A 120,060-nucleotide genomic window follows, 5' to 3' on the forward strand; every position below is an offset into this window, starting at 1 on the left:
TGGTTTGTCAATTTCGGGATCAGTATGAAAAAGCAAACTTTTCCAGGAAGTTCATGGAATAAACTGATATCCTCCAGGATCTGGATAACCTACCTCTTCTATCTACAGGAACGCACTGCACAGCGCTGCTGGGCACTAGCATGCTGTGGGCATGAACGCTTCATAAAGCACCACTGAGGCACTGGGACTTACAAGTCACATTCTCTTACAAAGACTAGTTGGGAGCAGCTCAGAACACTTCTGCCAACGGCATGACTGTACATGAACCTGAAAGTCTTTAACAAACTTCAGACATGTGACAAAACAAACACACAAACTACTTTTATTTTTAATCAAAATGTGAATCATCATAGTGAATAAAAATTCATGAGTCAGAATAGCATGCAATTTTTTATTGTTTTCTAAATCTATTTATACACTTAATATGCTAGTATTAATTTCACAAACAGTATAAAGAATGTATCCAATGATATTACGCGGCAACTACTCACCTGAAAAAGAAAACATTGTCTCTGAAATAATTCCTAAGTATACAACTTTGCAAACTAATAAGCACTATAAATATTAAAATGTTAAGACTTCAGTGTATAATGTCAACAACATCCTGCCTTTTTAAAATTGCTTAACACGTTTGTTAAAGATCATGCAAAATAAACACTGTATTAAAATGCTAGATTACACTCAAACATCACGGCAATGAAACACAAAAGAGCAACTATTTAGCACAATGACTGGCCAAGTAAATAACTTAATCAGCATATTAATAAAAATCCACTGAGTGATAAATATTGAAAATGTAACACGGAATCTAGATAATCGCGCATCTGCGATCTCACCATCTACCGTCCTAACTGTGACGTGGGGTAAACCGCCAGAATTCATTCTACATAAATGAGCTATGTGAAAACGATAACAACATTTCATTGCATGATGACAGGGCACATTTCTAGTCCACACAGTACTTCAATGTGATCATTCTCTTAACTCTGCTAATAATTAATGGAAAGTACAGTTTTACAGTCACACCACATATATATATATGTGTGTATATATATATAATTTTATCCTTGCTTTGTAACATGTTTTTAGACTTTTTTTTAAAAAGTATTTCCTTTCTTATGATCCTCCCCCAGAATTAACATGCTGACTTAGGAATAGACGAAGTAGATAAAGTCTATCCTAGAATAGAGAGCAATGATTTAGTTTTACCTAATTAAATATTTCCTTGTCATTTATCAATTGTCACTGACCTTTTTGATGTAATTATTTCCTCATTCACTCATCTATAAATATTTATTAGTGCCTATTATTATCCATGTTTCCCTGATTTTCCAGAAAAAGAATTCATGTTTTTTTTTTCTTCTCATTGCTAAGCTCACTTAGAAAAGTTGGGCAGCATTTAAAAGAGTTGGAGAACAGACCAGGGTGGCTTCTTAGGCACAGCTGGATGGTGCTGGAAGCCAAGCCTGGGATTTGGAGAGAAGAGTCTCCAACAGATAAACCCACAGAGGTCACCAGCCCTCCCAGCATCTGCTCTCCTAACAGCTCAGGACAGCCCCGTGACACTACTGCCAGCCCTGGTGACTCGCTTTCTCAGCAATTTTTAAAGCCCTCTTCATTATGTACTTGCTACTTAAACTTCAGAACCTCTGTGATAAGCAATGCCTCTGTCACCCAGAAGGCTGGATCTCAGTTTACTGACCTCTCCCTGTAGTGTCATAGGCTGTGCACTCATCTAGATGAGACCCTAAGAGCAGGGTTTGCTTCTGCTTCATCTAAAGCCACATCTTCCCTCAAATGTGTGGGCACCAAATGTTCTGCAAAAAGGGTCTCTAGCTTTTTACTTTTCTTTTTGGCAAATTAAGCCCTTTAAAATACTTCTGACCTATCTTTATACCCAGATCTCACCTCGTCTCAAAAAGTTTTACGGGGTAATGCGCCAATGAAAGGTACAGTGGTATTAATGAGTTCTGAAGCTTCTAATTACAAAGACAATAGAGGCTGGCTGGTGAGTCATGCTTCTCGTGCTCCCTTCTGTCACACTGCGGATGTCTCTTCTACCTCGGCCTCATCATCCGTTACTTATCTGTCAGTGAAATGTAGAAAGGTGATGGGCATGGATGGAGTCAAAATCCAGGACAATTCTGTCATAAGGGTACAGTAATACTCTTCTCCTTTGCTTGTTTTTCTCAAAGAATGCTTTCTCTTTCTTCTCCAAAGCCTGTGCTCTCAGAAGAGGCCGCTGCATGGAGCTCCGAAGGATCTTTGGAGAGCCTTGTGTAACTTGAACGTTGGCTTCGCTTATGTGTCATGCTTTTTAGATTCTCATTCTGAATAGTGGTTGGGTTGGGACTGGAACTAGGCCTCAAAATGACTTGAGAAGTCTCCCTAATTCCCTCCATCTCATCAAAATTTTGATTGGCTCTATTGGCTGGAGCACTGTTGTTGTTCAGAGTCACAGTGCTGGGCGTTCGGTTCAGGTTGTAGGCTTTCTGGCACGCAGGCCAGTTTTCTTCAGGGCTGCTGGCTATCAGGCTGCATTCGGAAGGGCTTTTCTTGTCTTCTGAACAAATGGACATCCGAGCTATAATTGGATCTTGCAGGCCACTCAAGCTATGTGGGATTCCCCGCTTTCCGCTGTGACTGTCATCTTCCAGCTCTATGAGATTTGCCTTTTCAAGCTGGGAGTCATCCGCCACTTCGTTGTGCAGAGAGTGATTGGGAGAACTCTCATTGGACCTCACTCCTGAATCCGATGAATCCTTTTTGTCAAGAAGGGCATCCGATAAATACTCTTTGGCTTTAATGAAGGTTCTAATCGGCTCAGCACTGTGTTCCGGAGACTTTGGCACTCTCTCTACTTTCCCTTCGGCTTTTCTGTCTTTGTCATCTTTGAGCAGAGGAGTGTTATCTGATTCTTCTGTGCCAGATTCATCCTCGTCACTTGGGAGTTTCTGATAGCGCAGCCCACCTCCCTTAAGCTTCAAATCTGTCTGGAAGAGGCTCGACCTTTCGGAAGATTTCTTGCCTGGGAGAAGCTTACTGCCTGACTGATCTGATTTTTCATCTTCTTCAGTGATAGGATCCAGGGGGGAGGCATCATTGGTGGAAACCCCTGATGATGAATAATCGATAACATCTCCCCTCTTCATTAAAAAGGACTTCCTCCCATCATCGGGCTTTGGTTCACTATCCTTCCCCTTTTCTTGTTCTAGGTTTGAATGAATAGAGCCCCCTGATGAACTCTGACCCATGTAATATGTGCTATGTGGAGAAGATCTGCCACTAATGGTTGTAGACCCTGGGCCCCCTTCTAACTGGGACATCTGAGCAATGTATTCTCTATAGGCATCTCTATACTCGGCCTGCACCTTATCAGTAAGCTTTGAAATTTCAATACTGGAATCCTGGGAATTGAGACTCGAAAGACTTGGGGTTCTGCGAGTTTGTGACTGTGAAGACAGAAAAAAAATAATTTAAAAATTCAAATAAGAAAAAAAAGGCATAAACATCAGCTTAGGAAATATATATGTACACTAACCATTTAAAAAGTCATCAAAATATTAAATTCTTTTAAAAGAATTCTACATAACACAGTTTAGCAAAAGGTGTGACCTTATAAACAATGCTGTTATTAGAAAGCTTTCTATAAATTTTAATAAAATCAGTTTATTGTTAATATTTAAAAGTATAATTCAACATTGTATTAACCAATAATCTTAGCACTTGTTTCTGGTTTTTATTTTATTTTTAGGAGACAGGATCTTGCTGTGTTGCCCAGGCTACAGTCAAACTACTGGACTCAAGCGATCCTCCCGCCTCAGCCTCCTGAGCAGCTGGGACTATGGGCATGTGCCACATGCTTGGCCACAGCACTTGTTTTATGACTTCAAACATTTAGCTTTCATTTAAGGCCAAAGTCAACTTCATCGATAAAATACAAAATGCAATGAGGCCAATAGTTGGGCCTTAGTAAACAGAAAAATAAAATAGTTTTACAAGTTTATTTCCAATATGAAGTTTTAGAATTAGAAATTGCTTCAGATCCCAGAATAGCTAAGAAACAAGGAGCAAAACGTACAGATGAGGAAAAAGAAGAGGGAAACGGAAGGAGAAGAATCAAGAAAGTTTAAGAAGGGTGAAGAGCAAAAGCTAAAACAAAAAAGAAGGAGCAAAGTGAATTTGCTGGGGACCTTCTCAAGGAAATAGGACATTTTCTTCCTTCCCCGGGGCACTGCTCCTCCTCAATGCTGCTCTGCCTTGCCCTGCCCACTCGGTGTTCCTCGCTGCCTCCCACTGTGCCTCCTCCCATTGTTCTCTGTGCTCTGCTCTGCTTTTCCTGCCGCGCTCTCCTCGCTCCCCCTACTCCTCCTGCATCTCTCACTCTGCTCTGGTCCCTGCCCCACCCCTCACCTGGCCTCCCTCTTCTAAGAATCTCCAAAGGAAGAATGCGCCTACATCTAATGCCAGATGAGAAGAAACCAATATCCAGGAAGGGTGTGCAGGCGGCCTGGAAAACCAAAGGATGGTGCTCAAAGGGACACTACGTGGCCAGTGTTCCAACGAAGATGTACTTTAACCAACAGTTACTGAATGTAACAGGAAAATCGCCTGGGAAAGGCAGAATTTGCTGACCACCCTAGCTCAAGTAGCCCCGTCCCTACTGACTCTGCATGCTGTGACCCTGATGGAAATCTCAGCTCTCGTCAATGTCTACATGAGCTACTTTTTTCTTTGTTTTCACTGACTGCCCCTCTCCAGATGGATGCAGCTCCTTGAGTACAGGAAGCCCTCCATCTTGTCTCTTGTCCACTTAGGTATTTAGTAAGCATTTTCTGAATGACTGTTTCAATGCCCACATCATCTCAGTGTACTGAACGGTGCCCTTATTCTTCAATCATACGAAAAATGCCATTCAATAAATACCTGCCAACTTAGATTACTGTGACGAGGGGCACCTTCGTCCAGGCCAAGCGTGTTCAGCTCTTCAAAGCTGAAGTTGAGTGTGTAGGGCGTCTGGCTGGAGAGCTCGGTGTGAGGCAGCTCATTGTGGGAAGTGCGGCGAGCAGGTTCACCGTGTGGGGCTGGGCCACTGCTGCTCTCACTGAGGAAACGTGGGTCTTCAGGGACCACCTGGCTTTCTGCGTTTCTCATTTCTAGTACCTTAACAGAAGAAAAATGTAAATATTTACACTAACAAATCATATTTTGGAAGCTTTAGAAATAGTTTAGAAAAATAAAACATAAAGCTACTGCAACAGCAATGAGAAAGCATACTTCTGGTAAGTGAATTTCTAGTGAATATGTTTTACACATCAGCTGATCTTTCATGTTAACTAATAATAAAGGAAGCAATGGTAGAAACCACTATGCATATACTACACTGCAATTTGTCCATTAAATTATTACTCCTGTTTAAAACTTAAGACAAAGCAAAATGCAGCTGGCATGTGTCAAAACCAGAGGGGGCCAGGAGTAGAGCAGTAGATCCAGATTTTATTCAGAACTACGGCAACAGGGAAAAGCAGTCTCACTACAGAAGGGAGTTCAATTCAGAATAAGCGCGAATGAGTGGGGATCTACCACCAAGGGGCAGGGTGGGCGCCGTGGATGGAATATCACTAAGGGGAGGCAGCAAGAGTGGGGGACTCTGGGTACGCCGATGGCCAGGGTGAGCAGACATCACCTACGGCGGGGAGGTGGTGAGGCATTTGATCAAGTACCGAGGGTGATCACACATGTAAACAGACTTAACAGGATCCTAGCTAAACCTGGGCAATGCAAGCCCTCTATAAGGACGAATGCTGAAGGTCAAGGCCTCAAAGGCTTTGAGGAGCCTGATGAGAGTTAGGGCAGGTGAAACCATGAAGAACTGGCAGGCGGACTCTTCCCCAAATCACTGAGTGAAATGCCCAAAAAGGCAAAGGCTGCCAAGTGCTGCTGTGTGTATTTTCCACAACACACAACTGCATATAAGTGTAAGATACAGTTTTTAAATTTAAAAAAATATGAAAAAAATACCAGTTTAGGCCAGTACTTATTGATACTGGTTTTCTACAATGTTATAATTTGGATGTTATAATAAAATAATGTTGTAAATATCACAATGTTATAAATATCTTACTGTGCTTCTGAAAAGGTGCCAGTCTCCAAAATTCATATTCATCTCTTTCTTCAGTTCATCAATGTTACACTGAGCTAACACACGGCCATTTATGTTTGCCTGAGTAAAAATTAAAACAATTATGGGTATATAAAGACAGAATATGAAATATTCTGAATTACTAGTGATTGCAAAGTATGCTTATATTTAGTTTTAAGAAAGTCTTTAGAGACCAGAAAGGCTGACCATCCCATATAATAATACAATAAACAAGCTAAATTTGAACAACATAAGCCACTCCATATTTTCCCAAATGTCTTAGGCATTTGCTGGAACCAATCGAAGAGCTAACCCTCCTAACTATTTCCAAAACTACCTATGCTGTCATGAGCAACAACAAAACTGTTAGTTGTTGTTTTCTAATCTTAGAAAGTATGAACATGAACACAAGCTGCTGGGAGGGGACAAAGACATCTGTCCTCATAAGCGTGTTGGTCACTAATAAAGTTCTAAACGAAGTAGGCCTGGTGAACTTGTTTATCCGTTATATTAGATACAGATATGAAGAATGCCCACCCACTAATTTCCCAGTCTATTAAATTCACAAGGCCCAGCGCGGTGGCTCACGCATGTAATCCCAGAACTTTGGGAGGCTGAGGTGGGTGGAACACCTAAAGTCAGGAGTTTGAGACCAGGCTGGCCAACATGGTGAAATTCCATCTCTATTAAAACTACAAAAATTAGCTGGGAGTGGTGGCACATGCCTGTAGTCCCAGCTACTTGGGAGGCTGAGGGAGGAGGATTGCTTGAACCCGGGAGGCGGAGGTTGCAGTGAGCCATGACCACGCCACTGCACTCCAGCCTGCGTGACATGGCAGGACTCCATCCCAAAGAAAAAAAAAATCATAAAAAAGGAAGTTATCACTTTTGGTTCCCTGTAATTCTAGTTTCCCCTAAATGAAACAACAGCATTTTCTTTATTAATAATAGGTAGCTTACTGCTTTTATAAAATGTAAAACCTGACTTTATTAACTGGGGCAAACTTATGAAATAGCTATGTTTATAATCAGTAGAATGTTCAGTTTCCAAGTTAATCCTGAAGAAAACAGTATACACAGCAAGTGTGTAACAGAGGTCCTGCTGCACCAATGCCACGAAGCCCTCAGCACGGAGGAGGCCAGCGGCTCTGAGGGGCTTCAGAAAGCCAGGGCCTGGGAGCAAAGAGCTGAGTGGGGAGAAAACCACTACCTCGACGGGAACAAAATCATCACAAAGGACTCATGTGGGAGACCCTGCTCTTTCCTGACACCAACCAGCTGCCTGGAGGAGAAAGTGGGGCTTGTCCATGGAAAAGCTGGTGTTTGACTCATGCAAACAGGGACTAGCACGAGCCAGCTCTGTAAGGAAACTGACATTATCTGAAACCTTTCTAAAAGTGGCTGAGTAAAATGGTGTCTACATATGCTCATAATTCTTTTAAAAACTTCTCTCAGATGTCATTCTTTCAAGTATATAAATATTAGAGGCTGGTTATTAATGTTCTACTTTATTACATGGTACTCTGATATAAAAAGTACACCTTAGTGAAATATCTACTATAATGACTTCGTTAAAACCTTCCCCCAAATCTCAGGCATCTCTATCCAACTTCCTGATAGCTGCTAGAATTGCAATAGGATCTTAGAAGAAAAAAAAAATTATGCAAATGCATTAACCTTGCAAACCCAAACCTATGAGGTTTCATCAAATGTGACATGATCCTAAGTCCTACATGACATGAAAATGAGAATTTGGAGAAAATGAGGCAAGTGTGGCTTACTTTGATAATTACTAAATCACACTAACAAATATTACAATTAGAAAAAAATGTAGCACAAAAGGTTTTCTGTTCCCCACTAGAAAGATGAGTTCTGCTTATCCCAATGGGAATCCCTCGGAGCTTTGTATTTCTCATCAAGGCATCCTTTACTTGAATTAGGTTATTTAAAAAAGAACATGGTGAGATAGCTACTTTATTTTATCCATTTATAAAATAAGAGAAAACAGGGCAATTTTAGAATACAAACTAGTAAGAACTATGTTTTCCATTTAGAGCTTTCTCATTTTAACAGGGAACGCATGTGTGGGAAACTGTAGGTAAAGTGTACACGACCCAGAGTCCTGTCTTCCACTCCCAGCGCTGTCTCTGGTCCGTGTAGAAATGGCTGCCTCACCTTTTTGATCGTGGCACAATACTGAGGCAGCATACTCTGGTCCAGCCCTTCTATTTGTTTCAGCTTCTCACATACTGCATCCACATTCAGTGAATTCAGTAATACCACTGGGCCTGGGGCTGCGCCTGACCCCTAGAGAAGTCAAGGACAAATACAGGTATGAATAAGCATTTAATGCCATCTATAATGAGGTCATGTGACAGAGAAAAACTCATTAAGTTATACCATGAAGTACGGTAAAAACAACAAATGTGTTTAGCATGGTAAGGAAATACCATTAGGGAATAGATTTAGTTACTATTATAACCTAATGAGTAGCTTTCACTATAGCTGATACAGCCTGGTCAAAACCAGTTTTCCTAAGAAAACAGAACATTTCATGAGCAAAGCCTAGGCCAACTTCTCAAATGTTTACTGCCTAACCTTAACAGAGAAGGGTGCTGTGCTTAATAAGAGGAAGAAGAGAAATTAAAAAAAACCACACATCCAAAAAGACAGAAAACTACTGATGCCAATATTATATGAATACAAAAAATAAACCTACAAAATAATGTAAAAGTACCTATACTAGACAATTAAGCAACTTTGAGTGTTTCTACAGACTACCTCAATAGTTACAAGAGTTGAAGTTTTCAATCTTGATCATATTGTATCCAAGGGATCTAAAACTTCCTTTAGCATCTGTTACATTATCATGTAAATATAAAACAACAGTATTAATTCTTAACACACGTGAAAGTAAATACCATCTATTAAAATTTGTTCTCATTTAAAAAGAAAGTCAAAATAATAAATAAGTCTAGTAAAACATTTTCGGAATGTTTCGGAAATAAAACATTTTCGGAATGTGGACGCTAACAAACCATCTGCCTGTGGTCAACGATAAATGCATCTTGTGGCCACTGTGGTTTAGAGGGTGCATGAGCCTGGTCAAAGTTAGGACTTCAAAGTCACAGAACAAATAGTTAGTGGTAAACTTGAACCAGAACTCTAAATTATCAGGTCTTATAACTTCCTATTTTCCTTTTTCCAACTTCTTTCACTTAACAATGTTTTCAAGGTCCACCATGTCGTAACATGCCAGTCCTTCATTTCTTCTTATTGTTGAGTCATATTTATCTTTCCTATCTTTCAAATGCTTTTATTCCTCAACCAGTCTCCTTGCTCTGGATACAGTTTCACTTGTTTACATTTTTTGTTGTTCAAAAAAATCACAAAAAATAGTCTAATCGACAAAATAACTAATGATCTTACTGGATTATGCCTCACAGATAAAATAAATATCCATGAGTCCATACTAATATGACTAAATAATTGAAAAAAGTGAATTAATTAGGAAGCAGAGACAGCTTTTCTTTACAAAATTCCAATTAATAAATGTAGAAGAGGAAAGCAGAAAATGACCACTAGGCAAACACAGTAACAGTGCGTGTACACATGATCCACAGATGGAAGCGAAAATTAATGCGCAAAAGTATAAGCAGAAACAGGATATCTGCAGAGTTTCAAAGTATCTCCTCCAAGATATTTACTAGTTATAGAAGGAACAATAAAACTTTACAGCGCTGAAACCTGGCAGATGCCACCTTGACCAAGTGACCAAGGTTAGCATCAGTGGTGGGGAGGCTTATGGACATTATGAACCTTCGAGTCTGATGCACTGGGAAGGGCAGAGCATCACTCCTGCAGTTTTCTAGCAATACACAGTCCCCTTCTAATCACAAGGAAACATCAGACAAACCCAAATTGAGGGACGTTCCACAAAATAACTAGCCAGTATTCCTTAAAAGTGTTAATTAAGGTCATGAAAGATAAGGAAAGATCAAGAAACTGTCACAGATTAAAACAGACTACAGAGAAATAAAATGCAACTTAATTGAATCCTGGACCAGAAAAATGACATTTGTGGAAAAGCTAGTGAAATTCATATAAAGTCTGTAGTTTAGTTAATAGTATTAAACCAATTTTAATTTTTGCTTTTGATTATTATACTACAGTTATGAAAGATGTTTACATTGACAGAATAGTATTTTTTTGCATCTTTTCTTTAGGGTTAAAATTATTTTACAGTAAAAACTTTATTTCAAAAATCCCCAAATCTCTCTACTTCTGATTGTGCTAAAAACAACAAGTATAATAGACATGGATCAAACTAACTGTCAGCTTTGGAGGGAAAATTGTAAAATACTGAAGAGAATTTTATGTCCATGGAGAAGCTGAGAAATCGGCAACAGAGACACATCAATAAAGATACTGCCCTTTTCCTTTAAAGCAAAAAGCTCTACCCGATGTTACTCTCACAATCTTTTTACAACTTTTACAATTTATCAGTTACTTTAAAGCATATTTTATCCTTCATTGGGGATTATGTAGAATATATATGTTACCTCTGAATTACTTTTAAAAGCTTTATAAGAAAAGAAAGACACATGAACATTAAGATATTTGTAATTCCATCAAAACTATAGTCTGACTCTTACAGTAAGTTGGGCTTTATAAAGAGCTAAATTATCAATTAATGTGTTATAATATGCTTCTTTGAATAAAGAAGAAATGGTAATTACCTACTAGACCTTTTCTAAAATAATCACACATAAGAAAATTATTTTGAAACCACAAGAATCTTACAACCAATAATTTTGGGGTAGAAATCTCATAAAAGGGAGGAGAAAGAGTGCAAAAATGATAAGGAAAGGGCAAAAAGCATATTCAATAATTCAGCAGGCAAATTCTTACTAGAAACTAAGCATATTACTTTGAGAATACACAGACTAGTTCAAATGATAATCTTTTAATGTTTATCATGCATTCTTACTTGCAATTATCTGTTATGAGTCAAGAATAGACCATTTTAGCATATTGATTTTAACATCAGAATTTGTTGAAAAAATTTTCTAATTCAGAAAGCCGAATGCAGAAGATATTAGTGTGTTTAAACTGTTAAAAATAAACTTCAGAATTTACACAGATCAGAATTTCTCCAGGTAAAAGTAAAGCTATCAAAATACTGAAATGACCTTGAGGTAACTATATCATTGTGTATTCTAAGTAGATTAAAACTACACTCTGAAACATGATCATCTTTGGTAAATGTATTAAATAAGCACAGAATTGATTAGTCAGAAATGAGTGCCATGCAATGGCTGGAAGCAAGTAATAAAGAGAAGGCACCTTAACAAGCACAGATTTACAGACAGCCCAGTATGAAGTTGCCAATGATTGCTTCTAGTAGTCTAATAAGAAAAGTAAGATTTCACTGAGAGTTTCTGTACCTGTCTCTGTTTGTTAAACCCAGAGTCACATGGCTTTAAGGAAGGAATAAAACAGAGTGAAGGACAAGAGCATAAAGTAATACATCCGATGCACATCTATAAAGGTCTAATACACACAGGCAGAGCTTGGTCATTCCTCCTATTTCCCCTTCACTCTGAACAGACCACGGACAGCAGCACACAGCAAGGAGCACACGTGCATGCATACACACCCCCACCTACAGTAGCTGCATTCCACTCACGTGTGCTTGGTCATCTTCCAATTACACTCTTAAAAAATTATATTTTTTTGTATTGGAAGAATAAATCATGAGTCATGCATTTAATAAGAAAATGAGGTACATCAAATTGGCTATGAAAAGTCAACATTCCTACTATATGCAAGTTTAACATTAACTTAAAAATACTGAATAAGAAGGTTTAGTTACTTAGACTATTGCATGATCATAAAATATCTAGCCACACTATAGGTCATGTTCAGAAATACACTTTCATATTTGAGTTTTGCTTCTTTGGGTATGTGGCACACAATAGATGCGCTAAATATCATTTCATAAGAATGGCCCCAAGAGCTTCTAGCTCGAGAAACAGACAACCCTTGCAAACTGTGATGAACATAACCATTTCAGTGAGGTGGATTTTTAAAAACTCTAATCCAAAGCAAATAATCACTGCTGGCAATTATTCTTCTGTACTTAGACTGATAGTAAATATTCTTAAAATGCTTAAAATGATCTAGAGATGACTGGCAATTTGTACCAAAGTTAATTTACAACACTCTTTTAGCACATTAAACGACAGGGTTTTGCTAGCCTAACATCTGATGTCTTTCTTTTAACATATTCAGTATCTGGAGCACTTCGTGGAAACCCTGTTTTCTAGTTTACACTATTGACCTTATTATAAATAGGTTTTTTAAAAGTTGTCTGTAGAGATTTGCAAAAATACCAAAATAGGAGTGCTAAGGAAATTACAGTTTACTACAAGACATCCAAAACACAAAAGAAAGCACAAAATTATTAACCTGGTTGGAAAACGTAACTTACTCTTCAAGCTACTTAAGAAATGGTTGGAAAATGTAACTTACTCTTCAAGCTAATTAAGAAATACTAGGTCAAAGTTGGCTGATTAGGCATAACACTACATTTTAAGAGCAATCTTTTAAAAAACACAAGTACTGGCAGGGTATGGTGGCTCACACCTGGAATCCCAACACTTTAGGAGGCCACGGTGGTGGATGCCTTGAGGTCAGGCAATCAAGACCAGCCTGGCCAACATGGTTAAACCCTGTTTCTACTAAAAGTACAAAAATTAGCTGGGCTAATTTTTCATTGTGTGGTGGCGCATGCCTGGGTCCCAGCTACTCGGGACGCTGAGGCAGGAGAATCACTTCAGTCCAGGAGGCAGAGGTTGCAGTGAACTGAGGTTGTGTCCAGCCTGAGTGACAGAATGAGACTCTGTCTCAAAAAAACAAACCAAAATGAAAAAAAGCAAAATAAAAACACAAGTACTAAACTACTGCAATGAACATAATTTTGTTATTTTTAAACTTTTAACTGTACTCTAGGATTTCATAACTTTACTGTAATATTATTTCTGTGAAAATATCCCAATCAATTTAGCTGAAAATTGTTTAGGAAAAAAAGTTCTCTTGAGTTGAAGTCTGGTACAAAGACTTTCAAGCTGGAAGTGAAGACAATTTTTCACTATACTTTAATAAAAGGCAAAAATGGGCAAATACTTTTCCAAATTCAAACAGAATAGTACAAATTCACTTCTAAGACACTTTTAAAAGTGTGACTGGTGTTAAAGCTGGTTGAGGCTACTGTGCAAAGTCACTGAGAGCTGACAGGGAGCACCTGTCCTGAGCCTGAAGCCTAAACACAACCTGAAATGCCTTTGGCTCCCTACCTATGGCACCTTTAACCTTCTTGTCCATGTCTTCTCCTGAACAATGAGAGACAGCTTTAACTTCTAAATCAGTGGCAAAAATAAAAATTCTCTACAGATGAGCCCCGCTTTTTTTTTTTTTTTTTTTTTGAGACAAGATCTGCTCTGTCACCAGGCTGAGGGTGCAGTGGTGTGATCTTGGCACTAAACTGATCCTCTCACCTCAGCCTCTCAAGCAGGGGGACTACAGGTGTGCACTACCATGCCCTGCCCGGCTATTTTTTTTTTTTTTTTTAAAGTAACGGTCTTGCTATGTTGTCCAGGCTGGTCTTGAACTTTCGGGCTCAAGTCATCCTCCTTCCTCAGCCTTCCAAAGTGCAGGATTGCTGCAGGAGCCACCACATGGGGACTGCGCAGGGACTGCTGCAGGAACCCTCCCATGGGGACTTGTTTTCACTTTTTACTCGGTCACTCCACTGACTGGATCCTGTTTGATGAAAACCAAGACTTTCAGTTTTAATATCTTCATTCAATAGTTTTCATCAACATCTAAAGGTAAAGGTAACAGCACACTGGAGATCATGATACTGTGTTAACACTGCCTTTGCAGTTCTGAAATTCTTTATGAATAAACTTTGTGCTAATTATTGTCATGCTTTCTCAACAAGGTATAAAAGTCATCTAAATAAAGCTGTCCAAAGGTAACCAGTAAACCCTGTGGCTGAGGAGGTCAAGAAAGAACGACTTCATAGAACTGATAATTCCGTCGGTGGCCTTCAGGTCCACACTCTATGAGGCAGGATTTTCATCAGTTTTGTTCACTGCTGTATCCCATGAGAATAGCGCCTCTTACACTCAATAAATATTTGTTGAACTGATCACACAAGCATCTGTGGTACTCAATGTAAAATAATTCAGGGAAAAATGACAGAATGAAGAAATGCTTTACTGCTCCTTTGAACATGCGCTTTTCAATGAAACACAGTTACCACCAGGAGCAGCATACCTTAAATTAAGCCAGACCACAGAGCTTTTAGAGCAACTCTTTGAGAGGACAGAATAGCATGCCACTGAGGAGGCCTGGCCGGACACAGGCCCTCGATGCTGGGTCCTTCGCTTCGGCAGGGTCACAGAATGGTGTGAATGCTGCCATTTCCTAGCGGGAACTGGACTCAAAGAAGGTAAAGGCACCAATGAAAATATCCCTGGAAAGCGTTCAAAATTTTAAAGTGTATGAAGTATTCAAATAACCTAGAAATTCTTCTGAATTCTAAGAAAACAAACCGATTAACACCTTTAGGCCTAAGAAGCATCAACAGATAAAAAGTCTGTGTGAATCTAAATCGATTGGAGTATTTGTACACCACTCCCATGACTGAGACAAAGATGATTTAACCAAAAACAGTCTGAGTTCTGCATCTTTAAAGCTCCATGGATTCTGGCCTTTGGGCAGTAGTAGCAGTAGTAATAATAATAATAATAATAATAATAATAACGAAGTACTTAAAGTATGCTAAGGCTGACTAATCCTTAAATCAGACCTATGAGGCAGGTCTGCTTTTCCTGGTGAGAAAGCTGAGAATCAGAGGTGTGAAGTAATGTGTCCAAGGCAAAGAGCTCATCCTCAGGGTCTGTTTACCTCAAAAGACCAAATACCTGACTAAGCCATGCTCAGGACGAACGGGGCGGAGCCACCAGCATGGTGGTGAGTGCCATGGTCTCCTGCATTCTAGTTCCAAATCTGGCACCCCTTCCTGTGTCCCTCAAGTAAGTCTCACACGTTCCATCTGTGCCATGTGGAGACTAGCACTCCTGGGGGACCCTCAAGAGGGAAGGCAAGTGTAATGTGGGTGCCAGGATTCTGCGTTTATTGGTTTTATAAACTGGAGTTTTGATTAAGAGTTCATTTCTAAAAGCTTCTATGCTTTGGAAGTTTGAAAAACACTGTTCCTTTCTAGCCCTAATATTCGGGGGAGCATGTCTTGCATATAGTACTAATTTTTTAACCTGGTTTCACAAGATTTGGCATATATTTTTGCTCTATTACACAATTATTTTTTAAAAGCTAGTATGGAGGCTTATAGATATATCCAAATGTTTCACAGAAGTGAGGATTTATATTATTAATATATTTATATTAACATATTTTATATTAGTATATTATTAATATATTATTTATTATATAGTATATAATATAAATATGTTATATATTAATATAAATATTTTATAATATATATTATTCATATTATATATTATTAATTTATATAAATCTTCACTTCTGTGGAACACTTGGATATATCTATAATTTATCTGAGAAGTCCCTGCCTGGACTTCACAAGGTATATAAGCACTACAATGTTCCTTAATGTGAGAAAACGCAATTATTTTTATAAGGATCTTATTTATAAAGGTTATTCAGATGTTCCTCATGGCAAATATATATATATATACACACACACACATACACACATATATATACACACACATACACACACATATATATATAGGGGATCACCTCTATTTTGAAAAGACCATAGCTGGTTAACCCCTCATGGTCTGGCTTTCTTAACACATTACCCTGTGACACGACAATTTGTCCAAAGACGTTTGTGTAGCTCTTGACTTTTCTACAAGCTTTGTACAGGGACAGCTGACTGAGCAGAGATGGGACCAACGGGAAGTCCCATCGTCCAGAAACAGTTTTCTGCTCCAGGGCTTGATGGGCTACATCTCTTCTATCAGGTACTCTCTGTTGGTCCAACTACAAAGTTCTGGCAATGTTCCCACGTGCTGATTCTTTGCCTTTCCACCACAGCTTTCAATCTGACATTGAACTAAGTGACTACTTACTTTTTCTAGGCTTCAACAAAACAAATTTTACATGCTATTGTCATTGTTAATTTCTTAAAAGCAAAGGAAGCTTAGTAAGCATCTATTATTTGCTATACTAATCATAAAAGGATCTTTTCATAGTAAAATAAAAGCAAATGATATGGTTATTTTACTAGACAAAGTCACTAATATATGCAGAGTGCACCTTTGCTGAGCTTCTAAACACATCTCACGAATTACATGATTTCCCCTTCTCCAAAAATTCATTTGAAAATTTGCCTAATGCTCCTTTACTGTTCCCTAAAAAAAACTACAGACACCTTTTAATGACATGTATTTGTCTACATTCTTGAGCATGGGAATAGCTACTATGTCAGCATGTCTGTGTCATTAAGGCCATTAACTTCTTCACAGTATCTGATTTTCTTCAAAAATTTGCTGAGGAATTTTAGCTCGGAGAATTGAATTGCATGCAATGAATCTATATGCCAAAGGCTCTCTGACTAAACTAAAGGTCATTCTTGCATATAATGATGATGACCCATAAAGATTCCATAAGCACTAAACAGCATTATTGTAGTTTACTGCGGATAACTGAAGTCACTTAAACACTTCAGCTGAAACGTTAATGACTTTAAAAGAATCAGTCTCTCAATGAAAGCACAACGGTTCTCTTTTTCTCTCTTACTAACATTAACTCCAAGGAAATTAAAGTTAAAAAAATATTGCTGGCTGGGCACGGTGGCTCACACCTGTAATCCCAGCACTTTGGGAGGCCAAGGTGGGCAGATCACAAGGTCAGGAGTTTGAGACCAGCCTGGCCAACAAGGTGAAACCCCGTCGCTACTACAAAAATACAAAAATTAGCCAGGCATGGTGGCAGGTGCCTGTAATCCCAGCAACTCAGGAGGCTGAGGCAGGAGAATCACTTGAAACCGGGAGGCTGAGGTTGCAGTGAGCAGAGATGGCACCACTGCATTCCAGCCCGACTGAAAGAGTGAAACTCTGTCTAAAAAAAAAACAATCTATTGCCTGCCAAACTGCATGTTTTAAGTTAAAAATTACAGATAAACTTAGGATGCAATATTTCACCATGTTAACTCTAACTGCTATGCCACATTTCAGCACAGCTATAGGCTAAACTGACCATATTACATGGGTGTAGCATAGTCTATAAATAAAACAACTGAAGTTAAAATACAAACTGGGTTCTTTTTTTCTTTTTTTGAGACAGAGTCTTGCTCTGTCACCTGGGCTCTAAATGAAGATTTTAAAGCTCATTACAAACTTATTTCTTATTAAGTACGAAGCCTTATATAGTAGTTTTTTTTTTTGAGAAGTCTCGCTCTTGTCACCCAGGCTGGAGTCTAGCAGTGCGATCTCAGCTCACTGCAACCTCTACCTCCCAGGTTCAAGCGATTCTCCTACCTCGGCTTCCCAAGCAGCTGGGATTATAGGTGCCCACCACACGCTTGGCTAATTTTCGGTTTTTTTTTAGTAGAGACGGGGTTTCACCATGTTGGCCAGGCTGGTCTCGAACTCCTGACCTCAAGTGATCCACCCACCTCAGCCTCCCAAAGTGCTGGGATTACAGGCGTGAACCACTGCGCCCAGCCACTTACACAGTAATTTATGAAGTGATTCCCTCTACGAGGTGTGTTTATTTGTTTTGTTTTGTTTTAAAGAAACCTACTTTAAGGTGTTGGCAAAAAATAAATAATTTCTTTTACATGCTGAATGATCTGTTTATCTGGAAAATTTATTTTAACAAATATATAGGTAAAGAAAAGTATTATAGTACTGCACTAAAACTCAGACTAAGACTTAACTAAATGTAGACACCAAGATTGAGTTACTAAAGATGCATTTTTGGTCTAGATCATCTAGCTCGTGTCTTTTTGTAGTCTCAAGGCTAACACTGGATACTTTTCTAAAATATTCCACATGTGTAATACCAACTACAGGCTTAACAGAAACAGTCAAAGGCAAAGCTAGAGCTCACAATAAGGAGCAAATACTACCAACTGAACACCCCTGACGGCTGCTAGAAAAAGCCCTTCCTTATCGGAGAATCAAAAAAAACCCATCCCATGTATTGAAAAAGGGGAAAAGCAGGAGGAAATGAGTGAAGTTAAACATCCGCTTTTTAATTAATTCATGAACCATAATTATTAGCATTCAGCTACTCTATACTAGCTGCTCATCACACCACAAATGCAGAGTTAGTGAGCTGCTATCATCACAATTAAGACAGTCATTACTGAGGCAGAAGCAATGAGATGCCAGCGATCCACACCACAGGACTACTCCATTACCCTCGAGGAGTCTGTGGGTGAAGAAAGCCCCTCAGCAGCATCCTCCTTGATAACTTCCTAACAACACAAAACAGGAGAGTGTGGGTGAAAAGGGGAAGAGGGGAGCCAACTGTGAAGACAAATGAACATGATGGTAAAATAATACATGACACTGAAACTCAACAGTTTATGTGAATAGATCTTCCCTGCACAACACTTTACAAAATAAACAGCAGTGTAAGTGCTGTAGCTTTTTGCCTTCTGATTTATAAAAATATATTAATAGAGTTTCTTTTTTTAAATTATTACTTTTATCATCAGGAACCTCTAATGTTTTGGGCACAAATGTCTTTTATTAGATTCAATAGCTCATTGGAAGAATTTCCCTTATCTTGTTTAATTCCTGTCATTTGACTAAAATGTTCTTCCTTCAATACATCCTCTATTTTTTATATCATGGTGCTAATATATATATATACACTATAAAGGTACTGTATACACATGTTCTTTACAAAGATATTAGAAATTACCAAATGTAAAGGCTTAGTTTTAAAAGTTTTGGTAGTAAACACTATATTTACAAGCCAGAAAGTTCTGGTTATAAACAAGTCAACACTTATTCGCTGAGACTGCTAGTCATTTTCCTTCCATAGACATTTACCAGAAATGAAAACAAATACATTTTATGTTAGTAATAGGTTATGTTTCTTAAAACTATGTATAAAATAACTTGTACTCTTTTACTATGTAAAGGAAATAAGCAAATCTCGAATGCTATCTATGTTTATTATTAAATTAATATTTTCGTTACCCTTTTATATACTTACTAGGCCATTGTTCTGATCTCTGGGCAAACTCGTTTTTACTGATGGACGTGAGATGAGATGTTGGGAGCCGCCAGGGTAATACCTTGGCGTGTAAAGGTATGGGGCAAAGAATGGCTAGGGAAAAACACGTAACAAAAAAGGGGTGAACAATTACAGAAATGAAAGTGTAATGAGATTTTTCAAATGAAACCAGTAACACACAACTCCAAAATTTTAATGCAAATGACAAAACAAAAGAAAAAAATAAGCCTCACTCATATTCCATAAGATACTAAACTCAAACTTAAGACATATTACTTACATTTTTATATTGGTCATTTCATGTAAGCTTTTTTTAGAAAAATGAGCAACTAAAGTTTTGCACTTTACAGTTTGACACGAGTTTCTCTCTATATTTAACATGTTTACAAGCTTATCATCTGTCAGGTTCTAAGTGATTTAACCAGTATGAACTCATCATCTTTTTAAAAGAAGCACACTGGAATCTTAATACTATTCCTTACCAATAAAAGAGATTAGCCTAAATAAGACCAAAATAAGTCTGGAATATATGAGAACACCCTGGCACAAATTCCAAGAATAATGTTATTACAAGTTCCTGGAGTTCACCTCTAGTTTACACCCTGGAGTTTCTATCCTAAATAAGCAAGCATATTTAAAAAAAACAAACAAACAAAAAACAACAACAAAAAATAGGTGGGGAATCCACTGCTTGTGTGAGATTTATAACAATGGCATGCATTTGTAACCAGTTTCATATAAACAGAAGATATCAAATTATATGGGCTAAACATAAAGACTGCAGTTCATGAAGTTTTGTTACATGAGGTGAAATGTTGCCCACCCTTTTTACTCCTGCCAGCTTAGAAGAATTATTCTGCTTTTAACTTTAAGACTAAAAAATCTTAACTAACTACAGCGAAAAGTAGCTAGATTTAAAAACAAAAGAAAACTGTAAATGTTTTAAAAAATGATAAAATACTATTAAAGCATGATTACATTATTGTTATTCATGAAATTAGTGAACATAGTATCTCAGGCTAGATGGTAAGGGAATCTTCAGTTTTTTAAAATAAGCTTCTTGGTTTCAAATTTTCAGTTGGCATCAACAGAGCTATTTTATGTAAACTTACACAGCAGATTTTAAGAATGGTAAATAAAAACCTGCATTTCACACTACCTACCACACAGTTAAATTTTAAAAGATGGAATACATGATAAAATGCCATTATTCCACCTTTGTCTCCTTGTCCAAATAGAAAAATGGAATAACATTTCTAGGGCCTCTTTAAACAGTACCTAATTACTTATATGGGCAACATTTTTCAAAAACTGAAAGTTTAAATTCTAGAATCCTTTCTTTGTCATCTTTATTCTACATTCTCTTTCTTCCCAGCTCATATGAAATGCATTTACGCAGGCAGTTTAGGCACTAGGCTTCTATGACTAACTAGGTCCTATGTTTTCTCGAATTAGACTAAAGAGGGAGACAGTAAAATAAGAAATTGCAATGCATCTTAAGAGAACAGTTCCAAAAAGTGTAACCCCAAGTTCATGCTCCATTTTCCTACAGGAAATGTTAGTGTTTGAGGTCATTAAAGTGAGAATATAGCTTGGGCCTACTAAACTTGACAGGGCCTGAATACCACTCATAATTAGTTGCATTTCATCTTTTCATCTAGGAAATTATCTTATTTATATTAAGTAAAAAAGTATAGATGACTGAAGATAACATAAGACTCTAAAAATACGCTATAGTGCTACTATTTGGAAAAACATCTGAGTTTCAATAGCAGTACCTTCCCATTATTATCTCTTATTTAAAAGACAAAAGCATATTAAGTATAGGTTTACTAAACTACTGGAAGAATTTAAGTTTATCATTGTTTTAAATGCCAATATAAGCTATTATACAAGATATAACAAATATAATATTTGCTATATATGTTTATAAACAAAGAAACAGATTCCTTTGAAGCATAGGACAGTCACTGTTGACCCTATGGAGTCCATTTACTTATCAAGAAACTAAATAAAAGAAAAAAATATCTAATATTCAGACCCTCTTGAGATCTAGAACACATTAAAATTCTAAATTATTTTGATTTCCAAAAACTCCTATATTTTACATTCAAACTTTACATTTTTCCTATGTTAAAGCCAAAGCACAGTTTTAAAACAGTAACAGAATCTACAAGCAGAAAACTGAGGTGTCCCTGGAACAAATTCTTAAAAATAAAGCTGCCTCCAACTTCCTTACCCTGTTGTAGAAGGGATGCTGAGGGCCTGTCATGCCACTGTAATAGCTGCTGTGAGGCTGTGGTGACACCACTCCACCTGCGAAGGGCCCATTGAAGGACGTGGAAGAGCACACAGATGGGGGCTGGCTGTACGCTGATGGTGCCCTAGGAGGACCCTCATGTAGAGGGAGCGGCGGGTACGCCAGTCCTCCGATACTGATCTGCTCTCTGGCAGCGCGAACATCTGAAAGATTCAATCAGACCCCACAAGGCAAGAGAAAACAGGACATTAGGAATTAGTCCAATTATCACATTCTTCGTTAGTTACCAGGCAGAAACATGACTTTATCACTCTTGCCAGGGATTCCAACTAGATTAAAAAAGAAGACAGAAAATCTTGAAAACTCACAGGCCTTTCAGTGAGAAGTGCCCAGCTACTTTGCATAAAAGCTTTTTCACCATTCGAAGTCACCAATATCTGGATTCTTCTCTTCAGTTATTAGAACTACTGACTCATCTCTAACTCTTACAGGATTTAAGATATTCTAACAATTCTTTTGATTCATGTTATCAACTATTAATAACTCATATTGGGTATTAACACATAGAATGTTAGCAAAGACTGTGGGTTTGCAAATTATGAGACTGATCCACCTCTGAACAACAATAACAAATTCCACAGTCACGTAATATCTTTTGACATCAGCCTTGTAACAGGTACCTAGAAAACAGAATACAGAAGTAGTTTAAGGTGATCTCTTCACAGTTCCTGGAAAACTCAAAGGCAGGCAGGTCAGCAGAGCCAGGTCATACAAAAGACTGTTTCAATGAAGGTTTTATGTGTGTGCATGTGCATAGAGTGGTACCTCCAGAACTTCATTTATTTCAAAGCCTTAATGTCACTACCCTGAAGCTCTAGTCCCCAGATTTAAGTTAATATCTGAAAAGTAATATAAAGATTTTCTTACTTCTCTGGATAGATATCCCTATTAAGAACCGAAGACTGGTGACAGGCAAATTACAATGGATGGACATCATGAAGTCATGACTGTATGTTAAAACAAATCCAATTCCAAAGTTCCAAAGTAAGGACTTGGGCAGGGGTGCGACGGGTGGGGACAGGGATCATAATAAAGTGAGTTCCACAAATACTAACGGGATTTTCTTTACATTCTCAAAAGGATACCAAGACTCCTAATGTTTAATTTCATTAATTTTTCTGTGTAGTGCTTAGTTTAATACCTCTTGGTTTTTCATAGAGCAGGAGAAATGTATAGAAATAAGTTAGAAACATGAAAAATTATTAGGACTTCAGATGAAAAATGAAATTTACTACTAATACCCACCTGCAATAATTTCCCGTAGTTTGGGATCTAGGTTTACAGTGCATGGCAAAAAGACTTTTACATCTCGAGCCACAAGAACTGGGGTCCTTGAAGATAAAAACACCTCAAAATTTCTTATATCTCCATCAATTTCAAGCAGTGGCTCAACATCCTTAGTTGTTGGAATATTCTTTGATATTCTTCAAATAAGAAATCAATGAAAAAGGTTATCAATGTCACTATTAGAAAGGCAAATTCTGCATGTCACCTGAAGTTACTTATACAACAATTACATATCTCGGTCTGATTACACATCGGCTCACTGCCACCTCTGCCTCCAGGTTCAAGCGATTCTCCTGCCTCCGCCTTCTGAGTAGCTAGGATTACAGGTGTGTACTACCATACCTGGCTAATTTTTGTATTATTATTATTATTATTTTATTTTTTTATTTTTTTTTTTGAGACGGAGTCTCGCTCTGTCGCCCAGGCTGGAGTGCAGTGACCGGATCTCGGCTCACTGCAAGCTCCGCCTCCCGGGTTTACGCCATTCTCCTGCCTCAGCCTCCCGAGTAGCTGGGACTACAGGCGCCCGCCACCGCGCCTGGCTAGTTTTTGTATTTTTTAGTAGAGATGGGGTTTCACCATGCTAGTCAGGATGGTCTCGATCTCCTGACCTAAGGTGATCCACCCACCTCAATCTCCCAAAGTGCTGGGATTACAGGCGTGAGCCACCACGCCCAGCCAAAAATCTATTTTTAACTTTTAGGGTTTTTAAATTTTTTTTTAATTTTTGAGACAGAATCTTGTTCTGCCACCCAGGCTGGAGTGCAGCGGCACAATCTTGGCTCACTGCAACCTCTGCCTCCCTGGCTCAAGTGATCCTCCCATCTCAGCCTCTGGAGTAGCTAAAACTACAGGCTCATGCTACCAAGCCTGGTTAATTTTTATATTTTTCTATACAGACAAGATTTCTTCATGTTGCCCAGGAGGCTCTTGAACTCCTGGGCTCAAGCAATCCATTCACCTCAGCTTCCCTATTGGGATTACAGGCATGAGCCACCTCACCCAGTCTAAAATTTTTTTTTAATAAAAGAGAAAGAAACTCAAAAAAGGAGTATGGTTACAAAAAAAGGTAACAATGTGTACAGCCAGAATTCTACTGCCTTTGGCCATGGCAGGACGTGGGTGGGGAAATAGGAAGGAGAGCCGCACATGCACAGGCGTGTCATATGCTCCAGGTCACTTAAGCTGGCTACGCTCAGTGAAGATTCACTGAGTTATCGCTTTACAGACGACGACAGTGGCCTCAGACAGATTACACAGACTGCCCAAAGTCACACAACTAGGAAAGAGAATCTGACCAGTTCTGAAACCCATGCTTTTTAAATAGAATACCATGGTTTTTCCTTTGCAAAGAAAACAAGAAATGAAGAACTTATAAATAAATTACACAAATTAAAAAAAAGTTAGTATAGGTTTTTCCTTTTTTAAAAAGGGTTTTGTTTCCTATTGTAAAAGTAATACATGCTAACTATATACGTGTATACACAAGATAGAAAAACAGACAGGAAAAACATATACTTTTGCCAATCAGACACAATACCTGCTAATATAATATGTCACTTAGTCTTTTATTATGCGGAATGTTTTGTATAACTGAGTTCAAGCACTATGTAAACAATTCTGTATCACGCAGAGACTCTTGAATGTAAAAATAAGTAATATTCATTTAAAAACATTTATTAAACACTACTGTATGAAACCGTAGTTTTTGTAGGTTGAAAATAGTCAAATGTTGACAACTCCTGATCTAAGGCAGTAAGAACAAATCACTGAGGGATAAAAAGAAGAAAAAGAAAGAGAAGTTAAAAGACAAGGGGTACATGAGAAAACTAGAAACAACCCAAATGTCCACTAACAGATGGAAGGATAAATAAATGGTGGTATATCCACACAATGGAATACTACTCAGCACTAATAAAAAAAATGAACTACTGATACACAGAACATGGATGAATCCTCAATAAATTAATCCACCCAATAAAGAGTACAGAGCAGTATGTTTTCATTTCTATAAAACTAGAAAATGCAAACCAATCTAAAGTATCAATGCAGACCAGGGTTTGCTGTGAAGTTAGGAATGTGAGGCAGGAGGGGGGCAAGGGAGGGTATCAAAGGAACAGGTGGAAAATTTTGGAACTGATGGAAACATTCACTCTCTTGATTGTGGTGGTGACTTTGTGGGTATACACATTTATCAAACTCCTGAGATCGGTCAATTTAAACATGGCAGTTTATTGCATGTCAATTATGCCTCAAAAAGTTCTTTAAAAATCACTGGATATATCTTTCCAATTAAACAAGAATATTACCTGTTTGATTAAACTAAGTCAGCACAGTTGCAGAGGAGCAGTAAGATTCTCATGCTCTTCAAAAAGTGAAATGGGAATCTTATTCTAATGTTAGTAACAGTTATAGCATTTCTTTGGGACTAGCACTTTACTGCTCAGACCCAATACTTGGCTAGTAGCCAAATACTAAAAGTCATCTAAGGGAAAAATCCAGAGAACACAATTAGCAAACAAGAAGAGAATAGGATGCTGGTGAGAAAATAAGGGTAGCAATTTTATCTTAATTAATTTCAGAAAGTTCCTTTTACAAACACAGATACATGCACAAGACAGAAAAGCCCTGTGAGATGGGGTTACTTTTAATACATTAAAATCGTGTTCAAACTGATTATTAAATATATTTAAAATGAAATGGAAAACCTGGAGAATGGTTGCAAGTGGCGATAAAATCAGAGCTTAAACAGTTAAATAGGTAGTTCATCTATTTCAGGAGTTGAACACAAAATACTAAAAAGAGAAGCTAGAAAGATTTAGATAAAAACACACAGCTGACAAGTCACATGAAACAAATTAACTGCATTTTAATGCCAGCTCTGCTTCTGCCTGAATGCAACAGTGTTCTCAGTATGATGAACAATGCTGCTGTTCACAAGCCAACAGGCTACTGCTGGCTTCCAGATTGAAGTCTCTATTCTAACCTTCTGAGCTCAATACATTCAACTCTTCTGCTGAAAGAGATATTTATGTAAATGATAATCTTTTGGCAGTGGGCCATCAAAATCATATGTGCCTTTATTTTTCAGATATTTTTCCAAAGGTTAGCATTTAAAGAATTTAAGTAACTTCACTTTTCAATTAAGAGTGAATTTAAATTTCCAGTATTATGAATCATGTGAATTAAAGTTGCCAGCAGTTAAATGGCCCAAAGAAAGCGTTATAAAACCTCAGGCACCAATGAGCTCCTAGTAAGTCTAAATGCAATTTCCTTCTATGCTACCAATCTAGCAATACTTGTTAATGCCAACATCAATGTAAGTTAAAAGCATTTTGATTATAAATGACAGTGGTTTACACAAAGTCCATATTAATTCCTTGGCAGAAATTGCATAAACTATTCATATCACTTCCATTCAAAATGAGGTTTTAAATTACATAAAAGACTTCTATTTTAAATCAAAATATAAACAGATTCTTACAGCAGAATTTATGAAGAAGGTATTATTTATCACATTTTATCTAAAAGTAGCTGCCTAATAATGTCATTATTTAGTAGGGTGTTAAAAAATAAGACACATTTTCTTTAAAAATTTAAAGAGAAAACTCTTAAATGCCTTATAATTTTATTACCTTGAAACAAATTTAACTTCTAATAGTCTCTCAAATACTTGCTACCAGTGAATGCCCATTTATTAAATACTCTCCATGCACAGAACACTTTGGAGATTCTGGGAGGCAGACAGAACACAGACAGAAACCAGCCACTTCGCACTGCCGCCAAAAAGTCAGGAACAAAGATAAAATGGAGTCCATTTATACGCCCACTGCCATCTGTGAAAAGGCAAAAACCCGGGCTGGGCGTGGTGGCTCACGCCTGTAATCCCAGTACTCTGGGAGGCCGAGGTGGGTGGATCACGAGGTCAGGAGATCCAGACCATCCTGGCTAGCTCGGTGAAACCCCGTCTCTAATAAAAATACCAAAAATTAGCCGAGCAGGAGGTATCTTGCAATTGCATATGAACTTAAGCATCAGTTTTCTGTTTCTGCAAAAAAAGGCACTGGAATTTTGATAGGTATAATATTAAATCTGTGGATCACTTCAGGTAGTACAGACATCCTGATGTTTAGTCTTCCTACCCACGAGCACAAGATGTCTTCCTACTTATTTAGATCTTTCATTTCTTTGGGCAATTTTTTTTAGTTGTCAGTGTACAAGTCTTTAACTTTCTTGGTTAAAGTTATTCTGAGGTATTTTATTCTTTTAGATGCTACTGTAAAATGAACTGCCTCCTTAATTTCCTTTCAGATTGTTCACTGAAGGTGTACAGAAATACAACTGATTTTTGTGTGTTGATCTGTACCTGCTGATTAATTAGCTCTAACAGCTTTCTTGTGGGCTCGCTGGGATTTTTCTACATATAGAAGAATCATCCAATTTGGATTCCTCTATTTATTTTGCTAGTCCAATTGCAATGGCTAAAGCTTCTAGTGCAATGTTGAATAGCTGTGGTGAAAGTGGGTATTTTAGTTAGCTCAGGCTGCTAAAGCAGAATATCATAGGCTGGGTGGCTTAAACAGCAGACATTTATTTCTTGAAGTTAGAGGCTGGAAGTCAGAGATCAAAGTGCCAGATGGTAAGGTTCTGTTAAGGGCCTTCTTTTTGGTTTGCAGATGATCCCCTTCCTACGTCCTGACATCAAGGACACTATAGAGAGAGAGAGAGAGAGAGAGAGAGAGAAGCTCTCTAGTTTCTTCTTAGAAGGGCACTAATCCCATACGAGGATTCCACCCTCATGACCTCATCTAAACCTAATTATCTCCCAAAGGTACCAACTCTAAATAATGTCATATTGGGGGTTTGGGCTTCAACATAAAAAATTTTGGCAGGACACAAGCATTTGTTCATAGCAGCAGGCATCCTTGTCCTGTTCTTGTAACTTAGGAGGGATAATTTCAGTCTTTCACTATTGAGTACAATGTTAGCTGCAGATAAGAGTAAAGTTAACCACTAAAATAATGATCTCAACATCAGGCCTACATCCAAAAGCTTTTAAACCAAACAGCTTAATATAAAGTAGTCAATTAAGAAAATGAAGACTATGCTACCCACACTATTTCCTAGCCTATTCTATTTACTGCAATCTTTGGAAATTCATTTTGTGAAAAAAAAGTTAAGATATTTACAAGTGTTATACAAACAAGATGCAACCATTGGTTCAAAAAATAGGGTTTGTTTTTCCCCAATAAAAGTGCATACTTTAATAGGACTATTTGAATAAAAATCCCACACAGATGGAATGTGTACTTAACATTAAGAAAGCAGGGAAGCAACATGTCCCACAACATAGAACACTCAATTGGCTCAATGAAGATGAATTACCCTTTCAACCAAGTATCTTTTTTTTAATATTTATTACAAATGTCACAGTCAGTTCAGTAAATGCCAACAGTCATACAGCTTTAACCTTTAGTCATGAGAAGTACACTTGACTGTTTCCAAAGGGATATGTGAGGCCGTCTTCATTTCACAGGAGCAGAAGTGACTACTGTTGTTTGCTCTTTAATGTTTCAACTAATCATTCCGTTGTCTCATGAAGGCCAGTGCCTCTGATTGCTGAAGTTCTGAATATTTGCCTTTTCAGTCCTTTGAGGCAGATAATCCAAGTGAATGTGCATCTCTGAGGGAGTCATGGCCTGTTCCATGTCCTGCTTATTTGCAAATGCCCCTAAAATGGCTTTTCTCAGCTCTCCATCAACATGGCAACTAACTCTGACTTGGAAATGCCAATTCGGTCTTGGTCACAACTGTCTGCACCACAGCATCTGTGTTTGAATAACAACATCTTCAGTATGGCTCTGTCCTCCTAAATCCCAGACTTGGAATTCTATATGTTTTCTTAGTTGGTTTTGTTTTTAAGATGGAGTTTCGCTCTTGTTGCCTAGGCTGGAGTGCAGTGGTGCGATCTCTTAGCTCACTGCAACCTCCGCCTCCTGGGTTCAAGCAATTCTCCTGCCGCAGCCTCCCGAGTAGCTGGCAGTGCAGGCATCGGCCACCACGCCTGGCTAATTTTTGTATTTTTAGTAGAGACGAGGTTTCACCATGCTGGCCAGGCTGGTCTCGAACTCCTGACCTCAGATGATATGCCTGCTTGGCCTCCCAGAGTGCTGGGATTACAGGCGTGAGCCACTGTGCCCAGCCATGCATGGTTTTTATAAGCTACCATCTCAACATTAAATCTGATGATAGAAATGTTAGTAATGACTTTTCCAACCTGTAATCTGCATAAAATTGTGGTTTTTTCCTGTCTGTGTAATCCCCAAATTAAAATCCTCACTTCCCAGGTTCCAAACAGACTGGAAAAAAAATACTTGAGAAAAATCTACCGTGATTAAGCCCTGTTCACCCTCACCAATCCTTAGGAACAGGTCCTGGCCTCAGCAGCAACTCCAATTCGCGGCACCTCTGCTCACCTTGGCCTCTGGCTCTGCCGCTCAGCCTGGACTTCCACATTGGATCTGTCAATTTGTTGATATGTTCAAGGAAAATACTTGTGGTTTCATTGCTTTTCTCTGTTACTCTATTCTTGATTTTATTTCTCTCTACTCGAACCTTTATTATTTCCTTCCTTCTGCTAGCTTGTGGTGTAATTTGCTCTTCTTTCTCCAGTTCCTCAAGGTGTAAAGTTAGGTTATTAATTTAGTATCTTTCTCTTTTTTTAATGTAGGCATTTACAGCCATAAATTTCCCTCTGAGCACTGCCTTTGCTGCATCCGTAAGTTTTCATCATTCCTAATATTTTTGTAAAAGTATTTTCATAACTATTCCATGAGTCACCTTTCCTACCATGTTGGAAAGAACATTAGCTGAGGGGGTCAGAAAGTAGACACTTTGTCTGCCACAGCCGAAGTAATAAAAGCACCAAGAGCCGAAGCTGTCCACATGCAGGAGACTGCATTAAATACACGACAGCTCTCTGTGGAGAAAAGAACTCGCTGGAAGTGAAAAGAGGCATCTGTGCTCCTGTGGTGGTCACAGAATATTCTCAAGACAACAATGCGAACAGTGCCAGGTGTTCTCACTGACACTCATTTTTCAAGGTCTACAAAAGTAAGTCTGCATTTCATAGGCATCCTATTGAGTAACTACACTAGGAAACAATGAAGCGCTTATATACTCTGCAGGCCGAATAGATCATCATGGCATGGCTTCTTCAAGTGTGTTTGTCTGTTTATTTCTGGTTTAAAAGAAGACATTTGCAAGTATCTAATGTGTCTGACTTACGTGTTTAAGGATGGTGTGATTAGGGTTAAATGGTGCAAACCATAAAAGCGTTCATATAAGTTGCCATGGAAAACATTGGCAGAGCTAAACAAAGTTATTATCTTACTTACCAGAAGAGACTACTCTACATTAAACAAAAATTATTCCCACTGAGGGTGTGTATCTCCAAGATGATCTACTTGGCCAGAACATCAGGGCCCAAGATTACGTTTTTATATGAAAGAAGGAAACTTGTATGCATGTAACTTAAAGGATTAAAAAACCCCTTAAACTCAGTAGAATGTCATCATGTACACAAACTGTCTTTGGCATTAAGGCTGCAATTCTGGCAACTAGATGGATGCAAAAAGAATCAACAACCAGGGAGGGTAAAATATAAAAATTCAAAGGGGTATCTGCCTAGGTTCAAGCACAATACTGGTAAGGCACTGTCTTCGTTCATGTCTACTATGTCAAATGATCTGAGGAAGGTACATTTAAGGGCTCTGTATCCCTCTTCTTATATAAACTGTAACAGGGAAACTATATTTAAAAGTTATGAAGAATTGAGAAGCAAATTTAAAAAGAACTAATTGGCTGAATACCTACTGTCTGCCATTCTCTGAGGCAGTTGCTTTACCTAGTTTATCTAACTTCTCTCTCTGCATCCCATGAGGTATTTATTATTTCCATTTTTAGAATGAGGAAAGTAAGTCTCAGAGAGGTAAGCAACGGATGCAGCCCCGTCATGGACACAGCGGCAGAGCAGGTACCTGCTCCTGACTGCTTCAAAAGCTGCCGACTGCTCACTGCACCAGTTCAAACAGCAGCCACAGACATGGCTCAAAATCCCTCAGGTAATGACTTACACGTTTTTACTCCTTAAAACTATAATAGAAAAGAATGCTGTTACATATTACATTTTAACACACTGAAGAAGATCAACAAATAAGCTGTGCTGATAAGTCATTCTGGATTTTTCTTTTAGTTTCAGTTTTTTTGCGGACTTGGAAATAAAGCTTCTCCTCCGTCTTTATGGATATATTTAATTTCCTTCATCATTTTTTCCGAATCTGGATCAGCACTTTTTTGTTTACAAAATTATGCAAACCAGTTCACTACACTACAGACTAGAAGCCTGAGCAAAGGCTGTAAAAATCATTAAAAAATTGCATGACATGACTTTCACCGAGTCAGAGAAGCAGATAACACCTCAAATAATTATAAGAAATGTGAACAACTCCAAGATACTATTGGTGATTCACCTATAAAACAATATTCCCAATTAATCTTTCAAGTTTCTAGATCGGATTAAATGAAAATATCCTGTCATTGCAAATAACGTTTAAACACTGGTAACATTTGTATCTTCTCATGATTTAGGATTTTCTTACTGTTACAATCCCAAAACTACTTAGAGAAACAAATAGATGTTTAAACCAATTTAGGATTGTAAGAGTCATCCACAATTCTCCAATTTTAATATTCTTCAGAATAGCTCATTTTTCTCACGAACTGAATTTATTAGGAAATGTTATAATTTGAATCAATAAACTTATATTAATTCTGCTTTATTTACTGGACTTCTGCATAAGATTTGGAAAAAGGCTTCCACTGGGGTAAAAGTCTAAAAACCAGTGTATTACTGCGTGATATCTACCCAGTTACAACCATGCAAGTAATCAGATATTAGTAATTCAGGTGACAAAGCAATACTTTCACCTTGGGTAATGAGAGAAGACTTTAGTAAAGTGATAAGAGAGGCAAAATAATTCATAACTGACTCCACGTGAAAATAGTGTCTATCATTAAAAAGCAAAGCCTGTTTTTTGGCATCAAGAGTTTATACTTGATATTTAAAAATGTTTCGACAAAAGTACATGAGATAAAATTTTCATAGCTGTTTTAGGCACCACTAGTAATATCATAAGTTGCTACCAAGGGATGAATTGTCTATGCAATTGTCGCCTTTAAGAAATCTGAGTGTATTACATTGATCATATATAGAATGCAAATGTTGGGTAATAAAACTGAATGACAGGCATAGAGAAAGGAGGCTCTGAACTCAAAGTAGATTTATGAATATGTTTCAGATTAAGGCAAAATCTTTATTATACAAGTACTCTTAAAAGATTTAATGTTTAAAAAGTATAGAACCGAAGTTCTACAATGCTTAGGATTTAATATTTTTATATCTAAAGGCAAATTTGTAAGCAGATCAATTTCTTTACGCTCCTCTTTTTTCACAGCCACTATTTTCCCGAAAGTTAATTGAAACTAATTTGAGGAGACAAAAGTAGCACAACACTTAAAAACTATGTTATATGAATAGAAAACCATTCATTTGCCTATGATAGAGATTCTCAGTGCTGAAAAATGTCCTGAAGCCATTTTTTTTAAAACAACAACAAAAAAGGAAATTCAATCTTTCATTAAACTCTCACTTGTTTTTCTATGGAAGGGGAAAGCAAAATGTATTACATCCTATTTTTGGCCGAATGTGCTAATAATGTTTGTAGTGAAATGCTCCCATCTTGTGGACTTTTTGAATATTGCTAACAGGAGCCACTTCTGCAGCATGGTTTTACACCAGCAGCTCCACATTATCTTAGCATTTGAATTAGCTAGCATTTTTGTTACAAATCACTTTTGTTTATTCTTATATTTTAAAAAGTGTTTAAATATTTTGATTTGAAATTCTGAAATCACAAACCTTTATTGAAAAAATCAACTTCTGGAAAAAGTTGGCTACTTGATCTGCCAAGGCATATGTAATTTTTTTGGTAAACCAAATTCTTTAATAATCAGACTTGTTTGAAAAATATAACTATACATAATGTTCTTACTATATTATAAAATAAACTGTAAACCTGCAAAAGTAATAATTTTTTTTACATATTAAACATATATTTCTTACATATTAAAACACCTATTTCAAGAAATTGTCTTTGGTGTTAGTTTCCAACAATTCCAAACATTGTAGAACTTGGGTTCTATACTTTTTCAATGTTAAATATTTTAAGATAACTTATATAATAAGAGTTTTGGATAATGAAGATCTGGGTTAATATACCTGAGATTTTCATGATGACGTTAGAAACACATGACTTTCGAACACTTAACACTTTTTCTTCATTCTACATTTGCATTAAACACTAAAAATGGCATTATGACAGTAAAGGCTAAGAAAATACATTCAAAATCAAAAGTAAAAGAAAACCTATTAGCCGGGCGTGGTGGCTCACGCCTGTAATCCCAGCACTTTGGGAGGCTGAGGCGGGTAGATCACGAGGTCAAAAGATTGAGACCATCCTGGCTAACACGGTGAAACCCTGTCTCTACTAAAAATACAAAAAAAATTAGCCAGGAGTGGTGGCAGGTGCCTGTAGTCCCAGCTACTCAGGAGGCTGAGGCAGGAGAATGGCATGAACCCAGGAGGCGGAGCTTGCAGTGAGCCGAGATCGCGCCACTGCACTCCAGCCTGGGCAACAGAGCGAGACTACATCTCAAGAAAAAAAAAAAAGAAAACCTATTGAAAAAGTTACCTAAAAAAATTATAGTCATATAGTAGACATAAAAATGGTATAAGGGCTTAAACAAACAGATGTACCAGATGTTTAAGTGCTAAATATCAGAAGTGATTTTTCAAAGCTTTCCACCCAAAACCTAGCACGGTTACTAGACACAATTAGAACTAATTAAAGCCTTTATCTGAGATTGTATATGTTGATAAGTTGTTCGCATTTTTTAATAGAAAAGATAAATTCAACACTGCAGAAAAATTTCTATCTGCTATAACATTCCCATTGATACGTAATACGTTATTCTAAATACTCATAGATATTTCAATGAAAAGTTAAAATCTATCTGGAAATTAAAATACTTAGATCTATATTTCTCGTATCTCAGACCCACTGCCTAGCTGGCAGCTACAGAGGACAGGCTCCTGGCCCCCAGAAATAGACCTGGGAAAGCGCACAGTTACAGCTGTGAGGTCTTACGTAACTCCTGCTCTCTGCCTCTTAGGGTTAGAAGTACAGGTTGAGAATTCCTTATCTGAAATGCTTGGGACCAGAAGTGTTTCAGATGTGGGAGTGTCGGCAGTACCAGCTGAACATCCCTAATCCAAAAATCCAAAATCCCAAATGCTCCAGTGAGCATTTCCTTTGAACATCACGTCGGCACTCAGTTTCAGATTTGGGGGCATTTCAGATTTCAGATTTTCAGACTAGGGATATGCAACCTGCATTAAATGTGTTAATCTAGGTAAAGTGCTTAATCCAATGCATGGGACAGAATGAGGGCTCACATAATATATTAGCTACTACTATCAGACTGTGCCCCACATATAATAAATTCTATAAATATTTGTTTAATAAATGAACACAATTAAAATGTTTCGCACAACAGAACTAGAGTCATCCTTTAAAAACAATTCTGACAAGTCTCTAAGAAGAAACTGAGTCTGTAAGAAGAATCTGAAGTGAGAGGAACCTGTCTGGAAGTAGCCAATCCAAAGCAACTCCACCAGAATGTAAATTAGTACAATCTCTATGGAAAACAGTATGGAGATTCCTCAAAGAGCTAAATGTAGATCCACCATTTGATCCAGCAAGCCCACTACTGGGTATCTACCCAAAGGGAAAAAAGTCATTCTATGAAAAAGACACTTGCACATACATGTTTATAGCAGCACAATTCACAATTGCAAAGACGTGGAACCAACCTAAATGCCCACTAAGGAGTGGATGAAAAAATTGTGGTTTATATACACCAAGGAATACTATTAAGCCATTAAAAGGACCAAAATAACATATTCTGCAGCAACTCGGATGAAGCTTGAGACCATTATTCTAAGCGAAGTAACACAAGAGTGGAAAACCAACAACCATATGTTCTTACTTAAAAGCGGGAGCCAAGTTATGAGTAAGCAAAGGCACACAGAGTAAAATAATAGATGTTAGAGACTCAGAAGGGACAGGATGGGAGGAAGGCTAGGGACAAAAAACTACACACTAGGTACAACCCACACTGCTTGGGTAATGGGTGCACTAAAATCTCAGAATGCACCACTATATAATCCATCCATGCAACAAAAACCACTTGTACTCCAAAAGCTATTGAAATAAACATTTTAAAAAACACAAAACAACTCCACCAGACCATGGCATTCATAAATGGATTATGAATGTAAGAAACCTTAGAAACGCAGCTGAACTCAGAGTTACAGGGAATGCCTTCAAAAACATTGCTATGATTTTAGCATCACCTGACATAAGGCAGAAACCACCAAGTGTTAGGTGAAATATACAGTCATCCTTCAGTCAATGTGTACTGAGACGTTCCTATGTGTCTGGCCCAGCGATATACTGGTATATAACAAAATAAACATTTTGCCTACATTTAAGCCTAAAGAATGAAGTATCTGGATGGACAGTATTCTCTTCAAGATAAAGTGAGGCTTCTCATCTACTACCTCCCCAGTTCATGCCCTCCTCAATCCAAAAGTTATCATCAGATTTCTTTATTCTTTCAGAAATACCTACTACTGCCTAAATACCAATCACTTGTCTAGAAGCAAAAAAAATCAGCAATGTTTAAGAAAGTTACAGTTCATGAAGTGTATTCATTCAGGAGACAAATATTAAAGAAATAGCAATGCAAATACTTATAAGAAGGTAACTATGGCCAGTGCTATTAAAGAACATACTAGCACATAAAGGACTAACCTAATAAAGCCTCAAAGGATGGGAGGGCTTGGTAACAAAAGGCTTCCTAAGGTAGTAACATTTAAGATGAGACCAGAAGAAGGAGGTGGGAGGGGCCAGAGAGAGAAGCACATGAAAAATAAACAGTAAGACGGAGAAGGAGCCAGAACCAGGCTGAGGACACTGGGAACTCCAGCAGAAACCTGGTGCCTGCATACAGATTTTAACCAATTATGTCTTATTGTCTTTAGAGCCCAATTTGAGATGCACAGACCATCATTTGCACTTTATACTATCTATAAGTCAAAATCAATATTATTCTAAAAGCAACTCATTAGTTGCTCTCCTGCCCATGATATCTTTCCTACACCTAGCAGTCTTCAATGCCACAAAAATCACCTTTCATTCACTCTCAACCCGAGGTTTGTATATCAGAGAGCCAGACCATGTAGTTGGCAAGAAAAGGGAAGGCAATTTTTTAAATGATACAAAAAGTTGGCTATAAATCCATCACTAAAAAATAAAGAATAAAACGATCCTAAGAAACAAGAAAGTATTGAGACAGGGGAGACACAAAGGGAAATTAGTCTTATAAATTCTTGCAGATGTTTAGAATAACTAGTTTTCTTTCAATACCCTGCAACAGGACTGTAGGTTAGGCTATTTACTTCCTAGTTCACATAGAAAATGCCACAATGTGCTATTTCTATAACCCATCTTTTATTATTTTTAAAAGACAAGGTTTCACTATGTCACCCAGGCTGCAGTGTGGTGGCTATTCATAGGCACAGTCATGGCATGCTGCAGCCTCCAACTCCCAGGCTCAAGTGATCCTCCTACTTCAGCCTCCCGAGTAGCTGGGATTACAGGCATACTCCGCCATGCCTGACTCTATTCATCATTTCATCTTTACTGTGGGATAGCCAATTACTTTCTGAACTTTTCATTTACCTTAATTTTTCTACCCAGGTTCATTCCTATTCCCCTCCCACTGTGACAGTCTCAAAATAAGCTCCTTAAAATCAACAGGATTCCCTAACTCAGGCCAAGCTGCACTGACACAGCAAATAGGCCCTGAAGCATCAGGATAATGGCTACAAATTTTTCAAGACCCTGCAATGAATCCCCATCTTACTCAGGGTAAAAGCCAAAGTCCTTACCACAGTCCTCCAAAAGGGGTCCATGAACCCCACTGGTGACCTGACCTGACCTCCTACTCACTCGCTTCACTGCACCCCATCTCACCACATCAGCTCCCTTGTTGCTGTTCCTTCAACACTGATTCCAGGTGCTCTCTGGCCCGGAACTGTTCCCTCTGCCTGGAAATGCTTTCTCAGATACCTGCCTGGAAAACTCTCTTGCCTCCTTCAACCCTTCCTCAACTCTTCCCTTCTCCATGAGGACAATCCTGATCCCCTTACTTAATGCAGAACCTGCACTACTCTTCATCTCCTTAACTCTCTTCTACCTTTTATCCTTTCCTCCACACTTGTTGCCTTTTAACATGCTAATTATGTATTATATATGTTGTTTATTACCTATCACTCTCTGACAGACTGCAAGCTCCTCGGGGCAGGGATCTTTGCTGGTTTTGTTCATGGATACACCCAAGCTCTTAGAACTGTGCCTGGTCCATAATAGGTGTCCAGTAAGTGTTTTCTGAATAAATGAATGAATTTTAAGCTTTCTCCCCTTAATTTCTCTCACATCTTTGGATGTTGCTAGAAGTCTAGTAACAACAACAAAATAAATAAGTAGCAAAATACACAAATAGGTAAACTAAAAAAAAGCCAAACACGTCTACTTTAATGCATTTCACTGTTTTCTCCAAACAATGAAAGTAGGCATGATTTACAGATACGTCAAAATAAGCTAAAAAATTATGCCCTTCACCTTTATTTTTAGAAATCTGAATTGTCCAATTTTCACAAAGACTTGGAGAAAAATAATGCCAATCCAGAAATGCACACTGAATGGTCAACATTACATCTGATTATGGGCATCTTTATACAAGGTCTGCAGGCTCACTCTTCACACTGAACTTGGCAAATATACAAATCTCATTTATTTCTGTCCAGATAAAATATGATTTCTATTATAGATGACACAATCTTTATTTCAGTAAAAACCTGCTTAAGTTTCCTCTCCTATATGGGGAATTATCTTGTAATTTTGCAAATAACTAGATCAGGCTGTCTCTTTAAAAAGATAAAGAGATGGATAAAATATTGAACCTCTGCAGTCAAAGCAAGTGTGTTTTGAGAATAAAGATGGAAACAATAATTATATAAAAGATAGTAATTTAATAAATTTTGAATGCCAACACCAATACCTACAGATAAGTAATGTATCAAAAACAAAGAATTTCATTAAGATTCTAAGCTATATATTAAAAACACCAAAACAGTTTTTGGAAAAAATATTGCTAGTATCTTAAAAACTAAAGAGAAAAATTATCAGTACAAAGGATGGACTTTGTACTACAAAGGAGATGAAGCGACAACTTCCTCTAAACTAACTAATGTTAAATTTTTCATGCTATCCACATTCATAACTTAAGTCCACATGCAAAACAAGCCTGTGCATAATCCAGGCCAAATGATGGCGGGGAAGAGAGGGAAGGAGAGCTGATCATCACCCAGAAAATGATGGAGACAGCAAGCAGGTTAGTGAGAGCTACAAGAGGTATGAGATGACTAGATGTGATAAAATGAAGCTTATGAAAGTTTTGGGTGAGTATCAGGAGGGATTATAAAATATGACATTTTATTATGAGAATGCCCTAAATAATGTATAGAAACACCATTACTTGAATAATTTAAAAATAACAGATAGGTCTATTAAGGTCATAAACGAGATGTCCATAGTGTCTATAGCAAACTGCTATTTCAATGAAACGGAAAATGGCTACCATTCTGAAGCACCCTTAGAACTTATTCAACTGTTCTTTAAACATCAAAATAAAGTACTAAAATAAAGAATGTTGTTATCTTTATTGCAAAATTATTCTGACCATATCATCCTGGGTAAAAGATTGACTGAGCAGTGTCAAAACAGAAATTTAAAACACTATCTTCATGAAAACTACTTAAATTCATTTTTTTAAAAACCACTATCATTCTGCTTTAAATGCCAGAAATAAAGTTTTAGACTAAAATATTTCAATGGTTGCCTAAAATGCTGCAATAAAAACTAGACAGAAAATTTTTAGTTTTTATTTTACTCCCTTTCTTACTAAACGTATGTTAAAAAAAAAAAAAACTCTCAAATGATCCAGACAAAAGCTTTCAGCTCAACACATAATTGCAAGAAAATTACAATAATTGTACCAATTAAAACCATCTTGAATGAACAGTGTGTCATCTTAATGTTCCTGTGGTTTACAGAGGGGTCTATTTAATTCGCTGAAATTGCTTTCCAGTGTTAGTATCAAATGTCATTTGTTAAAAGTTGAACAATTTAAAAAATAATTTAACAACGCAATTTCACCAAACACCAAGAACCAACATTTTCTTTTTCACCTGAATAAAGCCAGTAGATGTGTCATCAAATTGCTATAAAAATAAATGAGGCTTTTTATGGATTAAAAAAATAAATTTCACTACTAGCATTAAAAATACTATTTTCTGATTGTTTTTACCAAATCAGATTTCTTTAATACAATAAATGAATATCAATTACATACTGCTGCTTTTTGTCGACTGTAAATAAAATTTTCTCTTTCAAATGACAAGCAATAGCATCAAAGAACTCAACTACAGTTAACTAGAAACATAATCATCTAGATTATTCTCACATACTTTAATATCTGGCTTTTCAATATGTTGATCAAAGTGTCTTCCTATAGTTTTTCATTCCAAATCCTTATTATATGTAATTATTTTAAGTCAATTCCTACGAATTATCAAAGACTGCTTACTATACTTTTTCTCTTCCTTAGACTAGCTACAAAATATTCTTTGTAAGTAGTTGCAGGCATTTAAGACTTAAATGTACTTATTTCACCAAAAAGAGAAGAACGGCATCTCAAAATCACCCCAAATCCAGCCCAGTCACAGATGACAAGCCTGCCAAAATGCCGAAGTTTAAAGTAATGAGTTGGTTTAATGGCAAAGTTTACATCCCTCATTCTATCCCCGTCTAACACCTCCACACTTTCCAAAGCTTCAAGAATACATAAGGCACCTAGCAGAGCACCTGATGGGAAAGAAGGAGGTCAGGAACACTAAGTGACCCAACCTCCTTAAGTAAGAACCCATGTGAGACAACTAGTTCTCCTGTGCCCAAGTTTCCAAATTTCTTGAAATCTAGAAATACATTCCTGGAGTAATATACTTCTCCTAAACAATACCAATTCAGACAGGGTCTAAGAATCTGAAGCAGCTGCAAATTCCTTCCATTACTGTTTCTTAAGCCATCAGTCCACAGTTCCTAAACGAAGGCTTATTCTTTTTTATGACATATTTTAATTTCACACAAATGATAACAACAACAATCTCAAGGACAGATGAGAGTGTCAAGGGATTACCTATTTATATTAAATAGGGCTTTATGTATCAATATAACATGCAAAAAATAAACCTAATTATATTGGTATGAATTATTATGAAGCACTTAAATCTTTTTAAAAGTTAAGTTTTAACCGCTTAGTAATTACTGTTACTAGCAAGCATTCATAATTATATAGTACCTGTATTATAATACAAACATTTATTCACAAAATAAAACCATGTATGTACAAAAAAATATTGTACTACAGAACCAAGAGAAAAACGAATCATGCATCTCACAATAAGATGATTTGTAAAACCTCAAAGACCAGATGCAATGCAGTACCACTTCTCAATAGGCAGACGGTAATTATATATCACTGCATCTACTGGAACACCTACTTGATACAGCACAGGTTTAAACCACTAAACTAATTTCACATAAATTAAACAGCAAAACCCAGAAGAGCTCAAATCTGTGGACTAATACAACAACCTCTATAATTCTAAAACCAGTTATTTACTTAGAAAACATTAAATGTGTACATAAAAAATAGGAACTAGAAAAATAAGAAAACCACATACTGACAATACTCTAAGGAAATAAAAGTTATCTGAAATCTTAGAAGTTTTAATATATAAACTATACACTAAGGATGGGCACAGTGGTTCACGCCTGTAATCCCAGCACTTTGGGAGGCCAAGACAGGAGAACTGCTTGAGCCCAGGAGTTTAAGACCAGCCTGGGCAACACTGCAAGTCCCTGCCTCTACAAAAAATAAAAAGAAAGGCCGGGCGCGGTGGCTCAAGCCTGTAATCCCAGCACCTTGGGAGGCCGAGACGGGCGGATCACAAGATCATCCTGGCTACCACAGTGAAACCCCGTCTCTACTAAAAAATACAAAAAACTAGCCGGACGAGGTGGCAGGCGCCTGTAGTCCCAGCTACTCGGGAGGCTGAGGCAGGAGAATGGCGTAAACCCAGGAGGCGGAGCTTGCAGTGAGCTGAGATGTGGCCACTGCACTCCAGCCTGGGTGACAGAGCGAGACTCTGTCTCAAAAAATAAAATAAAATAAATAAATAAATAAATAAAAAGAAAGAGCCAGGCATCTTGGTGCACACCTACAGTCCCAGCTACTTGGGAGGCTGAGATGGGAGGATGACTTGAGTCCAGGAGTTTGAGGCTACAGTGAGCTATGATTATGCCACTGTGCTCCAACCTGGGTGACAGAGAGAGATCCTGTTTCTAAAAAATTTAAAAATTTTTTAAATAAACTTTATATATCTGAAAAAGGAAAAGCATGTACAAATAAAGTCATAGATTTTTACATGATGGGATACATGCCTGTGCTAATACAACTCCAAAATTATAATGGAATTAATAAGAATGATTAAATCCAGAAGTATATATTTTATACATATTATTTTGTATTGTCTGCTTTATACGTGTTTTTTTTTTAACTCAATCTAAAGTAAAGTAAAATATAAAGAGGTAAAAAAAGGTACCTTTCGTAGATTGTTTTTAATGTCATTTGATCTGGAATACCTTCAGTCTCTTCCAAATATAATATGAGCCATGAAGTCCGGTATGGCCACTGCTCAGTGAGGTTGATCCAGCTAGCAAGCCTGTCCCAGTTGAAACTAATCTGATTGGCTCTCAGTAATCGACCTTTTAAAAAAATACAAAAACATTTTTAAATTAACAGATGTGTAATAGTATGTTAAGTAAAACAGGTAGTATATTCTCAAATATTTTAAATTTCTAAAATTTACCATTTAATTTATACTACAAATTCAAATCTAGTACTGCCACGGCTTCATTTTAGAAGAGCTGCACTAAGTAAAGCTTTTAGGGCTTAAACACAATTTCAATTCTAAAGCAATTTTTGGTTGTTTGATTTGCCACTGGTGAGATATACTTCTTCGACCACATACATGCAGGCAAACATCTTTCAGAACTGTGTTACACAGTTCACCACCACCCACAATCATTGAGCAGAACATCCATTTATCCACAATGGACCCCAGTCCTCTAAAGTGCCATCTGCTGAGATCCTACTGATGGACTATAAACAGATCCAAATATGCCAGTCCATTCTCGTTGTATTACAGATGAATGGGCAATCCCACACGCTTTCATTTTCACATACTAAGGGTCATCTATATAAGTAACCTACCGACTGAGTTGTAATGTTTCCAGTATTTATTATTTATGTATTTTAAAACAACCTTGTCTATTGCTGGGATTTTCTGAGGACTCTAATTCGCTGTTTTACCACTAGGCATCTGTACAGGTAGACTGTCGCAATCCTCAAACTTTCAGAACGGAGGCCGTGTTTCATTGCATCATGTTTCACCGTGATTTGGTAGGAATTCTGAGCTGCTGATACTGTTGTTAAATTTTCAAACACTGTCAATTTTACTTCATCATTATCAATTTTGTTTGTATGTAGACTAAGACACCTACTTGTTTTAGTTCCAATATGAGTTATTTCTTTCCCTACTACTAATAGACATATAGATACAGATATATAGATAGATACAGATATATATATAGCTATATAAGCCCCAATCCAATTCTTCCTATATCACCAGGCCCTCACTCCCTCAGCAAATCTGCTCATACACAGAATTTATATTTTCATGGCTGGATTCCTTTTCCCTGGAAGGTAAGATGTGAGCATTTGATGGAGATACGGCTATGTTGGAGATACACACACAGTGCTGTGTGAAAAGAGAAAATGAGCACCAAATCCAGAAGCGGCAGTTAAGGGAAGGTTTCCTTAAGAATATAACCACTAAAAAGAAAAAGACACACACACAAAAAAGAATATAACCAACCACTAGAACTAAGCTATGAAGGATGAACCCAAGTTAGTCTGGTGGGAAGGCACGGGCTGGCAGGGAAGGGACGCAGAGTGAGGACATTCAGACAAAAGGAAGAGCAAATGCACCACGCATGCATGCAAAGTCATGAAGGAACTGGTAGACAGAGAGAACCGGAAAACTATTTTAAAAGTATGAGTGAATAGGCCAGGCGCAGAGGCTCACACCTATAATCCCAGCACTTTCGGAGGCAGAGGTGGGAGGATCATTTGAGGTCAGGAGTTCAAGAAACAGCCTGGCCAATATGGTGAAATCCTGCCTCTACTGAAAATACAAAAATTAGCCAAGCATGGTGGCAGGTGGCTGTAGTCCCAGCTACTCGAGAGGCTGAGGCAGAAGAATCACTTGAACCTGGGAGGTGGAGGTTACAGTGAGCCAAGATCACACCACCACACTCCAGCCTGGTGGACAGAGCGAGACTATCTCAAAAAAAAAAAAAGTATGAGTGAATAAAAATAAATATTCTATCCTAAGAATATATCTAGCCTATAATGAGTGACTAAAATTAAATATTCTATCCTAAGAATATATCTAGCCTGTAATTAGCTAAAAAATAAAGCAATATCAAAAGAAAATTCTGAACAATGAATATGTCTAAGATAATTTTTTAATCTTATCTTCCAAAACAATCCAACAAAACAAGTTTGAAATAAAGTATATTTGATAAAGCACAATTTTTAATTAGGAAACCACTCAACTAAATACTTGCCAATATTTATCTGCTAAAACCTTGAATTCTTTCCGGGTATTAATCTCTCTATTGCATGACTTTCCTAATAGCAACAACTATTTGCATGGTGTTCAGCGGGTAACATACACTTTTGCACACATGAGAATTGGGGATTCAAGAGGCTAAGTAACATGCCCAGGACTCAAACCCAAGTCTTTTGCCTTCAAATTCTATCTTTTCCAATAAAATATATTTCCCTACACACTTCCAACTAATGTTATCCAACGAAATGGAAAACATCACCAAAAAAAAATCAAAATTTCATTAAAATACACAGATTTAAATCTGTGTATTATTTTTCAACACAGCACTTTTAAGCAATGAAACTAATGGCATTAGGGGCTTTTATAAAACAAAAATTTTACTTAGAGATTTTTCATGGGCAGAGCTACATTTGATGAGACATAAAAGACAAATATCTCTCATTTAACAATTAGAAAGTCTACTGTATAGTCAAAGACTAATATTAGAAAAATTCTTACATTTGAAATGTGGCTTTAGGAAGATATTTTCTTTCTATTCTGAAATGTGTAAACATCATTATTTTTAAAAATGTGTATCTCAGTATCAACTATTAAATGATGTTAACTTGGTCCTCTTTAGAGTGTCTGAAAATGTCTAAATATAATCCAAAATCCTTTCTATGGATTTGGGGCCTGTAAGGCTCAAAGTGAACTACCCAGGGGGGCTAGTTGTTTTTGTCTTTTTGTTTTTTTTAAGATGGAGTCTCACTCTGTCACTCAGGTTAGAGTGCAGTGGTGCAGTCTCGGCTCACTGCAAACTCTGCCTCCTGATTTCAAGCAATTCTCCTTCCTCAGCCTCCTGAGTAGCTGGGATTACAGGTGTGTACCACCTTGCCTGCTAATTTTTGTATTTTTAGTAGAGATGGGGTTTCATCATGTTGGCCAGGCTGGTCTTGAACTCCTGACCTCAAGTAATCCACCTGCCTCAGCCTCCCAAAGTGCTGAGATTAGAGGCGTGAGCCAGCACAACCGGCCAGTGGCTAGTTCTTTGACATCACTTCCCACCATTCTCTTTTGATCCCCAAAGTGCAACCACACTGGCCTCCAGCTGTTCCTGGATTTCCACCGCAGAGCCTCCACACTTGCTCTTCCTCTTGTTAAGATGCTTTTCTCAAGACAGATATAAAACTCAGTTCCTACTTCATTCAGGTCTCTTAGTCATTCAACAACAGCATCCCAGACATTGTTCTGGGTGCTGAGAAAACAGAAATAAGAAAGATAGATAGAAGGCCGGGCGCAGTGGCTCACGCCTGTAATCCCAGCACTTTGGGAGGCCGAGGTGTGCAGATCAGGAGTTCGAGACCAGACTGACCAACAAGGAGAAACCCCGTCTCTACTAAAAATACAAAAATTATACAGGCGTGCTGGCACGTGCCTGTAATCCCAGCTACTTGGGAGGCTGGCGCAGGAGAATCGCTTGAACCTGGGAGGCGGAGGTTGCAGTGAGCTGAGATCACGCCACTGCACTCCAGTCTGGGCGACAGGGCGAGACTGTGTCTCAAAAAAAAAAAAAAAAAAAAAAAAAAGAAAAGTAGACAGATAGAAAACCTTTGCCAGGTGGATTTGAAATTCTACTGAGGGGAGACAGACAAAAACCAAAGAAACAAACAAACAAAAAAGTAAATGATGTAGTGAATTAGAGGTGATTTTTTTATGTTGAGTAAAGCAGGGAAGGGTAACACAAGGCATACCGAAGAAGATGTCATTTTATACAAGATGGTGAGGGAAAATCTTGTAGAAAAGCTGACATTTAAGCAAAGACTTAAAAGGAAGTGAGAAACCCCATGATGCATATATCCAAAGAACAATCTGTACAGGCAGAAGAAATAGCAATCGCAGGAGCCTTTTGATGGGAGCATGTCTGACATTTTCAAGGAACAGCAAAGAAGTCAGTAAGGGATGGAGGAGGAGAATGGTGGGAGATGAGGTCAGAAGGGGGAAGGAGACGCAGAAAGGCAGATCAAAAGGGCTTTGTAGGAAACTATAAGGACTTAGATTTTTATTTTCAGTGAAATGAGGACACATTACGGAGTTCTGAGCAGAGACATAACATGACTGGCTTCTATTTTAAGAGAATCACTGTGGCTGCCGTATGGAGAATAGGCTGTAGAGAGAAAAAGACAGGAGTAGAGACCAGTCAGACTATTTCCATAATTAATAAAGGTAGAACACGAAAATGCATCTGATGAGGGTGGTATGCTAGAAATGGTGAACAGTGCTTATATTTTGGAAGTAGACTGAAGACAGCGCTACAGAATTTACTAGTAGATTGGTGGTGGTATATGAAAGAAAGATCAAGATTTTCTTATTGAAGGAACTGGAAGAGTTGGATTAATAGACAGCAAAGACATGGATGGATGAAGTTTGAGTCAGAGAATCAAAAGTTCAATTGTAGACACATTATGTGTCAGATATATGTTGACACCATTAGATGTCAAACAAGCAACTGAAGAGCTATAGGGCTGAAGATACATATTTGAGAGTCGTTGGCATATAGATGGCATTTAAGCCTTTCAGAGTAAATGTGATCACCAGGTAGCAGGTCTAGATAGAAAAGGAGAACTCCAAGAAACGCACCCAAGAGCACTGCAATGCTAAATGGGAAAGGGAGATGAAGACTCACCACCAGTGCAGAAGGAGGAAATCCAGTCGGGGTGGCATTCTGGAAGCCAAAGGAAGAAAAGTTTTTCAAAGAGGAAGAGTGATCAACACACTGTCAAACGCCACTAATGGGGTCAAATAAGATGTGTGCTGGCCTGACCACTGAATTTTATAACACAGAAGCCACTGGTGACCTTGAAAATGCAGTTTTACTGAACCAAGAGCAAGAGATTATTGGAATAGGTTAGAGAAAACAGAGGGAGATGAATATGAGACACAGGGACAGGCAAGGCTTTTGAGGAGCTTCGCTGAGAAATGGGGTAGTAGCTAGAGGTAGAGGTGCGGTCAAGAGCAGCTTTTCTTGGGAAGGGAGAAACAATCTGTGTGTTGATGGGAGTAATTTTCAAGTGAGAGGGAGGGCTATCTCCTGTTTACAGTCTGGTTTGCACAACACACATCATTCTGTGGCGTTATATCTTTTGGTCTTCTCTATTAGGGCAGAGACTTTATCTTGTTCACTGCTTATCTCCACAAAGGACAGAAATGTTACCTGGCATAAGGTAGACACTCACTACACATCTGTTAAATGAATATATATATGTTGATAACATACTAAAACATTCCCATTGTTGAACATAAATACAGTGAGGCTTGAGAACTCACTTAAAGGAATTTAAGTACCAAAAATATTGTAAGTATATTAGATACAACCTCACTTGGAATACAATTCACAGCATGAATCCCAACAATATAAAACACAATTCTAGTATAACTATCATAATAGAGTTAACACTAGTAAATATTACAAAGTACCAATCAATACCTTGCAAAGAGACATATATTTTACAAACTAACTTACAAGTATTGATGTGGTTGCCCTGAAGCTATGAGCAAGCAGGAATTCACAAGGCAGGGAGCAGACTTCCATGCAGGGACTTCAGGAACAGGCAATAATCCTCAATTTTATTGTCAATATTTTTCATTCAAAAATATCATTTGAAAATTAAAACAATAATAGCATATAACATCTGAGTTTCAACATTGTAAATTATAAGCTAATTTATACTCAGTAATACGAATTAGAAATTATCTTTACAGCAAAAGAAAAATTAAACTTCAGATTAAGTGAAAGATTTTTTAAATCATAAAGTTCTAAAATAATGGTATACAGCTGATGGTTGATAATATCAGTTTTGACTTTTCATCGTCAAAACTAAAACTGACTTCATTAAGTGCACTTAATACAAATAAACCCGGTATTCAGCAATGTAAACATATACACACAATACATACCTTTGTTTCTGAAATTAAATGGTTTTGTGAATGTTAAAGTTTATTATCGATCATAGACAATAAGAGACAAAAGTCACCTGTCACAGAAACAATATTAAGTAATCTTCTCATGGTCTGGGGACTGATGTCACTGAACCAGTCCTCGGTAACCAGCAGTTTTGTAAGATCAAAGGACATCTGGCGAGTGATGGTCCTCTGCATCTGCCTTCTTCGGTAAGTGTCCTGAAACAGCACACCATCAGTGAGAAGGAACCCATGTGTCCAGTCTAGGAACTTAAGGCTTTCTGAGATGTTAATAAATGTTTATAACAACAAAAAATCCAAAGTTTTAGTCAAAGAGGAATATCATACAGTAATAAATTATTATCCGTGAAGCAGAATCTTCACAAAGCAATTGTAAAGTCATATTCACAGCAACTGCATGAAATGCTACAGTTTAGCTTCAGATGCATTTTAAGTTACAGTGGTACAATTAGAGGAAGCTCAATGCCTTTAAGATTATAAGCAAGCAGAATTGTGTAAAGAGAATGATATTCAAACTCCATGGGGTCTGGCTATTTACAGGAACCCTTAAATAAAAAAGCAAATAAGCCCTTGTCTGGTTTTAAGGATTCAGCATTTTGATTTTTAGGTTATTATTATTATTATTATTATTAGACAGGGTCTCTCTCTGCTACCCAGGCTGGAGTACAGTAGGGCAATCACAGCTCACGGCCACCTGGACGTTCTGAGCTTGGGCAATCCTCCCACCTCAGCCTTCTGAGTAGTTGGGACTACAGGCATGCGCAACCACACCCATCTAATTTTTTATTTCTATTTTATGTAGAGGGTGTGACTATGTTGCCCAGGCTGGTATCGAACTCCTGGTCTCAAGTGATCCTCTCACTTCATCCTCCCAAAGTGCTAGGATTACAGGCATGAGCACTGCACCTGGCCTGATGTTTAGGTTATTTTAAAGCATGTGAAAACTGTGTCAAAGGGACAGCCTCTCTAACTATCCTCACATCTCCATATGAACGAAAGGCACTCTACAGGGTGGATGGGCTAAAGGAATTCCATCTCATAAGAGGAGGAACAGGTACAACCAAGGTGTGCTCTTGTCTAAGGTCCTGATGCACGGGAAGGATGGATGCAACCATGTGGCACCCAAGGATGCCAGGCAAGAAATTAAAAATGATAAGTTATATATGCCTCTGAATTTAGTGCTGTCAATTGTCATTCATCATATTAACTTTGCATCCATATCTGTAAAGGGTAGAGGCATAAAATCAAAATGTCACTGAAGACTTTTTTTTTTTAAAGTAAAACATTCAAACTTAATGGTAGCAAATCAGAAAAAAACACAAGGCCAATAGTAGCTCAACTTCACTGAGTGTGAGTGGCACTGTCACAACTGCCCTGCAAGTGATTTTCTCCCTGTCATATGCATACAGACATATACAGAGAACATGCCCTCGTCCCATACAAACAAGATGGGGAGGTCAGGGAAACCAGTGTGTTGAAGGAGAAACCCCCAGTGGCTGGGAAGGACACAAGTCACTGTGTGGTAGAGAACAAAGAGGGAGCATCCCACAAGCATTTAGGGAAGGACGGCCAACAGGAAGACAAAGCCAGGAGTTTTCTCACACTACAAACCTTTCTCCCCTACTGCTATGGTAGCAACAGGCACAGCTCAACCTGCCCAGGAATGAATACAGTGGTTCTCAACCCTGGATGAAATCATTTGGCAAGCTTTAAGATCTGAGGGATCAGGAGCAGCACCTGGGCTGAGAACAGGTTGGGACCCCTATACGAAGTACAGTTGTTAGGGTTCTAGGTGCAGACATTCCCTGAAACACATGAAGCTGAAAGGGAATTCAATGATAATGTTTATTTGAAGAGCTTAATGCAATATTTACAAAATATTATTTAAGTGGCATCATCTTAATTTTATTTGTATTCAAATAAATAGCAATACAAACATAAAGACTGAAACCAATGGCATCTTACCCGTCTATTGAGAGCTGTCTTGCTACCAAGTTTTGTCATCTCCCCAAGGCTGTTCTGTGAAACTCTTCTGTCAGCATCTTCCTGTATCCCTTAAAGAATTTATCAAGACAGCATCACTTACACCAAAATTCTGTTGTATATGATATTTAAAGAAATGTGAAATAACAACACTTTTCAAGGTAAAAAAGAGAGTCGCCATAAAGAAACAACAAAACTATTTCAAACTCAAAGTACTTCAGGAGCCTGAGCTTTACCTGTAGTATCTGAGCATGGAATGTCCCCATTTGTTGCTGAAGTGACGAGAAATTTTCTTGCATTGCTCAGTCCACGACTATTAAGGAACACAGGCAAATGCACTATGTTGCGCATGTAGTCATGGCCATTTATATTCGAATCCCGAAGCACACTATTGAGGTTCTGGTTAATTGCCTTTATGATAATATGTGGATCACTTGCAAAAATGGCAATGAAAGGGCCTTTTGAAAACAGAACTCGGACCTGTGGTAGAAGACATGTACAGTTGTGACACACATTTTAATTGTCCAAAAGAATAAGGCATCTCTTCAAAATATGTGCTATCTTTTGGTGACTCTATTTCTAAACTACTATTTCTTGTTCATCAAAACTTATTCTGTACAGAAGCAAAGTTTATTGACAGCTCAGTCTAGGTTTGTTGTCATCTAACATGGATAAAATCTGCAAAGAAAATTTATATTGTCCTTCTTTTTGACATTTACAGTCTGCTAAAGAGATAAATCAACACACATGAGAAACATTCATGAATACACATGAGGTACTGGGCACACTGGTCTCTGCCCAAAGTCAAACCACTATTGCTCATAACATACCTTACAGAGAGCCCCACTGATGTACTTGCTTTAATTAAAAAAAAGCTACAAATTCTGTGGGCTTCCTGTGTTATCTTGGATTCTAACCATAACTACCTGCAAAGAAAAGCTTGAGCCACACTGCAGACTTAAGAGATGCTCTATTCATTTTTTTCTCACAGTGCCATTAAGCTAAAATTATTTAAATCTCTTTGTGACTAAACATTTATTCTTTCTATGTTTCTGCATAAAGAATGGTTGATTTTACAAAAGAAAAATCACAAAATGAATAGGAACTACTCAAATAAAAACCAATTCCATTCTATTTTTAGATATTTGTGAAGTCACACATTCTCTCAAGTGCCACAACATAACAACAGCGACTTTTGAGGTGGCGCAAACATACAGTGTCCAGCATCTGAAGGACTTTGTCCTGTTCACAGGCATCTAATCCATCGATGATGACGACCAGCCTTGTCTGATTCTGAGTGAAGCTGTCAATGGTTTTTGCCATCCTGGCCATCAATTCTACTTCACATTTAAGAACCTATATTGCAAAGGAAGGTATAGAAAGCACTGAAGGAAGATCCAAGAAGCTTAAACATATTTCTTAGAAAGTGTGATAGAAAGTCATCTAATAGGAACAGAAGACATTCAAAGTCCGTGCTGCCAGTTGTGGTTCCACTTAAAATAAGAGCAAGTACTTCACAATTTACCAAGTGACTACACATAAATTACAGCAGTTGATCCTCAGAATGACACTGTGGGATAGACACTACCATATCTGTTCTAAAAAGAACAAACTGGGTTGAGTGACTAACTTGCCAAGGTCAGAGGCTCTGACTGTCAAAAGATTCCGATCTGGATGCAAATCCAAATGATCGAAGCACTACACTGCTGCTGGCTCCCTGATGGCATCTGACCTTGACCACAGGAATGAGCTGCAGAATTCTATAAAGTCCCTTTCACTTTGAAAAACAAAATCCTGTATTATTTATTTTGGTGGTTCAATTTGCTATTTTCAAACACAGATATCTTTACTGGGCTCTAGAGGAACTTATATTATTAGATAGTAGTTGCTAACTCTTTCAAATAACTTATAAAAGCCTATTTTATAAAAACATGCTATTGTTATAATGTTTCTCACTCCAAATATGTATTTCCACTGGAAAAATCTGGAATAGAACTCAAAATAAATAAAAGGACTGCTGGTTTCTGGTTCTACATATATGTAAACACTTTAGAAGTGGCCACTCCTTGATTATGTATGCTTATATGTGTGTGTGTGGGTGTGTGTGTGTGGGGGTGGTGTGCGTATAATGTGCATATTTAATATGTATGATAGTATATGTAAATGAAATTAAGGACAACAATGATACTGGAGATGGGAGAAAGAAATTAGGATTATTTTGCTTGTATAAGATAAACTACCTGAGAAGTGATACAGTATTACTTGAAAGTGGGCTTGGGATACATTGTAAATGCATATTGCAAACTGTAGGGCAACTACTCAAAAAAAAGTTTAAAAAAAAGTACAATTGATATGCTAAGAAAGGTGAGAAAATGAAATCATATAAAATGCTCAATAAAAGCATAAAAGACAAAAAGAAGAGTAGAAAACAAAAATAGGAACAAATAGAGCAACAAATAGAAAACAGTATCAAATACAATAGATATTAATTCATCTAAATCAATTATCCCTCGGAACGTCAGTGTTCTAAAGATACCAATTAGAAGAAAGAGATGTCAGAGATGATGAAAAAACAAGAGCTAATTTTATGTTATCTACAAGAAACCCACCTTACATAAAAAGACACATGTAGATTAAAAGTAAATGAATGGAGAAAGATATACCAACACCAATCAAAAGAGAGTGGGAGTAACTATATTAATTTCAGACAGACAGAGTAGACTTCAAAGCAAGGAAAGTAACTGGGATTAAAGAGGGGCATTACATAACAACAAAGGAGCTGATTCTCTAAGGAGACATAACAATCCTAAACATTTATATAGCTAAGAACAGAGAATCAAAATATAAAAACAAAAGCTGACAGAACTGCAAGAAGAAATAGATAAATACACTATCATAGCTGGAGACCTCAATACCATTCTACAAGGACAGATGCAGCAGTCAGAAAACCAGTAAGGATGCAGTTCAGCTCAACGCCACCATCAATCAACTTGGTATGACAGACATCTACAGTTACTTCATCCAAAAAAAAAAAATTCACATAAAGCATTCACCAAGATGGACCACATTCTGAGCCATAAAACACACCATAACAAAAATTTTTTTTTTTTTTTTTGAGACGGAGTCTCGCTCTGTCGCCCAGGCTGGAGTGCAGTGGCACAATCTCGGCTCACTACAAGCTCCGCTTCCTGGGTTCACGCCATTCTCCTGCCTCGGCCTCCCAAGTAGCTGGGGCTACAGGCGCCCATCACCACGCCTGGCTAATTTTTTGTATTTTTAGTAGAGACGGGGTTTCACCGTGTTAGCCAGGATGGTCTCAATCTCCTGAACTCATGATTCACCTGCCTCGGCCTCCCAAAGTGCTGGGATTACAGGCGTGAGCCACCGCGCCCAGCAACAAATTTAAAATAGAAATCATGCATACAATGTCTACCCTCGGTGGAATTAAACTAGAAATCAAAAACAGAAAGATAATTGGAAAATCCCAAAACATGTACAGATTTTAAAACACACTTCCAAATAACACATGGGTCAAAGAAAAAAAATCTCAAGAGAAATTTTAAAATATTTTGAACTAAATAAAAATGGAAACACAACTTATCAAAATTTGTGGGATGCAGCAAAAGAACTGCTAAGAAGAAAATGTATAGCACTGAGTGCATGTATTAGTAAAGAATAAAGATATAAAATCAATAATCTGGCTGGGTGCAGTGGCTCATGCCTGTAATCCTAGCACTTTGGGAGGTCAAGAAGGGTGAAGCACTTGAGCTCAGGAGTTCGAGACCAGTGTGGGCTACACGATGAAACCCTATCTCTACAAAAATTAGCCAGGCGTGCTGGCATGTAGCCTGTGGTCCCAACCACTCAACAGGCTGAGGTGGGAGGATTCCTTGAGCCCAGGGGGCAGAGGTTGCAGTGAGCTGGGATTGCACCACTGCACTACAGCCTGGGCAACAGAGTGAGATTCCATCTCAAAAAATAAATAAATAAAAATAAAATAAAATTAATAATCTAAGCTTCCACCTCAGGAAAGCAGAAAAAGAAGAGCAAATTAAATCCAAAGTAATCAGAAGAAAATAAATAATAAAAACTAAAACAGAAATAAAACAATGAAACCAAAAGCTAGTTAGGTCAAAAGGTAAACACAACCAGTAAGCCTTGGACTAACTAAGATGAAAGAAGAGGGAACACAAATTCAGAATAACAGCACATGAAAGAGAGGTTATCACTTTAGACCTCATGGAAAAAATAGGATAATAAAGGGATACCACGAACAACTCTATATCCACAAATCTGATAACTTAGATAAATGGACCAGTTCTTTGAAAGACATAATTTGCCAAAATTCATAAGAACAGGCCTGTATCTATTGAAGAAATTGCATCAATAATAATTTTTCAAAACAGAAAGCACCAGGCCCAGAAGGGTTCATGAGTGAAGTCTACCAAGCACTTACAGAAGAAATTATACTAACTCTACATAGTATCTTTCAGAAGACAGAAGCAAAGGGAATGCTTCCTAACTCATTCTATGAAGTCAGCATCACCCTAATACCAAAACCAAAGTCATGACCAGAAGAGCAAACTACAGATCAATAAATATCTCATGGACATAGATACAAAAATCCTCAACAAAGTATTAGCAAATCATATGCAAAATATATAAAAAGAATTATACACCACAATCAAGTGAGATTTATGCCAGGAAGGTAGGGCTGGTTCCACATTCAAAAATCAATTAATGTAATCCATCACATCAACAGACTAAGCTGGGCACAATGGCTCATACCTGTAATCCCAGCACTTTGGGAGGCCAAGGAGGGTGGGTCGCCTGAGGTCAGGAGTTCAAGACCAGCCTGATCAACATGGTGAAACCTCGTCTCTACTAAAAATACAAAATTAGCTGGGCGTGGTGGTATATTCCTGTAATCTCACCGACTTGGGAGGCTGAGGCAGGAGAATCGCTTGAACCTGGGAGGCGGAGGTTGTAGTGAGCTGAGATGGCACCACTGCACTCCTGCACTCCAGTCTGGGCAACAAGAGTGAAACTCAGTCTTAAAAAAAACCAAAAAAATGAAAAACAGACTGAAGAAGAAAGATCACATGATTATATAAATAGATACAGAAAAAGCCAACACCCATTCATGGTAGAAACTCTCACTAAACTAGAAACGGAGAGAAACTTCTTCAACTTGATAAAGAATATCCATAGTTAACATCATACTTAATGGTGAGAACATGAGAACATATACTAAGATCAGGAACGAGGCAAGGATGTCCCTTTTCTTACCACTCCTTTTCAACATAGTACTGGAAGTCCTAACTAACACAATAAAACAAACAACAACAACAAAAAAGGAAATAAAAGGTATGAAGATTGGGAAGAAAGAAAACTGTCTTAGTTCACAGGTGACTTGACTCTCTATGTAGAAAAACTGAAAGAATCAACAACAAAAAAACCTCCTGGGACTAACAATTATAGCAAGGTTTCAGATTAATATACAAAATTTGATCACTTTCCTATATATCAGCAATGAACAAGTCAAACATGAAATTAAGAACACAATTACTATCTATATTAACACTGCAAAAAATGAAATAGGTATAAATCTAACAAAATATGTATAAGATCTATATGAGAAAACTACAAAACTCTTGAAAGAAATCAAGGGAGAACTAAATAAATGAGGAGATATTCCATGTTCATGGATAGGAAGACTCAATACTTGACCTATAGATTTAATGCAATCTCAATGAAAATCCCAGCAAGTTATTTAAGGTGAATCAAAAGTTCCTATGAGGAGAAAAAGACCCAGAATAGCCATCACAATATTGAAGGAGAAGAACAAAATAGGAGGACTGACACTACCCAACTTTAAGAAAATAAAGCTAGAGTAATCAAACAGTGTGGTATGGGCAAATGAATAGGCAAAGAGAAAAGAGAGCCTAGAAACAGACCTACACAAATGTAGTCAATTGGTCTTTGACAAGCGGCAAAGGCAATACAATGGAAGAAATAGTCTTTTTAACAAATGGTTCTGGAACAACTGGAAACAAAAAAGAAAAGAAAAGGTAAAGAAAGAGAAGAGAGGAGAGGAGAGGAGAAGAGAGAGGAGAAGAGAAGGAAAGAGAAGAGAACAGAACAGAAGAAGAAGCAAAGAAGCCAGTAAGAAAGCAAGAAAGGAGAGAATCTAGACACATTCACACTTCACAAAAATTAACTCAAAATAGCTCACAGACCTAAATGTAAAAATATAAAACACCTACAAAATAACAGAGGATAAAATCTAGATGACTATAGGTTTGGTGTTAACTTTTTAGATAGTACACCACAGCAAGATCCATGAAAGAAAGAATTAACAAGCTAGACTTCATAAAAAATGTCTGCTCTGCAAAAGACACTGTCAAGTGAATGAAAAGCAACCCAAAGAATGGGAAAAAATATTTGCAAAAAGCATATCTGATAAAGGACCATTATCCAAAATATACAAAGAACTTTTAAAACTCAACAATAAGAAAATAAACAACCTGATTGAAAAATAAGCCAAAGACTTTAACAGTGAATTCACCAAAGAAGACATACAGATAGCAAATAAGCACATGAAAATACGCTCCACAACACGTGTCATCAGGGAAATGCAAATTCAAACCATAAGATACCACTGCACACCTATCAGAATGGCCAAAATCCAGAACACCAAAAATACCAAACGCTGGTGAGGATGTGATGTGGAGCAACAGGAGCCTCATTCATTTCTGGTGGGAATGCAAAATAGTACAGCCACCTTGGAAGACAGTTTGGTTGTTTCTAACAAAACGAAACACCATACAAGCTAGCAATCACACTCCTTGGTATTTACCCAAAGGAGTTTTCAACTCCTTTATGTTCATACAAAAGCCTGTACACAAAAGTTTATAGCAGCTTTATTCATACTTGCCAAAACCTGGAAGCAATAAAGATGTCCTTCAGTAGGTAAATGTATAAATGAACTGTGATATAACCAGACAATGGAATATTAGCCATCCTAAAAAGAAATGAGCTAGCAAGCCACGAAAAGACACGACGCGAAACTAAATGCATATGACTATGTGAAAGAAGCCAATCTGAAAAGACTATACATGTATGATTCAACTAGATGACATTCTGGAAAGGGCAAAACTATGGTGATAGGAAAAAGAAATGGTAGCCAGGGATTAGGGAGGAGGGTGGAGGGAACGGTGAACAGGTGTGTACAGGTGAAGCACAGAAGATTTTGAGGGCAATAAATCTACTCTGTATAAGACTATAATGGTGGATACATGTTACACATTTGTCCAAGCCCATAGAATGTACCACACCAAGAGTGAACCCTAACGTAAACTATGGATGCTGGGTGATTATGATGTGTCAACCTAAGTTCGTCAGTTGTAACAAATGTACTGCTCTGGTAGTAATGGTGCTAACTGGGGAGGCTCTGTATGTGTGGGGGAAGTGGGTATATGGGATATCTTTGCACCTCCCTCTAAATTTTGCTGTGAACTTAAAACTACCTTAAATTATAGTCTTGAATGAATGAATGAATGAACAAATTAACTAACCTAAAATAAACGCAACACTTTTTAACACTTAGAGAGTATACTTCCTAAAGCCCAAATGAGCATGGCAGTGGCAGCATATTCACATTACAATTTTTTCTAATAACCAGTGGGTGCTTACTTTCATGAATCCTTCACTTTTTAATTTGTGCAGTTTGGAGGCTGCATTATGGAGGCGTTTTCTTTGGGAATTCAGGAGGGAGTCCAGCACTTGCCACCATGTACGACAGTTCAACACAAAGGCCAATCCCACTATAGATGCGATTGATATGAGGACAGCATTTACAGTCAGATGCTTTGGGTCAACTCTAAATATAGCCAGAAGAGTAATTCCAGATATAATGCAGCCAATGATAAAAAGGAAAATGACAAAAGATGGGAGACAACATGTTTTCTTCCATTTCTTTTTACCTGTAATGCAACAAACGGTTTTAATAATTACTAACATATAAAGTATCTAGAAAATCCTAACATTATAGTCACAGTACCTGATGAGTCTAATGTTCAAGGCATGTTTCATGAAAATGAACTGAATATCCATCCCACCCCCACCCCTTACACACAAAGAAGGAAGGAAGGAAATCCTACCCTGAGTATCTTCAGTCTTGAATACTCGAAAAAGCCTGGTTGCCAAAAAGCCAAACTCTCTTTCACAAGCATCCGAGAGGGTTGCAATCATTTCAGCCAGAGAAGTTTCTCCACCTACACTGGACAGTCTATTGTAATCTGTAAACAAAAACCTTGAAGAAAAGAACAAATCAAACATTACTTTGGTATTTAAAGTAACAAATAACTTAAATGGATGTATGTCATCTTTGCATCATTTACCCTTTGTTTTATTTCTCTTTCAAAATATTGTTTTTTAAATTCCAAGGAGGGAAAAGAATTTGTAATTAGGTAGCTTCCACTTCTAAAATCTTACATACTTTTCTTAGGAAAAAAAAACAGTAATAAAAGTGAAATATGCGAGTCATATGAAGTAATTCTGACTGAGGACAGTCGGGGGAAAGTTATGCCAGAACTTAGATGTGGAGTACTGGACACCCCAGTAGATCTGATGACACAGTGGTTAAAAGGTGACACCCGTGTCATGATGTGGCCACCAAGAGTTGCACAAAGAAAGTTTTCTAACACCAACGAAAGAGACTTGAACCCTGAAAAAATAGTAATTACATTCATTAAAGAATTTCAAGCCCAGTAATACCATTTAAAAACTCAAGTTTTAGAATGGCTTATTTTATTTATAGCCTCAACATCTACCAGGGATTGAGAAATAGTTGTATTCTCTTCACAATTGTTCTTAAAAATTAAGTGTTCTTAAAAAATTAAGTGTTCTTAAAAATTATTTGTATTCTGAGTCTCTGAATCATTATTATTTCTGTATTAGTTCCTTTCTCCCTTCCATCTGTAAATTAAAACTCTCATCTCAGTCCAGTAGATAAGCATTGCTCTCAGAATACAATCTGTATTATACTGTGTGGTCTTGATGATGCTATTTTAATTGTTCTAACTGAAAAAAAAAAATACCACCTCATTAATTTAGTCTGGTTTCCTTATTTTCTGTAAAAACATTCTCCCAATTATTTTATTCTGTTTTCCTTTTAACTTTTTCACTTTTAAATCCTTTTCTTAATACTTAATTCTATATGCTAGTTACTTAAAAGTTTTCACCTTTATTTTTCTCTTATATTCGGTTTTAATATTTTATCTGATTTGGCCTATTAATTTTCATCTTAAATTACACTTATTGGCTGGGCGCGGTGGCTCAAGCCTGTAATCCCAGCACTTTGGGAGGCCAAGACGGGTGGATCATGAGGTCAGGAGATCGAGACCATCCTGGCGAACACGGTGAAACCCCGTCTCTACTAAAACATACAAAAAACTAGCCGGGCGAGGTGGCGGGCGCCTATAGTCCCAGCTACTCGGGAGGCTGAGGCAGGAGAATGGCGTAAACCCGGGAGGCGGAGCTTGCAGTGAGCTGAGATCCGGCCACTGCACTCCAGCCTGGGCGACAGAGCCAGACTCCGTCTCAAAAAAAAAAAAAAAAAAAAAAAAAAAAATTACACTTATTTTCTCTTATAATTTAAAATTGTTTCATCTTTTAATGCTTTTTATTTATTTATTTAGAGACAGGGTCTCACTTTGTCGCCCAGGCTGGAGTGCACTGGCATGATCTTGGCTCACTGTACCCTCAACCTCCCAAGCTTAAGCAGTCCTCCCACTTCAGCCTCCCATGTAGCTAGAACTACAGGCATGTGCCACCACACCCAGCTAATTTTTCTATTTGTTGTAGAGATGGGGTTTCACCATTACCCAGGCTTGTTGTGAACTCCTGAGCACAACCAATTGCCCACTTCGGCCTCCCACAGTGCTGGGATTACAGGTGTGAGCCACCACATCTGGCCTTAATACAATTTAAATTCTTACATTGCTTACTTCCATCGACTTTCTTTTGCTTTTAATTTTCTAGCCTCTTTTTTCTTTTTTTTTTCCATTTTACTTTCTTCTAGAGTCCTCTACCTTTCCTTTATTCCTGGACTTATAAACATTTTTCATCTTTTCTGTTTTCTCATACATTTCCTACTTAGTATGAATAATAATTTTAGATAGACATGTGTTTATCTAATATAGATACAGAATATATTTCCTGAGCTGAGAAAAGCACAGCTCAGAGAGGGGAGCTGGGTTTCCCCAGGTTAACTGCTCACATAAGGAGGGGCCAGGTCTCCAACCAGGAGCTCTCTGGGAACCAAGGCCATTGGCTGGACCCTTCCTCCATCCAGTGCTCTCTTCAAAGTGTGTTCCAAAGGACAGTAACAGGTGACATAACAGGGAGAAAAGGTTTATGCTCAAATAAAATTTGGTAAATAAAGGTTAAACAGCTTTCTTTATGGAAAGGTGCCTCTGATCCTTTAATGTACAAGAGGGATACATAATCTGAAATGTTTCCCACAGTATTTGACCAGGGCATGTTTTTATTTTTGCATGCAAAAGGTTCCAGGTACCAATGTTTTTTGGAACATACGTTGAGAAATTATACTTTTTAAACTTTTTTTTTGAGACAGAGTTTCGTTCTTGTCACCCAGGCTGGAGTGCAATGGCACGATCCTGGCTCACTGCAACCTCTGCCTCCCGGGTTCAAGCGATTCTCCTGCTTCATCCTTCCAAGTAGCCGGGATTACAGGAATGCACCATGACGCCCCCTCTAGTTTTGTATTTTTAGTAGAGATGGGGTTTCACCATGTTGGGCAGGCTGGTCTCGAACTCCTGACCTCAGGTGATCTGCCCACCTCGGCCTCCCAAAGTGCTGGGATTGCAAGGGTGAGTCATCGCGCCTGGCCCCTATAAATTTTTTGAAGTGAAAAATATTTTTTTCTGAATCTCACTGAAGATTTCTTCTGTCAAATGGAACAACTCACCTCACAGGTAAAGCTTTAGTAGTCTGCTCTGGCAACTCAGGTGGATTCACAAACATCAATTTAAGGAGGAGTTCCAAGTATCCAATATGTCTTGCCAATCTAGTGCTGAGGACCCAGGCCCAATTCCAACTCTCTCCTTCTCTTCGTCCACCAAAGTAAATGACAACTGAAATTCACAGTTTAAAAAAGTTATCCAAAGCAGTCATCAGTCAAGCAGATCTTTTCTCCAAAGATCAAATATCAAGCAATGACAGCTAAGCTTACATAGCTTTCTATGGTCCCATACTATTTCCTAACTACTCCTCAAAGAATTCCATTAACCTCCCCTAAGATACAGAAGATATGAAAAACGAAAAGTAAACAGACTAAAATATGCCTTAAACAGAAACATAACTGCAGTTCAGATTCAAATGCAAATGACTTTGGATTTATCACTATTTGCAACTGGTAAAGTTGGTTATCAGTTCCTCTTACAGTAAATCTATTTCCTTTCTTGCAACTGAAGACACCCCCAAGAATAGGGATTATATTATATTTTTTTACTTTGCTTTTAGATAAAATTAAAAGTACAGACATGGTCAAAATGCTCAAAAGCACACCAGTGATGGCTCAGAAGCCTTCTTTCCAGAAAAAGGATTTAAATATAAATCATTAATTAAAGTAAGTATAATAATCTAGGGTCTTGCTTCAAGATTAACAAGTAGTACATTAGTTTATAAGCTACTTCCGCCAAGTTGTGAGCAATGTTCCTTTAGGAAAATTTATGAAGTAGCAAAACGGTCAATTTTCTCACCCTATTAGTGAAAATCACATACAGGTTTTCAAAGACAGATAAAGATAATGTTTTTTTCTTTATCTATGAATCTTAACATTTTCTCCATTTTTGAAAAACATAAAAAGCAAAGACTTACTAAAGAATATGTATAAGAGAGCCAAGAAGCTCAATGACACTGCTATTCCAAGATTCGGATGGACCGTGAAGGCAAACAATAAACCAAGCCCTCCACAAAGTAGCAGGGTAAGAAACACTATGAGCCATGAGAACTGAAAGAGAGGCTCAATTTGTTGTCCGGCGAAGGTTTTCATTTCATCTGAAAGATAATTTAGTATGAAACCTTATTCCTGTTTTAAGAAATACAACTTTTAACACGATTTGCAGTTTTCACATTTTCAATGTAAACATTTATTGGGCACTTTACTAGGTCCCTAGATAGAATACTGCTACTTAACCATTTTAACCAGTGTTCTCTTGCCAAGATGAACATCTCACCCCCAGGACCACAGCTAGGCCTGAATCACCACCCTCTCCTGCTTCACATGGAGGATGTACGAAATCCCTTCTCATATACTCCCACCTGTCAAGATTTTCTTGAGATTTTTTGTGGTTTGCATTAACACAAACATTACGTATATGCATATCGTTTCCACATGCAAAAATAATACTCTGTATCTTCAAACTACATACCACCACCATTCCACTGTGATCCTCCTCATCCCTTCTCCCTCCAATCACATTTGAGAATACCGTGCTTAAAGGTGCATGTTGAGCCCAAAGGAGCCCCACACAAGTCATTCTTTGTACAAAACTTGGGGAAATTTTTACAAGCAATACTGAAACCTATTCTTGAAGAATGAGCAAGATTTTGCCAAGCAAAAGGCATACATGTTAGGTGGGTGGTAGTGAGGCCAGCTAAGAAGCTGCTTATAGAGGGAGCAACCTGGGAAACATGTCTGGTCTGTTCTTGCAAGAGCAAATAGTCCTCTGTGACTGAAGCTGGGGCACATGCCAGAGGTGGTGCTGGCAGGTGGGACCATGCAAACTGGCAAGTCTGTGAAGGGCCCGAAAAAACCTGCCAGCAGGGTTTTTACGTAGGTTTATCACACAACTGGATCTGCTTTAGAAAGAGAACTCAAATGATCGTGTGAAGAACCAACCAGAGGGGAGTTCATCTCAGTAAACCGCGTAACACACATGCTCGTACAGAAAGCGGTCTTCCTCTTTATTTCAGAAAAATCCCCAGAGAAAACCTTGTTTTACATATAGAGACTTTGTATAAGCAAGCTCTTTACCTTCTAGTTTCTTGAGTAAGAAAGATTTCCCACTTCCCCACTGTGCATATAACCCCACACAAATGGGTGGCTGCATGGTCGGCTCACTGAGAATATCTGCTAGGGCACTGCTATATAAATCATATCCAAGCATGTCACCATCTGTTTCAGTAGGAGACAAGTGTCCTGTAATTAAAACACATCATATCTTACGTTAAACAGTGGCATTACTATTAGAAAGGAACACTATTTTCATTTATTGTTTACTTGATTAGAAAGAAAAAAATTATTTCAAATGTTTATAACCATGTAAAGACAGTTTCAGGGAGTCTCTGAGCCTACTCTGACTTGGAAGGCTACCTGATTTAAAATTAAAAAAAAAAGTTTCAGAGATTCTTAAATTACTATCATATTTCATAGAACTTAAGATACCTATTAATTATATGATACATCTTTTTATGTATAACTAAGAACAAAATGCTGCCAAATTGTGACATCATGCTTTCTTGTCCATCACTTACAAGACACATACCAATTTCAGAGATGTTAAATCATGGGAACAGTGTGCATTTTAGAATCAGTAACATATGATGATTAACACAAATGAGTATGTAAAATAAATTTAATATGTGTAATACCTATACAAAGTTACAAAATGTTACTGAAGAGCATAACATTGTTACTGAACAATAACAAATATAAACATAAACATAACAAATGTTACTGAATATAAATATAAACATAATAAATGTTACTGAAGTAACATAACATTACTGAAGAGATAAGAGAAAAAGAAACATTCTATGATTCCAGGTAGAAAGGTTTAGCAATTCTCCCAAATTATTCTGTCACTTCAAGGCAGTTCTAATTAAAAACCCATGAGAATTTTGTTTTAATTGAAAGGAAAGAAGAATATGTAAGGATAGGAAAAAAAAAATAAAGACTACTGAAGGGTAGTTGTCACTGGAGAAGAATAAAAATGTAAACAATAATTTGAACATTCTGGAACTCATATAGGATATTAACATAAGTGGCATTTCAAATAAGGCAGGAAAGGATGAATTAGTAAGTGGTGTTGGGAAAGTTTAATCATTCATGAAAAAAATTAAATTAAAATGCTACATACCTCATAGCCTTAACAAAATTTTCTGAAACATTAAAAAATTAAGTAGAAAAAAGTAAAACCATAGAAGTAATAGAAGAAAATACAGGAGAAACTTTAAAAATCTTTGTTTAAAAAGGCCTTTCTTTCTCAATGTAATACTAAGGCCAGAACTGCAGGAAAAGACTAACGAATTAACTACAAAAATGTAAAACTTTTGAATGCGGAATAAAAATCCATGACCATCAACCAAGAGTATGCTGAGGGGAGGGGAATGCAGCACATAGGACACACCCAGGATCAATATCCATAACACAGAAAGACTCTTACATCAATTTTTTTTTAATATTGAAAACTAAAAAATGGACAATGGATACAAAAAGGGAACTGGCAAGAATACAAGTAGCCTATGAATATATTACATATTATCTAAGCCAAAAAGCTGAGAAGCAATAGCCTATAAATATATTACAAGATCTCAATTTCACTAATAATTTTAAAACACAAATTGAAATGAGATTTTTTCTTTCTTATTTATCTGATTTGCAAAGAGTAAGAGGCTGGAAATACCCAGTGCTAGCAAACTTGTGGGGAATTGTGGTATCTTATACTGCCAGAGGGAGAAGAAATTTTTACAACCATTTTGGAAAGTGTATCGAAACTATGGGCATCCACTGACTTAGGAATTCTGCTTGTGGGAATTTACCCTAAGAAAATAATCCTAATTGTACCCCCTGAATCTCTAATACTATTTTCAAAAGAAAGAAAAAAAATCCTAGAAATAAGAGTCAACGGATATATGTACAAAGGTGTTCGCTGCAGCACTAATTGTTAGCAAAACAAACTAAATATTCACCAACAGAGAACTCAATGTACTATGATGAAAAATTATGCAATAATTAAAATATGATACGTTAAGCTTTTGTAACATAGTATAACTCAATTTTTATTTTTTAAAACTATATATATATATATAGTATGTAACATTTTTATAAGCATAAAGAAAAGCCTGGAGGGTCATTTAAACAATTACAAGTTGGGAGATAGGGGATAATGGGGAATTTTCACTTTCCGCTATACTTACGTTTTCATTCTTGAAATGTAATTAGTGCACATTACTATTATAATAAGAAAGAATATTTTAAAATACAAAAAGTCTTAAAAAAACAGAATTATGGCCAGGCACAGTGGCTCATGTCTGTAATCCCAGCACTTTGGGAGGCCAAGGTGGGAGGATCACTTGGCCCCAGACTAGGGAACATGGCAAGACCTTGTCTCTACAAAAAAAAAAAAAAAAAACTAGCTGGGTGTGGTGGCATGGTCCTGTAGTTCCAAGTACTCAGGAGGCTGAGGTGGGAGGATCGCTTGAGCCCAGGAATTTGAGGTTGCCGTGAGCTATGATTGCATCACTGTACTCCAGCCTGGGCAACAGAGGGAGACCCAGTGCAGTGGTGCGATCTTGGCTCACAGCAATCTCCATCTCCCTGGCTCAAGAGATCCTCCCACCTCAGCCTCCCAAGAAGCTAGGACTACAGGCACACCACCACACGCAGCTATTTTTTAAATTTTTTTGTAGAGATGAGGTCTCACTGTACCGCCCAGGCTTGTCTCAAACTCCTGCGCTCAAGCAATCCTCCTGCCTCGGCCTCCTCAAGTGCTGGGATTACAGGCATGAGTCACCATGCCTGGCCTTATTTTCCATACTTTTTAATGGAACATTCATTATTTAAAAGCTCAGTTCAGAGAAAAACTCAATACTTACTGGCTCCAAATATTTGAGTTAAAATACTCTTCTGATGGCTACAGTCAATATTGTAAGGAGTCTCGCCTGCTTTGTTGGGCCTATAAAGTAACCGCCCATCTTTGGGATTTCTTAAAAGCAGTTCCGCCAGTTTTCGGCTCCTTCCACGAATAGCAATATGCAAGGGAGTGTCTCCTTTCTGTGAAATAATAGTAGGAAGCTTGAACGTTCTTATCTTTGTATACAGTGTGCAGAGTAACAACATCCATGTTTCTGTAAAATAACAAACTCTGAACTTTTCTTATTTTTCATATAAAGCACATATATAATATGAATTTTTATCTCTATCTTCCCCATAATTTCTTTCTGTAGCTCCTCACCCAGCTTTGCTCAGATATTATTTCTCCCACAGCCCTCTAGAATGAAGGTCATTCTTTTCTCCTTCCCTTGACTCAGTGAAAGAAGAGAAGCAACAGGCTTTCTCCCTGCAGCTCCTCCTAGGCCATGGGTCCACTTCATTAGTATCCCTCCATCATCCAAATATTTACTGTCCAAGGATGTCAACTACCTTTCTCAACTAATTTAAATTCTATTTCACAGCTTTCTTCGTTTGTCTAGAAAGCCTTACAATCCATGCTGATAGCCATCTAACACAAGTAATCTTGCCAGCTCCAGTAACCTTTGTCAACCATTTGCCACAGTGAACCCTTAAATCTCATCACTCTACATTCTCAACCTGAGTCCTCTAGGTACAGCTATCCTCCTCCAACTCTCTCCTCAACTCTTCCATTCTCCTCACCTTTCCACTCTCCTCACCTTTCACTTTTCCCTATCAACCCATCTTCTCTCCTTATTAGGATCTCCAATCACATGAGTGTTCACATCCAACACTAATGAAAGCTAACATGTAAATTTCAAAAGCCCTCTTCGGGCTACAAAGTGCTCTCCTACTGGTTGCTTCACAAACACCTTAACAAATTAAATTATTGGTTCTCATCCACACTGATCTCCAGGACACTAAATGAAAATGACCTACACATTCTTCCTGTGGCTTCCAAGGCACGACCTTATCTTGATCTTTTCATCTTCTAGACACTCCTCCCATGTCCTGAAAAGTGTGGCACCATAACTATGCACGAAGTTCACTATACGCAAGGTTCTGTGCTTGGTACTTTGGAGGATATAAAGATGAAAGACAAAACAGTTGCTGACCTTAAGTAGCTTATGTCGTAATAGGAAGAGACCGGATAAACATGCACAATTTAAAAACTGCAGTATGACACACAGCATAAGAGAAGTCCATTTTTGACTGCAGCTTTCATCTTTCTTCACACTGATCATCTTAGTCACTCCCATGCAACTCTCTATCCTAGTAACTAACTTCCAAATTTCCATCACCAGCCTTGATTTCTTGCCCAGATTCCAGTACTAGATTTCCCAATGTCTACTGGCCACAGACGACTGAATATCTTATCAGCCCTCAAACTAAACATATCCAAACCCAATTTCATCTTATTTTCACATCTCAATTCTAATTCTCATCCCCAAACCTGTGAGAAGACAAAACAGCAGCAGCAGCATTTCTGCCAGATATAAAAACTCTATAAATGCAGGGAGGATATCAGCACACTTGGCTGACAGGCTGAAAATAATCAGAAAGCAGTGATGGGCAAGGTAAAAATAACATTAATCATCACTTTTAAAATTGTTTTTATGAAATTATCTATGAAGATCCAGGTTCAAGACTTTTATAAGTGTGTATCCCAAATTCTAGCAGGATAGTACTTTACCCATCCTCAGTAAGATGTGTTCATGAATGAACAACTGTTCCAACTATCATGTGTATTTGTCAATAAGTATCATGTGCTGACTCTGGGCACAGCAACACACAAAAGAATACCAAGGCAGAGGCCTTCAAGAAACTTATGAATTAGTATAAAGCAATTACTTAAAATAGCATATTACATAATTAACAAGGCTATATGGAACCTTGAAGAGTCTGGTGGTTCTATATCGCAAGTTGGGGGACCAGTGTCAGATGAGTCAACGGCAGATTGAGAAAAACAGGCATTATAAGAAATTTTCTAGAAAGCTACACATACTCCATTTTGAAAACTCTTCTTTGACTTTATATCTTCTAATCTTTAATATTAAAGTTTCCTTTCTTTGATATGACATTATGTTAATATGGTAATGACGGGGGAGGTGCTTTCACGTTTTAAAATAATATTGTAACTTAGCAAAATGAAACACAAACGTATTGATTCTTGACTCCCTGTTTTTGTTTAACTGCCTTATAACTAACAGAAAAATAAACTTCAATCTGTTATTAATTGGTAAAGCCCTAATCATATTATTCATCAGAGGAGAAAATTTACAATATTATTTCTTACTTTATACATCAATTAGTTCACTTCTACTCTGGGGGAAAATCAGTTTAAAGTACAGAAAGAAATAAGCTTGTTTAAAACAAAAAGAAACTAAAATGAAAAATCAAATCTATATGAAGTATTAAGTCACTTAGAGCTAAACTTATTATAGAAAATACAAAAATTTCTCTAAAAGGCTAAAGCAAGGGCATGCAGCAGAACAAACATATTATCTCCTGTCAGTGAACATTAATGCCGTTTTGAGAGTCGGCCTCCTCCAGCCCCTGTGCATTCTTTCCTCCTGTTTATCTGCAACAAGCTCTACCCTGATGAAGGCGGAGCCTCCTCCTCATATGGTGGTCAATGGCAGTGCCCCACAGCTGCTGTGAGCCATAGAAGGAAAATCGGAAGCAGCTGCATTAACAGCACACTGAGCCTGCCCACTCCTCAGCGTGCTACTGTGTGGGATCCAAATCCCACACAGACATCCCCAGCAAGTCATCTCTCCCCACACAACCTAAAATCAGATCCCCATTAAATCCCCTCCATACAGAGGTCAGTCTACCAACAGCTGTCCATACAGCGTTCTCCCTCCACAGATGTTTCACCTTATCTACAGCAGACACTTTCGCGCCTTTATCTAGTAGCAGCTCCACCACTTCAATATTTCTCATCTTGGTAGCCTTTATAAGTGGCGTCTCACCATCCTGTGGGCACAAATAAGAACATTTGCCAGATTAATAGTTTGACTCCTGTGTTTATGTCATACAAATGCACATGTCAAGAAATATCTGACTCTGGTTAACAGTCTATATTTAAAACCCCCTCAAGAAAACATAAAAGCAAACAACAAAAAAATGTTTTTCTTTTACAACCACTCATTTGTATCAAAGTGACTTTAAATCACGTAGCCAGCTGTGGGACCTGCCCCACCTGCTCGTAAGCTACAGCCGGCAGCAGTGGCTGCTTCTGCCCTTCCCCAGGTTCTACCACTGACCTGGGGCAGCTCCCCTCCAGAGGCTACTTCCCGTTCTCCCCACCAGCCAACCCACAGCCCAGCCTGTCAACATCCAGGTAAGCCAGTGTCCACAGTTTTCAGAAATGTATGCCAATATCACTTCAGTTCTCAGTGAAACCTTTTGAAGCTAGCAGTATGCCTTCAGAAAACCTCAAAAAAGTTCATGATTGCTTTCAGAACCAAAGGAAGGGAAGCAAGAAGAGACCACAATTCAGTACTTAGTTAGACAAAAATCTCATCAGAAGCCACAGGTAGTCACCCTGGCTGACACCAAGGTCCAAAAGAAAAAGAAAAAAGAGGATTAAGGAGCCACCTGCAAACCAGAAGGTATCTCAGAAATTTTCTACCCTGGGGTACTAGAAGTACCATCATTGAGTTAGAAATTGGCTGGTCCTGATCTACAGTAGATGACATGGGATTGTCTTACAGGTGACTCTATAATTTTGCTTTATTCATTAAGAATTCCTGTCATATCAACCCAGAATTCCAAATATATTTTCCCCATAGAAAACTATTACACATAGGCTAAATAGGAGACCACAGTATTAGATAATTTTGTATTTTTTACATGATTTGAGTAAAATAGTTGAAAGTGGCTAGTGTAGGGAACCAACCACCAGTCACAATGGTTGTTTACGTATTCATTTAAAGAGACAGGGTCTCACTCTATTGCCCAGGCTGGCCTGGAACTCCAGAGCACACGCAATCTCCCCACAAAGGAATGTGTTCTGCCTCTCAGGTAACAGCAGCATAAATGAATTTGGGGGAAATGATCTGTCCAAATAATAACAACTTATGAATAGCTGATACTGCACTTTCTGAAAAGTATTTAATTGAAGTAACAAATATCACACTGTATTTTGCTATGAATACACAAATCCTGAAAGGATACAAAGTTACTCCTCAATTTGACAGGGAATATTACCAGTAAAATCAGTGTAACTCTAACATCAAACAAGGACGACTGAAATAAAATGAGCAGTACTAACATTCAGCATGAGGTGCTGCTAATAACAGAATAGAAATGCCACTTATACCTTGGTGCATATTTCAGTATCAGGATTGCACTGTAAGATATCTCTCACCATTGTTGCATTTCCTTTCTCAACAGCCCAATACAAAGCAGTTTTATTGTCCTAGAAAATTAAAAAAACACAATCACTTCATGCAAGATACAATATTTAAAACTGCCACTTGTAAATACAAAACATCATTTCTGTCAGAAAGCATTCCAACAGGCAGCATGGTAGGAAGTGCTATTAATCCTCATGCTATCTTGAAGGTACTTTTGAGAAATTCTTTGTGAAAGAAGTCTAGGAAAACTTCGTATTACTTAACCTAAAAAGTAGTAATCCCACATAGTTAATAAAGTAAACTATACTTTTGTAATGTTATCAGATTTCAGGAACACACACTGGGTTAGGAGTCATCAATACCTGAACTCCGTAAACTTGGACAAGTCTTGGACCCTAAGATTTTCATCTGTAACATGCTGTAGGTATTGCCCAATTTTTCAAAAGATAATGCACGAAAATATACTTCACAAATACAAGGCATTATCATTTTTAGCTTTCTTAATTTCCATCCATCCAATACCCCTATATTGCCTTGATCAGATCTTTAAAATCTTATCTAGCTCAAAACCCAAAAATCAATCCATACAGACCTTGAAAGTAGAACTAGAGAACAACAAAAACCGAATTCAAACACAGAAGAGGACTCACAGACGCAAGGCAGTTAGGTAAAAGTCCAAATAGGTGACCTAGAACCCAACTTTTAGTGGCAATGTTACTTTAACCCAGGAGATAATGAATGACTTTTTGCAGCAGCCACATTAAGTTCCTAATACCAAAATTTCCCCAACAGAGTTTCTCTTCTAAAAAATGCACACTAGCTGCCCATCTCAAACTTGTCAGGCCCTACCTCCCTTCCCATTTCATTTCTCCACCTTTCCCCACCGTGCCTACCTCCCCACTGCCCAATGCCAAATGATTCATTCGCCAGCTACAAAATGCAGTCTTTCACTTTCTAATTTTCTCATCCTATTACCACTCCCCTTGCCTGAAACACCTGGCTTTCCTTTTCTTTTTTTTTTTTTTTCTTTTTTCTTTTTTTTTTTTTTAAGAGAAAAGGTCTTACTCTGTCACCCAGACTGGAGTGCAGTGGCATGGTCACAGCTCACTATAACCTCAAACTCCTGGGCTCAAGAGATCTTCCCACCTCAGCCTGGGATTACAGGCATCGGCCACCCGGCCAGGCTCTTCACCTATCTAAATCCAACTCATCTTCAAACTTAGCTCGAGTTCTACCTTCTTCCAAAAGCCCCTGACCTTAAGGCCTTCTTTCCCCACCTCAAGACTCATACTTGAACCTTTTGCTAGGCAATCAATCATATATCATCTTGTGGCTTCACTTTTTATGTTAAATAAAAGCATAAAAATAAACAAACTAAAATCTTTCAAATTAAAATATATGTGTCTTAAAGACAAGGGGCCCATGTTAATTCCCCCATAACATTTGGCATAATGGTTATAGTTTGATCCAAAAATGGATTTGGATACAAGAGATTTTTGGCCAAATACAAGAAAAAAATGAGCAGAAATGTATACTGTCCAACAACAAAATGAGACACCAAGAACTTTTTCTAAAGTCTAAAGCTCTTGAAGTATTTGATAAATTCACAACTGTGGGCAAGGTTTTTATCTAAAATTAATAACCTTTGTGGTTCTATGAACTATGATTGCCTTAAGCAATGTCCATAGGACTACCAAGTGGTCCTAGGAAAGGCAGGCACAGTGGAGAAAAACGAGAAGAAAATAAAACAACAATAGAAGAACAGCAGATGGAGGAAGAAGACAAAACAGGGAGAAAACACTAAAGAAAATAAGTAAGTACCAGATATTCAAAGTGCCACTGACTCTCTCAGTATCACTCACTACTCATTATAGTTTTGAGGATTGAATCTATATATACACATTAGTAAGGACAGTATATTCTAAAAACATGAGCTTTTTTGGTTTACCTCTAACTACATTTAACTCGACATTAATATAGAAATTTTACAATAATGGCAGTGAAATTTAGTAATAATATACGCCTGTTAAACGTACTAGGGTTTACAAGTTTATCTCCATAGGAAAGTGGGAAGAATAATGTTATGATCAGTCAACATTTACATCCAATTATACTCTAAGATAGCAACTGCACTGTAATCACACATACCTGTCCTCTAATGTCTATATCAGCGTATTTTTGGAGAAGCGCTCGAACAATTTCAACATGACCACCTCTGACAGCGCCAATCAATACAGTATCCCCACTCTAAGAAGACAGAAAAAAAAAACAAAAACAAGGTGAATTGATAACAAATAAGCACTCTTCTGAAGTTCAAATTAATCATGTTTTCATATTTTTTTCTAAAAATTTCTTGGAAAAAGTCTATCTCTAAATAAGAGAAAAATATTACTTAACTAATATGAATACCTGATATTAACAGACATCAAAGTAAGGGACAGAGGACTTTATGCCCCAAAATGAGGACTGAAATTCCTAAACAAAGTTTAGAAAGACTTGTTACCCAGAACAATAACCTATTCTCTTTGAAGGTAACCACCTGTTACACATGTAAATTAAATACAATAACACTGTGGCTGTCAATGAACCAGATGAACATTTTAAAATCATATAGTAAAAATCTCTTGGAATAATGCTATATGACGAAAGCCATGAACTCTAAAAAACGAAGCTATAAAGCTAAAACTATCAATGAATCCACAGCCACATTTAATTAAGGAAGACAGTTCCCCGAGCAGCATCTATGAAAACCTAGTGGATTTGGCAGTTACAGGCCAGTAGTGCATCAGGACTGACTCATTCCCCAGCATAAGACTAAGTTCATGACCTCATGAGGACATCGCTCTCCCCTGGAACTATATTCACCAAGCAATGATCATTTTTAGTTATACCTTCCTATACTTAAAATACTGGAAACAGCTATTTTGGAAATGGGCATAAATATTTTATTATTTACTGCTAACTTAAAAATCAGTTGTAGTCTTTTGAGTTGAATGAGCCCACGAGTTGCAGCTCAATTCAATCCTGAGTGGACCTCAAAAGTACTATGATATAAATCACGATGCAGGTCCTTAAGGGTTATTAAGCTCAGCACCATGATGTAGTGTCTTAACTACCACATTTATAGCAGAAATAAACCCAAGGCAGACAAATTTTAGTTGGAAACATTAGCATTAACATGGGTGCAGACTAGTAAACCTCTAAATGTGCCATCCGCCATTCTAGGTACTAGGAAACAAGACAGACAGGGTCCTACCTCTGGAAGAATTTATAGCCTGGCAGAGAAGACAACATACAATAAACAAAAAATCACACAAACACTATGCAAATAAAATAAGGTAATGTTCTAGAAAGTGACTACCAGGTAGGCTGGGCATGATGGCTTATGCCCATAATCTCACCTCTTTGAGAGGCCAAGGCAGGAGAATCACTAGAGGCCAGGAGTTCAAGACCAGCCTGGTCAACATAGTGAGACCCTGTCTCTCAAAACAAACAAGAATTAGCCAGGTGTGGTGGCATGCACCTATAGTCCCAGCTACTTGGGAGGCTGAGGCAAGGAGGACCACTTGAGTCTAGGAAGTTGAGGCCACAGTGAGCTGTGATCACACCATTGCACTCCAGCCTGCGTAACAGAACAAGACCCTGTCTCAAAAAAAGTGATGAGGTAGCTACTTTGGATTGAGTAGTTGCAGACCCTTCCAAGGAGGTAACATTGAAGCCCAGGTGGGAAGGACAAGAAGGAGCCAACCACAAGATCAGCATTCTAGACTAAGAGCATAGGTGCAGCAAAGGCCCCACAGCAGGAACAAGCTCAGGGAATTCAAGAAAGGGAAAGAAGCAAACACAGCTGCAGGCTATGAAAACTGGCAGAAGAGGGGTAGAAAGTGGGGAGACAGGTTAGGAAAAGACAATGTCATGTCATGTCTATAAACTAAAAAGATAACATTCATCCTCAGTGCAACAGGAAGTCTTGGATGGCTTTAAACAAAGAAGTACACACGAGATTTATTGTTTTAAAGATCACTCCAAGATTAGAGTGGAGAACCCAGTTGCAAAGCTGCTGCTTTAACAGTAGCACCACCAGAGACAGTGGCTTCAGCTGGGAGGTGATAGTGGAATGAAGACAGGTGGACAGATAAAGGATTTGTTTTGGAGTAAAGTCAACAAGAGCCCGCTGGAGGGCAGATGAGGAAAAGAGAGAAATCAAGGCTAATGCACAGGATTTGGGGCTCAATAAGAGGGGAATGGTGGTACCACTTGCTGAGACAGAGAATGAGGGAAAAGCAGGTTTGGGGTGAAAAAAACAAGGCATCTATTTTGCTGTAAGTTTAAGAGGCCAATTAGACATTCAAGTGGAGAGTTCAGGTAGAGGTGGATCAGTAAATGTGAGCACAGAGAAGTTAGGGCACAAGAAAGCACATCTACAGTGACACAACAAGGTCAGTTACAGACTAATAGCACATGTGACATTTTCGATAACAACATTATTTGACAAAAATTAAAAAGGATATTTTTCAGAACGATCAAACAGTTTTTAACTTACTAGTTTCAAAGGCAGAAATAAACTTGTCTTAAAACAAGTTTATGTGATGCATGAGAATTTTGAAAGGTAGTAAGACACCAGGGTCATCTTTCATCCACTTCGCCACTAGGAGACAAATATGAAACAGGTGGCCTACCCTGTCAGGTATGTTCACATATGTTCCAGCATCCAGCAGATCCTGCACAATCTCCGTATGTCCTTCCTTTGATGCAATCATCAAAGCTGTATTTCCATCTTTATCTGTTAAGTTTACATTTGGATTCCTCTTCAAAATTTCTTTTACTGACTGTGTGTAGCCTCCTTTCACTGCCACAATCAGTGCGGTCATTGAATTCTAAAAACAACAACAACAAAAACAAAACAAAATACAAGCCCAAGAAATTAGTGTATTCTAGAAAATATATGATTTATGCCATAATCACAAAACTAATGTTTTCAAATAGGTGGCCTAATATTGTCATTTCCAATAATAAAATGCCAAAATAAATAGCAAGAAACATACCAAAAATGGCTAGGAGGTATCTTTTGTTTTTGAAAATACATTAATGATCTTCAGTCATTAGTGCTATTATGAAGTTCAGTTATTTAAATGATAATCTGAAATTGGATTCATTTATAATCAACAAACTAACTCACTAATGTAATGAAGGATAAATGACAGGGTGACTAAACACATTCTAAATTAAACAGTCCAAAGTCAGGTGAATCAGACTTCAAGAATTCTTTGTAATAAAACCCATAAAAAACACTAAAGTCAACAATGAATTACCAGCCATAAGCTATTTCAAGAAAGGTGTAATATACTCTTTGACTTTCATAGTGATCTAGAAACTACATTTTCAAAACCTGTCTTATTTTAAGTAATTATTTTAAAACCTGTACATCTATTTTATAACAATAAATCAGGCCAGGTATGATGGCCCACACCTATAATCTCAAAGCTTTAGGAGGCCAAGGCAGGAGAACCGCTTGAGGCCAGGAGTTCAAGACCAGCCTAGGCAACATATGAGACTCTGTCTCTAAATAAACAAACAATAAATCAACTAAGAGAAGAATGTGACTCACTACCAGAAGTAGTATTAAAATTGCTTCTCGAGATGCTCATCTACTTCAAGCTGTTATACAATTTCCTTATAGAAATATTTTAGGTCAGCCCCCAAAATTAAGCTGTCATTCTCCCACATATTAAAATAACACAGCCTTTCAAATTCTTGAGCCATCAATCATCATAGAAACAAGATACTTGTTCACTTGACCAACTGTCCACAGGAGGCAGATGGAAGGTACGGCATCTGCAGCTGCCTATGGACCATGCTGCCTCCACCAGCACGAAAACAGGGTCTACACCTTGAAGGCTGGCCATGAGTCAGCTCCTACCAGTATGCAAACAGGAGGAACGGGTTGACAGTGTGCCACAAAGTATGACAGAAAGAGTTTACTCTTGTTTCACTACGACCCAAGATCCGGTACTATCTCCTCTCAGAATCCTTTATGATCCACTCACGTAATATACTAATTCTATAAATAGCTGTCTGCATTATTTTAACTGTTCTTTTGCATAAATATTGCTTTCTTTAACCATATTCTTATAGGCTCAAGGGAAAAGTGATATTAGGCTTCTTCATCTCCCCAACACAACTGGCACAGGCTGGGGAACGAGGAATTAAAAACCGCTAATCAGTAAGACGTATCTAACCAGTTTTTAAGCTTTCTGGGTTCTATCAGCTGATTTCTGATTTTTTAAAATCTGTTCATTGAAGAGGGAAAATAAGGCACAGCTAAAAATATCCCCAAAATTACAATATTATTTTAAATTTTTTAAGAAAAAATATTTTAATGCAGCACAATGTTTTTCCACAATATTAAAAACCATTTGATTTGAATAGCTTATTAAACAATTTGTACTATGTACAGGAAAAAACAAACTCCATTCACATAAATTCTTACAACACTAAATACTTCTATGACCAGATGTGTGGGGTTTTTCCCCACCCATCAAGCAAGCAATCAGCTCTGCAGCGGACATCAGCTGGGTATTCTCCAACTCAATTCTGACACTACCTACCTGGAGATAGCATCAGACCCCACAGGCAAGTGCTCGGTGCCCAAGACTGCCCCCGCTTCCCATGCCAATGAAAGCTCAGGTTGTTTGACTGACTGGCTATAAATCAAAACTCCCACAATCCCCTCCTTGGGTTTGATTAATTTGCTAGAGCAGTTCACACAGTTCAGGGAAGCAATATTTACCAGTTTCCAAAAGGGATATTTTAAAGGATAGAAATGAGCAGGCAGATGAAGACATACATAGGATGAGGTCTGAAAGGGTCCTGAGTACAGGAGCTTCTGTCCCCATGAAGTTGCGGTATGCCACCCTCCCAGTACAGGGATGTGTTCTTGGTCATCTTCCTGGAAGCCCCCTGAACTCAGTCCTTTTGGGCTTTTATGTAGGCTTCATTATGAAGGCATGATTTATTAAATCATTGGTCAATGATGATCAATGCAATCTTCAGCTCCTCTCCCCTCCCCAGAGGTGTTGGGTTAGGGCTGTGAGTTCCAACCCTCTAAGCACATGGTTGGTGTACCTGGCAACCAGCACCTCAACCAGTGGGGTTATCTAGAAACTTTCCAAAAATAATCTCATTAACATAAGCTCAAGTGTGGTTAAAAGGGGCTTGTGATAAGTAACAAAAGACTGTATTTCATCTTTATCACTCTAGAACTGAACCAAAGCTGTTTCAAGAACCAAGGACAAAAGGCCAAATATAACCAAAGACACTCTTACTGCTGTAGTCACTTATGATATTACACAGGTTATAGGAGCAGTCAGCCAGGAACCATGGACAAACACCAAAATAGTCATGCACAGCACATTTTGATCAATGACAGACGGCATATATGACAGAAGTTCCGTAAGATTATGATACTGGACTTTCATTGTACTTTTTCTGTGTTTAGGTATGTTTAGATAAAGAAACAACCATTGTCTCACAACTACCTACAGTACTCAGTACAGTAACACACTGCACAGGCTGCAGCCTAGAAGCAACAGGCCAAACCACAGAGCCTAGGTACGGAGTAGGCTATACCAGCCAGATGTGTAAGTGCACTCGGTGATGCTCCCACAATGGCGGAATGACTGAATGACACATTTCTCAGAATGTACCCCTGTCATTAAGCAACACATAACTCTATATATATCACACTAGGATTACTGAAAGCTGTTCTTTATACTTTTAGCCTCCCCAATTGTGTGTGCATTAGCAACACATCCTTAAAAGCATCTATTTATAGCATATATGTTTATAATATAACATACTTAGGGTAACAGAAAATGCTTGTTTTCCTGTTACTATCATTTTAGAACTAGAGGGAAATTTCTCTAGGCATATACTAAAGACATAAATTCTCTCTCTTAAAATAAAAAGCATGTTTCTATTGCCAAGCATTAAAATATAAGATACTTACAGCTCCTTCTTGATCCACATCAGCTCCCATGGCCAGTAAATGTTTCACACATTCCAAATGACCCTTTCGTGCAGCCCAAACTAAAGGGGTGGTTCCATACTATTAAAACAAACAATAAATTTAAAATTATTATAAAAAGTATACTCAAAGAAACTAGCTCTTAACATGAATTTTAATAAAAATCTTACTTTTTATGATTCTTAGAAAACTGTATACATTTATCGTAATTTTAATCTTAGATAAATCCTATTTTTCCCATTTTATTTCTCCTGAGTAGATGATTAACCAGTCCATGAAATGTCTTTTAACCAATCTTATTCAAACTTTTCTTGAGACAGAGTCTCACTCTATCGCCCAGGCTGGAATGCAGTACTGCAATCTCTGCCTCCCGGCTCAAGCAATTCTCATGCCTCAGCCTCCTGAGTAGCTGGAATTACAGGTATGCACCACCACAACGGGCTCATTTTTTTGTATTTTCAGTAGAGACCGGTTCTGCCATGTTGGTCAGGCTGGTCTTGAACTCCTGACCTCAGTTGATCTGCCTGCCTCAGCCTCCCCAAGTGCTGGGATTAAAGACATGAGCCACTGAGCCAGGCTTTTATTTAACTTTTATAATGAGTGACAATGTTTCCATCACAAGGTAACACAGCCCCAAATTTTCAACAAGATTTCATTGCTTCCCATATCTTGTGAAACAGAATTTAAAGTCCAGCAGTCTGACTGTGAGCGGGAATAGTAACCAAGTGCCAAACAAACTAAAGCAGCCTAACCACTTTACATAGGTCTGCGTGTGTGATCCTTATCATTAGAACAATTCACAGTATCACATTTTCACAGATGACGACATTGAGGCCCTAAGAGCTTAATTCATAGGCTAAAGTCACAAAGTTATCACGAGATGGGACAAGACCCATGAGCCCTTGAAACTGCACTCAAAAGCACCTTTCCCTGAAACATGATTCAAAAGGCATCCAGGAATATAAATCATGCATTAAGGCACTGCCTGCCTTTGGGGAGGCTAGCGATCGGCAGACACATGAATGCCCACAGTGACCTTTCAGTACATGCAGCCCACAGGTGGAAATTAACATTTAATTTAATTTAATTTAATTTAATTTAATCTACTCTCTGCGACAGCCCTGTCCAGTAGAACTTTCTGTGTTGATGGAAATACTCTACAATTCTGTGCTGTGAGATACAGTAGTCACTCGTCAAATAATGACTATGAAGCACTTGAATGCTATGTGGCTACTGTGACTGTGAACTGAGTTTTTTGTTTTGTTTTGTTTTGTTTTCCATTTCATTTTAATTAATGTAAGTCTAAGTAGTCCTGTGCTAGTGGCTACTGTATGGAGCAGAGTTGCCCTATAAATCATGTCAGACACCACAGCAACCACACTGTTGAGGGCTGGACCCCTGGACAGGCTTCCCAGATGGATGAAGACTCCATGACAGCCAGAATCAAAAGGCTGCCAAAACAGCACATTGGAGCCAGAGCCTCACAAAGCAAGGAAGAGAATGGAGGGGAAGCAGCTGCCACCGTCACTGCCTCAAAGCAGGCTTAGGGAGAACGAATAAGAAATACAGGATGAGCCGGCACTATGACTCACGCCTGTAATCCCAGCACTTTGGGAGGCTAAGCCAGGTGGATTACCTGAGGTCAGGAGTTCAAGAGCAGCCTGGCCAACATGGAGAAATCCCATCTAGACTAAAAATACAAAAAAATTAGTCAGGCATGGTGGTATATGCCTGTAGTCCCAGCTACTGGGGAGGCTGATGCAGGAGGATCACTTAAACCTGAGAGGTGGAGGTTGCAATGAGTCGTGATCACGCCACCGCAGTCCAGCCTGGGCGACAGAGTGAGACTCTGTCTCAAAAAGAAAAAAAAAAAAAAAAGAAAAGAAATCCAGGAGGAGATTCCCAACTTCACTCCTGCATCTGTGGTTTTCTCCACTAAAAAGAACTAAATTCTCTTTTCTAGCCTCCTTCTTTGTGGATAATACTTACTCTGGGTAAAATGCCTTTCCCAACTTTACAATATCAATATCTTAGACATCTTCAAACATAATACACATAGAAAATCACCCTTCATAAAGCCTTTTAAAAATATACTAATTGTAACTGAGCTCTCATCCTTTGAATACCTATTGCATTGGATTTCTGCCCTTCTTATGGAACTGAACTATCCACGATTATATGCTATGATTTCTGCTCCTTTCCCTGCCTCATCACATGAGCCAGCTAGTCCTCACCCACTCCCATTTGGGAGACAGTCCCACTCTCAACATTACAAAGAATTCCTAACATCCAGCAAGACCTTCCCTCACCTTGCATCCTGTCTGCTTCAAAACAGCTCTGCAGCCACACTCTGAACTATCTCAATAAGTCTCTCCTCTCTTTCTCAAATTCTGCTCTCTACCCCTTCTCAATCTAATCCCTTTATGTATATTCTTGATCCTATGGTCCTCTTTCACCCAGGCCCTTACTCAATAATCTCCTGCCACATCATCAGTCTTTTCTTCTTATTCCCTCTTCCTATTGGTCTCTGATTGAGGTCCTTCCAATGTGGGTCTCTCCTATCCTAACAGATTTTTCCAACAGGCTACCCTCTGAAGATAATCACTGTCCTTTCTTTTAAGCTTTTCAAGATAATTTATAACCCCTTACCAAACTCCCCTAAAAAACTAGTTTCTGCTACAAACATTACAAAACCACCATTGCAGAGGTCACCTAAATAGTCACCTAAACTCCAGATCTATGTATCTTTTTTTGGTTTGTTTTTTTTGTTTGTTTTTTCTTTGAGAGGGAATCTCACTCTGCTGCCCAGATTGGAGTGCAGTGGCACGATCTCAGCTCACTGCAATCTCCATACCTCCTGGGCTCAAGTGATTCACCTGCTTTAGTCTCCCAAGTAGCTGGGATTACAGGCACCCACCATCATGCCCAGCTAATTTTTGTATTTTTAGTAGAGATAGGATTTTACCATGTTGGCAAGGGTGGTTTTGAACTCTTGACCTCAGGTGATCCACCTGCCCCAGCCTCCCAAAGTGCTGGGATTACAAACATGAGCCACCACACTCAGCCACCTATGTATCTTTTACTAAGTTCTTTCTTTTCTTCCTGAAAGCTCTGCAGTATTTTGAACTATACTGACTGTCCCTTCCAACTTGAATTTTTGATTCATTCACCACGTTTGACACTATACCAGCCAAGTTCCCCCAGCTCTGGAGATTAATAATAATTATATAAATAACTAGGTATTATAATTAAGAAAATAATTATTATCATTATTCCTAATAATCAGCCCTTTGCTCACCATATTCTGTTACTACTGATCTCAGCTGCCAAATCCGCACTCACGTCATTTCGAGAATCACCTCTAGGCAAGCCCTTCAGCACCAGCAACCCAAATCTCTATGTCCACTACCTAGCAGGACGCCTTCAACTACAAGTTCCCAGCACTTCAAGGTCAACACGTCTAAACAGACTTCCTTCCTTTCTCTAAGAATTCCTTCCCATAGAAGCCTCCCTACTTCCGTCAGAAATAAAAATGCTCTCAACCTCCAATCCATCCCACTGTGGGCTATTAAACGTTAATGTTTTCAAAACATCACTTTGCAACCACCTACTACTTAAAATCCCCAGTGATTCTGAGTGTCTACAGGCCAGGTGTCCAAGCTCCTCAGCCAAGTATCCAAGGCTCACCCAAAGGTGGCTTCGCCTGCAGCCCAGCTTCCTCCTCCCACCCCTCTCCTCACCACTGAGGGTGCACTCAACACTAGCTCAACAGGCTACCTGAAGCCGTTCCCTGGTACCTTGTGCTCTCTTTTCCCTGTGCCCAGTTCGGCTCTGCTCCTCCTCTCTCACGGATGTAAACTCTACCCTTTCTTCAAGGTCTAGAGGAAGTCGCATTCTTTTACCAAATCTTGACTGACTGCTGCACCATCAGTGAATTCTTCCACCTCTACACTCCTAAGTCACCTGACCCTGGGCCTTTGCATTTTACATGGCCCACTTATCTCCCTACTTCTCTAAACAGAGATCATTTCTTCTTTGTTTTTGTATCTTCTGTGCTAAGTGCAGGTACAGGGCACTGCATAGTGGATACTAAACATTTTCTCAAAATGCTAATGAGTGACAGATTAGGTAGCATTATTACCTGACCCTTGAGGGCCTTGAAAGCCAAGCTATATATAAGCATTTTATTATAGGCAAGGAGAAAATAAAGGCTTCTCTATTATAATTAAATTACATCACAGGCTGGGCGTGGTGGCTCACGCCTGTAATCCCAGCACTTTGAGAGGCCGAGGCAGGTGAATCACCTGAGCTCAGGAGTCCTGGCCAACATGGTGAGACTCCGTCTCTACTAAAAATACAAAAATTAGACAGGTGTGGTGGCGCGCACCTGTAATCCCAGCTACTCAGGAGGTTGACACAGGAGAATCACTTGAACCCAGGAGACAGAGGTTGCAGTGAGCCGAGATCGTACCACTGCACTCCAGCCTGGGTGACAGAGCAAGACTCCATATAAAAAAAAAAAAAATCCATCAACAGACAAAACTGTATCCATTTTAGACACACGTCAAACCTCAGTCAATCTGAATTAGCCAACAGTACAAATGCAATATTCTTAAATGCCATATTATAATATAAATATTTACACCAGCCTCCCTATGCTCCTCATTAAGCTATTATTTTGTGTAATATTTTTAAGTGAGGCATAACATGTACAAAGTGCAAAAAATATACTAGTTTTCACTGTGGACTTGATGATTTTTTACATATGTATACACTGGCATAACTACTGCCCAGATCAAGAGACGAATGATTTCCAGCAGCCCCATAAGGTTAAACAATACTGTTGTACTTAAAGAAATGTATATGCAGAATCTATTTTAACGACAAAAATCTTAAAGTAATAGCTATTTCCCTATATTTAGCTACAATAAATGTGAAAAGATTACAGTTATCCCCACAATGTGCCAAATACTAAGACCACTAATGGAAATAATGGAGGTACAAAATGGGAAAAAAAAAAAAAAAAGCAGTCCTTATCTACATGAAACGTACACTCTAGTGGTAAGAAGGAAGTGGAAATCAATCATTACAAGGCAATAGGTTATGTGCCCTAATGGAAATGTGCAGAGTACCCAGGAAGGGGCACCCAGGGTAAGAAGACTTAACAAAGAAGCTAACACCTCAAATAAGCCTTGAGAAATAAACAGGAGTTCATCAGGCAGAGGAAGTAATAGCATGCCTAGCAGAGGGAACAGAATAAACACAGAAACAACGTTCACAGAACGTTAGACAATCTGTTGTATCTAAAACACAGCATATATGTAAAGAAATGACAAGAAGTGAGCCTCAGAGACAGGCTGAAGCCAAACTGAAAAGCCTGGGTTTTATCCCCAAACAGTGAAAGCCAATGAAGCTTTCCAAAAGTAAAGAAGAAAAAAAGATAATTAGGTAAGTATTTATGCAATAATTGAGGTAAGTGTTAAGTATTAAAAAAAAAAAAATAGCACATCATTCTGGAATGCTTTCTGGAGGTGATGGCAAATAGGCAGAGCCTCAGAGATGAAGAGAAGCTGAGGAGGAAGAGGCGAGCACACTGCAAAGGAGCCCTGGACCATGGGTCATTTGGTGGCTGGCATGTGAGGAAGCGTGGGGGACAAGCAGCAAGAGAAGGGGAAAAAGGAAGGCAAGGCCCATCTTCACCCACCATACCAGAGACGGTCTTCAGGAATTTAAGCCCAAGAGAAAGATAACCAAACTTCAATTTTAGAAAGATCTCTCACACAACAATACAGAGAAAGCAGATAGGACTGAAGGTAGGAAGAAGAGTTACAATCGAAAACTTCAAACAATGAAGACAGGGACTCTATCATCCCAGTCAGTTTTCTTGGGAATGATGAATGTGACGTAAGAAAACATCAGAAGGATACTTACTACATAATACACCCAGGGAATCCATCTATGAGATCTATATCTATATAAAATACATTAATATACAAAAATATAAACTACATTAGAGAAGCCTCATGAAATCATATAAAAATGTTTATAACTTAGACACTGAGTGGACACAACATGGACTGGAACCTGGAATGATGCTGCTGACCTACCTTATCAGAGCAGTTGACTTTAGCACCATTTTGCAGTAAAAGATGCACTATATCTGCATGTCCTCTCCCTGCTGCCCAAATGATGGGGTAAACACTGTACTGCTAGGATAGATTGGTAGGTAGGTAGGTAGGTAGATAAGCAGGAAGGAAGGAAAGAAAGCAAGCAAGGAGGGAGGGAGGGAAGGAAAAATAAAATCTTTTAGGTAGATATTTACAACACACATTTGCTAAGTAAAGTAAATATCAAAGGAAGTAACACAAAGCAATGTTCTTTTAATCAGATTACAAACCATTCTCCATTTTAAAAACAGATGAAATACTCGTAATACATAATTGGCAACTAAGATATAACAAATCTTAAATAAACATATATTATGAACACATTTATTTTTGTAAATTCAACACCTTAAAATGTGGTTATCTGGTCAAAAGGCAACACTATTAAGAAGAAAGCGAAATAAGAGGAATGTAAATATATATAACAGAATGTATAGAAAAACAGCATGATTATTTGGTAAATGTCTCTTTTCTTTAAATAAGTTCAGATTAAGGATTCACACAGAAAACAGGAAGATGACTAAAGATTTCAAAATTTCCTTTTGCAATGTTATATAGTTATAATTAACATTTAAGCTCTAAGAGCTGCCTTTTTGCTGACAATTGAAAAATAAACGTAGCTTTAGATAAAAATTCTCATTACTGTGTGTTTTGAAATCATATTCTACATTATGTTTAATAAGATAAAGAATATTTCTACCCACAATGAAGCCAAGTATAATCAACCTTAAGTATTTCCTAAGAAAACTTACCACTTATAATACAAACAACTTTGTTTGTTAATGCTTACCAGACCAGTGACACTTGGATTGGCACCATGAGAAAGAAGCAAATCTACTACATCAGTACGGCCTTTGTAACATGCCCACATGAGAGCTGTCCATCCTCCCTAAAGAAAAAAAGTAGGGGTAAGGGAATCAAACGTTAGATCATCTCTGAGTATAAAAAATGTCACTAATGAAATTTCTTTAGTAAATATCTTTATAAACCATTGTTTCATGATGGTAGTATTATATAGGTTTAAATTCCCAGGCTCCCCAAATACAATAGTACATGAAGTAAGTCAAATCTCTTGCATCCACATATGGTTAGTCTAAAGTTTATACTCTATAACGAAACCTGAATTAGAGAACATTCGTTATGAACTCTTCCAAATTTCTAAGATTTATTTTGGCTGTCTAAAAATATTTCTTCAGGCTGGGCGTGGTGGCTCATGCCTGTAATCCCAGCACTTTGGGAGGCCAAGGCAGGCGGATCATGAGCTCAGAAGTTTGAGACCAGCCTGGCCAATATGGTGAAACTCCATCTCTACTAAAAGAATACAAAAATTAGCCGGGCAAGATGGCGTGCACCTGTAGTCCCAGCTACTTGGGAGGCTGAGGCAGAAGACCCACTTGAACCTGGGAGGCGGAGGTTGCAGTAAGCCGAGATTGTGCCACTGCACTCCAGCCCAGGCGACAGTGCGAGACTCCATCTCAGGAAAAAAAAATGTTTTTCTTCAGAAAACTTTCTATGTTCCTAGATATTCACTTCTTTATATGAATTTAAACTTTATCCAGAGAGAGATTCTAACAATCATATTCAACTCCTACATTTAAACACATCCTTTAAACCCCAGATTATTATAGTACCTCTTGCTAAAAGAGAGAGGATGCTAAGGCATCTCATCCATGATCAGGATTTCCAGATGTAGGCAAGGTCATCGGGTATGAATTAACACCACACTTGATGATGTTCTACTTACTAAGCTACAGGAGCAATTTTCTCCTTAACTATGATACAATTCAATAAAAAAAGACCAATGTAATCAAATCTTACTAAGGAATTTTTTTTTAAGTATGGAGCATCTTAAAAGGGCACAGAGCCAGCCTGAAAGAGCTTCTAATGGATAAAGTTGGAATAACTTGAGCAGTAATATTAGTACTGGACTATAACCCAAGGAATAAATATTTATAAGTCCATACTGAAATAGAAAGATATAGATAGATATATAGATGAATGGATGAATGGATGGATGGATGGACAGACAGAGGACAGACAGAGTAGGGTGTGGGGAAGGGAAGCAGGCACTCTTCCTTACAGAAGAATTCTAATTAATTAATGCAGAACATATGAGGGCAGCAGAAAATCATCATTACACCACCACAGTTATGGTAGTAACTGTTGCAGGTAAGATTCACTGATGAATGCTAAATCAAATAGGTGAAAGTTTAGTCAGAAGAAAGGTATTTTGTTTAGTCTCAAAGTATCTTCCCCCAAATATTAAGTAATTACAAACGGAAAAATAGTACCCTTACAGTAACAGACACTACCCTAATCAAGAGATGAAGGCTGACATCACCAGTGACACCAACTGAAATCACCTTCCCCCAGGAGGTACACCAAGAAAAGCACATCGCCTCTGGGACATCCTTCCCTCTAAAGCACATCTGCATGTGAACACGAGAAACATCTACAAATCCAAACTGAGGAACATCCTAAAATTACTGATGAGTACTCTTCTAAAGTGTCAAGGCCGTGAAAGACACAACGTATTTAGGTCAAATTACAGAGCTGGGCATTTGGTCAAGTAAAGTCTTACATCTATATTTTAACTTGTAAAATACTTGCCCAGAACTTTTTTTTTTTTTTTTTTTTTTGAGACAGAGTCTCACTTGTCGCCCAGGCTGGAGGGCAGTGGTGCAATCTCAGCTCACTGCAAGCTCTGCCTCCCGGGTTCACGCCATTCTCCTGCCTCAGCCTCCCGAGTAGCTGGGACTACAGGCAGCCACCACGCCCAGCTAATTTTTTGGTATTTTTAGTACAGACAGGGTTTCACCATGTTAGCCAGGATGGTCTAGATCTCCTGACCGTGGGACCTGCCCACCTCCGCCTCCCAAAGTGCTGGGATTACAGGCATGATCCACCGCACCCAGCCTTGCCCAGAACTTTTTATCATCATGCCCTCACTTCAATTTGAATAATGTCCCAGCTGGGCATGGTGGCTCACGCCTGTAATGCCAGCACTTTGGGAGGCTGAGACAGGCAGATCACTTGAGCTCAGGAGTTCAAGACTAGCCTGGGCAACATGGCAAAACGCTGACTCTACAAAAAATACAAAAATTAGCCAGCCATGGTGGTGTGCATCTGTAGTTCCAGCTACAAGGAGGGCTGAGGTGGGAGGACCACTCAAGCCTGGGGGACGGAGGTTGTAGTGAGCCGAGATCGCGCCATTGCACTCCAGCCTGGGTGACAGAGACCCTGTCTCAAAAAAAAAAAAAAAAAAAAAATGAGGCCTAGGCAGGAGGATCACTTGAGGTCAGGAGTTTAACAACAGCCTGGCCAACATGGTGAAATCCTGTCTCTACTAAAAACACAAAAAGTGAGCCAGGCGTGGTGGCACATACCTGTAATCCCAGCTCCTTAGGAGGCTGAGGCAGAAGAATTGCTTGAACCTGGGAGGCAGTGGTTGCAGTGAGCCAAGATTGTGCCACTGTGCTCCAGACTGGGCAAAGAGCGAGACTCCGTCTCAGGGAAAAAAAAAAAAAAAAAAAAAAAGAATAATGTCCCTCTGGCCCCCTACGTAAGAAACTACGAGATAAAATTTTAATCTCAAGAAAATGAAGCTAAATTGGCAAAAGATTGAGATGAATTAACTATAGTATAGCTTTATATTTCATGAACTCTTTCTTTACTATGGTGCCAGTAAAGGTCCTCACAGGAAGAGTCCCCACTAGACTTCTGATATTAATCCTGGAATCCTTCCTGAGCCCCACAGGACCTCAGTGGTCACTCTCCTTTCCTTAAACAAGTCCCAGGGACTCTGTCTTCCCTCAACTTGGTAGTTACTACTGCCCACCCACCCAATCCTTTGAGGTTAAGGTCCCACAATACTGGTTACTAAGAGAGACAAGGTCCTCAGTTTCCCTAATTTTCAGTGTTTTAAAGCCAAAATAAAGACCCTTTAAATGTTAAAGGTTTCCTGGTCATCACTTTGAAGAAATAGGGAGAACCAAAAAAGCTTAAGAAATCAGTTTTTACAAATCTTAAGGCACTTTTACACATTCATAATGTATATTTTATTGTTCCTAATTCCCTTGCTGATATATGTAAAACAATGATAGAGGAGAAAGCCTTTGGAGCAGGGAGACCTGATTCAAAACCCAGCCTAAGTGCTTACTAGCTGCGTGACCTAGGATAAAGATTCACCTCTTCCAGTCTCAATTTCCTCAATTATACATTGAGAATAAAATCTACCCTTAGTCCATAGGATTGTTCTAAGAAGTCAGTTAAATGACACAGCAGCTATAAAGCACCTAACGAGGCCAGGCATGGAATAGCTACCTACTGGTATAGTACCTATTGGTATGGTACCTATTCCACACCTGGTGTCTTTAGGCGCTTTACAGCTGCTGTGTCATTAACCCATCTGATAATCTGGTAAGGTACCTTTAATAAAGTATTGAGAACTCGATAACTCCCTGCATTTCCCTTCTACCTTTCGTACCAACAAGGCAAGAACCACACTTCACTCTCAGATGTCATATCCATCTTTGCCTCAGTTACTGACATCATTATCTTCTCTCCCTAAACTTTCACTGCAACGTACTTAAATTCTTTTTGGAAATACATAAGATACCAGCGGTTCCCTGTATCTTCCTATAAAAATAAGGATACCACCCATAGCACTTAGTTTTGAGAACAAATATAAGATTATACAGGTTGAACTACTGTGAAATTTTAATGTGTTATTAAGTGCAAAATGGTGAAATGCTAAGGCTTCTTAAAAACTCAGACCATCTGTACTTCAAAAACCATCATCAGCTAAGTAATAAATATTTTATATATCACAGCAGATCATTTTCTTCCTTTCTTCTACTGTTTAAATCAACTTTTAAAAGGGCTGAACATTTTACAGAATTAGCCAGAAATGACCTCTCTCTTCACCTTATGCTTTAACCAGATGCCAAGCTCAAGTAAGAGCTAAGTAATAATTAAGGATCACATCTTGTTAAACTTCTGTCATGCACAGATAGCATGTCTGAAAATAATCACATTTTAAAAATAAATCTAAAAATATTATTCTGAAAAGTGTAACTTTGAATACCTGGTAATAGTTTTAAAACCAAATGCTGTCCCTCCTAAAGTCCTACCTAAAGGAAACAACTGTCTCAGAAGATCCAAAACGTTGATATATTAAAGAGTAATGAGTTATTTGTAACAATATGTCAGAATTTTAAACTCTGAAATAAACGAAAAATGACTAAGAATGTACTATGAGGTATAGTATAACACCTGGGTTTTAAAACATTCTTGAGGGTCATTTCAATGTCCAACCCCAAATTCTAAAAACATTATAATAATATCATTTCACACATAAAAATACAAGATTTCACACATATCTATGATTATAAACAAGATTTCAGCTACTGAAGAACATATAAAAATGTCCATACCATATCACGGTGCTCCAGGTTAACCCCACATTTCAGCAGTTCCTCTACGATGTGTACATGCCCTTCTTTCGATGCGGATATAAGTGCTGTCCAATTATCCTTGAACACATATTTTAAAAGTTATCATTTCAAACCAAAAATAACACTTCAAAGTAAGGAAAACTAAATTTCACCTTACATACCAAATGATCATACCAAGTTGACATGATGTGACCCATGCTAACTAAACTACTCTACAGTCACACTGAAGCTCTCTTAAGAATCCATTTGTCCACTTGCATCACTAAGAATGGGGTAAACATGGTTTTATAACCGCTTGTTCAGTCTTCTCACTGGGCTTCTAATCATATACTGTGCTTTTTAAAAATGAGAAAAGATGATCATCAAAACCTCAAAGCTAATCCTCATGGCTAGCCACCATGACTATAATTTAAATTCAAATTAAAGAGACTGAAATCAGATTTAAAAGCACATTAACAGGCTACTAGACTACAGAGATCTCAAATGTTTAGATACAATGTGATAAAGAAAAGAACTATTCTCCTTTATTTTTTAAATAAAGGATATAAGCATCCTATGTTAACTTTTATTCCTAACTGTAATCATTCAATTAAGAAACAAAACAGATGTGGCCGTGTGACCCTCAAAAGCAATTCCAAAAATACAGGGAGAATCAGAGGAAATGTAACCGTGTGGAATGTCGATTTACCCCTCAGAGGTGGTATCAGAAGGGACCATACATTCCTGGCCATTATCATATGTAATGATATTTATAATAAGTTACCATTATAGGGAGTTATTTAACATGACTCATATGTGGATATCTTCTGGGCGGACATTTAACTGTATGTACACATGCTCTCTATTCAGCCAGTCTCATCCATATACAAAAACCAAAGAGCTGAGATCCTTCATTGAAAGTAAAAATTTCTCTCCTGTATTACTCCTTTAAAAAAAACACTGATACAGCCCACTAGGCAAAGTTGAAATATATGTAAAAGTTTTAATTATTACTTTTGAATCACCTCTGAAAAACAAAAAACACAGCAAAGAAAAGAGTGAGCAAATGATGAGTAAATTAATATATACCAAATCTTCCAGATTGCAGTTAGCTCCATTCTTAATTAATTCCTTCACTATTTCCAGATTGCCTTGTTCAGCAGCTATCATCAGTGGAGTCTGGCCACACTAGAAAATATAAAGGACACAGGGAACTTATCAAGATATGCTACTTTTACTAAAACACCACAGTTAAATATACCAAACATTTTCATGAATGTATGTTAAGCATTGGTTAGTTGTGTTTACTATATTTAATTCAGAAATAGCTTTGAACTTTAAGTTGCAGTTTAGTAGTAATTTAAAAGTCAAAGAAAAAATAAAACATAATTTTTCTTCCCACAGTATTAACAATCTGTTTTTGGCCCTGCAAATTCATTTAAAGCAAGTAAATATGAATAACACTAGGATTTGGAATGCAATTACTGAAATATACATAAAATTTCAGAATACTTATGGTAGCCAAATTCTCTAACAATACAGGTAGAATACGATCTAGAATGTGTTTTTAATTACATATAGATGTTTTGTCTGAAATAGGACCATAAGAAGAGAAGTAAAATAATGAATAAAAACAACCAGGTGCTATGTATAATACACATATGTAGTTTTTTTAAAGCCTTCTCTTAGAAACTTAGTTCACTAAACTAAATAAAGCTCCTACTAGTGAAATCAGTGTCCCAGCCTTCGGGTTAAGAATGAGTCACAGGAGTACAGAGATGATGCTCCCTCAGCCCTGGAGACAAGGGCAGGGCTCACGCAGTTAGGTACCTGGACAAGTCACCCCTACCAGTAAGCCTCATCTACTGCAAGTGCAGTCAAAAGTTATCATTTTCTGTAAGTGCCATGACAGGAAACAGATTGGCAAGTACCAGGTTAGGCCGGGCGCAGTGGCTCAAGCCTGTAATCCCAGCACTTTGGGAGGCCAAGGTGAACCGATCACGTGAGGCCAGGAGTTCAAGACCAGCCTGACCAACATAGTGAAACTCCATCTCTACTAAAAATACAAAAAATTAGCCAGACATGGTAGCACACATCTGTAATCCCAGCTACCTGGGAGGCTGAGACACGAGAATTGCTGGAACCTGGGAGGCAAAGGTTGCAGTGAGCCAAGATCGTACCACTGCACTCCAGCCTGGGTGACACAGCAAGACATGTCTCAAAAAAAAATTAAAATTAAAATTTTTCAAAAAAGGAAGTACCAGGTTAAAGAGTGATGATACTAAAGGTACTAAGACACACTAAGGCATATGAGAAAAATGTACACCAAAAATTAAGTTTAATTATGTAAACACTTAAACACCTACTTACTACATGCATATTAGTATGGGGGGAAATATCTATGATTCTTTTAAATGCCCACCTGACATTATTCCTCGGCTTAAAACCCTTCGATGTTTTCCCATAGTTCTTTTGGATAAGAACCAACATCCTTACCCATGCTGACACAAACCCTGAGTGATGTGGAGCAGGGCATGTGCCTGGCTCTTGACCCAGTCTGTGCCACCTCCAGCCTCAACGTGCCCTCCTGCTCATTCCCACCTCCTTACTGCTCCCCTATAATTTACTTCTCCTATACTAATCCTCGTTTGTAACCACATTTTTCTTGTGTGATTAACAACTGATCATTTCTGTCTCCCCTAAAGGCCGGGAAACATGTCTGTTTTGCTTATGGGTTTAAAACTATATGCCCAGTGTGAGGGACAGTGACTGCTACACAGGTATCCAAATATTTGCTGAGTAAACGAGTGAGCAAAGTCTCAAAGAATTTAAAATTCTATTAGGCATAAAATCCAAATAAGCAAACAGTTATAATGATTAGCAAAATACAACAGATGCTGTTATAAGAATAATACAAGTAAGGATTTAAACACAAACACTGGTTTAAAGTTCAAATATCGGTCACATTAAATACAGACATTCCTCTGTAAGGATGGATGCTAAATTATATGTGGTAGCCACATGTCATCCAACCATGGTCATTAGGGAATGACGCATTACACATAAATAGATTTTCTGGGTGAAACAATTTATCTTCTCAACATTAAAGCTGATTATAACTTTTATGATAATCATCATTCTAAAAAGCTATGCACGTACGGCTACTTGTTAAACAGATTACCTGAAACATTACATTTATAATTCTGAGTCTAACTACCAACATCAATTACTTTGCCATGCATGCCTCTGTCAGCTCTAGGTTCTTTGGTATACATTCTATAGAACTGTTCTCCCTTCTAATCTACTGGGACACAAAGTCAGGTATAGAAGTCATTGGTAAAATGTATAAATTAAAGCAATAGACTCTAAATCCACAGTCCTGAGGATACATCAATTTTACATCACAGTTTTCAAAATTATAATTCCAAAGACTCAGGGAAGTTTTCTGTTTACTCTCTGGGTCACAGTTACATTTCAGATGTTCACATAGATAAGTGTTTCTAGATAATGAGAGAAAAACATAATATAAATGTTTTAATAATATAAATGTTATAAATATATAACATAATATAAATGTCACAAATACATACAACACAAGTAGGAAAGATGGTATAAATTTGATAGCCTAGAAACATGCCAGATGAAAGACTTGAACTGTCATTCTCTTTTCTTGCAGAAACTACTAGTTGTCTACCCAGCATGTAGAAAGACAGGGCTTGTTGGGGGTGGCAATGAGCTCAGCTGGAAAAAAAACACCCAGTGTTCAGCCTCACTTGCAGCTGGAAATAATCCCACAGTGGTGCCCTGGCTAGCTCTCCCAGGAAAGCTGTCAGGGACTAATTCTGCTGGTCTGTGCCTTTTCCTTCTTCTTGGCCGAACTGAGACACAGTGCTGGAGCTTTTGAACATGACGGATGTGATGCAATAGGTACACAGTGAGGACTGGAGAGAAAGGAAGGAGCCTGGGTTCTTGAGGATATCCTGAAGCCATCATATTAGCCTTGAAATGGCTCATCTAGCTTGTCATAATGACAGAAAAACAAAACCTTAATTTGTCTAAATCACTGTTTTGAGAGCTGTTCCATGCAGTACAAAGCAATTCTTAACTGATGCACCTTTTGTATCTACACTATCCAAAAAGATAATGACTTTCAGGAAAGGCTGCCATAAAGTTTTACAGGATCCCCAAAAATAGAACGATTGTTACTTTAAAAGTTCGGCCTGAAAACAAAGCCTATCTTTGGATTCTCCTAGTTCTTGCTTAACCAGTCCAGTAACTACAGTTGTAGAGAGAGAGTAACTTATATCACGAGAACTTTCATTTTTCTACTTGAAAATGAATCAATAAAGATCCTTTCCATACCTGACCCTACACATCCCAGCAAATTCCATGCCTATCTCCTTCCAGAAAACACAGGATTACATAACCCACATAAACCCTGCTCTACTACTTATAGTGACCTCAAGCCAAAACACACCAAAAACAAAACAGAACACTATGCACCTACTGAAATACTGGACTTTAGCTCAGCTTCCCAGAAGACTACAACGCAAAAACAGCTACTATTCAAGCATCTTTTTGCTCTTCCCAATTTCCAGGTTCCCATTTCTACTTATTTAAGTGCATGAAACCTAAATAACCATGGTTTTTTGTTTTTTTTTTTTTAAAGCAGTCCTTCTGGAGGGTTTCTACTTCTTCCAATAACTATAGTGAAACTAAAATATTTTGAAATCCTCCTTTGAAATTTCCTTTAAAGTCTATTTACAGACCAGGCAAGTGATTCTCATGCCTGTAATCCTAGCACTTTGGGAGGCTGAGGCAGGAGGATCACTTGAGCCCAGCAGTTGGAGAATAGCCTGGGCAACATTGTGAAACTTCATCTCTACAAAAAAAAAAAAAAAAATTTTTAATGAGCCAGGCGTGGTAGCACACACCTGTAGTCCTAGCTACTCGGGTGGCTGAGATGGGAGGATTGCTTAAGCCCAGCATGTCAAGGCTGCAGTGAGCTGGATCATGCCATTACACTCCAGTCTGGGCAACAGAGCAAGATCCTGTCTCAAAAAAATAAAATAAAATAAAGTTTACTCATAAACATATAGCAAATTCCATTGCTTAAAGTCTCAGTTCATTTTCTTCAACAGGAGAAAAATGACCAGCCTCAACACTATTCCCTTATACCAAGGAGAGCCGAGAGTGACTGTTTGTTCCTTTCAAAAATAAAATAAAAATAAAAATGTTTCGCTACTCTACAAAGGACAAAGATTTGCCATCACTGAAAATATTCATAGGCCAAAGATGTATCTAGTTTATAAATAAACCAATAAAAAGAAACTAGAATTCACTGTTTGTGGCCAATTATGTGCTAATAAACACAGTATCAGGCAATTTTACCCCTTTTTAAATTTGTTTATTTTATATTTCTTAGAGATAGGGTCTCAGTCTGTCACCCAGGCTGGAGTGTAGTGGTGCAATCATAGCTCACTGCAGCCTTGAACTCCTGGGGTCAAGCGATCCTCCCACCTCAGCCTCCCAAGTAGCTAGGTCTAAAAGGTGCCACACATAGCTAATTTTTTTAGAAGTAGGGTCTCACTACAGTGCCCGGGCTGGTCTCAAACTCCTAGGCTCAAGAGACTCAGCCTCTCAAAGTGCTGGGATTACAGGTGTGAGCCACTGCATACAGCCTACCCACATTATTTTAATTGATCTAATACTTAAGAATCTTTCTCAAAACTGATAACCAAAACACATTAACATGAAGTTACATAAAAATAAAACGAGAGAAAAGGGGAAAAAATACAAACAACTTTTTGTAATTCTATTAAAATTACATTTTATCAGAAGTTGTAAAAGCAAAATGCTAAAAAAAAAAAAAAAAAAAAAAAGAAACCAGCTTTTACACTGAGCCATAACTGGACAAGCCTAGGTGGTTTCAAATTATCACTTTAAAACTCCAATTTAAATTGATACAATATTAAACTGGATATGTTAATATCCATTAAATGCTTATCTCGCATGATGCTAAACTAAGCTCTATGCCACTGTGCTTTACTCCTTATAGCAATAAGATTAATTTTACGCTTACTGATGTGCTATCTTTTCCTTCCGAGTGAAGCTGTTTTCTCAGCATTCCCTAGACAAGTGTCTCTGAAGTAAATTTAATGTTTTCAAACTATCGTATGGTTATTCCAAATACGCTAACATATGCTAACAAAATGACTACTTCTGTAATAATTTTATAACAATTAACCTCCAATCATAAGTATCTTATCTATGTATAACAATTTTTGACTATTCATTATCATAGAAGGGGGTAATGATGTTAACTAATGAAAATATATTTTGTTCAATATAGAAACATTGAAAACATAGGCATTATCATTAAATAAACTTTATTATGAAAACTCAAAGAAAAAACATAGAGCTTAAACAGATTATAATCTGTTTAAAGTCAAATTGAGCAAAGTTCAAATATGAACTCTACCAAATAATACATTGGATAGGAAACTGAGTAATTCAGTCATTTACTCATAAATAAAGATAAATAACAGTATTAATCTTTACACAGCTGCTATGCAAGTTAAATGAGCTAAGATATAGAAAATATATACCAGAATATTTGCATAAGTATTCAATAAAAACATTAGCTAGCATAATATAATTGTAATAACAACATTTTTATATCAACATTTCCTTAACAACTGAGTTAACATTAAATGAAATTAGGTACCACAAGTCAGAAAAAGTAATAATGAAGTAATTACTAAGTCAATTTAGCAGCTTTAAAAACCTTTATACGTCAGGCATGATGCCTCATGCCTGTAATCCCAGCACTTTGGGAGGCTGAGGCGGGCAGACAGATTGAGTCAAGGAGTTCAAGACCAGCCTGGGCAACATGGCAAAACCCCATCTCAGCTAAAATACAAAAAGTTAGCCAGATATGGTGGTGCACACCTGTGTCCCAGCTACTTGGGGGGCTGAAGCAGAAGGATCGCTTAAGCCTGAGAGGTCAAGGCTGCAGTGACCCCTGATTCTGCCACTGCACTCCAGCCTGGGCAATGCAGTGAGATTCTGTCTAAAAACAAAAAACAAAAGCAAAAACATGTATAATATTTGCACACTCGTGTTTATAGCAGCATTATTCACAATAACCAACGGATGGAAGCAACCCAAATTTCTAGCCACAGAAATGTGCTACGTACATACAATGAAATATTATTCAGCCTTAAAAGGAAGGAAATCCTGTACGTGCTATAACGTGAATGAACCTTGAGGATATTTTGCTAACTGAAATAAGCCAGTCACAAAAAGACAAACAGTATGTAAGTCCAATTATATGAGGTGTCTAAATAGTCATATTCATACAAATAGAAAGTAAAATGGTCACTGCCAGGGTTTAGGGAGAGGGAGAAAGGCAGAGCCATTGTTTAATAGACAGAATTTTGATTTTGCAAGATGAAAAAGTTCTGGTAGGCTGGACGGAGTGGTCACGCCTGTAATCGCAGCACTTTTGGAAGGCCAAGGCGGGCGAATCACTTGAGGTCAGGAGTTCAAGACCAGCCTGACCAACATGGTGAAACCCCATATCTACTAAAAATACAAAAAATTAGCCAGGTGTGGTAGCACACAACTGTAGTCCCAGTTAGGAGGCTGAGGCACGAGAATCACTTGAACTCAGGGGACGGAGGTTGCAGTGAGCTGAGATCACACTACTTCACTCCAGCCTGGGCGACAGCAAAACTCCGTCTCAAAAAAAATAAAAAAATAAAAAACAGAAAAAGTTCTGGAATCTATTGCCCAACAATGGAGAAATACTTAATACTCCTAAACTGTATCCTTAAAAATGGTTAAGATGGTAAAGACGTAAAATTTTATATTATGTGTTTATCACAATAAAAAATAAATAAAAATTTTTATATGTCTACACAAGATATATATGTAAGCAAATATATACAAACACATAAGTATAGATACATACATATATAGTGTAAAATAAAAAGTCACTCCTTATTCATCTTATCTACTGGCAAGAGATATTATACTCTTGAAAACACATGCAGTTCTAAGAGACAGGGTTGTTTTCCTTCAGTTTTGTACAACAAACACATACCCTGACACTCACAAAATTTACACAAAACTGTATTAGCACCTAAAATGTCCTGCCAAATAATATAGCTTGGCTGGCCGGGCATGGTGGCTCACACCTGCAATCCCAGCACTTAGGAGGCTGAGGCGGGTGGATCACGAGGTCAGGAGATGGAGACTCAACCTGGCTAACACGGTGAAACCTCGTCTCCCCTAAAAAAAAAAATTAGCCAGGAGAGGTGGCGGGCACCTGCAGTCCCAGCTACTCGGGAGGCTGAGGCAGGAGAATGGCATGAACCCAGGAGGCGGAGCTTGCAGTGAGCCGAGATCGCGCCACTGCACTCCAGCCTGGGTGACAGAGCAAGACTTCGTCTCAAATAATAATAATAATAATAGCTTGGCTTTTCATAATGAACTAAGATCCACATTTTCTAACTCAGAACATTGAGGAGAAACATCTCATTTCAGTTAATGTTTATTAATCTGTTACTAAATATAATACCTAACCTATTTAACTCTCTAATAAAGATGTAGGGTTTTTAAAATCCCACGGTGTGTGGGACAAACAATGGAGGAAGATAGTGGGGGCTCATTAAAGAAAGTATTTCAACAATCCCTGATTTTGTCTGGTTAATCAAGATCAGGTCCAGATGATCTCTAAAGTTTCATAGAAGTACGTGATTTCAGTAATCAAGCTTCCTGAATATTAATTATTCCATCAGTGGAAAAAAAATCAATAAATCTAAATTCAATAGTCAATCATTTATGTAAGTTAAAATGTACTCCAAAAACATGGATTTGAAGTACTTTTAACTATAAGACATTATATCATAAGTATAGTGCAATATTACTAAGGGTTAGAACTACCTATTTCTCACACACTTCCATCCTATACGCAGTAGGTAGTCAACAAATATTTGTGAAAGAATGTAATTTTGCAAACTTGGTCTTACCTCATTTCTCTCATCCACGTCTTTGCATTTTTCAAGAAGAGCTTTCAGAGCAGGGATGTTTTCTTCCTCTACATAATTTATTACGCTCTGTGATATCAAAACTGACATTTTCACAGAAAGCTGCAGTTAACTTTATTTGAATACCTGTTAAAATAGACAAAATACATATAATTTACAATCAGAAAAAAATTAAGTTACTATTAAATACAATATCCTTCTTAACATTAACCACATCCAAGGACACCTCCAGTGGCAGAAGTGAAGACACAGCTTCCGACGGCTCCCATAGCTCAGGTGTCAAAAAGCTGCCAAGATGTCTCTTAGGTTCACGCTCACCTCCATCTTAACTTATCCAAACACCAAACTCCAGATCCACCCCCAAACCCTCCTCATCACCACTCTAAAATGCTTCCCTGCTCCTCCTGCTGTCACCATCCCAGTAAACTGCAGCTGCAGGTCCATTCTTCCAAGGCCAGAAACCTTGGAAATGTTCACGACTTACCTCTTCCTCTTACACCCTACACTCAATCTATTAGCAGATCCTTTTGGCTCTACTTATAAAACACATTTCACATCTGACTACTACTCACCACTTCCATCACCGCCACCCTGGACGAGCCACCGTGACTCACCTGCACCACTGTCATCACTTCCTAACTGGCCTCCCTGCCTCCACTTGACCTGGAAGAGTGGATTTTAAATGGTCTCACTGCCAATAAATAATTAAGTATGTGAGGTGATGAATATGTTAATTAGCCTCATTTGATCATTCTACAATGGATACATGTATCAAAACATCACATTGTACCCCATAAATATATACAATTTGTCAATTAAAATTATATTACTTTTTTTAAAACTTTAACATATATCAGAATCACTTGAAGAGCTTTTAAAGCAGATTCCTGGGCCCCACCGTCAGAGATTCTGACTCAGCAGGTCTGAGTGGGGTCCCTTACTCTGCATCTTTATCCAGCTCCCTGTGACACTGACACCACTGAGGAAGAACCACAATGTGGGCAGTACTGAGTCAGAGCATGACCTCTTTTATTCGAAGCCCTCTAAGGGCTTCTCAGAGTGCTCAAGAAAAAATCAAATGTTTTTACCTTGGCCAAGATAACTCTAAGTGGCAAGCCTCTCACCTGTGTTACACCTGTGACTGTAGCTCCTACCACTCCTTCTCACCCTCCTGGCTGCCTGGCCACGCTGAGCACCTGTCCCACCTCTCCAGGCCTCTGTGCTACTTTTCTGTCTGCCTAAAATTCTCTTCCACAGGACACGCACATGGCTCACCCCCTGACCTCCGTCAGGTCACCTGGTTAGAAAGTCTCACCTGATGTGGGATGTCAGGGTACCAACCCCACACAGGCTTCACTGTCACCCTGCACTCTCAACCCTTTGCCCTGCTTTCACCACTCTCCGTAGCACTTGCCATCATCCAAAAAATGACATATTGTTCGCTGACTGTCTGTCTACCATAACTACACTTTAAGTTTCAAAGGAGTAGAAATTTTATTACTGGACATCCAAATGCAAATAAACAAACCTCAATCCATACTTTTTACCACACACAGGTGCTAACTCAAAATTCACCTCAATATAATGTCTGAAAGTACAAAACTTCTAGAAGAAAACATAGATAACCTTAGTGACCTTAGATTAAGGAAGATTTGATATAACACTAAAAGCATGGTGCATAAAAAAAGAAAACTGATAGACCAGAGTTCGTCAAAATTGAAAACTTTTGCTGTTATGAAAATGAAATTGTTTGGGACTGGTGAATCCTTTTTTCCTTCCTTTTCCTCTACCCTTGAACAGGACTGTCTGTAGCTGATATCCCATGCCCGTTCCCCAACTCTATGTTGGAGCAGATAACTTGTTTCTTGGGTTTCGCAGGTGGAAAGGAATCATGCCTCCAGATGGACTACACCCAGAGCCTCTCATACCTGATTTAGATGATGAGATTTAAATGAGACTGTGGACTTTGGGTTGATGCTGAAATGAACTGAGACTTTTGGGGAGGCCTTGGGATGGAGTGAATATGTTTTGACATGGGAAGGAAATTTAGCTCTGGGGGCCAGAGGGCAGAAACTATCGCACTCTATGATTCTACTTTTATAGCATTCTGGAAAAGGAAAACTGCAGGGGCAGAAAAAAGATCGGGGCTGCCAGGGTCTAAGGCAGGGGAATGAGATGGCTACAAGAGTACAAGAGAATCTGGTGCGTTAATGGCTGTTCTATATCTTGACTGTGGTGGCAGTTACACAATCATTCATTTGTCAAAATTCAAATCTGTCCATTAAAAAGGGTGAATGTTATTATATGTAAACCACAAATCAGTATACCTTACTTTCAGGGAGTATATATTCAGAGCAACTTGAATTCATACTCCTGGGTTGAAAAACTTTTATTTTAAAACATGATGTTATTTGATCCCATAGTTTCACTTCTAGGAATTATTCTAAAAACATGAGAAACATGAACAACATTTTAAGATTTTAAGTAAAACAATTTTATCCTTAAGAACAAAAATCTTAGAAATGGGTATTATATAAATTATAAAATTATAAAAATTCACAAAGTAGGATAATATACAGTCATCAAAATGTCTCAAAAAATGTGTTACAGAAAAATGCTCATGATAGCAGAAGTGGGGTAAAAGATTAAGACCTATATATACAGCATCTCAGCTATTTTAAATATATACATGTTTAAATACTGGAAATAAAAAAAGAAGAAATGGTGATGGGCATCAGTGTAATTTTTATTTTCTTTAAAACCTTTATTTCCTACATGTTCTGGAATGTGATGCTTCCATCATTAGAAAGCAGTGAGGGTTTTTATTAGCAGTCATCACCAACGCCCACCTTCATTTGTTCCCACTCCTTCTAGGATCAAGCCTAAGGCCTCAGTAGGGCTTGCAGGATCTGGCTCTCCCTCTGTATCAGCCCCAGCTCACCCCACAGCCCAGCCAAGCAGAAGAACTCAAATTCACCCCACTCCCCCAGTGCTGCTCCACACTCCTGCCTATGCTCAGTGTGCTCCTTCCATGTAGAGCACCATTCTCATCTCTACTATACCAAGGCACCCATGGCCCTCTGAGTCACACAGCTACCATTTTTCATCTAGTTTACCCCCTAAAGTGTGAGCTCACCCAACCCCACACTCAGTGCCTTAGTTTAGGCCTACACCATCTATACTAATCAAGACCCCTAAGGTTGCAAGAAACTAATTTAAACCAGTTTAAGCAAAACAAAAAAATGTATTTGAAGGATACTGGTTTATTTCCCATAACCACACTACGGGAAGAGTGGGTGCCACTGGACCTCAAATGCCAGGAGGATTCTCTTTCTCTACTGGCTTAAACTACTTTCATTCTAGACCAACTACTTCTACACAAAGGGAAATACGGCTTCCCACAACCATCCAGCCTCAAATTAGATCGTTTATTTTTTGAGACAGGGTCTCACTCTGTCACTCAGACTGGAGTGCAGTAGCACGATCATGGCTTACTGCAGCCTTGACTTCTGGGGCTCAAGCGATCCTCCCACCTCAGCCTCCTTAGTTGGGACTACAGGCGCACACCACCATGCCCAGCTAATTTTTGTATTTTTTTAGAAATGAGGTTTCACCATGTTGCCCAGGCTGGTCTCAAACTCCTGGGCTCAAGTAATCCGCCTGCCTCTGCCTCCCAAAGTGTTGGGATTATAGGCGTGAGCCACCGCACCTGGCCTAAATCAGATAGTCTCTAACACCAGAGAAAGCAGGCTATTCTTTGTTCCCAGATCCAAAAGTCCCAGAAAAGGGCTCTGACTGCCCAGGCTGGATCTGTTGCACCCCTAGAACCAATCAACTAGAAACACAAAGTTGGGAGTTGGGAGGGGGTTACGAGGTCACACCATATTAGCACTGTTTCCAGAAAAGAGTAAACAGTTGTGATCTAGGCATCAATTCTGAAAACGTCTTAGACTACACCATCTCTCACCCAGATCGACGCGAAAGGCCAGCACCTTCCACCTCCTCTCTCCAGTCCGGCCCCCTGCAATCCGTTTGCCACACTGAAGCAGGACTGAAGCTCCAATACACTGTTCTTAAAACCAAGGTTGGGAGGACAGAGGACAGCTTTACTACTTACAAGTTATTCAAGGAACTTACCCCTTCTAAGGCTTTTAAAGCCATTGTAAAGATGCAAATACGCAATTCCTATGGAAAGCTTCGCTCTCCACAGAGCAGAGTGAAAACTCCCGTAAGTTCAATTCTTGATTACAATGAGGGCATGCAGATCCTTCACAATCTGGCCCCATCTTACCATTCCGGCCTCATCTCTTTCTCCCCTCCCCAGCCCCACCCCTCCCATCATTTACACAGTCACATCTAACTTCCAGCTCCAGCCAGACTGATCTACTTGCAGCTCCTTCACTGCCCCACACTTTGTTCTTTCCAGACCTTCGCACTTAATGCCCCCTCTGCTTAGAAAGTCCACTCTCCACATATGTATGCCTGGACAGCTCCTACCAATCCTTAAGAACATGGCTCTAACAGATCTTCCGGAAGCCTTCACTGACTGGCTGCTTACCCCAAGCTGGGCCAGGCCCTGGGCTCCTCCACACCTGTGTATACATCTAGTCGTAGACTGCTCACATCACACTCAACTCTCCTCTTCATCTCATTTTACTTACTCTCTCCACATCTCCCTTAGACTAGAAGTTCTGGCAGCAGGATCTGCTTTATATCTAGCACAATGCCCACACAACAGGGGGTGAGAGAGAAAAGCAGCCCCTGACTGTCGGGAACTGACCTGGCATGCACAGCCAGACTTGCTGTTCTAACGTAAATGCAACAATTTCAAAGAATGCCAACATCAAACAAGGTCACTCTGTCACCAGGATATGAAGACAAAAATAAGACTACTCTGGAATCATATCTGAACACAGACAAAAACATGAACATCACCCAAACCACAAAATGCTCAAACATCTTCCTATCCTGGCTAATATGAAGGATTGCTGCTTCTTTATCAATTACAGCTTTAGCCTTACTCCGTGCCTCTCACCTTTTCGTTAAGATTTTAAATACCCAATTGCAGAATTCCCAGTCCTCCTGCTTCCTGAAGCACCCAAGACTAAGCAAAGCTTTGCTTCCTTGAACTCTTCCCCGAATCACCTACATCATCTCGAATCTTCTAAGTGCTTTCTAACAACCTCTTACAGAGACCCCCATCGTTCCCTAGGACAGGCATTCTCCTTCATTGCAGGGAGTTAATAAGACCAACTTTGTTCAACTAGAGGTACAGTCCTGGCAGTCTTTCACTAGAAGGCATTGACAGTGTTTAATAAATTTCACTGAATAATCTATTATTAAATGTCATGTTTATAAGCACATACGTAAGTACCTAGAAATTACAAAATAAAATTTGAACATTAAATCCACATCTGTTGATACATACAATAGTAAAACCAACGAGACACTGTCGTGTTAAAGAGTACGTGTGTAGTATAATGCTATTGGATAAAATAAATAAGACCCCCATATATGTATCTATCCAGTGTGTACACATGAACAAAAAGAAAAGTGTGGAAGGACACACACCTGGCTGTAAAATTTGTTATCTTACCATGTAGGACTAAAAGGAAGAGATAATTAACTTTGCCTTTATGCATCTTTATGCTATATTGTTTTACTTGATACGTCTACATTCATTTTCATTAGAAAAAAAATGTTTCATCACAGGTGGAAAACTACAGCTTCTCATCTTTCACATTTCAGTTTCAATGTTCACTTCAAAAAGGCCTTTCGGCTTAAAACGAAACTGTCTCGTAGTCAAAAGTATGGACAGACTGCCTTGGTTTGACTCCTGACTTTATTACTGACCACTGTATCATCTCGGGCTAGTTTCTTTTTTTCTTCTTTAATTTTTTAACTAATACATAATAATTGTACATATTTACAGGGTATGTGTAATATTTGGATTACATGCATATGATGTGTGATGATCAGAGTATTTAGGATATCCATCACCTCAAACATTTATCATTTCTTGGTGCTGGGAACATCTCAAATCTTATCTTCTAGCTACTTTAAAATATACAATAAAAAATAAAATCTACAATAAACTGTTAAGTATAGTACCGTGCTGCTGAACACTAGAGCTTATTCCTTATACCTAACTGTATCTCTGTATTCATGAACCAACCTCTCTTTATCACTCCCTGTCCCCTGGGCTAGTTTCTTCTCAGTGTCTGAGTTTCCCCATCTTCAAATAACTGTTCAATTACATGCAATGGGATTAAAATAATACCTTACCCATATGAAGCCAATAAATATTAGCTGTTTTACATAATAACAGAACATAATCATTTCTTAACCACCCTTTCTTGGTAGATTCTCATAACCTGGATTGTTCTCTACTATGGAATCATTTTTATTCCTTCATAACACTTTACTAAACTTGTAATTTACATATTTACCTTTTTTACATTTGTCTTTTTTTTTTTTTTAGCTACACCTGCTGGAATGGGACATATTTACCTGATTAATAGTTGTCTCTCCCACTAGGATATAAGCTTATAAAAAGAATGGATTATTTTCTTTTGTTCTATACCAAACACCCAACACTTAGCTTAATAGCTGGTTCATACAAGACACTATATTTCTTGAATAAATGGACATCAGTTGAATCTAATGTCCACAGCATTTCCTGTCTAATGGGAATATAAGGCTATACATTCTTTTGCACAATTAGCAAAAAAATGAATGTCTTGCCACCCGTTTTGAAAATGACAGAGGTAGCCAACAGCAATGGCAGAACAAAAAATAACAAAAAATTTATGTTGTAGTAAGCTCATTTTTAGAACTTGCCAATTTCATAGGCAAAATCTCTAAATGTATTCAAAATGCTTTCACCAAAAGGCCAATCGGTTAATAGATGCACCCTATAACTTTTCTCCAGTTACAGACACAGTGTATGAAAGCAACAACAGTGGCCATGCTGCCCAAGGCTTACTTATTTCTTATCCTCCAGATATGACACAGTAAGTTCCTGAATGTGGCCCCTCCCATGGTTCTCCTATCTCCAGCCCCTCTTTTTCTCCTCCCACTTAAGTCTCCAGCAATGATCATCCCTATGCAGTCCCCAAAGCCTACCCTGGTGCTGACATTCCTGGGCCTGGGTGGCAGCCCTTTGCCCCCTCCACACAGAGGCCTAAGCGGTCCTCCTGAATCGTGTCTTCTTACGACCATTCTGTGCTCAAAATACCCCAACAGTTGTCTTCTCACTCAAAATAAAATCCCAGATCCCTATCATGGCCGACAAGGCCCTGCTTGATCTATTCCACCCCTTCCCCACCTCCCTAAGCTCAACTCTTCCTGCTCCTTCTCCTTGACTCTGCTCAGGCCACAATGACTTTCTGTACATATGTCACCTGGTCAGAGCTTCTCTGACCACCGTGTATAAATGGTGTATAAAACAGCCCTCTCCCCTCTACTATATCCCCCTTCCATGGCCCTACTTTAAAGGTCTTCTTTATAACACCTAGCATCACTCCACATACCATATACTTTGTTTTTGGTCTGCTTCCCCTAGCCAAACAAATGTAGCTCAATAAGAATAAAGACTATCTCTGTTTTGTTCACTGCTGAATCTCCAGCACTTAGAGAAGTGCCTGGTACACCACAGAACCCAGGAACAGTAGAATGAATGGACATGCCCACGCTGATCCAACTACCTGGAATGACTGACCCAACTTTAACATTCTTAACAAGCCAAAACATATCCTTCAAAACCCCACTCGCGGGTCACCTTTAAACTAACTTATGTATATATATGTATGTATGTATGCATTTAGTTATTTTTATTGAGACAGGGTCTGGCTCTATTGCCCAGGATGGAGCGCAGTGGCACATTCACAGCTCACTGCAGCCTCAAACTCCTGGACTCAAGTGATCCTCCTGCCTCACCCTCCCTGAGTAGCTGGGACTACAGGTGCACACCAACACACCCAGATAATTGTTTATATTTTTAATTTTTGTAGAGACAGGTCTTGCTATATTGCCGAGGCTGCTCTTGAACTCCTAGCCTCAAGTGATCCTCCTGCCTTAGCCTCCCAAAGCACTGAGATGACAGGTGTGAGCCTGCACGCCCGGCCTTGAACTAATTTATTAAGGGCTGTCTCTCTCCTTCATTCTTATATCCCCAGAACCTATTACAGATCTAGAACAGGTAGAAACTTAATAGATAACTGTCAAATTGAATAACTGTGTAGGTATGCTAAGGATATCTCTTCTGGAGGACTTTGCCCACCCACAGCCCCTGCTACCCTCAACAGCCATGTTCTCTAGCATCAGCCATACCCAGGGATGGGCATATGATCTGTGGCATGAAACTGTTGAAAAAGATAAGCTGGGCCAATCAGACTCCTATCTCTAGAACTGGGAATTAGAAACCAGAGACTGGGCCAATCAATACGGGTCACACATAAAATGATACAGTTCTGAGACATCCAATCAGCAAAGAGAGAACACAACAGATAGGAACAGAAAAGAGACTCCTCCTAAGGGAACAAATGTGGCCCCTAAAAGGTCAGGGCTGCAGTGAGCCAAGATCACACCACTGCACTCCAGTCTGGGCAACAGGGCCAGACCGTCTCCAAAAAAAACAAAAAAACAAAAAAGTTGCCCCAGGGAGATGTAGAAAATGGAGCTACCTGGGATCCTGACTTCTGACTCTCATTCAATCCCATTATCTCCTTTTCCTTGAAGTAAAAGATTTAAGTTTCTGTTCTTTGTCTTCTAAACAGTCCTGACAAATACAGCAGCACATAAAATGGAGAAACTGACAGTTCTTCAGCAAAAGCAGGAAGAAGGGGATGGTACATTCATACATGATCCTATAAAAATTAATCTGGCAGTGTACGTGACCCAGACTGGAAAAAAACACAAAGAATCAGGGCCCTAGATGCCAGTCGAGGAACCACCAAACAGTACACAGGGGAGGCAGTGGGAATAGAGAAGAAATGAGAGATATTAACTTGAAAAATATAAAATCCCCAATATTTGAATTTTCTGACCTACCAAAATATGCAGAAGAGATATTCTGGATACAAAGATAAAACTAACTATGTGACTGGATGGAAAAGAAAAGAACAGGTGGAAGATGACCAGATGCCCAGCATAGGTGACTGAAGAATGGAGCTGCCCTTAACAACAACAACAACAACAACACAGGAGAAAGAGTAGACTTTACTTAGTTATGCCTCCTCCCTCCCACCACCCCAGCTGGGTGAATGGGGCTATAGGGTGCTTTGGCCAGTCCCAAAAGAGCTAGGTTGGAGAAATCCACCCAATACTTGGAAAAATATATCGTTCACACTGTGTGTGAATGATCTGGAAATTATTTACATAAAGGGTGTAGAACAAGGATTCTCAAACTTGTGTGCATCAAAATTATTTGGGAAGCTGGTCAAATACACATATCCCTTGAGCTCCTCCCCAGGAGAATCCCATTCCCTAGATCTGGGGTGGTGCCCAGAAACTGACATTTTAACTAGCACCCCAAAATGATTCTGATGAAAGTAGTCCATGCTAGTAAAGCTAGAAGAGAACAAAGAATACACCTGGCCACGGCATTTCCCAACCTGGGCTCTGCACTCGACACACCACGGTGGTTTAAAAAGGTCTGGTCCTCAGTGTTGTCAAAATGTGGACAGGAACGAACCTGAAGGGGTGATTCCCGAGCCACACCTCAGGCTGAAGGAATGGGAATCTCTAAAACGCTAAGAAATCTACATTTTTAACAAGCGCCCATAGGGAGCAGATATGACTGCATAAATAGTAATTCAAAAAAAAAAATTATTCATCGGTTTAAACCTGTCAATTTGAAAGAATAAAAATTCCAACAATACAAATTGATGAAGAAATTATTTCCCTATAAATAAACCCTGGAGGGGTGGACATCAATGGCTTGCACTATTTTGCCAGGCGTTTAAAAGCCTGCACAGGACAATGGAGCAATGGAGCCCACGATAAAAGCAAGGGAGAAAACAACACCTCCCGGCCCGTGGAAGCCTAGGTAGAGGAACCTAGAACGATTAGCGGCACCAGCTAACGGGGCTCTCAGGTGGTGGATGTGCCAGAGGCTGCTTGGCAAAAGAAAAAAAAAACGGTTTACCAACACCCTTCACCCCAACCCACCCGAGGGGCCCCGAGGAGACAGACCACCTGAGACTCCAAGGTCGGAGACCTTCCCGGTGCTCCAGTAAAAGCGGACTCGCCCCGCAAACCCGGGCCCGAGCGTCCGGGGCCCGCGCCAGGCCCTCCCCGGGACCCCCGGCCCGAGCGCGCCCCTCCCGCGCACTCTCCAGTTGTCCCACCTCCCCGTCCGGCTCCCCCAGCCCGGCCTCGCGCCCATCTCCTCCCCAATCCCGCGGAAAAGCCCCGCGGACCGGCCTCCACACTGACCGTCTCCCAACCTGGTCCTCGGCTCCGGCGGAATGGGCCCACTCGGCTGCAGGCGATGTCAGAGGACGGGAAAGCAAGAGACGACGACTGGAAGCGCGTCGCTCTCACCACACCCGGCGGCCATATTCTTCCCTCTCCACGAACTGACAGATCACGTGCCCTGGATAGGGGCGGGACTCCGGCTTGTCACGCCCCCTGGGCGTGAAGGGGTGGGGCGTAGAGCAGGCGGGACTGGAGGGGCCGCGGGACGGGTACACCCGGGACCGGCTCTAGGGAATGTTTTTCACTGTCATTGTCACTCTTATTACAGTTAATTTATTATCCCTATTTGCCATTATAATCAACCTTATTCAGAGAAACTAACATCAATTATAACTTCAGAAGACACTGCACAGACATGAGAAGTGAAAGCCGGCTCGGCAGCCTTCTTCCGGATCCAGGAGCGAGACCTCCGCCTTCCACGGGGCCTCTGGTTCACACTCCCCGCCTTCCAGGTCTCCCACCACCTCCCCTCACCTCCTTCAGCCTCCACATTCCTAGGCCTTGCTGCCAATAAGCGTCAATCTTGATTTTTGAAAAAGTCCAAGGATGATTACGACGTGCGTGGGTTGGGAACCATCGAAAAGCACCCACTGATACGTCAACCTGGCAACTCAGGAAAAAGCCGGTAAGCAGCCTGACTTCATCAGAAGTTGGTGCGGGCTGGGGACAATGCCTCACACCTGTAATCCCAGCGCTTGTGAGGCCAAGGCGGAGGATCACTTGAGCTCAGGAGTTTGAAACCAGCCTGGGCAACATGGAGAGACCTCGTCTCTACAAAAAACAAAATACAAAACTACAAAACTTAGCCAGGCGTGGTGTTTGCAGGACGGCTTCATCAGAAGTTGCCAGCGAGGAGCATGGAAGGCTTCATCAGAAGTTGACGTGACCCTTGTAAGCCAAAAATAAAATCCTAAGGCCTCCCAAACGTCTGCATGGACCCCTCTTCTCTGCCAAGGGCATTCCGGAGTTAACCTTAACATCTAGTTCAGGCCATGATGGAAGAGGGAGTCAGGCCTCTTTATATCCCTCCAGCATTAACATCAATGCAGACATAAAGTCCGGTAAGAAACACTGATAGTCTATTCTCTCTGAAGCCTGATACTTGAGGCTTCACCTGCATAATAAAACCTCGGTCTTAAAAAGTAAAGTCTTAAAAAGTAGAAAGTAAACCCCTTCTATTGATAATAATTCTTTCCACCAATTGCCAATCAGAAAAATTTTAAAGCTACCTATGACCTGGAAGCACCCCCTCCCTTCCAGCTATCCCGCCCTTCCAGATGGAACCAATGTAAATCTTACATGTATCGATTGATGTATTATGTATCCCTAAAATGTTTAAAAGCAAGCTGGACCCTGACCCCCTCGGGCACATGTCCTTAGGACTGCCTGAGAGTATGTCACGGGTGCTCCTTAGCATTGGCAGAATAAACTTTCTTAATTGACTGAGACTGTCTCAGATATTTTGGGTTCATACCCTCATGAAACAAGGAGAGAATACTCTCACACATACAATGAAGCCCTAAATGGTGTGATTTCTCTGGTAATGGCTTTGCTAAGGGCAGCCACTGTTGTAAACAGGGTGGGGTAGGGGAGGGGGTGTTGGAGGTATGGTGAGATATAAGGATGAAGTCGACCTTAGAGTAGGGGAGAGAACAAGGACACAGGTTAAATGTATCTTCTTTAACACAGCCTTTCTGAGTCCCGACGCGGTCCCAGGCACTGCGCAGTACGAAGGTAAGCACAGAGAATGAAATGGCCAACTCTGTGGGGGCCCACTAGGAAGGTTCACAAAAGAGGGGACCCCCTCAGCTGTATCTTAAATAGAATTTGCCCATCACAGTCAGTTGAATGGGGTTAGGAAGAATGTCCAGGTTGAGGAACAACACTTTGGAAAAGAATGGAGATGAGAAGGAGCATGACCCAAAGTTCCAGGAACTGTAAATATTTGCCAGCCTTGGAGTGGGAGTAGCAGTGTGGGAGGGGGCCGGAGACAGAGGGCCAGCCTCTGAAAGGCCTTGCGTGTTAAGTACCCCTTGGGATTTTGTTCTAGGGAAACAGAAGGCCACTGAAGAGTTTAATGAAAGAAGAGGCATTAGCTGGCAAGTTTGTGGAGAAGTGGTTAGCAGGGCCACTGGGTTAGCAGGGAGATTTGCTGGGGACTATTGGGATAGTCCTGGTTGGGAGCTCTGAGGCCTTTAAACAGATCCCTGGGATGAAAGCGGCTACGGTCAGGTGATGGGCTGATTAAATGACGATTTAATCAGGGGGAAGATGACTTCCAACTCCCTGTTTTGGTGGTTAGGGATGCAGCCCAGGCTCTGAAACTAGTGCTGCAGGAGGAAGGGTGGGTGTGAGGGGTATGGATGAGTCCAATGGCAACAGAACTCTGCAACCTCAACAGTTCATGGGAGGTGGAATCTGAGAAGGAGCCGCCAGAAGAATAGGGTAGAAGCCCAGGAGAAGAAATACTTCCAGGAGGGAGCCCTAAACTATGCTACCAAGAGAGGGAGGGAAGAGGATGAAGGAGGACAGAAAGAGGACTAGGGGAAGCGGTGGGAGGTTTAGGGAGGCTTGGGTGGCTGGAGGAAGACAGGGGAGGACAGAGGGAGGGGTGGGAGGAAGAGGGGGGAGGGGGGAGTTGGGGATGTGGGGGCAGAGGGTAGAGGAGGCGGTGGGAGGATAAGAGGAGGATGGAGGGGATTGAGGGAAACAGCTGGAGACTGAGGAAAGATGGGGTTGGGGGGTGGTGGGAAGGGTAGGGAATGCTGGGGGAGGCAGCCTTCTATTTCCATAAGACAAATTCGATACTCTTCTAATCCCTTCAGTGGACTTCTGTTTCCCTAAAACGAATTCCCAAATGGTACTTCACACTCAAGGCCCTTCAGAGGCTGGCCCCTGCTCTGTCTACTGCCCCCTCCCATGCTGCCACCCCAGCCCCAAGGCTGGCAAATATTGACAGTTCCTGGAACTTTGGGCCACCCTCCTTCTCATCTCTATTCTTTTCCAAAGCATTGTTCCTCCACCCGGACATTCTTCCTAGCCCCATCCAACTGATTGTGATGGACAAACTCTACCTCAGATAAAGCTGGGGGGGTCCCCTCTTTTGTGAACCTTCCTAGTGGACCCCAAGCAGAGTTGGTAACTCCATCCTCCATACTTACCTCCTTACTGCACAGTGCCTAGGATATGGTCAGGACTCAGAAAGGCTGTGATGATCACGCACATTTAACCTGTTTCCTTGTCCTCTCCCCCACTCTAAGGTTGGCTTCATCCTTATATCCTACTGATATGGTTTGGCTCTGTGTCCCCACCCAAATCTCACCTCGAATTGTATTTCCCATAATCCCTGGTGTCAAGAGAGGGACTTGGTGGGGGGTGATTGGATCACGTCAGCGGTTTCCCCCATGCTGTTCTCGTGATAGTGAATTCTCACGAGATCTGTTGGATGTATAAGGGGCTTTTGACCCTTTTGCTCGGCACCTCTCTTCCTGCAGCCATGTGATGAAGGAAGTGTTTGCTTCCCTTTCCGCCATGATTTTAAGTTTCCTGAGGCCTCCCCAACCATGCGGAACTGTGAGTCAATCAAACCTCTTTTCTTTATAAATTACCCTGTCTCAGGCAGTTCTTTATAGCAGTGTGAAAACGGGCTAATAGGCCGGGCGCAGTGGCTCAAGCCTATAATCCCAGCACTTTGGGAGGCCGAGACGGGTGGATCACGAGGTCAGGAGATCGAGATCATCCTGGCGAACACGGTGAAACCCCATCTCTACTAAAAAGTACAAAAAAAGTAGCCTGGCAAGGTAGCAGGCGACTGTAGTCCCAGCTACTCAGGAGGCTGAGGCAGGAGAATGGCGTGAACCCGGGAGGTGGAGCTTGCAGTGAGCTGAGATCCAGCCACTGCACTCCAGCCTAGGCAACAGAGTGAGACTCTGTCTCAAAAAAAAAAAAAAAGAAAAAAAAACAGGCTAATACACCTACCATACCCCCAACTCCTGACCCACCCTGCCCTGTTTACAACAGTGGCTGGCCTTAGCAAGCCATTATTGAAGAAATCACACCGTTTAGGACTTCACTGTACACATTGGGGTATTTGCTCCTTGTTTCATGGGGGGCACACCAACTTCTGTTTTTGTTTGTTTGTTTGTTTTGAGACAGGATCTTGCTCTGTTGCCCTGGCTGAAGTGCAGTGGTGTGATCTCAGCTCACTGTAGCCTCGAACTCCTGGGCTGAAGTGATCCTTCCACTTCTCTACCCCACCTCACACCCCAAACCCCCTAGTGCCTCTGCCCTGGTAATTTCTGTAATCCATCCCTCTACAACAAGCCCAGAAGACTGGCTTTAAGCAGGTCCAGGCTCATGCCTAGGCCGAGCTCTGCCCACCGGGTGTGAACCATACTGGGTGTGAGTGAACCTGCACAAACGAAACACGTCTCTTGGAGGAACTTGGAACACAACAGTAAGCAAGGCAGGAGGAGAGGGAGGGAGTGCTGGGCTCTCCAGCTTAGGTGGTCCAAGCACTGCTGAACTATACTGGGGGTTCTCAGCAAGAACTCTGCAAATGTCCATCTCAGAAGACATGGGAGGTTCAGTCCCAGACACTAATAAGAATATGCCCACGCCACCTGAACCTCCTGCTCCTCTCCCCAGCAAAGAAAAATCCCTGAGAATACGCAGCATGCGACTTGTTCTTTCTTAGGAATGTTTTGGAAAGCAATCCAGATAACAGCCTGGAAAGAAGTTATTGGAAACAGGCTCGGCTATAGCCACATTTTGATGGAGGAGAGGAGGATCAGATGCCAGGCGTCGCAGGGGGCGGATGATGGAGAGCCGGCAAGGAGAAACCCTAGCCCCTTCCCCCCCTGCAGATCTGAACTGGAGAGGGGAGACCCTTGGTTTCACTACTTTTGCTATTATACCAGGCCAGGCATTTAATTACTAAAATGATAATTTGTAATGACTAAAAGTGGCTAGATAACATTTTATGATGTAAAAGTGACAAGAAAAATTATGAAAATTATGAGACCTACTCAAAATTCCTCCAGGGACGGGAGCAAGAGGTCTATAGGCCCAGGCATTCGCAGGAGCGGTCCTGAGGAAAAGGCAAGTTTCTTTGCAATTCTGCTGTACTGCATTCACCTGTCTCAAATGATGGTGACATTAGCCCAGGCGTGGTGGCTCACATCTGTAATCCCAGCACTTAGGGAGGCTGAGGCAGGTGGATCACCTGAGGTCAGGAGTTCGAGACCAGCCTACATGGCAAAACCCCATCTCTACTAAAAATACAAAAATTAGCCAGGAGTGGTGGCATATGCCTGTAATCCCAGCTACTCGGGAGGCTGAGGCAGGAGAATCACTTGAACCCAGGAGGTGGAGGTTGCAGTGAGCTGAGATTGCACCTCTGCACTCCAGCCTGGGTGACAGAACGAGACTCTGTCTTAAAAAAAAAAAAAAAAAAAAAAAAAAAAAAAATTACAGTGATGGTGACATTTAGTAAATTATATCTATTTTAATAACAAATATGTCCTCACTCATGCCAAATGCTGTTTATTTCTTTCATACTTATGAGCTCTAAAACTCATATTTTACAAAGATATAACTGTTGCAAAGTATAACAAAAATCATTTCTCCTCAGTTTTGTTTCAACTATATCCCTCTTTCCACATTCTTTGTTTTTTCTCTTTCCACATTCTTTGTTTTTTCTCATGGTTCCTGGAGCCTAAATCTTTTAGGCAAATTCATCCCCAGGGTTTCACTCCAGCAGAATTACTCAAATCAGTTTAAGGGTCTGGCTTCTCGACTTGCTCTGTGGTTTTTATGTAGAGCGAAAAATAGGAGTTATCTTTCCATTCCTCACCACTCTCCCCATCAAGACTATAATTTAATCGCCCTTTCATCTTTTTTACCAGTATCAGCACACTGAGATGATGATTTCAGCAGTCCAGGTTTCAAGTTCATGGTAATTACATTTTCCATAGAAGTCTGAAGATGTTTTGCGTACCATATTGCTTTAAAAATTGTTCTTCTGTGATTATAAAAGGAATATGTGTTCATTATAAAGAATTTGGAAAATACGTAACAGTTTGAAGAGCTAGCTCCCTTAATCTTATCACTCTGACTTCTTAAACAGAGATTTAAAAAATAATTTTTATTGACTGGGTGCAGTGGCTCAAGACTGTAATCCCAGCAGTTTGGGAATCTGAGGTGGGCAGATCACTTGAGGTCTGGAGTTTGAGACCAGCCCGGGCAACATGGCAAAAACCCCATCTCTACTACAAATACAAAAATTAGCCAGGCATGGTGGCTTATGCCTGTAATGCCAGCTACTTGAGAGGCTTAGACAGGAGAATCACTTGAACCTGGGAGGTAGGGGTTGCAGTGAGCCAAGATTGCATCACCGCACTCCAGCCTGGGCAACAGAATGAGACTCCATCTCAAACAAAACAAAACAAAACAAAACAAAAACCATAATCATTATTAACCCAATTCATTATTTTAAAGACTCATCGTTGGAAAGGGGAGGGGTGGGAAGGATGCTCCTGAGATGTTATTTTTTGCGGGGTGTGATGTTGTCAATGTCACTTCTCTTGATATCTTTGCCAGCTGCCTCCCTGACCCCTTTGATCAGTATGATCCTTCTACAGAAAAAATACGTAGAAGGAAGTTTGCTTAACTCTAGGATGGCAGCAGAAAGAAAAGGAATATACAAGAGGACAACGTTTAGAACAAATATGAGAGGCAAGAGGAGGGGCAAATGCACGATCCTGTGTTCAAAGGCCCAGTTCAAATGAGGAGATACAGAAAGCAAGAGACAGAGACAAGGAGAGACGGTTAGAGGACAAAGAAAGTGATAAGTGAGTTACCTGTTGTCTGCAGGTCACATTCATCAGTTCATGTGAAAAGATGTCGGGTTTCAGTGGCGTTTCGCAAGCTCAACATACAGGGCAGACCACGTCCGTGTTGCCCACCCACTGCCTGGCCACAGCTGCTTTACACGCTAGAGCTTTTTGCTTTTATTATTATTATTATTTGAGACAGGGTCTCACTCTGTCATCCAGGATGGAGTGCAGTGGTGCTATCAGGGCTCACTGCAGCCTCAACTCCCCAGGTTCAAGCAACTCTCCCACCTCAGCCTCCTAGGTAGCTGGGACCACAGGCATGCATCACCACGCCCAGCTAAATTCTTTTTTTGTAGAGATGGGGTCTTGCTATGTTGCCAGGGCTGTAAAGTTGTTTTCATCACCAAATTCTTACTCGTTAATAGAGATGGAAGACTCAGAGTCCTTCTTCTTGAGAGTACAATCTAATTAGTGAGACAGGTGATATACTAATGGAAGATATTATCAGTACAAGATAGCATAGGTAAGAACCGAGGAAGTGGCAGCTCAGAAGAATGAGTGGCCTGTGGGGTTAGGAAGAGTTGAGTAAATGCCCTCAAAGAACGGGTGACGTCTGGCAGGGGTCAGGTGAATGATAGCAACCATAGGGTGAAATGGGCACCACATGGCCAGGAGTTCTGCTCAGGATAGCCATCCAACCCCACTGGCTCACAGTCTCAAACTGAAATTATTTTTAGGGCAACATCAAGTTAGCAAGAGGTTCAGTTCCTTCCTCTCTTTTCTTGAAAATTGGGACCTTTGCTCATTTCCAGGGTCTTGGCATCTCACCCAGTGTGTAGGTTGGCACCTTGAATCTCCATTAACCTCCAAAGCCAGAGTTCACTCACAGCACAGATTCCCATGAAAGGGAACAAGAACTGGAATAGAGACGGTTACTATTGCATTCAGTCCACTGGTGCGTTTTTAATCCCTTCAACTCTATGAGAACTATGGGTTCATATTAATTTTATTGTGCCAGAAAAAATTTGTAATTTGGATCTGCTAGTTAGCATGTTTCGAAATTTCACCTACCTCCTATCTTCATCATAAAATTTAGCTTCATTTTATCATATGTTAAATGATCAAACCATTTTTTCTTGCTAAAGATATATTCATAATTTAGGTCAGCATGTCATTTAGCAGCAGCAGCTTCAGTTTATCTTATTAATGATTGAGTGGGGAGGATGTGCAGCAGATGGGATGAGAGAAGGTATTAAATCTTCTAGGAGAAGGGAAAGCAGAGTGAGTGACGTGGGCAGAACCACCTGGCACTACTAGGCACTACTAAGGTGAAACTAGGCAGCACGACGATGTCAGCCACCCAGGTGCAGGAGCAGGTGCAGCACAGGACGCCAGTGGATTTCAGGAGGACTGGCTTAGCTTTGTCAGGTGAAGCTGATGAAGGGAAACAGGAAGGACTTGAAGGGATATGCAACTGATGATTAGAATTTCAGACTACTGAGTCTCAGTGGGGTCCTCAGTAGGACATGAACTAAGATCAATGGGATAGAAGTACGGTGGTGAGCTGATAGAGTCTGGATACTAGAGGGGGTGAGATGGAAAATTGGGAGGTGGTCGAGAATAGAATGCTTGGAATGAAGACTACTGCTAACAACAAGGTCTAAAGCATGTCTATCGGTGGCTTACATAGAAAGCAGGGAAGATCACCGGAGGACTGCAAATCAGGGAACTGAGAGGCCAGGGTATTGGAAGGTTTTCTACAGGGATACTGAAATCATTAAGAATCATGTGTTGTGTTGAAGAGAGTGACAATAACCAAATTCTAATATTTTCTAGCGGGAGGTAACCCAGAAAAGTCCGTAGATGGTGGCAGCAAGGAGGAATGGGAGGTTTCATGTCAGCTAGCCTAAGCTGGACTCTGGCATCTTGGGAAGGAAAAAGAGACAGTCGTTTACAGATAACATGGAGGAGGAAGGAGAGTGCCTGCCTCCTTTACAGGCCCAGTGATGAGAGGGTTGAGAGAGAAACTGTCACTTCAGAGGACTACAAGAGAAGCTATGTCCTCAGGTGGGATGTGGGTTTTCATTAGACCAAAAGGTGAATGGTAGAGTCTGAGGAAATGGGGATTGTTTTTGTTTTGGTTTTACTGGTCACGTGCCATGAATTTCCTAGGAGAGTGGTCATGTTTGGGGGAGTTGGAGGCAGGGGTGGTGGATGGACTGCATAGAGCTGCATGGGGATAGCAAGGTTTCAATTTAAATTTTTTTTTTTTTAAGAGACAAGGTCTCACTAGCAGGCGGGCCTCAAACTCCTGGGCTTAAGCAATCCTCTTGCCTCAAATTAGGCATGACCTAGGCCTCACAGATCCCTATAGCTGGGATAGATGCCACCATGCCCAGCTCAATTTGAGTATTAATAAAAGTGGAGATGATTTGGCAAACCTAGGTATATTGAATGCTATGACTACAGACAAAGAAGAAAAATAAAAAACAGTCCCGGTGTTTACAACAGCAGTATTAGGCTCATTGTTGAGCCATTCACACAGCAAGTTCCAACAGAGAGCACTGCCATCGTGTACTTAAAAAGCACTAACCACATTGTAGTTTATGGGTCCAAATTCCTTATGGAATAAAATGTCAGGAACACATGATTGCTGGTGCAGCATTTCCTACTTCTTCATCATTAGTCAGTTTTTATGTGAGTAGACTGACTCAGAAAGTCAGATGATAAGTCAGACAGGCTGTTTCCTTATATTGGGTATATCCTGAATTATTCCACTGTCTACTTTTCTATTATTCTGGACAAATTCATTTTTTTCTGTTTATTAGCCTGGAAAAAAATTTTTCAGGAAAATACTGTGCACCAGGGTCAAGGAAGAGAAATACATATCATGGCCCCCATGTCTGGAATCTGCTTACCGCTTCAGTCTGCAGATGTAACTTGACAGCTCATTTTCTGTCTTGATGGGTTGGAGTGGGGTTCATGCACATGTGGCTTATTTAATCTGCATATTAACTGCATCTATCATTTTGCTTTTGTCTGCTGTTGTCCTTTTAATTAAACTTAGGTCCAGCCTGGGCAACATGGCAAGGCCCCATCTCTATAAACAATTAAAAAATTAGCTGGGTGTGGTGGTGCACACCTGTAGTCACAGCTACCTGGGAGGCTGGGGTGGGAGGATTGCTTGAGCATAGGAGGTTGCGGCCACAGTGAGCCCTGTTCTTGCCCACTGCACTCCAGCCTGGGTGATAGAGTGAGACCTTGTTTCTGAAGGGGTGGCCTGCCCCTCCATGCCTGTGGGTGTTTCTCGTCAGGTGGGATGAGAAACTGAGAAAAGAAAGAGACACAGAGACAAAGTATAGAGAAATAAAAGTGGGCCGGGGGACCGGAGCTCAGCATACAGAGGACCCACACGCACTGGTCTCGGAGTTCCCTCAGTATTTATTGATCATTATCTCTCTACAGGGGGATGTGGCAGGACAATAGGGTAATAGTGGGAAGAGGGTCAGCAGGAAAACATGTAAACAAAGGCCTCTGTGTCATAAAGGAGGTTAAGAAAAGGTGCACTATGCTTTGATGTGCATGTACACAAACATCTCAGTGCATTAAACAGCAGTATTGCTGCTAGCCTGTCTCACCTCCAGGCTTAAGGCAGTT

The 120,060-nt window shown here is 39.2% G+C and overlaps 1 protein-coding gene across 15 annotated transcripts; it reads right to left on the minus strand.

Annotated features, from left to right (window-relative positions):
• Positions 1–377: 377 nt before the first annotated feature.
• Positions 378–109,675, minus strand: KIDINS220 (kinase D interacting substrate 220). Of its 15 annotated transcripts, none has more exons than XM_007971552.3 (31): positions 109,526–109,675; positions 99,071–99,214; positions 91,125–91,223; positions 90,036–90,134; positions 85,391–85,489; positions 84,544–84,642; positions 78,419–78,517; positions 75,090–75,287; positions 72,559–72,657; positions 70,374–70,472; positions 68,927–69,025; positions 65,971–66,148; positions 63,128–63,292; positions 61,969–62,148; positions 61,058–61,223; positions 58,227–58,378; positions 57,760–58,049; positions 51,280–51,420; positions 50,301–50,544; positions 50,047–50,135; positions 48,135–48,279; positions 42,031–42,193; positions 23,019–23,197; positions 21,693–21,916; positions 19,433–19,546; positions 18,627–18,683; positions 11,590–11,622; positions 8,318–8,449; positions 6,125–6,223; positions 4,927–5,163; positions 378–3,452 (listed from the first exon to the last, which is right to left on the minus strand). In XM_007971552.3, the coding sequence occupies exons 2-31, from the start codon at positions 99,176–99,178 to the stop codon at positions 2,190–2,192; spliced, it is 5,349 nt and encodes a 1,782-aa protein (XP_007969743.3). In that variant the 5' UTR covers positions 99,179–99,214; positions 109,526–109,675; the 3' UTR covers positions 378–2,189. The 15 variants fall into 15 exon arrangements, with proteins under 15 accessions (XP_007969743.3, XP_007969741.3, XP_007969742.3 ...); XM_007971550.3 differs by having other exon boundaries at positions 84,544–84,645; XM_007971551.3 differs by having other exon boundaries at positions 84,544–84,645; positions 109,537–109,670.
• Positions 109,676–120,060: the final 10,385 nt, after the last annotated feature.

The sequence above is a fragment of the Chlorocebus sabaeus genome, chromosome 14 (genome assembly GCF_047675955.1).
Source record: "Chlorocebus sabaeus isolate Y175 chromosome 14, mChlSab1.0.hap1, whole genome shotgun sequence".
In the NCBI taxonomy this organism is placed as follows: Eukaryota; Metazoa; Chordata; class Mammalia; order Primates; family Cercopithecidae; genus Chlorocebus; species Chlorocebus sabaeus.

Coding starts and splice junctions, on each gene's coding strand:
- KIDINS220 (XM_007971550.3), bottom strand. CDS start 99,178: ATGTCAGTTTTGATATCACAGAGCGTAATAAATTATGTAGAGGAAGAA. Junction 90,135..91,124: donor ACTGCAATCTGGAAGATTTG/GTATATATTAAT, acceptor TATGTGTTCAAG/GATAATTGGACAGCACTTAT. Junction 72,658..75,089: donor ATGTGAACATACCTGACAGG/GTAGGCCACCTG, acceptor CTGTCTTCTTAG/AGTGGGGATACTGTATTGAT.